At 38.5% G+C, this 144179-nt stretch overlaps 5 protein-coding genes and 1 non-coding gene across 8 annotated transcripts; 2 read left to right on the forward strand and 4 right to left on the reverse strand.

Moving 5' to 3' along the window:
- Positions 1-1673: 1673 nt before the first annotated feature.
- Positions 1674-8440, reverse strand: LOC139315687 (uncharacterized). The gene is made up of 4 exons (XM_070942103.1): positions 8255-8440; positions 5583-6074; positions 4577-4693; positions 1674-2026 (listed from the first exon to the last, which is right to left on the reverse strand). The coding sequence occupies exons 1-4, from the start codon at positions 8343-8345 to the stop codon at positions 2007-2009; spliced, it is 720 nt and encodes a 239-aa protein (XP_070798204.1). The 5' UTR covers positions 8346-8440; the 3' UTR covers positions 1674-2006.
- A 6579-nt stretch (positions 8441-15019) lies between these two features.
- Positions 15020-20147, forward strand: RPL30 (ribosomal protein L30). The gene is made up of 5 exons (XM_070942104.1): positions 15020-15077; positions 15191-15241; positions 17668-17813; positions 19012-19142; positions 20050-20147. Exons 2-5 carry the CDS (start codon positions 15221-15223, stop codon positions 20097-20099), a joined length of 348 nt encoding a protein of 115 aa, XP_070798205.1. The 5' UTR covers positions 15020-15077; positions 15191-15220; the 3' UTR covers positions 20100-20147.
- LOC139316068 (small nucleolar RNA SNORA72) lies at positions 19773-19906 on the forward strand. Its single transcript, XR_011600321.1, has one exon. It is a non-coding gene; the product is annotated as a small nucleolar RNA SNORA72 (small nucleolar RNA).
- Positions 20148-21937: 1790 nt separating the features above from the next.
- On the reverse strand, positions 21938-47679 carry MATN2 (matrilin 2). The gene is made up of 17 exons (XM_070942105.1): positions 47565-47679; positions 43816-44385; positions 42370-42492; positions 39802-39924; positions 37110-37232; positions 36468-36590; positions 34926-35048; positions 34299-34421; positions 32619-32741; positions 31022-31144; positions 29129-29251; positions 28163-28576; positions 27231-27383; positions 26182-26241; positions 25664-25771; positions 25043-25141; positions 21938-21990 (listed from the first exon to the last, which is right to left on the reverse strand). Exons 1-17 carry the CDS (start codon positions 47677-47679, stop codon positions 21938-21940), a joined length of 2679 nt encoding a protein of 892 aa, XP_070798206.1.
- A 7817-nt stretch (positions 47680-55496) lies between these two features.
- Positions 55497-97624, reverse strand: LAPTM4B (lysosomal protein transmembrane 4 beta). Its single transcript, XM_070940436.1, has 7 exons — positions 97441-97624; positions 78204-78315; positions 75894-75967; positions 73358-73480; positions 67500-67598; positions 62690-62785; positions 55497-56567 (listed from the first exon to the last, which is right to left on the reverse strand). The coding sequence occupies exons 1-7, from the start codon at positions 97540-97542 to the stop codon at positions 56490-56492; spliced, it is 684 nt and encodes a 227-aa protein (XP_070796537.1). The 5' UTR covers positions 97543-97624; the 3' UTR covers positions 55497-56489.
- A 12264-nt stretch (positions 97625-109888) lies between these two features.
- Positions 109889-127648, reverse strand: MTDH (metadherin). Of its 3 annotated transcripts, XM_070940437.1 has the most exons (13): positions 126948-127648; positions 121978-122079; positions 120878-120962; positions 119905-120081; positions 118295-118363; positions 116955-117191; positions 116468-116554; positions 115094-115192; positions 114221-114348; positions 113759-113878; positions 112938-113054; positions 112073-112226; positions 109889-111675 (listed from the first exon to the last, which is right to left on the reverse strand). In XM_070940437.1, the coding sequence occupies exons 1-13, from the start codon at positions 127428-127430 to the stop codon at positions 111605-111607; spliced, it is 1929 nt and encodes a 642-aa protein (XP_070796538.1). In that variant the 5' UTR covers positions 127431-127648; the 3' UTR covers positions 109889-111604. The 3 variants fall into 3 exon arrangements, with proteins under 3 accessions (XP_070796538.1, XP_070796540.1, XP_070796541.1); XM_070940439.1 differs by lacking the exon at positions 115094-115192; XM_070940440.1 differs by lacking the exon at positions 109889-111675 and having other exon boundaries at positions 112184-112271.
- Between the last annotated feature and the right edge of the window lie 16531 nt (positions 127649-144179).

Raw genomic sequence — 144179 nt, forward strand, 5'->3', positions numbered from 1 at the left:
GGAAAGATACTGAAGATTAGAGAAGAACCAATATTAACTCAGTAAGGGAAAGAGGAAAGATCAGAAAAATTACCAATCAGTTAATGCCTGTACTAAGGAAGACATTCATTTGACAACCCATCATTCGGTACTGGAAGCATTTAGGCAATTTTGTTTCCTAAATGTGTTTAGGAAAGAACAAATCATGTTAGGTTAATTAATTTTTTTCTGAGATGATGACAGAGCTGCTACACCAAGAGAATGCTATGGATGGGGTGCACCATGATTGCAAAGCATCTGTTAAGTCCTCATGTAAGTGCAGCTAAGGTAAACAAATATGGTATTGCAGTCCGATGGACTTGTATCTGGATGACCTGCAAGCCCCAAAGGATGCTCATAAATGTTTCTGTATCATTCAGGAGGGAAGTAGAGTGATGTTATTGGCTGCTGCTGTTCAACCCCTTTTTTAAAAAAAAGACACAAGATGAATCAAATGATACAAAATTAAGGGGATTGACATTATGGACAAAGTCACTATTCAAAAGACTCAAATGCTGGGCCAAATCCAATAAAATGATTCATTGTGACAAGTGACCTGCATCTGGGTAGGAAAGATCAGATGAATAGGTTACAGGATTGTACAGAATTGATTCAATGGGAAGGCATGTGAGTGAGATGCATCTAGGAATAGCAAGGCCTGCTAGCTGAACATGAGCAAATAGTGGTATGGCAACTAAATAAAATACAATCTTGGTTACATTAATAAAAGCATTGTATCCAGATCCTTTCCCTTTTCACACAGCATGATAATGACCAGCTGGTTGAGATTAAAACTGAATATCAGGAAATTTCCTAAGAGTTGTTATGGTGATTCCAATGGAAGTTTTCAAATGGGGGGGGGGGGAATGGCCATCAATAATTCATTAGATTCCTGCATTGAGCAGGAACTGGATTGGATATCCTATAAGATGCCTTCCATTTCGTAAGTTACATAATTCTAAAATCTATCAGTTACAAAACCTTTCTGCTTTCCTGAGTTATACCAAAAATGTAGTTAATATATTTTCTACAATACCCATAAACATTTACTCAGTAGACTCCCATATTTGGAAACATTACCATATTCCACAAATATATTATTTATTTCAAAGTTTAAGGTTACATTTTAGAGATGTTTGAGAAGGCATGAGACCAGCCATATCACACAAATAGCAGCAAAGAATAAATGTTTCTGAAAATGAGTGAAGCACAGCTCTGCTCACTTTATTGGTTGCATAGTTTAAAGAATACTGTAATCAATCATTTCATTTTTAGCCTGACATTTGCAATATAATTGTTTTTTTAGTAGGCTATCTTCTCTAATTTTTAAATATCAACAATTCATACTAGTGCTCATCTAAGTATTTTGAGGATCACAATACTATTTTCATTAGTTTCAGGAAATGAAATTTGTACTTTCTTTCCTATATCATATTAAAGGAATAAGATCGATGCTATAAATCAGCCTAACCCCATCTGATCCCCTTTACAATTCTTACATGTTTACAAGAAACTTCACCTAAGAAATTTAATGCAATTAATCTGCAAAAACTCCACTGGAATTTGGTTATTTTCACCCTAGTTTAGACCATATACATTCTTAGATCTAAGATTATCTATAATCACCTTTACAATTTATATTATTTGTGCTATATTATCCTTCATGTTTACCGTATTTTCTATCTAAAGCAAGTAAAAGTGTTCTGCAATTTGTAGTTCCATTGAAACAATAGCAGGAGGCACTTTCTGGCAGGTGTGATGGTTTAACAATGCAGTTCCTCAGTGGTGCCTTGGCAACTTGATTTTTCCATTAAAATTTCTTAAAATGGTTTTCACTTAGTATTCAGTAGTTGTGGTAAGTTTATACAAGGTTTTATAAAAACTAGATTTTTGTCAAACAGGAATATAAATTTTAACTGAGCAATCAAGGATAAGGTCCAGCCAGAAGCCATAAAGTTTAGCCATGAAGTCCAGCCAGAAGCCCTGGGTCATTCTTCATTAGCTTGTTCTGTAATATAAGGCAGAATTTAAAAAGTGATAAAGATCTTCAGGTGAATAATTTTTGAAGTAAAGATATATGCACTTACCATGAAAATTTGCTAGTGTTTTTTATGTAAAAAACAAAACAAAAAAAGAGAATAAGCTTTTAAAAAATTTCAGATTGGAAATGGAGATTTTGAATAGAATCCTAAAACAATTTAGATCCTAAAGCTGAACAGAAAGAAGAGATTCCAAAACTGAATAGATAATCTAGATATCCAACTAGATCAAGGATGGATAATTTGCGGCACTCCAAACATTTCTAAAAGAGAACCAGTTTGATGTAAAGGTTAAGGTAACAGGCTAAAAATCAAGAGACTGTGAATTATAGTCCCACCTTAGGCACAAAATTGACTGGGTGACCAGTCATTCTCTCTCTTCCCTAGGAAGCACACAATGGCAAATCACTTCTGAAATCTTGCCAAGAAAATGGCAGGGACATGTTCAGGCAGTTGTTAGGCGTTAGCACAGATTTGGAGGTACAAAAAAAAAATTATGAACAGAAACCCCCAGTCTACTCAGCATAACCAAAGACCAATTCCTACCTTGGAGGACTATATGCTCTCACCAGGTAAAGGAGATCACCCTTTCGCTCAGGGAAGAAGTGATAGAAGACAGTCAAGTGGAAACAATCCAGGTTGTAGTTCATTAAAAAGAAATTTGAAATAAAATTGTGTCTGTATGTGTGTATCTCAGTACTGTGGTAGCATGTAGCCAACCCTTATGGGTCCTAGTCAGTACTTTGATGGGAGACAGTTAGCTTTTTTCCTCCCTGAAATAATTTTAAAGTTTCAGGAAAGAAACCTCTGCTGTCAGAAACAATAAAAAGGTATTAAAGAATAAGAACTGCTTGTTCTTTTTTGTTTGCCTTTACTTGCTTTGACTTCCAGGTAGTCAGATGAGTGAGAATGAGAAATCTCAAAGCTATAGCAATAATCTGATTATTGAGTGTTTAATTAAGCATCTCATTTTCCAAGTACTTGCGGCTATTATTATCAGCTAGTTGGTTTACATCAGAAAATTCAAGGCTATGCTTTCACTTTTAAAATAGCATCCTGACTGAACAATAGGGTGAGGGTGTAGGAACCAAATGCTAAATCTGTCCAATTTGCAGCTTTCTTTGATTCAGCCTTTATTATGCTAAAATTTTTCGACAATAATCTTTAGAGGGGAGTGACAAGGAGGATTATAGGGGGAAAAAAAGAATGACACAAGTAAAGGAAGGTGGAAATCTAAAGGGGCTAACAAGTCACAAGTCAAACATGAACCAGCAGTCTCCTGCACTGCTAAAAAAAAAAGCAATTACTATGTTAACAGGAGCATTAGAGCCTAGATCATTGGGATTTAATTGTAGCATTTACTTTACTCTATTCAGACATTATTTAGAATTTTTGTCTAGTTCTGGATACCTCAGTTCACACAATGAATTCAGAGAAAGGCTATGAAAATGGTGAGGAATCTTGAAACCAAACATTTTGAGGAACAGTTAAAGCAGGGGTGTCAAACTCATGTCACAGCGTCATCACGTGACGTATCACAATTTTTTCCCCCTTCACTAAACTGGGCTTGGGCGTGGCCAGTACATGACGCATCCGGCCTGTGGGCTGCGAGTTTGACGGCCCTGTCAAGGATCTGGCAATGTTTAGGTTGCAGAAAAAATAGATTAGGAGAAATATGACAGCAGACTTCAAATAAAGACTTGTCACACAGAAGAGGTAGTGAACTTATACAGGTAGTTATTGACTTATGACTGCTATTGAGCTTTGAGTGAATTATGGTCATTGTGTTGTGCTGGTCATTAAGCAGATTGTGACCGTGACCGATTTTATGACTTGTTTTGCGGTAGTCATTATGCAAACGCTGCAGTCAGAAAGTGAACCTATTTTTTGCAATGAGTGTCTTTGCCAGAAACCTAAAGTAAATGCCAGGTTCTGGTAAAAAAAAAATTGTGAATTTTGATCACAGGACTGCAGGATGCTGCAAAGTCCATAAATGTGGACTGATTACCAAGTGGCCAGAATGGTCATGTGGTTGTGGGGTTAGCGGGGTGGATGGCAACTGTTGGAACTTTGAATCTGGGTTATAACTTGTCTAGGACTACTTACTTGAATGGTCACTAAGCGAGCAATCACAAGTTGAGGCCCACCTGTTCTCCAGGTTCAAACCAGATATGAAGAGGCTATATCTGAATGTACATAGGCTGTCACATAAAGTGGTGATCTTTTTGCTGGAGGTCTTCAAACAGGGCAAAAAGATACCTTTGTAGTGCACTGAACAAGAGGTGAGACTATATGACTTTAAGGTCATGTCCATCTATGATTCATCCTATATTTCTAGTTCTCTTTTGAATATGCATATTCATGATGTCTTCTGAAACACTTTCTCAAAGAAATTCCCAGCAAATGTACATAACAATTCACAGGCTGCTACCTGAACATCTGTTGTAGAACACACAAGAATATCAATACAATATACTGTGTTCTTAATATATTACATTTTATGTTCTCCATCAACATACCTATCTCCGTGACCAGTGAAGCTTCTCTGGTTTCTTCTTTTGTTTCCGAGGCCCCAGGTATTATCTCATGGTGTGTCTCAATTTCCACCTTTTCTCCTGCCTCACCTGGTACAGTAACTATAGAGATCAAGGCAAGGAACACTGAAAAGAGCACTGAGTGTCTCAACAAACTATAGATTTTACTCTGTCAGCCATATATTTTTTTTAACTAGGAAAAAGCACAAGAGATACCTAGTATTGCTGCTGAAATATTAGCACTTGTTTATTAGAAATTCAGTCACTAAAGGCTTTATTATTGCAATTATTCATATCCTTCATGTTAGCTTTCTTTGTGGCTGAAAAAAAAAGTTGGTAAAACTATTTAGAAATTAAATTACTAAAGCTTATCCTTAGCAATGAGCAAATCCATTTCCAGATTAGAGATGGTTACTCCCATTTGCATATATTCGCTAAATATACCGCTAGATAAAGCTTTCCCACATAAAATTACTATCTAATTACCACTTTATCTGGTAAGAGTTATTGGAGGGAAGAACAAACAAAGGAAAAATTAACACCTGATAGCATGTGGTCATTTAATCTTGAACAGCTATTATACCTTTTTATTACTTTTTCAGGATAAATTATTGTTATTACTTTCAAATACTCAAATACTTGCTCAAATTCACTGAGCAAATGTTTTCTGTTCCCAGGCAGAGGACCAAAAATATTAGGGTCAATATGCTGACTCTGTAAAATGCTTATAGTATTAGTATAGCCTTTATTGTCATTGTACATCATGTATACAATAAAATTGGTTTTAGTCTCACTGGTGCAATCCATGACAAAAAATACAAACAACATAAATAGTATAAAGAATAATCCCTATGCAAGTAATTAGGGGGAAAAATAGAGGGCTGTAAAGCACTGTGAAGCGGTATATAAGTGTAAGCACTATTGCTATTCACACATAAAAATAATTGTTTAAACCTGACCCTTGAAATTGTTAAAAGAGAATATTTATTACCGTCTGTTAGCTGTTCCTCTTCATCCATAAGCAGTTCCGTCACAATTTCTGTTACAAAACATTGGATTTCCTCTGCTGAAGGCTCAGGTGTACCCCCTTCTGAGGTTTCAGTAGGTTCAGGCTTCTTATCCTGGAGAGATTCTGAAGGTGAAGAAAGAGCAGCTTCTGTGGCAACTTGAGGATTGCTAACCAACTCTGTTGATTCCACAGCCTGAGGCCCACCAGCTTCAAGGAAGTCTAAAGATAAGCATTGACTTCTGTCAAACTTTTCTTCTGATGCCATTAGCTGAGGCTCTGTACCCTCAGGATCTACTCTGTGACAGGTAGAAAGGTCACATGTTGTTATTTCCTGAATCAACGCATCAGGCTCCTCTTTACGGAGATCCTCATCTCCTTTTTTCCAAGAAGATCCAAGCTTCATCTCCTCCAGGGGTTCAAGTTTAGTCTGGGCAGATCCTGTGTCATTTTTATCTGTGATAGGGAAGCTGTCATCTGATTTCCCAGTGTTGATCAAGTGTGTGTTTTAAAGAAGAGAGAGAAACAAATAAATAAATATTTGCAGCCACTGTTAATCAGGGAGTTATCTTTTTATGCATTTTGTTTCCTTCTGAATTTTCTATTTACTCACCTCTCATCCTACCCATATGATTTATTATAACTTATGAAATTGTTATTCTTTAAGGTACCACATGTTGCTTTGTTATAACTAATCGTTGGGAAATAATATGGACAGAACTCTATGTATTTTAAATACATAGAGTGTGGTTACAAATAGGTAAATGAGCTAAGGCCCGATCTTTCTGAGGAGATTATGGTGATCCTCTTCCTATGTTCAGAAAAATGCTGAAACTGTTCCAGAGAGCATTGTACAAGATTCGGCCATCTGTGCTTTTATGTTTGTTTTATGTTTGTTTTATCTTTGATTTCACTGTTATTTAGTTTTTATCCCTACTTACAGTTGTTTTTCTCTATATCATGCTAACTACCAGAAGTCCTTTGACTTTGGTGGGATATAATGGAAGAATCTTACATTTCCAACAACATATACAAAATCAGGGAAAAAATCCTTGAAGGGGAGAGGCAAAAAAACAACCTAAAGAGCATTTTCATACATATAAATTATTACCTGCTGTGGGCAGAAATCCAAATAGTAAAAGAAAAAGAATGGAGTATCTTATGAGGAGAGAGGCTTAACGCATCTGAAAGCTAATCAAAAACACTTCATAGCCCAATATTTTAATGCAGGTCCCATGTGAACAGGTTTATTTTCTGTAATATTTGTGAATTATATCAACCTGAATAAATATATATTTCAAATACTATTATTATTGCTATTTATCGTTTTAATGATTACTGGCTAGTAAATTGCCTAGTTTACACTACTGTCTGTAGTGAAGCCACCATTCTGAGATCAGCATTAAAAAAAACTGCACCAGTTAGCAGACTTTGCTTCACATTTCTATGTTGTTTTCCTGACTGTACAATAAAAATATAATTAGACCTAACAGCATATATGTATGTAACACTGGTCCTTCATGTAATATATTATCAAAGCATGTCAGATGGATTAAGAGATCATTTAAAAGTTAGAATATCATTTTAAAACTTTACTAAAATTGTCACATATTAGCAGTTGTAAAGTTCCTCAAAAACAGAAATGAGAAAACTGATGTACGTCTTTAAATTACAAAAGGAACATTTATTTTAAAATACAACTCTAAAATTAATCAGAAATACTTAAAATTTGTCACATCAAAATGCACACAAAAATGCAGTTTTTATCAATATTTTCTACATGAGTTGATTTTGAAGAAAGCATCTCTTTACATAGCTATCTTTAAAACTGATACATAATCCTCATTAATTTCAGTACAATTCATCTCAGAATTTTAGCAGTTCCAGTTCAATCACTGTTTTTCTGGATTTGGCAGAAAATGCTGAAAATAAACATTAAGGACAAACCAACTTGCAAAAGAGCAATATGTCATTATTGATTAATTATAATTAATAAGGATAACAGCCCTATGCTAATTTGTTAAAATAAGCTCATTTAACAGAGTGAGGATTTATTCTTCAGGATCTACTGCATATTACTAGAATGGAATTTGATCACTAGGTCCATCCATAATGAATGATTAAGTGGTTTCCTCTTTTGATTTCTCCTAAGTGCCATAGAGAATGGACAAGGGTGCGAATAGGGGCAAAAGACTAAAGCAAAGCTGAACTTTTGCAATGCGGGGCTGGAAATTACTTGCCCTCCGATGCCATCTGTCAGAAATGGTGTAGGCAGGGTCTCCTGCTTTTGGGGAGGGGGGGTTGGACTAGATGACCTACAAGGTCCCTTCCAACTCTGTTAATCTGTTAAATGATGGAATGGGATACACAAAGGGGAAGTCAACGAGGGCAGCCAAGAACAGGCTGCCCTGAAGTAATAAAGGCGACTAAGAAGCTCTTCAGTTGCAGACGTTGGTGGTGGGAGGGGGGGGGAGAGAGACCTGCATTTCCGAAAATCGTTATTTTTTCTCCGCGTTGATTTAGCTCTCTTATCGGCCAGGCTTTTCCAGCCTTGAATGTCTTACACATCCCCAAATTCCGCTTCTTGAAGCGATGCCACTTGCGAGGGCGACTCCTCCACTTTGGCGTTAAAACGTTAAAAACCGCCGAGCACTCACCGCACTGGGGCAACCCGTTGGCCTCCGGGGATTTGGGAGTTTGCCGGCCGAACTCCTTGACTTTGGTTTGAGCGCTGCTCGAGCACCCCATGGCGTGGTGGTTATAATAACACCGGCTCCCAAGGGCGCCAGGCACCCAGGTGGGTCTTCTCGGCTGTGGCTGCAGGTGAGACCCCGGCGAGTCGGCTCTCCGCTTCCTGCCAGGAAAGGAATACGCACAGGTGGTTCCTCCTCGGACACGTAAAAAAAAAAAAAAAAGCCCAACCAAAGCACACCCCTCCCCTCCCCTCCCTTCCCCTCCCGCGTTGCGCTGGCAGAGCAACTCGCCCCTTGCCCGCTCTCGCGGGAGAGTGTTTATCACTCCGGTTCGGTTGCCATAAGAACGGCTCAGTGAGGGGTAGTTTCCAACAAGCCTCCTCTCAGATTTTTGGCATGCCCGGTCTTGGTGCGGGGCGCAGGCGCGTCTGAGGCGGCCCAGAGACTGAACCGCAAGAGAGCGAGGAAGAGTTAATGGCAACCACGTGCGGCGATTCTGCTAAAATGGGCTGAAGGCAGCCTACCCTGCCTGGGACGTTTCGCCAAGCGCCCTCCCCACCCGCTCCTCAAAATCCAACTTTTGTTGATTCCAGGAATACACAATCCCCAAATCCTTTCTGACACGACTGTGATCATTTTCAACAACTCTTCATCGCCTTTTTTAAAAAAAATTTTTTTAATTTTTTAAGACATAAACATAAAATACATCTTTTCAGAACGAAGCATTGATCCGGTCATAAATTGGTACAATTACTAACTCCTCTTTAACAAAAACTTTTTTCCCTCAATCTCCACTAATTACCATTTTATAAAAAATAATTTAAAAAAATAAAACAGAGAGAAAAAAACAGACTAACTCATAATGACTTACTCAAAACAATTGCCTTTCTATTATTTCACCTCAGATCTTTATTTTCAAATAGTACAACTTAATATTTTACACATTTGTTTCCCTAAATTCTATCTATTTAACAGTACCATTATCCCAAAAACTGTTACTTAAATCTTTAAATCCTAACCCAATATCATTTTTTTTCTTTTTGCTTAGATGAATGTATCTTAAAATATAAATCATTACAATTATTATAAATATTTAAACAATATTTTAACTGTTGTTCCCAATATAATCATCTTCATTGCTGTTTATCCCAACATAACCATCCTACTCTTCATTGCCTTTTTATAACACCTCAGATAATCTGAATTATAACCATCACTTCAGTGTGCTCAATGCATCCATAGCTATAACCAACTTTCTGCCACATATGTGGGCCTGTATTTCCTCAGCCAGGAAGGGCACATCCCCAAGTCCCAAATGTCCTTATGATTCTTGATGAACATGTATTTTATGTACACTGACAGCATATGCACCAAGACAAATTCCTTGTGTGTCCAATCACACTTGGCCAATAAAAAATTCTATTCTATTTTAAGTGCCAAACGTCCTTCTTAGTATGGCTGTGATGGTGGTGAATGCAATTCAAAAAACACCATCTCAGATTATTTGGGGCTGACCTACATGTGGGTAGTGCAATCCTTAACTAGCAACAAAGGACACTTAGGGAACCCCTAAAAGTTATGTTTGGCAAGGCCAATGCTACCTTTTATTGTTACTTTTCTTCCCTTTCATTATTCCCCCCCCCCCATCATAATATTTGATGACGGGCACTCTGCATTTTAGCTTTGTGTGTGGGGGTGTTGTATGCCTGTGGTGGGATGCCATTTGCTCCTTACTCAGACAATAGGCCTATTGTTTTAAAGTTACACATTTACTTGGTTGTTTGGGGACTTGGTCTGCATTGCACAGGTATGGTAACCATTATGATTTATGTTTTGAAAACTAGTTTATTTCCTGGTGAAAGAAAAGCAAAACAAATATTGCAGGTTCTTTAATTATCTTGAATAGCTGTTGCATCAGGTGGTCCATGTGGGTAATGCAATTAGTAATTGTTTAACCTTCTAAACATTTGCAACATACCAACCAGGCAGATGGGAAGTGTGGGACATACAAGCTGGAGGCAAGTTTGTACAAAACAGTTAATCCAAGGCAATCAGTTTTTGTGTTTGATTAGAAAACATTCACAAGCAATGCAAACATTAATGAATACTGTACAAAGTACATGTCTCTTTCAGATGTAGTCATAAACATAAAAAGTAACAGAAGTTATCTAAATATATATGAATAACTGTTGGATTCTGCAATTTAACTGATCTAATTCATTATATTTCAATTATAGGAAGCTAAAACATGATTTTTGAGACTAGGAGCGTGTTTCTGAAGGTCACAGTTGACTTCCTATGTTGCCAGTTGAATTTGAAGCCTATTTCAAATTGCTCATAATAGTTTTTTCATGGGTACCAGACCATCCAATTTTATAATGTTCACTCTGCACCTTTAATTCAATGGAACACATTTTGCTGATCCTTCCCTTGGATACATCTGACACCAGTTGTTAATTCTGCTTGATTCATTATGTAGGTCATACTGTGGAACAAACTGACATTGGAGTTGGAACAAGTCCCTTCCTTATTAGAGTTTAGCAATTGGCTCAAAATATATGTTAATTATTTAACTGCTTAACTTTTCAAAACAATTTAATTATTTGAAAATATAATTGTTTAATGTTTTAATAATGCTTTAACTGTATTTCTATAAGTCACCACAAACCATTATAGGTTTAATATGCTCTAAATAAATGAACATGTGCATTTGTTAGGTTGTATTATCCATCTATTGACTATATTTTATTTGTATTTCACCTTTTTTTTTTTTTGCAATGTACATAATGTTGACTCCTTTTATTTTCCTCACAACAATCCTATTAAGATAGGTTGGGCTGACTGATCCAAAGTCACCAGTTGGTTTCCATGCCAAAGGAAGAACAGTCAGTTTAGAGTTCAACACTTTAACTATTATATCAAATTTTATATGTATGTTTTAAGATGTGCACTAGGAGTTGATTATTTTCTAGGTTTTGTCTATACTTCTGCAGTCTTTGTTTTTTCAGATTTTTAAAAACTGTTTCCTGACTGGTGATAGAATGACAAAAATGTCAGTGTTGATTCAGCAGATTGCAACCTTCCAAAATTCTCATTGTGTTGGATTTGGAACAATGAGGTCTATTTGGTTTCTAGACCCTAAGTGAATAGGACAGTACATGCATCAGAGGTAATTGAATGAGCATGTTTACACTTCCTTTATAAATGATAATTTATCATGAACCTCAGTCTGCCACTTTTAATCCCATAGGAAGAAAACTAATTAGTGTGGTTGCCAAAATGGAATTTTAATAAAGCCCTTTGGCTTGTTTGATGAGAGAAATGCATGAAAGAAATGTCCAATGTCTGCTAATTTTACAGTGTTTGGGAGGTTCTGAATATGGTATTAGGATAACAATGTTCACAGTGATAAAATACCAAACAGAGTTGAAAGGTAGCAGTAGTAAGGTAAATGTACAGACAGCCCTTTACTTACCATCACAATTGGTACCAGACTTTCTATTGCTAAGCAAGGCAGTTGTTAAGTGAATCATGCAGTTGTTAAATGGATTCTGCTTTCCCCATTGACTTTGCTTGTTGGAAGCTGACTGGGAAGGCTGCAAATGGGGTTCACATGACCCCAAGACACTTTAACGATAGTAAATTCATGACAATTGCCAAATGCCCAAATTTTGATCATATTGTATGAATGTGGGGATGCTGCAACAACCAGAAGTGTGAGTACTGGTCATAGGCCACTTTTTTCAGTGTCATGGTAACCTTGAATGGGTACTAAATAAATGATTAAATGTTGAGGACTATTTGTAAATCAAATAAATAAATAAATAATACAACTAACTTAAACGGCTCTTTTGGTTCCGCCAACAACATACTTGTCTGTTTGCAAACTAACAGACTTCGAAGTCTTATAGATTTGAGAAAAATAACTTGAGTCTCATCTTCTCAGTGCAGATGCAACTGTCTTAATAAAATGAAGATATATTGTTGCCTGAAATTTAAAAAAAAGATTCTGCCCCTTTTATATATAAAAGTTGATTGGACTGGTCATCAAACCTTACTGTCACTTTTATGATAAGAAAATACCCACCACACTATTAGATGTGGTAGCCTGTTGTAGAAGGACCAGGCTAGGATCTGCATCGATACATTTAATGGAAGATATTTACACTGAATCCAAACTACCATCCTTGTGCAGAAATCGAAATGAATCCTTTGCTCCTAGTTAGCATTTTGCCATTTTCACTGAGGAATTTTCTTTATTTTGAATAGATCCATTATATTACCTTTAGTTAAAATTCCAATGTAATCCTTGAGCATTTATATTTATTCTATTCCTCTTGATCAAACTTTCTTACTCAGTTACTGCAGTCACATAATGGGAGTTATCAATCAGGTCTCTGACGTACTGATAAGACATTTGTCTTCCTATATTAAGAATTCAGTGTCAGCTAGAGGGCAGTAGTTAGTCAGCACCTGGCTGATCTCAAAAAGCTAAGCTATGTCTAGAAATACTCTGCATATACGGTAAATATTTATAATTATGATCCACTGATTATTTCCTAAAACAAAGTGAACAGCAAAAAATCTGGTGGGAAAGACATTTACTGTTAATCCAGGTTGGATTACAAAATAAGATGGTGGTTAGCATTTATGTTCAAAGGTGCTTCTTTAATAAGTTGGACAGCACAAATTTTACATTTCAAAATTTCAAAGTTATCAATTATTCATCCCTGCTTTATAAAAGTATGGTCTAGGACCAAAGTTTGATGGATCTCCTTAACTCATATCTCACTATTTCATAGAGAACTGTTTTATTCTTCAATTTAGTACAATCTCTTCAAAGTGGCTCATCTACCTTCCCCATTATGTTTCTTTGATTTTCATGAATCTTGCCAAACACTTTTTCTAGTCCCATCCCATTATCCTCCCCTCCTCTCCCCCCAAATATAATTTTGTTTCTACACTATTACAAACATGCAGTTTTTGGGGCAAAGCATGACACAGATTTGCCATTGTCTTTTTCTATAACTTTTCATTGTTCAGTCCAGTCTGGAGAACTGCTGTTTCCCCATTGTTTCTTTACCAAGCTGGTCCCACTTAACTTCCATGGCCAAAAGCTCCAACATGGTAGTACTTGTTGAGACAAAAGCTTGTGTAGTTTTACTACACAAGGTAAGAGCCTGATGGAATGGTAATTTTAAGCTTAATTTGAAGAAGGCAGCAGAAATGTATGGATCTAGAACGGACTTTCCCTAGTTGCTGAGATCAAAGCAGATAGGGAACACAGCAGATAATTCAATTAGAGACTTTGCTACCCAAATTCCTTTCCCCTAAAAACTGTGCTTTATCAATGAGTTAGAGAAACTGGGATTATCTTTTCCTAGCAATCACAATGCCCATCTTCTATGTTTACATTTCAGTTTATACGGTAGTATCCACATTTTGGGTATGTTTTAACTGTTCACCAATGAAATTATACAGTACTTGTTAATGCCATGATTTTCCCATTGTAATGCTTTAAAACTCACAGCTTAGAACAAATCTATGCATGTGTCCCTCAATTCCAAATGCTCTCTATTTTGCAAATTATAGATTTTAAAGAGATTTTGAACATTTTGCATGTTCATTGAGGCACACAAGAGGTTAAACGAATCCAGTTTGCTGGGACAATAAGAGTATGGTGCCAATTTTCATTTGAAAATATTCAAACGAAAATATTCAGGATTCCAATTACAAATATCAATTTGGACTTTCCTTCCTCCAGAGATAAAACTCTCTACATGTAGTTGTTACCCATAAAACTCAGGCACCCAAGTTCATGTGGAGTTAAAAAGTACTTAGTCTCAGAATTTGAAATACACCCAGTATCTTTGTAAAGTAGCTTTTCCATCGCCATCACCTACAATACAAACCACAAGTACTTGAGGCAAAGCAAAAGGCATTAAGGGGGTGGTGAAGTCTTTGTATAGGTATAGAAACAAATGAAACATATTAGATTTAGAACAGAATAGAGCTGGAAGGGACCTTGGAGGTCTTCTAGTCCAGCCCCCTGCTCAAGCAGGAGAAATGTAAGTAATGTGTCAAAGAAACAAATCAAGCTATAAACGACATTGATGTGCAATGAAGAATTTGCTCTGTAAGGCTTGAGAAAAGACAGCCACAATTAAAATGTTTCATCTCCTTTCCTTCCCCATCTATTTCGTTAAGCTTGCAACTGTAATGAAGGACTTCAGAATACAGTACAGCCCTATTACTTAACAGTCCCTGAAAGGGCTAGAGTTTGTACATTAAAGGACATTCCTTTGCTCAAAGGAAAAACATGGTTTCCTAAAGTTGAAAAGGACGCAAAGATGCGATGCTAAAATGCTAAGTTCACCTACATTAAAATGCTAATAATGAACCCTAAAAGTTTATGCAGTTCTATACAGCAAAACTGACATCCTCCGATTATTCATTCTTCTTAATGTCCATTCTTCTTAAAGTTGCCAAGGTTGAAAAACACTGCTTTACCCTTTGCACTGTGAACCAGGAAAAAAAGCTAGTGCCCCGAATAAACCTATGCAAAATCGCTAGTTTTATGAAGCGCAGCAGTCTCGCGATTGTTGCGCGCGCATCCTCAACGTAAACCAGAAAGCCGCGAGGGTTTTCGGAAGTGGGGGGGGGGATTGAGGTGTCCGCTCTCGCGAGAGTCGCTGTCGGTCGCGCTGAAGCCGCGTGGTCCTACGCGTTGCCGCGAGAGACTTCCTTCCTTTCCTCGTTGCCCGGCCATCTTGGAGGCGCTCCTCTGGTGAGCGGGGCCTGGGCCTTTGGAGGAAGGGGCCGCCTTGGGTGAGGGGAGCGTTTGGCGGGTGGAAAACGGCTGTGCTCGGCCGCAGTGTTGACTCTTTTCCTTTTGCGCAGGCAACGGCAGGGCCGACGTGAGCCGGCAAGATGGTGGCCGCCAAGAAGACGGTGAGTGAGCGTGCCAGCCAGCCGGCTGACCTGACGTTAAAAGGGGATAACCGGGGATCCCGAATTTCAGCAGCGCTCCAACGATTGCGAAAGGCCTCTTGACTCGAGACGACAAATTTCTGATCAAACGGGGTGGAGGGTTGCTGATGGGAAGAGGCACTGATAACACCTAAGCAATAGCGATTGGGCCTTCCTTCAGCCTCCTAGAAAGCGCGGTTCATTTCGGAGCTTTCCGCCCTAGTTGTTGTTTCCATGCCGGGTGTCATATGGAATGGCAAAGGCAGATGCTATGACACAAAGAGTCCATTTGTAGGTCTTTGGGTGATGGCCGTAGGTTTTGCTGCCTCCTGGTACCATCTGTGCTGTATATGCGCACATACAGACAGAATAAAGAATTAGAATTCTTTATTGGCCAAGTGCGATTGGACACACAAGGAATTTGTCTTTGGTGCATTATGTACATTCTCAGTGTACATAAAAGAAAAGATACATTCGTCAAGAATCATAAGGTACAACACTTAATGATAGTCATAGGGTACAAATAAGCAATCAAATCATACTAGGAAACAATATAAATCGTAAGGATACAGCAACAAGTTACAGTCATAAGTGGGAGGAGATGGGTGATAGGAACGATGAGAAGATTAATAGTAATAGTAATGCAGACTTAGTGAATAGTTTGACAGTGTTGAGGGAATTATTTCTTTAGCAGAGTGATGGCGTTCGGGAAAAAACTGTTCTTGTGTCTAGTTGTTCTGGTGTGCAGTTTGATCCAGGCTTCGTTGCAGCTGTGAAAAATTTATGTGGCTGGGGTTTTTGCTACAGCGCCAGGTCTTCATATATTTGGATCTTGCACTGTTTGAGTTTTTCTATGCAAGTGTGCTTTATTTTAAAAAAAAAATCAATCCATCTGAAACTGACAGTTTTGAATAAATGCGTTCACTTTATAGGCATTTTAAAAGAATGCTTTTGAAAGCATATTAGGATGAAAAGAAACACCAGTATTTGGATTTATTAAACACTACTGGTTAAGCAATTCATATTATGAATTATCTCTTGAAGTTACTCTTTATGGTTTGGGATTGAACAAGAACTGTAATAGAATTATAGGCATGATTAGCTTTTGCTCTCAAACGACTTAGTTTTTAAAAAGGCTGGAAGATACAATTGTATTCTAATAACTCTTGACTGAGCTTTTGAGAAAGAGAAAATTCAACAAATATTAGTTGTGTTTTAAATGGGATTTTTTAAAGATATTTTGGTTGCATTGTACCATGTTAAAAAGCTTGCAAACTATTAATGTTAAAGAAAATGTTACATTTTATGGTGAGGCCAGCATATAGAGCCAGGCATGTAGTGAGAAAATAGACAAGGTATTTTAATGCCTTATGTGTAATAGAAGAGCTAAGGGAGTCTTTGCACAATTTCATGTTGTGCCAGTTGCATCCATTCCTGGAATATGAGCCCTGTGGCCTGTCACTCATGCTTTGATCATCTTGGTTGGATTATTGCAATATGCTCTTCATGGGGCTACCCTTGAAGAGTGTTCAGATGCTACAACTGGTACAGAATGTGGCACTGTGGACAGTTCTGGAGGCCCCTTTAATGATACATGTGACACTGCTGTTACGCATACTGCACTGGTTGCCAATTTTTTGGATGGGGGTCTAATTCAAGATGTTGATCATTATATACTGCTCAAAAAAATAAAGGGAACACAAGTAGAAGACATCCGAGATCTGAATGAATGAAATAGCCTTATTAAATACTTTGTTCTTTACATACAATAGTTTATACACTGCTCAAACAACTAAAGGGAACACAAAACTACTGTATATAACGAACAAAGTATTTAATAAGGCTATTTCATTCATTCAGATCTCAGATGTCTTCTGCTTGCGTTCCCTTTATTTTTTTGAGCAGGGTATTTAAAGCCCTTTATAGCATGGGTCCAGGGTCTCTGAAGAGCTATGTCGTCCCAAAGGGACTAGCCCACCCTGCTTGCTCCAGAAGAAGGGGCCCACTTTGGATCCCCTCTGCCAAAGAATTTCAACTGGCGGGGTCCAGGAGAAGGGCCTTTTCTCCTATGACCCCTGGCCTCTGGAATGTTCTCCTGCTGTAAATGAGGTCTTCCCCAACACTCCTGGCCTTTGGGAAGAGCCTGAAAACTTGGGCTCTGCTGTCTGACCTGGGGCCCCAACTGAGTTTGCTATGCTGATGGGATAGAGAAGATCCCAAACCCCAGATCGCCCATCATCTTGGGTTTTAGCTTTCCCATTTAATTATCCTAATTTTAATTGCCTTGAATTACCTTTTTTTTACTTTTTATTATATTGTAAGCTGCTCAATGTTGCAGTGAGATAGGTGGCATAAAAATTTAATAAAATGCAAAAAACATTCTATACATTCACTTTTTTTTTTAACAGAAAAAGTCTTTAGAGTCCATAAACTCTAGACTTCAGCTGGTTATGAAAAGTGGTAAATATGTACTTGGATATAAACAAACTCTGAAAATGATTCGGCAGGGCAAAGCCAAGTTGGTTATCCTAGCCAATAACTGTCCTGCTTTGAGGTAAGTGCACTTTTTGATTAGTTTTATTAAAGGATCACATAAAAGAGTTGCTTTCTTATAGTATTAATGAAAATGTTTTACCATTGACTTGTAGATATTTTTGACTTTTTTATATAGCTTTTCAAATATATTAATCAGCCAGACGCTGGATATCAATTTTTTTGCTGAAATTAGATTTCATCAATGAAGGGAGGTTGGATGAGACATTCCAACATTGTAATTTTGTGATCTTATAGGTTATTAACTTGATTTTTTTTTAAAAGGAAGACTGTGATGGGGTAATGTGAAGATAAAAGTTCTGAATATATATAATAGAAGAAAACTGTGATACCTTTATAGGTTTATATGCTCATGGGAAATTATTATACTGATATATTAGAATTGATAAAGTATGTTCTGCTTGCATATAGCAATTATGGATATATAATGTATAAAGCCTTTATGAGATTTTATTTTGTAAAATTTTGCAAAAATATTGCCAGCGCCAATGGTCTTTGGTTAATAACCAGAAGAAACTCAATTTACTCCTCAAATCTAAGCTCCAACCTACCTGTATATTGCAGGTTAAAATAGGTTTAATCTAGTCTTCATAATGCATTAGGTAAAGGTAAAGGTTCCCCTCGCACATATGTATTAGTTGTTCCCGACTCTAGGGGGCGGTGCTCCTCTCTGTTTCAAAGCCGAAGAGCCAGCACTGTCCAAAGATGTCTCCGTGGTCATGTGGCCAGCATGACTAAATGCCAAAGGCGCACGGAATGCTGTTACCTTCCCACCAAAGGTGGTCCCTATTTTTCTACTTGCATTTTTTATGTGCTTTCAAACTGCTAGGTTGGCAGAAGCTGGGACAAGTAAAGGGAGCTCATCCCGTTATGTGGCACTAGGGATTTGAACCAGTGAACTGCTGACCTTTTGATCGACAAGCTCAGCGTCATAGCCATTGAGCCACCGTATCCCTTCATAATGCATTAGTCCCATAAAAATGTATAAATTGTGATTGAATTAAATAGTTTTATTGTGTGTTTATTTTGTTCACTGTACAGAGTTCCTTTTAATAAACTGGTGGCTGTATGTTTTAATAAACAAATGAAATGAATAAAAATTAATTGTTAATGTCCTAACAGGACATTTCATATAAGTAAAATGTGACATAATCTGGAACAAAGCCAAATAAGTACCCTGTTTATTTCTGTACCTTTAGAAAATCAGAAATTGAGTACTATGCTATGTTGGCCAAAACTGGTGTGCATCACTACAGTGGCAACAATATTGAACTGGGAACAGCTTGTGGGAAGTACTACAGAGTATGTACACTTGCTATAATTGACCCAGGTATGTATGTTGTATTTAGTATCTTTGTCTGGATGAAACTGTTATTTTAATTGGATTTACCTTTATCTTGGTCTATTCACTAGGATTCTCTATAAATGTTATTGAATTGAGAACTCTGCACTTCAATATGCTAATATAAAATCAATAGTGTTTGTAAAGCAAAAATCGTATAATCTTATTTCATATGTGGTTTTAAGATTTATATTCTCACTAGAATAACCTTTGTCCTGATCAGAAGAAAATATGTTTGTCAGGAGGTCATTGAAATTGACCTGTAGGTCCAGTGGAGCAAATAATTTTAGAACTAATAAAGTTCATTTACCATCTTTCTTGCCACAGTTGTTAAGTGAATGACTGCAGCTGTTAAGTTAATAACATGGTTCTAAAGTGAATTTAGCTTCCCCACTGGCTTTGCTTGTCAGGTCGGAAAAGATGATCACATGACTGGGCGATGGCAATCGACATAAATATGAGTCAGTTGCCTAGCACCAGAATTAAGCATCTGGTAACTAATAAAGTTCATTTGCTGTATGGGTTCTTAAAGTGCATTAGAAAGTAATTTATTAGAGGCTAAAGATTTAAACTGTATGTATTGGATGTGAGAAGTTAATTTATCTTGATGAAAGTTAAATGCGAATATTCTCGCTGTTCTGGTTTGTACAGTAATCAGTGCAGGCTAGACATTCGCTATATTACCACTTTGCATTGTGTCCTCAGGGCTAGTTGGTCTCTCTAGTTCTGATTTTTACCTGCAAGTTACATTAACTGATTGAACTTTATAGTATGATCTGTCATTGGGAATATATTCAGATACGGTTATCAATAAAAAATTTGTAATACAGTATACTGTACATGACAAAGGTGTTTGTGAAATTTTGATACTGAAGTATGATGTTTTCCCCAACAGGTGACTCCGACATCATTAGAAGCATGCCAGAACAAACCAGTGAGAAGTAAAATTAATAAACTTTAAATTTTGTGTAATAAAACTGGCTTTAAATCTGTTGTTGGTATGAGTTTTTATAAGTCAGACACAACAAGTTGTATGCAAAGTTGATGGAGAAATCAAATAGTAAAAGTCTAAATAAAATAATTTAATTAGGAGTTAAAGATCAATGGGATTAAAGAATATAGTCATATTTGGCTCCGCTGATTGAGTTCTGTATTTATCTGAAAGAGAGAGATGACCAAAAAAACAAAAGACAAACTCATCTACAATATCCAGATTTATCATCAATCTTGTAGCACCTACTTCATAAATGTGCCTGTACATATGTAAGCATATTCAAATTGTACTGAGCATTTGAAAACCAGCAGAGGTCTTTAAACATGATTAGAAACCACCTAGAGTTGCTTAATTGTATAAATGCAGGAAGGAGGGAACCAACCAACTATCTTCTAATTAGGGCTATGCAGTGTTTCACATTCAGTATGGAAAAAATTCTGAGTGTGCTGAGAGACTTGCAGTTCTTTGTAGAAGCTACTACTGCTGCAGAATAGGAAAAAAATGCTAGGCTAAAGATAGGTAAGAGGAAATGATAAGTGTGCTAGGGAGACAAAAAAAGAGTAAAAACTGAGGCTGAAGGGAGGGCAAAAAGAAAAACCATGTTTAAATATTGTAGAAAAAGTAAAATTTAGTAAACAAACACTTCATCATCTAGGCAATTTAGACCTCAAGAACAATTCATTAGTTATTTGAATCTCATGCTAATTCTGTATTTTCAGTAAGGGTGACTACCTTTCCTAACTTGGAACCACCACACATTAAAAGTAAATAAGGATATATCGTAGTTAAGCAAATTCAGCCTTTTATTTAGAGCAAGAAAGCCAAACAGAATAGCTTATGAACAACTGAAAGAAAAACAATAGATGGTGGGAAAAGGTTATTAGACATAATTTATTTTTGGCATAATTCACCTAAGGCACTTCTTAATTTGTTCTGAAATAATAATACTATAATTCATTCTGGAATGAATTAATTTTCCCATATGATGGCTATCCATTCCTGCAAGTATCCGTTGGCCAACACTTCGAATACTTGTGTGATACATAAGTTTGAGAATTTTTTTTTTATAAAAAAGATATTCAAAATTTTGGTATATAATTCTAGCAATAAAATAACAATTTATACATTATATCCCCAAACCCTATCCCACATATAAATACTTAGTGGTTAATATGAACATAGGGAGTGCGCCTTAAATATGTTGGTTACTACTTCTCAAATTCCTAGAATCAATCACTTATGAGAAGTGTTGGCTGTAGAAAGAGTTTAAGCACAGAGAAATTACTTATTACTGCAGATATTGGCATTACCGCTGCATGAGAAGCACAGGAACACCATTGTAACGTAACACTTGAGTGCGTCCAGTCAGTACATTATTACAATGAATAGTGAACAATATTTGGCCTTTCCAGATTTCTAAATAGTAAAAATTGCCTTTTATACTGTGTTTTCCCGAAAATAAGACCCTGTCTTATATTTGTTTGAACCCTGAAATAAGCGCTTGGCCTTATTGCCATGCGCTCAAAAGCCCAATTGGGCTTATTATCAGAGGATGTCTTATTTTGGGGGAAATGGTACTAATATTTTACAATATACAATTGAAAAAATATAGTTTTCTAAAAAGTTTGTAATTTTATCTTAGTCAATGCAAAAATACACTATTACAGTACTCTAAATTACTGAAGTTATAAATTCTCCTTTTTTGTGCATGTACCTACCTACATAGCTTTGATACATTTTCTTGTGTGTAAATATCCAACAAAGGTATATTGCTGCTAAGGACATTTTATTAGTATCTTAATCGATTTTCCAGTGCTTCTATTCTTTTTGACATTTCTTCCAGTAGTTTCAAGTTAAGGAAAATAATTTCAGATTGCTTCAATATTTAATATTGAGAATATCTACGCATATAATGGACAAGCTTGGGAAATCTAGAGTTACTTCTTTTAAAATGAAAAACCCTGAAATAAGTCAGAGTCAGCGCTACCTGTGTATAATAAACATCTGAGAGTTAGAAATCCTTACTGAGCTAATGAAGTTCAAGAAATGGTACAAGTGGAACTTAAAATTCTCTTCTGACCATAAAACTATTCAAATAATTCTGTTGTAAACTGTAATGCAATTGTTTTAATTGCATTGGTATATATAATGTGGAAAAGTACATTGTCACATCAATAGTAATATCCTGTTCATAGTTTTTCCAAAGGCATCAAGTGAAACAAGATAAACACCTAGTCTTATGTTCATATATGAAATACACACACACACACACACACACAAAATTAGGCTTGTGCAATGAATTCTAAAGAATTATGATGTCACCTGTTGTAATAGTTCTTGCAAACACCACTTCTCTAGATGTCCATTTCTATGTTAGCAGTTAAATGATTTAGTTGTACTTAGAAAATAACCAGAAGTGGCTTAGACTGAGGCTTCTCTAAGAACATAAGATCATCACTGTGAAAAAGAAATTTGCACTCCTTTTGGCACAAATATTTAGGCCAGCAATTTTTGCTAGTACCATGTTTTTCCCAAAATAAGCCCTACCTTATTTTTAAGTGTGTCTAATATAAGCCCTATCCCAAAAATAAGCCATAGTGAAGATCGTCATCAGCCAGCTGGAGGGTGGCCAGCATTGTAGGCGGTGCGGGGTCTGACAGTGTCCGTAGCCATAAAATAGACATCTACTTTGGAGAAAGACTGGCTGATCTAGATCAAATATAAAATGGGGATCTCACACTGACATCAAAAATATGTATTATCAAGGCTCTTATTTTCACAATTAGGCTTTAAAAGCCTGAATTTTCCTTCAGAAAAGGTGGAACAAAATGCCTTTGAATTATGGTCTCTGGAGAAAATTGTTGGGAATACCTTGGACATGTAATGTTAGGGCCATGGCTAATCTAAGGCACCAAATTTTAGGAGGTGCTAATATTGCTTCTTCTTTGCATATCAATCTAAAAATACAAATCTTGACACAGATGCTTAACGCATTGTAAGCCGCCATGAGTCTCCGGAGAATGGCGGCATATAAATCAAATTTTTTTTTAAAAAAAGATGGTAGGTGGCACCCTCGGTCAATATGGCCGATGGACACTATATACGTTTGAGCCCAAACTGCAGCAAAAATCATTGGAAAACATTCCAATGATTGGAAGAATCAAAGGCAGTTGAAATTGGCCAGCAGAAAATATGTTGGGTAGATACTGCCAATGACAATAATGAGCTTATTTAAAGAAATAATCATCAACAATCTTAATGATACCCATCAGGTCGCATAAGGAGCCAACTGAACAACAAGCGACATTATATAAACTGCCATTCTGTATTTTGAAACTGCAGCTAGAGGGGGTTTGTGCTTCAGCATCATCATCATTAATGTTCTTAAAGAGTGATGCATTAGCTACAGTGTACTAGTAGGCTAAATACTTATGGTACTGCCATTCATGAAAAGACAGCAAAACCAATCCTGAGATTTAACATTATTCATCATCATAATTCCCTCTATGTATTGAAACACCAACATATTGGAACAAGAACATAATATGAGAAAACGAGTAGTGCATTTGCACATAAACCATATAAAGTTTGCCAGAGGGCAGAATTAGAAATGTCAGATTTGGGCTGCAAAAATCCAATGAATTGCAAAGAAATAAGCTCTTTATTGCCATCTAGTGGTCAACTGGACTCGAGCCAAATTCTGCAAGAAATTTTCAAATAACTAAGAAAAGTACTTATATTATGGCTTGGCAACAGAAGCCTTCAAGACCAATTTCATCTCCATTGAAATGGGCCCTGATCAGTTTGATCGTGCCAGGAAAAGCACCTGGTGGTTCCATTTTTCAGAAGTTAGAATAACCAATTTCCTTTGTTAGCCCAGCCCCTCTGGAACAGCCTTCTAGGAGAAGCATGTTTGGCTTCAATCCTAGCCACTCATCAGAACTTTTTTAAAAGAACTTTTCTAGAAAAGATTTTAAGATTTAAGCCTACAGTAGGTGCTTTTTTTAAAGCAGTTTTGTCTATTTCTTATTCTTGGTTTTACATTTAAACTGCTGCTGTGAGCTGCCTTTTTGTGGCTTTGTGCCTTCAAATCATCATTGATCCCTGGCAACTGCTTAGATAAGTCTGCAGTTGTCTTTGCAAGATCTTTGAAAATGGCTTGCTGTTGCCTTCCTAAGGCTGCGAAAGAATGACTAACCCAAGACCACTGAGTTGGCTTTGTGCCTAGAACTCAGTCTCCTGGTTTATAGCTTGGTACTTAATCCATATAGCAGACTAGTTCTGTGAGCCGCCTAAAGGACCTATATAATTGTGATGATTATATCACCATAATTGTGTGATAGATAGGTAGGTATCCTGTTTCCCCCAAAATAAGACATCCCCTGATAATAAGCCCAATCGGGCTTTTGAACGCATGGCAATAAAGCCAAGCGCTTATTTCAGGGTTCAAAAAAATATAAGACATGGTCTTATTTTTGGGAAAACATGGTAGGTAGGTAGGTAGGTAGGTAGGTAGGTAGGTAGGTAGATAGATAGATAGATAGATAGATAGATAGATAGATAGATAGATAGATAGATAGATAGATAGAGTACTGTGTTACATAGAAGCCAGGCAGCAGCTAGGAGTCAATACTAATTTGAAGGCACACACAATTAGATTACATATAATTAATAGCTGGCAAGGAAACACCTGCTAATTAATCTCCTTACCATGGAATAGGATTGGGTTTAGGGACAAAGTATGTTTGGACAGATGACAAGACCAGCACTTTAAAATTGACTGAGGAAGTTTGAATGCCTGTATTTACATTTGTAGAAATGTAATTCATTTTCAAATATATTGACTTGAAAATCTATATGAAGAATTACTGTAATAGATATACAGAAAGGATATGTTGCTGAATTAGTTTCCTAAATTCAGTAGTTGCGAAATTCTGGAAATTTGTAAGATTCTCACATTTGCATAGGTTTTTCTTGTCATCTGAAGGATTTGCTGAAAAAAAATAGGTGGAGTGTATTTAGTTAAATAATAAGAAATATATTTTCATTCACTACAAAATTTATTTTGTTTTTAGTCCATTGAATTCATTGGAAAAATGGAATTCATGGAATGACAAAATAATCTTAGAAAAGTTTCTTTCTCAGTCTTTTTTAATTGCTGTAGGAAAACAGAGACATCTGATATTAAAATGACTCATTAAAATGAGTTCCATGCATTGCATGTATTTTAAACTGAGTTATGGTAACCACTATAATAAAAGTGCAATTGCTCAAGGTTTAGATAAGAAGACTAATTATAAACAAGGGTTTCAAATTACTAAGTGGAAATTCAGTGGTTTCATATTTGCAAACAAAAAGACACATAATAAGTGAGAAACTGCCTTTTTCTACAACATATATCCCAAGAATCCTAGGGAATCAAAGTGGATGCATAGTACAACTGTTAAATATGACAGAAGATAAATTATTATAGCTATACAAAGTAATGGATGGTCTAAATGGAAATAAATTTTACCTGAAGCTTTTGTCCATAACTGCTTTTCTTTAAAAAGATATTTATGATGCACAGCAAAATTGGAACAGGAAAGAACATCTGTGATTGCTAAGGTAGATGCTTCAGGTTCTACAGAGGACAACACAGTGAGACCAGAAGTGAGATTATATTTTATCCTCTTATGAAGTGGTTTCCTTTTGTGTGTTTCAAAAAGAACCACCCTGTTGATGGATATTAAGCAATATAAAGATTTGCATAATAATTTCTGGATTAGAAATATTAACCTGGACAGAGTAGAATTAGTACATGTGTGGTAAATATGGCCAAAATGTGGCAAAACTGCTGCTGTTTTTACTGTTATCAGTAACTACTATATGTGGCATAGGTGTCACTAAAACTGATAACCTTCTCTACGCCTTCTATATCTAATTAAGAAGTATTATTACAATAAAAATGACACAGCTTTTCTTCTTGCAAGGGCAGAGTATAAAAAAATCAAACTGAATAAAAACAACATGCACACACTGATAATTTCAAACCTTCAGAAAGTAAATTCATTGAATGAAGCCGATTTGTTGTTTCCTGGTAATTCTTTAGATCTAGAAAAAATGTTGACAAAATGAAATAAAATAGGACTTATTGCAGTCAGATTGTGATAGTCAACCACAAACAAGCCAGATACCGCAACAGATTTTGTAATTTAAAAATTAAGTTGTTAGAATAACTTTTGAATATAAATAAAATTAGGGATAGTTTGTTTGTTACTGATTATGTTTAGCTATTCAGATGTGAATTGGGTCATTTATATTGATTTTATAATCTTAGATATTGGGAAATGTTTCGAGGATCATAGAGTTTTATGGAAAATATGTAACAAAACCTTTTTTAAAAAAGCTCCTCATGATTCTTTGGAAGCACACAGGAAATAATCAGAAGGACCAGAGAGTCTATTACTCTAATATTTATTGAATAAGAAGAGGTGCATGGAGTTGGACTGTCTCCCATTAGCTCCAGCCTGAATGACCAAAGATCAGAGATGATGGATGCTGAAATCTGATAAGCCACAGATATCCATCAAGTGAAAAAGTAAGCAAATGAGTCTTTTTCTTTTTCAGTCCAAGGATGGCATTGTGAGAACACAGAGACTAGCACAAATGGAGTATGGAAAGTTCCTTTACATTAACGAATATCCATCCCACATTATTTTACAAATAGTCCTAGATAGTTTTTAGCAATCTATCATAATGCAGTGTGTAAAAAGGGAAGGATTTTTGTGGAGTTTTGAGCTGTACATGTCATTTTTGTTAACGTGACTAAAGTAGTAGATACTTTAATTTATGACTTTGGCCTTAAAATAAAGCTATACACTTTTTAAGTGATAGATTACAGAAATATTATTCGTCCTACTAGTGTATTGCTGATTGTGTTTTACATATATTCCAGCAGTTATGCAGATGCTCAGAAGGAATGGGCAGATTTATTTATTTTAATGTCTTAGTCGTCCAAATCCAATGGACTCCTAAATTTCTATCTGTGTTAGTTTTATATTGTTTCTTGTTTAGAATGTCATTTCGTGCTTAGTTAGTACCTTCACAGATTCTTTTCTGCAGTTTTTCAGTGATCTCTTCCATGGCCTTAAATTCCTCAGCATAAAAAATATGTTTTTCAACAGGTTCAGAAGCAATTGCTCGTAATTCTTCTTCAATCGATTTCCCTATTCCAACAGCATATATAGTGATTCCTAAAAATGAAACAAATTTCATAATATAGTTCAAGATTGAAATATAGCATTTAAGCACTATTAATTAATAGAAAAGACTTGTATTCAAAAATTTATCTACAGAGAGCATTTCAAAAGCAACAATAAAATGCAAGAGTTCTAATTCAGATGAAGCAAGTTACATTTAATATAATAGAAATTAACTGGGCAAATTAATTCTGATTAAGCTAAGCCCTATTTTCATTTATCATGATCAAAACCAAAATATAGTGTCCCTCAAGTTTCTTACAAAGTTGATTACATCTAATTGCTTTGATGTAAAAATACGTATTTAGTCATTGCCTATTATTGTTACTATGATTGCAGAATCATAGGGGAGTCACAAATGTAAATAAATTCATTTAGACTGGCATTCTATGGACAAATTTATTCATAAGTGCTCATGCTTATAATATTTATCTGAATTAGTTGTTATAGATCATTGTATTCTGCAAGTTAATTTCCTCTAAATACATTTGGATTAAAACTGCCAGAATTCCCCGGAAATGTGGCTTTGGAAACTGAAAATTTATATTGAGTCCAGTGTAAGATTTCCAAACCTTCCTTAACATCAAACAAGGAGTATGTATTTCATTCCTAGAGATTCTCCAGAATCCTTCTTCTAGAAGTTAATAAAAAGCTCTAGATTTAAAAAAAGATACCGTGCAGTATATACTGTAAACTAGTAATAGCAGCATTACTTTTGCTGCTTTCTTTTGTATTTCTTTTACTGTTTACACTTCTAATAAATATTAATCTACCACTTTGCTTTGCTTTAGCTGCCCATTCAGAAGCATCATCTTGGGCACGTCCATCTGTAAACACAACTGACACCCTGGGAATATTTGCTGAGATGCGCCTGGCTCCCTCTGCTTCAGTAAAGCTTCTCTCAGTCATCTGTTTCAGTGCAAGCCCGGTCATGGAGCCTTTCCCCATGTATTTCATTTGTGTCACTGCTTTCTTCATATCTTTGGCTGTGTTGAATTGTTTCAGTGTGAATTCTGTGCGAACATGGCTGGAATATTGCAACAAACCAACATGTGCAGCTTTGGGAGATATTGTAAGAGAGTCCAAAATTCCCAAGACAAATTCCTTGACAATTTCAAAGTTATTTTCCCCCAGACTTTTTGATCCATCTATCACAAATACCAGATCAATTGGGCCTTCATTACATCCTGTTAAAATAAAATGAACAAATGAAATAATGGAATATTGTCAGCAAAAGAATCTATTTCTCCAACTTAAGGATTTATCACATTCATACATTAGCCACTAGTGAAGACTTATTCATAAAGTAGCAGAGAGAAATCTCTGATGCTTCATGATGCAATCCTTTCACTGACACATCTCACCAATTGCTATTTGGGCTCCTTTTGAAAGAATGGGTAGTGCAAACTAATTAAATACAATAACAACTATGTTAAGTAGTTCTAAATTAATTGAAATTACCTTACTGTAATTTAATTCTAATTTCATTAAAATCGTGTTCAGTTTCTAACTTAATCCTAGTATTGTTTTTTTTCCAGCTTCACTTATTTTTGGGAATAGAGTTCTTAAAATATTACTCAAATATCAAATGCAGTTCTTTTTCTCCTTAAAAGTTGCACAGGTGTGCACTGAACTGTAGTTTAATATAATGTCTGAACATGGTCAGGATCTCTTTTGAGAGAGACTTCTTCCAATAATAAAATAAATAATAATGGGGGTGATAGATATAAATTACTTACTTTTGCATGTTTTCCCATCATTCCATAAAATAAATCCTTCATGGCATTCACAGACATATGAATCATTAATATTAACACAGATATGTTCACACCCATGGTCAATGGACTTGCAGACATCTTGATCTGGGTACAATCAAAGAGATTTCTTGTAAAAATTTTCTAAAGATATGATATACTAAAAGTATTATTTTCTATAATACGTAACTTCTTACCTGTATATGCAAGCTGAATTTCAAGAAAGTCAATTTCTACAAGTTTAGAGAGATATGAGGCCCAGTACTGGGGACAGAAATTGTCAGATCAAAGGAAGCCATGGGAGGTTTGGAAATTTCTCAAAAATAAGATATTGAAAGTATAATCATATATCATGTTAATGGGAAAAACATGGGATGGAAAACAGGAAATACAGAGGGACAGGAAACATTTGACCCATGTAAGTCAAAAGAGTCAAGCAAAGGAAATGGAAGAGGGGTGTAATCACTAGGGAAGCAAACCAGCAAGTAGCTTATATCCCCAGAAAAGTTTAAAAGTACAAAAGGAATTTAGGCTTGCAAGCAAAGCTAAACAAAGGTGGTTTTCAGTTTTTTGCTATTATCTATAGTAAAAAGAAGAAAAAGGAAGCAATGCAGTCACCTGTAGAAGATGGTTATACAACAGGTAAGGAGATAATAACAAAGCTCCTCAACTCTTTGCTTTGTTCTTCTCCCAAAAGAGAAAGTGTTCAAATAAAGCTAAGTAGAACAACTGACACAAAGAGAAAATAAGCAAGTGAAAGCAAATAATGAGACATTTAGGGAGCACTCAACTACCACAAATGAGATTAAAATTCATAGACCAGATTAATATCTGTCCTAAAGGAATTATGATAGATGAAGTTATCCTGGAGCCCTTTTCTGTGATCTTTGAGCAATCACAGAGGTATGTAATGTCATAGAGAAAGGCAAATCTTGTTGCTTTCTTCAAAAAGGGGGAAAATGGATTTGGGTAACTACAGGCAAATTGGCTTATTGCTGATACTGAACAAAACTTCTGCTACCAAATAAATAACTAAGCAGTCATTTTGTAAACATTTAGAAGAGATAAAAATATTTTCCTCTACATACTGTATTGATCAGAATACACTTAAAATATTGTTTTATAATATTATGTACCTACAATATGATATCAAATTCTAGACATTACAAAGATATTAACAAACTGAAAGTGTCCAGAGGTGAACAACCAAAATGATGAAGGGCCTGTAAGGAAAAATTAATGAGAAAAGCTTGGAAACCCTGGAGTATGTTTAGCTTGGTGAAGAGAAGCCTGTAAGAAAATATGGTAACCTTCTTCAAGTTCTTGAAGGGATGCCATGCATAAGATGACAAAAATTGTTCAGAGTTAGTCTAGAAGACAGATAAGGAAAAGATGGATTTAAATCCTAAGGAAGGATGAGCCTTGGTGGTGCAGCAGACTAAAGTGCTGTTAAGTAGCACTAAGCTGCCAGCTGCCTGCAATTACTGCGAGTTCAAATCTCACCAGACTCAAGGTTGACTCAGCCTTCCATCCTTTCGAGGTAGGTAAAATGAGGACCCGGATTGTGGGGGCAATAAGCTGACTTTGTATAAAAAAGAATACTGCTTGGGGGGCCTGAAAGCCCTACTAAGTAGGTATATACGAAAGTATGAAGGCTATTGCTTAATGCATTGTAAGCCGCCCTGAGTCTCTGGAGAAGGGCGGCATATAAATCGAACCAATAAATAAATAAATAGATTTTGATTGGACTTTAATATTCTTGGTAAAAGTTGTTCAACTGTGAAATAGACTTCTTTAGGGACATGAAACCTAATTAGTGATGCTGATTATTCATTCCTTTTTTAGCATGATAAATTATCTTCAGGGATGTTTGCTTACTTCTGCAGGTTCTTCTATCCTTGTTTAGTATGAATCCTTCATGACACTTGCAGACATATGATTCACCATCACTGTCACAAAGTTGCTCACATCCATGGTCCACCAGCTTACAAAGATCTGTACCTAAAAACAATTGACAATGCAATGTTTTAAATTGACAAAAAATACATGTTAAAATAAACATGTATTGCTCTGCTTCCCAACAGCTCCTACCTCATAATCCCTATTTTTATTCCTTGTCTTAGTTCACAAATCTTAAAAAAACAAAGCAAAGCAAAGCAAAGCAAAACAAAACAAAACAAAACCTTAGCCAAGTCAGCATCTATTTCCTGCCAATAAGATACTATTTGATTTATATAGGGGGTGTAGTTATTTAATAACTGCAGTTTTTTAATGAATGACAGGCCACACTGACATTCACAGTCAACACATTTCTATGCCAGACAGGCTTAGAGGTTCTATCAACCTTTACAAGTACAGATATGTGTTCTTGGTCACATTCAAAACCAATTTTTCCAAGCTCTTCCCTTTGTTGAATTTAGGAGATTTGAGTCCATTTGAAACAAAGAAAGAAATTGTTCACCAAAGGCAGAAACTGGGATTTCACATTTTTTCAAGGCCTCAGAATCAACCATTTCAAATTTCCAGGAAAAAAGGAAAATCCACATAAATAAAAATAAAATAAAAATACTTGTTCTAAGAATCCTATTTATTTTTATGAATGTGAACATTTCAGCCAGAAACCTGTATTAGACATTTTTGCTATTGTTAGTTAATCTTTGTTGTCTTTTGTAATATCTCAATCTTCAAGGTCAGGAAATCTGTGTATTTCAGGTAGTCTTTTATGTGTATCTTCAGGTTTTGCATGAGGGTTTTTAATTTCTTACATTTATAATCCATCTCTTTTTTATGGAGTCTATGGGATAGTAAACTAGTCTTCAGGGGACCAGTACCATCTACAGGTCTAACTGGAACATTGCATATGCTTTAAAAACCTTTCTTTTCCTTGGTGATTGGATTTTTTAAAAGACATTCACGTTTTAAAAATAAAGTTTGATTCTGTTTATCTGTGATGTAAATAAATTGAAGAGCTGGTATTTCTAGTTACTTACCTTCATTTCTTTCTTTCTTTCTTTTTCTTATTTTTATTTTTTCACTGCCATTTTATCAGTTTCAGATATATTGATACACACACTGAGAATAGGGACAGGGTGCCAAGTATGGCACCCCCAGAAGATTTTGTAGATGGCAGCAGTGGTAATTATCAAGCAGTTTCGAAGTACAGAGTAGGAGGTGGGACAAGGATGAGTATTCTCAGTGGTATTTTGGGAGAGTATCAGGGGTGGGTTCTACTTACCTTTACTATCGGTTTGAAGTGGGGCCGCAGGCGCGCTCTTCTGCACATGCGCAGAAGTGTTTTGATGACGTCGGGGTCGGTGGTCGTTACTACCGGTTCTATAGAACCGGTGCGAACTGGGGGCAACCCACCACTGGAGAGTATGTTCGAAACTTTCAGACTTGTTTATTAATTTATTTTGTGCAATACATATTTAAGGGCAAAAAGATACAGAAAAAATTCAACTAAAATCAAGCTTACGTTTGCAGGCTTTCCCATCACTCTGAAGCACATATCCTTCAATGCACTGGCAAATGTAAGATGTTCCAGTGTTCGCACATAAATGTTCGCAGCCATGGTCATTCAGCAAACAATAATCTGCTCCTGAGAACCAGTTTAAGCATAATTAATTTATTTATATAGGTACATACTCTATAATATGCTGTTTAAAAAATTGTTGGGTTTAATTGTCACTATTTGTTATGTGAACAATACAGACAACTGATTGGAGTGGGAATGGGAGTTGGGTGTGTGTGATGATATTTCTTTATTCTAGCCACAAACAGCCCTGGTTTATTTGAGGCTAAAGTAATTGTTCTGTGAACTATTTCCTCTTAAATTGTTATTGAAGGTTTCTTTATCGTTTCCTGGTTCAAAAAAGAGACAAATTCCTAGAGAAGACAAAAGAAAACAAATTATTCTGTAGCAAGTCTGTTTTCTTTTAATTTCACCTGTGCCCAAAACCAGGTGAAAAAGGGGCAAGCGGTGTTTCTTTAAACTACTCCAGTCATTGGAGTAGTGAGGAGAGCCCACTAGATATAGGAGTGCCTGTACTAATACATTACCATGATGAGTGATGGACTGGGTCCCTACCCCATCCCTATGGGGGTATCCCTAAGGGGGTATATAATTTTAAAAAGATATAAAGAAATTAGAGGAACAAGAAGAAGAAACTAGAGGCAAGATAAATGGAATAAAGATTGAATAATATTTCAAATCTTTAACCTGATTTACTATATAAAATATACTATATTATATGTAAGTGCCAAACCCTGTCTGAGGATAGACAGAGGTGACATGTAGACACTTCTTGGCATATCTCATATTTTAGGAAAAACTAGCTTTAAGAAATCTTTACCAATGAAATGGATTGTTTTAATAATCAATTGTTTGATGAATCAATGAAACAATGGTATCTTTAAAAAACCGAAATGTTTCTCAATGAGTAGTAGACATGTGGAGTCATTGGTGCTCTCTGAGTATGGTTGTTTGCTTGCAGACAATTCATTACGTGATTAAGTAAAATCATCAGTGCTAGTGAGTGTGGCATTTGCTCCCTGCATATGTACATTAGCTTGCCCTCCCATTGTTTGGGGTGTAGTTTTTGCCTTGGTAGAACCTTGATTTGGATACTGTTTTGTGCTTTTTTATCTAATGTTAATCCTTGCTCATCTAGGCAGTGGCAGCTGGTGAGGATATATTTAGCTGTGCATATTTCTTTATCGATTTAGTATGTACAGTATATCACTTGAGTTACATATGCTTAAACTTCCACAAGTAACTGCACTTACTGACACCTGTGACAAGGCCTTCTTACAATAATTCAAAAGAGAATAGTAACACTTCTTCTCTTTGTTTTGAAATACACTCTTCCTCTTTTTTATTTCTATTTGTTTTCTTTTTTTTTACTTCTATGAAACGGAAATTTACTTCTGTGTTTTCTTAATGGAATCACATTTTGTGTAAAATCTCTCTCCCTATGTCTCAGTTCCTTTGCTTTTCTGAGTAGTTTGCCAAGCACATGCTTTCTATGACCATTTAATCCAATCACTGCTGATTAACGTGAAATTCTACTTGAATAAAGCTTTGCTAGAAATTATGGAAAACAATCTAAGCACTATTTTGTTTAATTTTATAGAATATCTTGTGCAAGAAACTTACGTGAACAAGTTTTCAGATCCTCATTAATGATGAATCCTTCAGAGCACTGGCAAATGTAGGATTCTCTGGTATTTAGACAGAGTTGTTCACACCCATGATTGAACTCAGCACAATGATCTATTCCTGAATTGTTATGTTGAGCAATAAAAGAGAAAACATTTGAATTTTCAGGCTATAAAATATCCAGCTATGAAAACTTCAGAAACAGAATCAGATACAAAATAGTTTTTATATTTTCTCTTCTACAGGTAGCAGCATCTGTCACAAAAAGTTTTCTTACCAGTAATTTATAGAATTGCAAACATGAACCAAGAGAGTTTTATGTATCAGAGATATCCCAAAAAATTAAATGTAAACGCCCATAAATAACAAAAAAAGTTGTAGGCATTCTCACTATTTTGACAACCATCTATATTTGAAAAATAAAGATAAGGTTCCTAGCATTTATTTGTTCTTTTTTGAGCTTTGTGGCAAATCTGTTATTTGTGAATAAGCAAATTTATTAAGTCACTTAATAAGTTCATTTTAAAGGCATAATATTGTTATTGCCAACATATTACTAGGGGACATCTATTCATATAAAAATTCTGATATGCCAATTTACTCTTTCAAAATAATCTAACTTACTTCTGCATGTTTTGCCATCATGGTTTAGAATGTATCCAGTTTGACATTTGCACATATATGATTCTTCAGTGCTAACACATTCATGCTGGCAGCCATGTTTACCTAAACTGCAGATATTTATTCCTATGGAAAGAAAAAAACCAATAAACATGTCAGATAAAAATGCTGGAAAATAATGTAATTTTTAAAACACTGATTAATGATCAGCATATATAGCTATTAAAAACTTCACCTTTCATTTATGTTCCCAGAAAGCAAAAGTGAAATTAAAAATACTTGAGATTCTTGAAGGAAGTTGTGTTTGTGCAAGAAGGTGCATCAAGAGGACTAGAGTTTCCAAAACTTTGTGGACTGGTATTTAATTTGAGGACTGGCTTTCAAATTGAGTTTTTTACTGAGGTTGGCAGGCCTGGCACTGTACAGTTAACTTGAGTAATTGCAGAGACTCACAGCTAGTGATAAGGCCTATTGGCATGATGACAGCCCTGCTTCAGGCCCTTAGTGGCCACAACTGCTTTTTAATTGTCCCAAATGACTTGGCTTGGGAAATCCATTACTCTAATCTACCTTGGATAAGCCTGTATTGGATTTAGTACTAAAAAAGGGTAGCAGTTGCCTTGGTTTTGTTTACATAAGGCATTAGAACAGTGTAGTTCTTTTTTTTTTAATTAAGGTAGATTATGAAAATATTTGGGTATAAAATATTAGATAATTATATGCTTCTGGTCTCCATTCAGCACTGAATCAAATTTTAATTTGGAATGCTTTTATATGGTACAGAAAAGAGCAGGCATTTTTTATCTATTGAGAGCACTTTCTCAGGAGTAATCTGTCTCAAGCAACATTTAAATTTAAATGATGAACAGGTCTATAGCAAATAATAAATGGGACTTAATCTTTCTAAGACTTTCTTCCTCAGATACTTGTTTTTAATCTCATTTGATTTTGATACTCAATTCTCTCTTTCTAAAAAGCAAATAGGCAGAAAATGAATAGTTAATTCTTCTGAGAGCTTTAATTGCTTAAGAAATTAGGCTAAGGGTCACAGATAGTCTTAAGACCCCAGTTCCCACCATCCTGCTAGAGTTTTCAATTTAATATAAATCTGTGACATTTCTGGTAATCTGCTTTATTTACATGGTGGTGCATCAGTTTCCTATTTAAGAAATGTAAAATCTGTTCTAATCATCCAGACTTTGCCTATCACACTTATTTTTCCCCTAAGAGAGTTTAGATTTAGGCTTAGATAGAACTCCAAGAGAAATGGGAATTGTTCCTTAGGAAGACTTTTTATGCACATGTTATAGTCTATCTGGCACACAGCTTTTGACAAAATAAAAAAGTATATACACATGTATTTGAATGAATAAACATTGTCTGTACATAGGAATGACTATTTGAACATTAAGAAATGTAGAGAGGAGGAAGTTTCATAGGCATGTTCTAAAGTTATAATTGAAGAGATTATAAAGTATATGTTATGACAGAAATGTTGATAAATAAAAGCAGATGAACTTACTATACACTTTTAGGGCAACATACTTTTGCACGTTCTCTTATCCGGATTAAGAGTAAATCCTTGGTTGCATTGGCAAAAGTAGGATTCATCTGTATTGACACATTCCTGCTGACAGTCATGATTTTTCAAAGCACAATGGTCTGGTCCTGAAGATTGAGAATAAACTCTTAGAAGAACAGTACTGGAAAGTACCAAATATACAGAATGTAATGAAGATTAGCACCTTGGTTTTAGTGATCACTTTTTATCTTTGGAGATTTGGAGGTAGAACATGTTCTTCTTATAAAAATTACATAATATAAAATTTACAGGCATTCCTAGAAACATAGGAATGTGTGTTTCATCCCCCCCCCCAATACTCCAACCATGCCTCAGCATTCTTAAGAGGTGTCTTATTCAAAAACTGACCCTTCAGCATTTTATGGTATATTGATCACAATGTAAAGTAATGTAGATATGGGCTTATGGATTTATTGCATGTCATCTCATTGACCATCAGTCTGTCTGCTCTTTGTATAAAAGATATTGGGCCAAATCCTTTTGTCTTTTCCTTAAGGCAACATACACTCTTTGAATCTCCTTCTGATAGGATGTTGCTAGTTGATATTAGCTTTTTTTAAATTTTTGAAGGATTAAATAGAAGAATCGAGATGTGGATAACTTACGTTTGCAAGTTTTTTTGTCTGGATTTAGAACGAACCCATTATGGCACTGACAATAATAAGAATCTTCAGTATTGATACACTCATGTTGACAGCCTTGGTTATTCAAAGCACAATAGTCCACAACTGAAACACAAGCAAGACCAAATTTAAGACAAGTTACTTTGATACAGAACTTTAAAATTGAATGCATATAATGTTGATATTACCTAATTCTTCACTTACTGCTGAGTTCTATACAAATTTCAGTGGCATAAAAAGCATTGTTTATTTATAATTGTGTCCATATTCCTATTATTGTCATTATTAAGAGTTTAAACAGCCTATTCCAAAACATACTTAGGTAAATGCAACTCTTTGACTAAAAGTACAGTCTTATCACATGTTACCAATCTATAATGGATTGTTGTAAATCAGATGTTGTAACTACAATAAAACTACTGTAAGTGTATGTTTGAAGTCCATATAGCCCAGTAAATTTGCTACTTCTATTAAACAGATAAATGCAACAAGAAAAAAAATGGAGCCATAGATAAGCTCACTACTGGAAGTCTATAAAGGCATATATTGTGTGGTCTGAACTTTGATTTAAAATAATCTTATTGCAATTAATGGAACTGAAATTACTCATTCTTAACAAATCAGAATATGACACTACAGAAAAAATAGAGTTAAGTATTAAAGTTCCCTACATCATTTCACAAAACAAGGTACAGTACAGAGTGTGGCGGCTCAATTGGATAAAACACTGCAAGCCTGTGTTTGAAACCTGAATGCTGCTATGCGATGGGGCAAACTCTGTCATTCGCTCCAGCTCCTGCCCACTTAGCAGTTCAAAAGCATAATCGTGAATAGATAAATAGATACAGTACTACTTTGGTGGGCAATTAACAGGGACATGAAAGGAGCCCCCAACCGGGCTTCCCCGGGCAACAGTGATATCACCATCTAATCCTTTCAATACAGAAGTGTCTCAGTGCTTCTGACACGAAAGCAGCAGCATTTGATACTGAACAATATTTGGAAGCTTTTCATCAGTTTCTTATGTCAAGCTTGTTGTGTTATACCCAAGCAGAAGAAATGTGAATTATTTACTGGAAATTACAAATCAAATCAAATTTCTCTTAAACAACATTCCTTTTCAATTGCCTCATGAGATGCAATATTAATACAAATCTTTTATAATCATCACCACATCTTAAGATATAATTCATTGATTAGTTTCAGTAATAAAACTCCAATCAGTAGGAAAGCATATATCACAGAAATAAGTTTGAAATAATACAAATAGTAAGTTGTAATGCAATTTTTAAACAAATCTGTGTACTTCATTTTATACAGACTTATTTAATAGAAAATATATCACTATTTCTGCCTCCAAGTAAGCAATTAATAACAGCAATATAGGAAGAATAGAGAAAGAGTTTAATTATAATAAAGAAAAAAATCCTATGCAGTGCCTTGCTTCATACTTTAAATTTGTCAACTTCTGCTGAAATAATTCTTGGAGGTTTTTCCCTCCGCAATAAATTGAGCGGCATGGTGGCGAAAATGTTCGCCTACCACTTGGAATGTTAAGAGTTCAATCCTAGGTAATGACAGATATTTTTCTCCTAGGACGCAAAGAAAAAATATCTGTGGCGAACTCTGTGTGATGTCAGGAAGGCATCCTGCTGCCACGCAGGGTGGTGTCGTGATGGCACAGTGGCTAGAATGCAGTATTGCAGGCTAATTCTGCTGACTGCCAGCAGTTCGATTGTTACTGGCTCAAGATTGATTCACCCTTCCATTCTTCCAAGGTTGGTCAAATGAGGACCCAGATTGTTGGGAGCAATATGTTGACTCTGTAAACCACTTAGAGAGGGCTGGAAAGAACTGTAAAACGGTATATAAATTTAAGTGCTATTGCTAACCGGCCAGTAAATGCTGAATTCCAACCAGTCATCCCGACTCTACTTCAAATTAAGGGATAAAATGGGTTGGAAATGGGAAGGGTTTTTTCCCTTCTCAGTAAATATGTGTATAGAGCATATTACATGTGCGTATATGCATGTGTGTATTATACTTGCCAGAAACCACTCTTAAAAGGAGCAGGGTGGGACAAAAATATATTCATTGAATGAATAAGTACAGAAACACAGAAGTATACATGACTACATCCATTCTCTCTCTCCTCCTGCAACTCTCTTTCCAGAAACAGCAGAAAAAAAGAACAATAAGGAAATGAGACAAAAGGAAGATAAAGCTACGCTGGGAAAGGCAGAGGGGAAAAAAGGAAAAACAAAACTGTGCATAGAGGATATGAGGGAAGAGATACGATTGGCATATCTCTATTATTTTAGCCTCATATTTTGATTCCTAGTATCATCTCTTCCAATTCTGCCATTCTTATAAAATATTCATTGTAGAAGTTAAACAAACATAAGGAAAGCATGCATCCTTGTCTCATTCTTTTTCGTTCTCTCAACTATGCTATTCCATTTTAAGCTATTCTGAAACTGAGGAAACATTCAATGACATTAATATAAATGTTTTATATAATATAAACAACCTACTATGATAAAGCAAGAAGTCAACATTCTCACCAGAAATCTTTGCAGCAAATAATTCTGCAGCAAATACAGGATTATATAGGGGCAATAACAGAAATCATCAACTACTTTATGAATTAGTGCAATTGAAAACAAATACATACTGAAACAATTCTTCCCATCTTCTTCAAGTTCATAGCCATCATAACATTGGCAGACATAGGATCCAGGTGTATTTACACATATGTGCTCACATTCATGCTTTTCAGTCTCACATAGATCCTGGACTAGAAATGTTATAAAAATGATAAAATATTATTATATGAAGCAAGAAATTAGTAATTATTTGCATTCTGTTTTGGCATTCAGATATCCAGGAGAGTTTAAGAAAGTATAATTAAAGAATAAGAAATATATAATATTACTATAATATATAAATATAAAACTTTTAGTTTCTGGATTATATTAGAGTGGCAACATTTTATTCAGGAAAGGAAACACTGGACATAAGCATGTTTTTGTATGTTTTGTTGTATAGAATCCTTTTTATGTCTGTTGGAATACCCCTTAATTATTTCTGTCCATCTGCAGCAAATATTATATAATATATAATCAGCTGGTTTAAAGCCAAAGTCTTTGTATACATTTTTGCTCCATAGCAAGAATTTGGTATGATATTTATATCTAGAATTATATCTAGAATTACATTCTAGAATATCTAGAATTACATTGTATCATCTATTATGAACACTGATCCCAAAATCTCTTCATATGACAGCGCTTTGGATTTAATTCTCAGTTGCTCTGACAAAGCCAGTGTCACAGTAGCAAATGTTTTTGTCTTCTGCCTCTACAGGAATTGCTGATTAGTTAAGTTTATGTAGGGTTGGCTTTTCAAATGCAAAAAGCCTGAAAACAACTTCATTATAATACTGCATTTCACAATTGCACTTTGATCAACTGACAGAAGTACAGAATACAAATACAGACATGCAAGGAAGCACAAAATGCAACTGCAAAGATTAAGCAGAGGAATTGGAGAAAATCAACTGTAACAAAACAAGCTTGCCTAAATGTTAAGGTTGCCCCTGTTTTAGAGTGAAATACCAGATGGGAAGAAACTGGAAAGAATACTGTTTCAAAATACAGATGTTACCACAAACTGGGATTGGGATTATTTTTTAAACTGAATGGCAGACCAAGATTATTTAAAATACTGAATGTTCATTATAAAGCAAAGCAAGATTAAAAATGTTCAAAGCAAAGATGAATAAAAATTAAATAAAATTCTTAGACTTTACTGTTTCATTTGTCTGTCAGCTGCAAATTAAATTAACTAATTAGCTGCAAAGCCATCTCTAATAATATTCACTAGGCAAGGATAAGCTTCAGAACATTACCATTGGAAGAAACTGCAACACTGTACTATCAATATTTAGCCTACTGTTCTGTATACAGTATAGTTTCATTTATTTATGGCTTTATCCTATACAAATCTACTAAACAGGAAACCCTACTGAGTTTGTTTGGATTTCATCATAGATAACTGGATTGCAGCCTCAGATTTCAGTATTAGTATAGTTTAATTGGATCCAAGAATGGCAAGAGGAAAGAAAACAGCTGTAGTGCTGTTTTACAAATGCATGTACAGTATACTGTAGTTATTTAAACTATAAATTTATAGTTTAGATATATTTACATTTTATATATAATCATCGGTGATAGGTATTATATGATGTTTAGAATTATATATCAAAATACATGTGAATTTAGAGTATAGAGTAGAGAATTTAGAGAAAATAACAAATGCTGAAAGGAGCATGAAAATTGGGGAAGAAAGAGGAAAAGAACTGAGTTAAACATTTGCCTACAAAAAAAAACTTAATTCAAGACATAACATAAAATTTGCACAATGCTCTTGAATTCATATTGGACAAAGAACACTGATCTTAAAGCCAACTCTCTAATACATATTGTAGCATTGCTGCTAAGCAGTCAGTAATGTGGAACAAGAAAAAAGACATGAGATACATTTTATTAGACATTACTAAAGGAGAAACCTTGATGGTTATATCGATTGTATGCCTAATATGTTTTTGCAATAAGTAATTCTGCCCTGTGAAATTTTGTCAATACTTTCAACTGTTAGTGCACACAACAAATATATAAATCTATTGTAATTTCTAAGGTAGGTAATAAAGATTTTCTACCTATAAAAATTTCTGTAAAAAAAATCCGTGTATAAGTAGGGAAATCTGCTACTCTTCCATTGTTGCTGAATGTCAATTCCCATTAGCTCCAATCCATAGTAATAATAAAGAATGCAGTTGTTCAGCAACATTTCAAGGGCCACAGAATGCCCAACTTTCCATGTTCATCTGTATTAAATACTTTGCCAAAGTAGACATCATATTTTTGATAGTGATAAATATGGTACTACTCCATAAAGATTATAAAACTGATTAGGAGACAAGGTAGAATACTTTCTATTTTCACTCATTAATGTTGTCCAAAATCACAGGTGGAAGCATATGTATTGGAAAGAGGGGAAATGTGTGTGAATCTTGTGGTTATGAACTGTTTTATAGTGTGTATATTATATGTGATTGGGTATATTTGCACACCTCTAATCTGCAAGTGATGCAGTCCTTGGGTCAAAGTGTTGCATCTTCCCACCATAAGTTCTATTTATAAGATATTGAGCTATAAAAGCAGTAATAGATGAAACTCACTGCTACAGCTTCTCCGATCTAAGTCCAGAATATATCCATGTTTACATTTACATACGTAAGAGCCAGGAATGTTGATGCAGAAATGGTCACAACCATGTTGAGCTATACTACACATATGCTGGACTGGGGGAAAAAAGCAGTACATAATTTAGCACAAAAAGTGACTTAAAAATCTAATTTATGAACACATAAGAATGTCTCCCCAAAATATCAACAGAACAGAAAATGTTCATGTTAAAGTGATAAAACATGCATCAAAACTTATTTTATACTTCTTAATGCTAAATTTATTATAAACTAGCTGATAACCCAGCATTGCCCATGTAGTTATTTATCCCAATCCTGTATTAGACAGGAAAAGGAATGAATTATATCTATAGTGTGAAATTAAAGTAATTTTATTTACAGGGTTTTAATTAAGACATAATTGTCCTGGTAAACAGCCTGGGAAAAATTCTACAGGGAACAGCCTTTGAGGTGATTATCTGCATTAGCAGGCACCTCCCCTGACAACTTGCCCTCTTTGCTTGAAGCTGAGGGCCTAGGGTGTTGTTTGTTTTAAGAACCAATCCCCCTTACCAGAGGCAGCCCCTTGTGGAGTACTGTGAAGCCGTTATCATGGCAACTCCACTGTGCTGTACAGTAGAAGCCATTTTAAGGCACAGCAGGCTGTATCTTAACAGAACTTGAATCCAAAATGCACACTTTCACTGTCAAAAGTACTTTGATTTGACACTAGAGATATAATTCATTCCTTTTCATTTCAGCAGCCCAGGTGTTCCAGAGTTATGCTGGAACATGTACACACAGACACCCCCACCCCAAGGGGTGTTAGGAGTGTCTTACCCCCACAGTATTTTTTTCCAGAGAGTAAGCATCTGTGTACCAAGTTTGGTTGAAATTGCTCAAGGTGTTCCAGAGTTATGCTGGAACACACACACACACACACACACACACAGAGCCATTTTTTTATATATATATAGATATGTTTCCCAATTCCATGCACTAAATGTTTTTTTTAATTAAACACCGATTTATGGTTTTCATTCCATTCATGTTGACTTTTCTTCTTGTAATCTCATCACTTTATAATCCTTTTTCTACAGATAGTTCTCAATTTACAACCACAACTAGGATCAGAATTTTGGTCACTAAGTGATGCAGTTGTAGAGCGAGATATCACATGACCACACCTCTTAGCAACTGCAATCCTTAAAATCCCCATTGCCATTGTTAACTGAGGACCCATCGCAATCCAAGCCATTCCATGCCTGGTCCCTTCCAATCCCAAGCCTCAATAAAGTAAGGGACTGCTTCCAGCTCTCCTTACCTGCCTATCTCCTCCCTGCCTCTTTGTCTGCCTTGTGCCCCGCCTTGTGGGACAGGAAGCAGTTCCCAAATCAGTATGTCTAACACAGCCTTTTAAATATATATTTAATACCTTACCACAGATTTTAGTTTGGAACACAGAAGTCAGTGATTCAATTTGGCTGAAGTTTGCAACCAGAAAAACATGTTCTTCATAAGGTTCACTCCCAATTGACTTTAGTGTGTTCATATCTACCCTTCCCACTCCAATAGCAAATATTAGGATTCCTGAATTTCGGGTTTTTGCTGCAATTTCTGCAACTGGATCCTGTGGTCTCCCATCTGTCACTATCATGATAACTCTAGGTACATTCTCTCTGAGTGGCCGAGCCCCTTCAGATTCTGAAAATGCAATGTTCATTGCATACTGAATAGCTAATCCTGTCATGGTTCCAGTGGCAAGATACATCATCCTTTTCACTGCTCTCTCTACATCCTGTTTCTTCTTAAAAGTCTTCAGTGAAAATTCATTTTTGACAGTGCTGGCATATTGGATTAATCCCACTCTAGTGTTATCGGGACTAATGTCCAAAAACTGCAGGATGGTTAAGATAAATTCTTTCACTTTTTCAAAGTCGTAAGGGCGAACACTCCGAGAGCTATCAATGATGAACACAAGGTCAAGACGTTTATTACTGCAAGCATTTTCTGGAATGAGAATAAAACAAGATAATGTATATAATCAGCTTTATAAAGCAAAACATCTTCAAAATAAAAGTGCCTAAAAAGTGTAAGAAGTTTTATTTCCAGGTAGAAAATATTAAAATATAAATGTTAGTGCACACAGGATTTCTCCACAAAAATTTTAATATGAGTTATAGAACTAGAGTTGAACATTGTAAGTTAGTATTTTAAAAAATACTATCTAAAGTATTTTTTAGTTTTAAAAATTAAATTAAAAATTTTATAGACACTGATACATATGGGTTTGATCTTAAAAGCAACATTGCACCATCATTTATGTATGAAAAAAGCCTATAAATAATTTTCCTAGCCACATCACTGAAGAAGCCAGTTACCTTCTATTTCTTATATAGTCTCCATGGTCTATAGACAGCTTTCTCTTGAACAATACATGGTCAAAAAAAAGGAAAGGAAACAATGCCTTGACAGTATACCTTTGTTTCTACATTTTAATGTCTGACTTAAATCTGTCATAATTTTTCTCTCATTTTTTCTTAGTTATAATTGTCTTCATTGTGAATTACTGAGCCTAGCAAGATAAAGATTTTTCTCTTCCTATATCTATTGGGTTGATATTGGCATAATCTTAATTGTTTTTAAATATGATGTAGAAAATGAAAAGCTTCATTCTTATTTCAATTCCAACAATAGATCCATTAAAACTTGCTTTCAACTACAAAGGCATTATCAGCATGTCAAAGGTTATTTTTTTCCTATCAAGTGTAATTAAAATGTATATTTTCCCTAGATCAGCATTTCTCATAATATATCCTGCATCTTCATTAACAAATGAAGATATAATACACAATCTAGATATCTATAGATTCTTAATCATCCAGGTCATGTTTGTAATATACAGACTGAATATATTCTTTTCTTAATTCTGTACCATTTAGTTGTTCTACTCTAACTGTTGCTTCTTGGTTGTCATATAACCAAATATAACCAGTATATTAAGGACTAACCTCAATCTATAGAATTCTGCATTGACAAAAGTAGTACAGGTAGTTCTCAATTTATGACTGTTCCCTTAACAATAGTTCAAATTAACAATCGTGTTGGAAAGGCGGCTTTACAGCATATAAAGTACTTCTGGCCATCACAAACCATTGTTCACTCCCTCCCCTGCTGGTCATGTAATTGTGACCTAGTTGCCTGGCAACTTGCTTGCACTTACAGTTGTTTGCCAAGCACCTACAATCATGTGATCACCATTTGCAATCTTTTCTCCTGGTTTCCCAAGGAAATCCATGGGGAAGCCAGCAGGGAAGGTGCAAACTGTTGCCACCTACCAGTTCCCTCTCATTTCTGGGAGTTGGCTGAAAGAGCTCCTTACTAAAGGATTTCAGCTTTGAAGAAGGCATGGCGCTGAAATCCTTCAGCAGGGAGCTCTTTCAATCAGCTCCCAGAAATGAGAGGGAGCTGAAATCCAAGCAAGATTTTCAGCCCATCAGTGAAGAAGCAGCATAGTAAGGTAAACAGCACAGAGTGCCTGACAGAGGTAGGGGAGGTCCTCAGAGGCCTGGTACAAACTACACACATGGGGCTGACAATCCCTTTTGGATTTTGACAGGAAGGATTTCCATCTTCTGAATGGAGAGATAAATAAGGAGTACAAAGTGCCTCTGGAATAGGAGAGCCCCTAGGAACCCTGGCATACGGTCTCTTTGTTCAGAGACTGAACATTCTGCTTGGATTTCAGCAGGGAGAATTTTCAGCTCCTGAGCAAAGAGATACTCTTAGGTGGCCTGTCTCCCAGGCTCTTGCATTTTCTTGCTTCTTCTTGCATTCTTGGTTTAGTGTTACCTATCTTGCATTCTTGGTTTAGTGTTACCTATCTTGATGATGTCCATGCAGTTACTCTTTAAATGGCTAGGAATAATATTGACTATAAACACTGCATTTTCTTGGCATGATTGTATTAATTTGCCTCCTACTTAATTTCATATATAAGGTCAACATTTCCAATTACTATACATTACAAATTGCCACAGAATTATTAATTTCTGCTTTGTCTGCATTTGTGATTGGAGCATAAATCATAAGGTTTGACTACTCCATTTCTTCTCTGATTTCTTATCTACAGTAGAAGATCTGACATGAAATGTCTTATTTCAGTTCATTTTAATTCACTAATATAAATAATGACAATATATATTCTTGATATTTCTGCTCTGGCAACATTAAATTTCCATTGCTTTGATTCATTATATAAATGTGAATTATCACAAATGACATAATATTAATGTAAAATTAATAATATCTGCTTCATTATTTTAGATACAACAGATCTGTTATTTCACAGGGACAACTGATAGAATTTTGATCCATTTCAATGGAGGTTCACTAAACAGGGTGCATTAAATCTAGATTTCAAAAGGAAAAATTGAATGAAGGAGGAAAAAATAGTGTTTATCTTGTAATTTGGAAGCCAAAACTCTACTGGGAATTAAGCATTTATTATACATAAGCAATGGAAAGAAAAATTATGCATTATGTCATACAGTTAAGCTTCCAACAGAGTTATCCTAGTTTACTCCAAAATGCTGTTACATGTTTCAAACATAATACAAATAGACAATTAATCTTACTAGAGAGTAGTATCTCCAATATGCATACTTCATTAGAAATCCAAATGTATAAATTATATACAGATGAACAAAACATTATCCCAGTATAACTTTTTAAATTATAAAAGCTACTTCCAGAAAGAAATTTTGGTTGAAAAGGCAGTGGAGGGAATGGAGGAAATTAACTATTTTCTGCTTATTTTCCTGCTCTAAATTTTATTGTAAGACTAAGAGAAGAAAAGCTGTTTTGAAATATAGAAAAGAAAAACAAGAGTAAAGAAAATGGTCATGGTATTTTAAATATTATAGGAATGTATATGTAATATATAGTTTTGCCTTAATTTGTTTCCTTAAAATCCTAACTCAAATTTTATTATTTGCTCTATCTTACTGATTTATTTCAAAACAAGTCAGCAGTCCAGTAAAATATTTAACTTCCCTTTCATTTGCTATTCCTTTTTCCATGGAAATCAGCTATTTCACACACCCTAAGTCCCTATGCCTCTCATCTGCAAAGATTAGGAAGATTAAATTATACACATTTCTTTGCTTCACAAACTAACAACAACTTACCAAGAAAAGTAGCATCATTTCTTTGACTTAAAGATATTCTTCGAAGCTGTCGTTCCCTGGCTGAAACAGGAAAAAGTCCAACCAGCAAAAGGAAATATAAAATCATTCTTTTCATTTTCAAGAATAGGAAAGAATGAAGCAATAGGTATAATCAGGGCAGAACTCTGTAACAAGATGAAGAAATTATGAACTTTTTCACCAACTACCGATGCTAAAAGAACAAAATATACCTTGCTTCTCATTGTTTTTTAACATATATCCCCTAATAACATTAGCAGAAACTTTAGAATGAATTAGAAAAATACTTTTTACAGATATTTGGGGACTCTGATTCTTTCACGTCCCATTCATGTATATGCCAATTTGATCTCATTAAGTGATCCACTCTTGAGCACTAAGCATATTCTGCAGACAGCCCCTAATATATATCAGAAAACACACTGAAAAACATTTTTTGGGTCTCTTCATAAATTGGGAGGCCGATTGGCAGCACTGAAAAAAAGCATTCAGGTTTCAATATTAGATAAGGCAGCAACAAATGCCACTGTTTCCATATGAGAGGCAAAAACCTTGTTGGAGAATCACGTCCTGATTCCTGCTATGAAGATTTTTAAGTGAAATAAATGATTCTTCTTAAATGAGATAAGTGATACAAGGCTGTGGGAATGAGTGCTGTAAATGGAAATATTTGAACAGTGCCAAGATCCCTTGAGGACAGTCTGGCAAGACTTATCTACAGGAGGATGAGGGAAGACAATTCAAAGCTATAGTTTTAAAGGACATGGCAGCAAAGGAAGAGTCCACCCCCCAAAAAATACCACCCACTCTCATTTGTTTCCTCTCGGCTTTGAATGTCCTATATTAAAGTTTCATAAGAGTTCCACTTCTGCTCCGCTTCAATAATAATATTCCTTGCCATTCCTTTCTTGGATTTGTTTTCCTCTTGGCATTTCCTCCCTTCTCTAAGCAGGTTTGATTTAAGGTATTGCGGGGGTGACGGGACTGGATACCGACCCCATAAAACTTTTCTCCCTTCAGTTTAGGATTCATTTCGGAATCTGATTTGCCGCCTCCCCTACGCCTGGCTAAACTAGCCGGATTTTGTTCTGTCACAGGCAACGGGACCCCTTCTCCAACCCCCATAAGTGCCCCTTCAGGCCAGAGAGAATCACATTTGGGGGAAAGCCAAGCCCCAGCACCAAGCAACGCTTTTACTCCCTCAGACCGAGAAGACGCCCGGGGCGAATAGGATTTGGCGCCAAAACATCTCCCCCCCCCACTCTTCGCGCGCGCGCCTCTCTTACCTGCCGCGCCAGGTGGGTCCGGGCTCCCGAGGTGAGGCGACGGCGAGGCGATAAGCGGCCCGGTTGACGGCGCCTGCACAATTCCTTCCCTGTCCCATCCGAAGAGAGGCGCTGAGCCTTTGTCTATCTGCGCGAAGGGGTGGAGAGACGGCCGGAGGTCAAGCCCCGCCGCGCCGGGAGGCTCTGCGGAAGGGTAGCGCCGCCACCTCAGGGAGCTGGAAAACGGGAGGAGAAGCAACTCCAGAACCGCGCGGCCTGTTATCCCTGCCTCTCTTTTTTATGTCCCGCCGGAGACTCGCCATTAAAGAATTTAAAGCCCAACTGAGTCCTATTTTTTTTTTTAATTGAGGATTCTCGATTTCTGCTGAGCCTGTCGGTTGTTGTCGTCGAAGGGACGTTTTCTTCCCTGCTCCTAGGCTACGATTCCGCGATGCTAAGCCTTCTCTTGTTTATTTACTTCGTCTTCTTCAGAAAAATAATATCCAGACTTTTCTTCAAGAGGAAACCAAGATTACTGGCAACCATGAAATACCAAGTGATATGAGATCGGTGATTTTGGGGGGTGGGGGGGCAGAACTAAAGAAAAACCAGACATTAAATCAGAGATCCTCAGCTGCTTTTTTACACCTCAGAGGAAGAAACATGTCTCAATTCAAGGCAAAGACAATGCAGGGATCCCCTGGATCTTGCATGGAAAGGGGAGGTTGCCACCACAAAGGCCTTGCTTTTTGATCCTTATCTCCCTCCTCATATCTGAGGGATCTTGAAGAGGCTGCCAATTTGGACAGAGAATCTAGGAAGAGCATACTGAAGAAAGTGATCCTTGAGATGCCATCCTCCCAAGTCTATTATGTTTATTGTAGTTGCCTATGTTCTATTGTTAGCGAGTACTTTGGCTATCTCAAATGAAATACCATGTATTTATTTTAAATGGTCAACCATTTTGAAAAAAAACGCCAAAGCCAATTCTTCATTTTCTACTTTATTTATTCAGGTGCTCATAGGGTGTGACAGTTCAGTCTCAGCCTCAGCCTCTTAATGTTTTATTAGCAGTGCCCTAAGGAATTTCCCTTTGGAAAATATGTATAAGCAACATAGTCTTCTTTCAACACAATAGCTATAATCTTGAGATGTTTCTATTTTACATTACAATTAACATTAGCCTTAAATCCATGCATATTCTTTTTACTTTTTTCTTCCCTGCTTCCCTTTCTTCCCTGTTGTCTAGCAAAACTCACTCTTTCTGTCCTCACGTTATAACTGCAGAAGATAACAAAAATGTCACTGTCTACTCTCCTTGATATCTACAGTCACTGCCATTAATATCTATCTTCATCTCCACTTCCATTAGGAAAATACTTTCCTTTATTTTGAGGTAGACACTACTAGAAGAAAATACTACAAGAGGAATCACTGGCCTAAGGGAGCCTCTCAGACTGGATAAGTGGTCACCGTTTATTTTCTTAAAGTAGTATTTTCCAAGTGAGAACATGTTATAAGGATGATGAAGATATCTACAGATTTCCTCCTTTCTCCTTTACTTTGCTTCCATTATCCCTAATAATGATTTAGTTCTCACATGTTAGTTGTAGAGTGCAAAGTTACAGTTTTTGCTAATATTTTTGGGCCAAGAACGATACTCTTATCATTGGACTCCTATCTGTAGAAACTAGTTTTGTGGGTCATCTAGAAAATAAGAAATATACTAACTGTATAATTCCAAATATTTTTCTTGTCAATTATGAAATGTTTACAAGATTGCTTCTTGTCTCTCAAGAGACATTTAAGCATTTCCATAAATGAGGATTATATTGATTTTATTTTTTCTCCTCCAGCCATTCAGATGAAAGATACAGTTTATTTTATTACATATATATATACATATTACATTGAAGACTTGTAATACCTGAGCGTTAACAACTAAAGTTTTATACACACACACACACACACACACACACACACACATAATTTTAGTTGTTAAAACTCTCAAGCATTACAAGTCTTCAATGATCCCAGGTTAACAGGTTAACAAAATAAAATTTGTTTCATGGATTTTAGTACTAATGTGCACAATAGATTTAGTACCAGTATCTACATTTTCTATTTGTAGCCTTGAGTTACTAATATGTTAAATATGTTCCAATATTGAAATGAATTTGTGCTTTCACATGCATTCAGACATTAATGTTAAACTAAGATTACATATTTGCATACAGTTCCTTGTCAGAAATGTTACAGTTCTGAACCTGATACAAATATTGTTTAGAAAAGTCATTTTGGGATGTGTGTGTGTGTGTGTGTGTGTATGTGTGTATGATAAGTTGGATCACATTGGAATTACTTTCTACAACCAGCACTTTTGTTTGCAGTAGCATCTTCAAAATACTATCTTGTCCTAAAAAGACAATAAATTAGAAAGCTTTAAAACATGAGCCTTCGAAATGTTGCTTTCTAATAATAATGGGTTATAGGTTAGAAGTTCATAAAACTATTGTGTGAAACATTTCTGGTTAACTGATTAAACGTTGGTGTGCTTGTTTTAATAAATTTTTAAATGGTGATTCGTAAATTAGATTATCTCTTTGTGATCCTGTATTTTATCTTGTTTTTTATTTTTTTATGAAAAACGGTTCTGTTAAAATCTAACACTTTCCAGTGAATAAATGTTGACAATATAAATGATAACGTCTTTCCTGTCTTTTCTTACATTGTGTGTAGGTAGAGCCTCTGGCTGCAACAAACAAGCTTTTTGTATAGAAGCCAACTGGTTCATAATTACTATATCCTACAATAATTACTAATACAGTTTATCAGTAAGAAAGAAGAAAATAGTAGCAAGTGCATTCATTAAAGAGAAATTAAATTTATAATATTTATAAAAATATAAATAAAATATTGAGACTAATGGCATGCTAACGTGCCAGTTAATCAAACGTAGCATTTTATGTGAACTCATGAACTTACTAACCCAGTCAGTGAACCAGAAGTGTTGTTCAGTTACTTCCATCTCATGACCTAATGAGCACTTTTTCTCTAGGATTGTTTCTGACTAACTGCATCTTTGAGTTCAAAGTTTAGTTCATGTTATCAGTCATAGTATTAAGTTCAACATGTCTTTTGTTATCCTCTTTTTTTCTAAACATCAGGGTATCCATTTTAATTTTTTCAACTGTACCTTCACTTTCAAGCATGTACAGTATTCAATTTCACAAGATTTGGACCACCTTTATTCATATTTATTATATCATAAACTATCTATTTTTCTTACTTTTCCTTCAGTTAATACTCTATCATTTATCCTCCTTTAAATTCCAAGTTACATATGCCATGGCTATCATCACATGATAGATACTGACCTTCATTTGTATGTATTTAATAAACAAAATTCTTTTTAAGAAGTGGGTGCAAGTCTTGGCTGAATCAATCAGGGTTATATCCCGTGTTCCAGAACATAAGCTAAATGTTGGTTTTTGTTTGAGGAAAGTTGAGGTAGTAGTATATTAATCAGCTAGGAAATAATGTTTTCTTTCCTTAATATAGTAAACACGTATAGAAAATAAATGGAATTAGTCCGTACATACAACCCGCAGCTATTTAAAGGAAGGATAGAATTATACAATGAAGTAATTCAGAATAAGACTTCCCAACTTTTAATAGTCTGTGCCAAATATACAAATATGCATCCAAGGAAAACAATCGTTGAAATGAGAAGGTTGGGTTAGAAATAACAATGCCAAGAATAATCCACAGTAATGGAGATATGAGCTTGTTTAACACAAGGGATAAAAAATAAAGGTGTTACATTTGTTACAATATTAGGTTATAGAACATCAAAAGAATATGAGAGCTAGGTAATTTGCCATCTCAGGTTGAACTTGAATATCAAATTCTAGTATGGCAACAGCGATACATTTTACACTGTTCCCATTATATCTGTGCAGGCCAAGTTTACTTTTAAAAGGGAGACATCGCTCTGTGGGTAATATGCTAAATATCTGAATTGACAATATCTTTACAGTATTAGGTCCACATTAATGACTGTGCTGCAAACTATGCGAGATAATTACAAAATAGTGGTAGTAGCTTTCAAAAAATGCATTATTGTGTTTAAAACATGATCGTGAAGCATACTTTCCTCCATAGCATTATTAAGTACAGAACAGACTTTAGAAAGGTTTTTCTTTTCCCCGATCTATTGCACTATAATTGCAGGTTTCAATTACTGCTAGGTTTTTTAAGATTCTTAACTGTCTGTGAATGTACCATACGTGACCATTGGCTATAACTAATGCTCTGCCCGCAAATTCTTTCCTTTCTCAGTCTAGAAGAAAAAAAACAGTTGGCTTTTTAACCAAACTCATTTGTTCCCTAGCTTTGCTATCAGGAGCAGCCTAAATTGTGAATAGATTGGGGGGATGACCCCCCCTCAAGGTAGTGTACAATAGAGGATGCCATCTTGACTTTTTTCACTTCTCCCTCCCAGTGAACAACTTAGCTGCCATTCCTGAAATCAATATTGATTGCAATGGAAATGGAAACGGAGAGAAATAATGAAAGAAATAAAAGTTTGGTGAAGGGGCATAAATCTATATAAACATGAGAATCGACTTTATGTTTGTATGCCATCTTCTCTAGGAGCCAATTTAATGTATGGGACAATTTTATCTCATTTACATTAACAACCCAATTCTGAGATTGGCCACAAATTACCCTCTCTCAGATCACTCACTCATTGGCTGAGAGTTTAGATCTTTAACTCAAATATTTCTGATCTGATACTTGAACCAATAATGGCATTTATTGAAAAAATGTTGTAAGTCATACAAAGATATGAGGAAATAATCCTTTTATTAGAGCTCATTTTACCACAAGTTTTGAATGAAAAGTATGTATAGCTGTTTTTCATACAGATGATTTAAAATGTCACAAATTAAAAACAGTAATCTAACATGAACCCTTAGCATAATAATCCAGACCAGGTAAACCAAAGTTAAAGAAATTAGGAATTCAAATTGATTGTAAAGCCTAATCCAGTGTAATAGTGACTTGCATAACAAAAGAAAAACTTATGTGGAAAATTCCTTGTTAGTGCATTGATTTAGCAAGGACTCACTTCATTGCTTAATCAGCAGATCAGTACATAGTAAGAAATAGCCTGCACTAAATGTAGGGGTGTCTATCAGTTCTTCCCTTTACATCAGGTGTGTCAAACTCATGGCCTGCGGGTCGGATGCATCACGTGCTGGTCACACCCACTCCCAGTTTAGAGAAGGGGGAAAACATTGTGATACGTCACATGACGACGTGTTGTCGTCATTTTGACACCCCTGCTTTACATCTCCCTAGGAGGAGAAAATTGCTTTGTTTCCAGTTCCACTTCACTACTTTCATTACCCTCAATTCTGTTTTTTAATTCTACTTTTGGGGAAAAATGGAAGTTTATGTGAACATAACCAGGACTGAACCCTTGACTTACTGCATTTAAAACATGTGTTCTACCAATAGGCTAATAATCTTCAACAGCTGGGCTGAGACTAGTATGTAATCTGCTTCAAACATTAGCCAAATAGAGAAGTTTGGAACAAATGTCCCTAGTTTCTTCATAATCTTTTTTTTTTTTAGTTTACGCATTGCAGTAACCCACATATAACTTTCTTAATGTTGTCATCTGCACAAACCCAGCCAGCTGTGGTTCATTTAAGCAAACTATGGCTTCATGTAATGCATGACTCATTTAAAAAGTGAGAGGGATTCCATTTTTAAAGGAATGAAAAATAAACAATTTTATTGATTTATACCTTTGTGACTATACACCAGCTTCTCAAGTAAACCTATACTAGTATGTTTAAGAAACATAGGCTTAAAATCAATAGGATTCAAGATGGTCATGCTTATGTCTAACTGATTTAATGGGTCCCAGATAAGAACCACAAATGTTATTTACTTATTCTTTTAGTCAATTTGTATGCTGACTCAGTCATGAAGGCAACTGTAGCTAGCTTATTTATAAGAATTAAACTAGACTTGGAAATAATAGCCTACCCTCTAGGGTTGTTGTAAAGTTATATAATAATGACTGTAATACATATTTAAAACATTATTACTGTTGTTATTGATATTATTATTATTGTTGTTGTTGTTGTTAATTTGCCATAGTCCCAGACATCATAGACACTGGAGTTATCCAAATAGGAGTGCTAATTTCTTATATTAAAGAAGATAACAGAACACACACAGAATGATGCGACCAACATCAGTACAGGAACCTCAAAATGGCATATTGAATTTCCCAAAATACCACAGAAATATTGACTATTCAATTAACTTTTATTTGCACAAAGTGACAGAGTCACAGTAGATACAAGCATTACCCTTGAGTTCAATTGGTGTGTGCATGTGTTAAAAAATTGTTTAAAAATCCATGAAATCAATGACATTCAAAAATGGTTTATTCCCAGCATTCGTAATTGCCGAGTGGGATTACTTAAGTAGCAATTGCTTAAGTAGACAAAACAATGTTGCCAGAATTGGAATAGCAGGAAAATTAACAGTCTGACCTCACAATTAAGAAATCTAAAGCATTAAATTGTATTGGGGAGTGGTTTAATTTGGAAGTCAATTAAAAATCTTGATCTGTAGTCCCCAGCCTGAAACCCTCCGACTGTTTTAAACTGCACCATTTTCTATCCTTCAGCCAATACAGTGATTGGCTATTCCAGCTGGAGATATGGGAACTGTGGTTCAATTTTTATGGAAACATCAGGCTGATGAAACATACTGGACTAGGAGGATTGTAATGTTCCTTTTTTTTTTTTTTTTTTGGTTTGGGGGTGGGATAGTTAGACTAAGAAAAGGAACATAAATAGCAATAGCTTAGACTTATATACCACTTCACAGTGCTTTACAGCCCTCTCCAAGCAGTTTACAGAGTCACCATATTGCCCCCAACAATTTGGGCCTCATTTTACCCATTTTACTTGGAAGGATGGAAGGCTGAGTCAACATTGAGCATGGTGAGATTCGAACTGCCAGATTGCAGGCAGCCGGCAGTCAGCAGAAGTAGCCTGCAGTACTGCATTCTAACCACTGCGCCACTGTGCCTCATAAATCCCTATTTATGGGGGAGGGAGATAGATAACTTTGTTCCTATCCTTATCTACCCTACAGTCTGAAATTCCTTTGAAATTTGGCTATTTTGCTACCCAATACAACACTATCATGTAAGATACTAGGGGGAGGGTCATGTGACCTATAGTTTGCCTGCATCTGGATTAACGGAAAGATAAATCTAAATCCAGCTGAGAGTTGTAAATTGAGACACGATTCTTAAAACTGATTTGAAAATTCTGCCATTTAAACTAGCAAAACTTCCACATAAGATATGGCAGGAATAAAAATACATATTACATGAAGAAAAAAAACCTACAATGCGATTATAGTATACTTTGCTAAACTAAGCCAGTTCAGTAATGTTTTAGGCAAAACAAGAAAACAAAACACATTTTGAAAATAATCTATAAATTAATCTAGGATCTTGCATGTCCATCTTGAAAGTGAAAGGATATATTGCTTGGATGATCTGAAAAATAGTATAGTTGGTTTTTTTAGGTACACATCACACTTATGCATCTACATAAGGAGGAGGAGGGGCATCTTTCCCTGGGCCATTTGCAGAGTCATCATATGATGGCAACAGCACCTGAGGAAAAGAAAGAAATAAAGATGGTTTTGAAAACAGTAGGATTAAAACAGGGATGTCCAACCTTGCAACTTTAAGATTTGTGAACTTCAACTCCCAGAATTCCCCAGCCAGCCGTAGTCTTTGTCTTACAACCATCCACCTACAACCATTCACTTAGTGACCATTCAAAGTTACAATGGCACTGAAAAAAAGTGACCCAAAGCTGCTTTTTCTTGGAAAAGAAGCAAAATGTTTTCAAAGAAAAACCAGAAAGTCCAGTTGCCTCCTGAAAAAGCACCGTAGGGGGCAACCATGACTTGGATGACTGAGAATCTCCATAGACACTGGAAAAAGTGACTTACAACCAGTCCTCACACTTACGACCACTGCAGCATCCCTAGGGTCATGTGCTCAAAATCCAGGTGCTTGGCAACTGGCATGTATTAATGATGGTTGCAACCTTCCGAAATGGTTTCTGATAAGCAAAATCAATGAGGATAGCTGATTTGGTTTAACAACTACAGTGATTACTGTAACAACTGTGGCAAAAAAAAAAAGGTTGCAAAATGAGGCGCGATTCATTTAATAACTGTCTTGCTTAGCAATAGAAATTCTGGTCTCAATTGTGGTTATAAATTGAGAACTGCATGTAGCGGGCAAAAAAAAAAATCAGCTTTTACAAGGGGAAGATTTCTTTTAACAGGAAAAATAGTAGCTACATGGGTTTGTTTGTTTTTTAAAAAATTAGTCAGTATACCCACAGACCATTTTCCTACAACTCTTCCAACTTCAGAGTATTTTAAAACTATTGTTTACAAACTACCGGTACTACTTTTTAAAATTCCTCCTAAAATAGATCTCACACTTTCAGGAATGTTGAAAGAAATGGGACAAAGAAGAGGTATTTTCTGCAATGTCACTGGCAGTTGTGGTTTTAGTTGATACATGTATAACTTTAGAGCCATGGAACCATTCATTAATAATATAAGACTCAATGGCACAATTCCAAAATGGAAATGGATCAAGAACAAGCCATTTCAAATTGAATTACAGCAAACAGCAATCCCTATAGGCATTAGGGATACATATGTTTTGACCAATGAATTTGGCTCAAACAAAACTCCACACATTGGTTGTGGATTTCTTTTCTTTTGTTAAACCACAGTTGAGTTAACAGTAAACATTCTTTTTACACCAGCACATCTGTAACAAGCACTTAGGAGCAGCAGGAAACAGAATTATTTCTCAGTTAAACATTGTCACAATGCAAACGTGAAAAGGCAAATCATTGAACTGACTGCCAAGTTAACTTTCCAGCTTTAATGATAAATGCTATCTGAGATAGGAAACGTGCAAGTTAAAGATACCATGGTATATCCAGTGGTGGGTTGCCCCCGGGTTCGGACCGATTCTATAGAACCGATAGTAAAACCAGCAGGAGGCTCCTCCCACTGACCCCAACATCATCAGGAAGCTTCTGCGCATGCGCAGATGATATTCAATTATGTATCTCCACCCCCAATGAATTAAACAATGCTGTTAATTTCCTGTCTCTGTGTCTGGAGGCTGTGGGGTCTGGATGGGGGGCAGCAGGCTTTGGCTAAACCCTGGCAAGATTGAGTGGCTTTGAGTTTTAGGACCTTCTGGACCTGAGACTTTACCATTTTTGGTGCTGGATGAAATTGCAGCTGGGATACAATCTTGTGGTCCTTCTGTACTCATGACACCTGCTCAAGAAGCACACAACAGTCATGGATAGGAGTACCTTTGCACACCTTTGTTTTCAGTATCAGTTTCACCCTTTCTTGGATCATGAGGCTCTACGCATGGTTACTCATGCCCTGGTTACCTCTAAAATGGACTATTGTAATGCATTCTCCATGGGGCTGCCCTTGAAGAGAGTCTGGAAGGTTCAGTTGGTGCAAAATGTGATGGCGTGTTAGAACAGCACATGTTACACCTTTGCCCTGTGAGCTGTATTTGCTTCCAGGTTCAATCCAGGGTATTAGTTTTGATGGCCATGATGGTGAATCTATGGCATGGGTGGCGGACGTGGCACGCAGAGCCATCTCTCTGGGCATGCCAGCCGCTGCCCATTTCTCTTCCGGGTTCTGGCATGCACATGCACGCCGGCCAGCTGGTCTTCACGCATGCATGTGCACCAGAAACCGGTGAGCGGTTGCACCCTGGGGAACTGCTTTTCCGGTTTCCAATGCTCTTGCGCGTGTGTGCCGGGGAGCTGTTCTTCCGGTTTCTGGCACTCCCCCTTGCACGTGTGCATGCTCCTGTTTTGGCATTCTGTGCCAAAAAGGTTCACCAACACTCATGGCATGAGACTAGGTTATTTGAGGGACCATGTCTCCTGGGTTACATCTATCCATCCCATTAGGTCCAGCAGGAGAAATATGCTACAGATCCCATCTGTTACATTCTTCCCTTTAATGGAACAGATTTAACAGATTAACAGAGTTGAAAGGGATTTTGTAGGTCATCTAGTCCAACCCCCCACCCAAGTAGGAGATCCTACACCATTTCTGACAGATTGCAATCCAGTCTCTTCTTGAAAGCTTCCAGTGATGAAGTTCCCACAATGTCTGAAGGCAAGCTGTTCCATTGATTGATTGCTCTCACTGTCAGAAAATTTATCCTTATTTCCAGGGTGAATCTCTCCTTGTTCAGTTTCCATCCATTATTCCTTGTCCGGCCTTCTGGTGCTTTGAAAAATAGCTTGACCCCTTCCTCTCTGTGGCAGCCCCTCAAATATTGGAACACTGCTATCATGTCTCTCCTGGTCCTTCTCTTCACTAGACTAGCCATGCCCAGTTCCTGTATGTTTTAGTCTCCAGTCCCTAATCATCTTGGTTGCTCTTCTCTGTACTCTTTCCAGAATCTCAACATCTTTTTTATAGTGTGATGACCAAAACTGGATGCAGTATTCTAGGTGTGGTCTTACTAAGGCTTTATAGAGAGGTATTATTGGAACCCATGAGATGAGTCTTTTCTGCTGTGACTCCTATCCTCTGAAACACCATTCTCTCTGAGATGAAATTAGTTCCAATTCTATTATCCTTCCAAAAATCCATTAAGGTTTGGAGGAATGCAACCCTCCTGTTCCTCCTTGATCTCTCAGCAGCTTTTAAAACCCTCAACTGTGTTAGATTCCTGGGCCACTTCTGAGCAATTGGAGTGGTGGGCATTGCTCTGCAGTGGTTCTCGTTGTTCCTGAAGGAGCACTGACATTCAGGATTGGTGGTGACAGGAGATCTGCCCAGAGACTTCTACAGTGTGGAATGCCTTAGAGACCTTTCCTCTCTCCACTCCTTTTGAACAGCTATCTAAAACCGCCTTTTTCATCAGCTGCATTCTGTTGGCAAAGATTTGGTCAGTTGGTCCATCTTGGGCTTCAGCAAAATTGTGAAGACCTATCTGTTCTGTCCTATGCAGTAGCAATAGCAATAGCACTTAGATTTATATGCTGCTTTACAGTGCTTTATAGCCCTTTCTAAGTGGTTTACAGAGTCAGCGAGTCAGCATATTGCCTCCAGAGGTGGATTTAACATAATTTTACCACCGTGAGAGGGCACGGCTTGCATGTGCTTTGCTGGCGCATGCGGCTGAATACCACCACTGATTGCCCCAATCTGGGTCCTCATTTTACTGACCTCGGAAGGATGGAAGGCTGAGTCAACCTTGAGCCTAGTGAGATTCGAACTCCCAAATTGCAGACAGCCGGCAGTCAGCAGAAGTAGCCTGCAGTATTGCATTCCAACCACTGCGCCACCATGGCTCAAAGAAGCAACTGCAACTCTTTATTGAATGTATCTGTTTTTATAACTTTACAATGCACTCAAACTATCTGAATCTTCATGTGATGGCCAGACCTGGACACAATGGTCTCTACCACAATACCAATAGCACTTAGACTTACATACCATTTCACAGTGCTTTACAGCCCTCTCTAGGCAGTTTTACAGAGTCAGCAAATTGCCCTCAATAATGTGGGTCCTCATTTTACCCACCTCGGAAGGATGGAAGGCTGAGTCAACCTTGAGCCTGGTGAGATTTGAACTGCCAAATTGCAAGCAGCTGGCAGGTAGCAGAAGTAGTCTGCAGTACTGCACTTTAACCACTGCGCCACCACGGCTCATAGAATATACCCTGGATTGAATCTGGAAGCAGCAGAATGGTGTGTTGTAATTGAATGTGTTTTTTATCTTTTGTTTTGCTCTTTTTATTTTTATATATATTTGAGGGTTTGGGATAATCATTTTATATGTTGACATTGTGAGCCACCACAGAATCTGGGAATAGGCCCCATACAAGTAAAGTAAATGAATAAACAACCAACCATAATTGTATATTTCACACGACTTAGAACATAGTTTCAAGAGTCTGCCTGAAACACATATACTAAGGAGCAGCTGGAATTATTTCTTAATAAAATATCATCTGTCAAATGGTGGAGCTCAGTTTGTCTCTCTGCTTAACTGAGCAGGAAGCAACCTAAATGTTTGTCTATGAGCATTGCCATTAGAAACCACTCTGGAGCAATTACAAATGGAAATGGACTGCCCAGAGATAATTTATAGCTTTGAAATTCTTTGTGTTGCCAAAACATTCCTCAGAAGACATTTATTGTGTGAGAGAATATACAGCTGCCCACATATTTGACAGTACTAACTTTTAGAAAATAAAAGAGCTCTCTCTCTCTAGACAAAAAACATACACTTATCAGGGGAAGTGATATAAAATATACCGTTTACTGTGGCAGGATCATCTGGGAGTCATTAAAAGACACCTCCAAGAAATGGGCTTTCTGGGTCTAATTCAGAGCAAACGTTAACGGAAAAAGTTTATGCTCCTGGATCGTCTCATATCAGGGTGTGGATAGTTATGGGAATTAAGGATTTAATTGCATTAATGCACATTAATGGTGCACTTTTTGTTTAAGATTTCCCAGGCTGAGGGACTAAATCTTTTCGAAGAAGAAGATGAGCAGGTAGTTCGTGTTCCTTACAGGAACTAGGACCTACTGACACAAGTCCAGTTCAGATTCATAAGCTAATATCCCCAAACTGGGAGCCAATGTTCCTAGAAAACGAAAGATTCAGTCTGCTCAATACAAGATTTTTTAAAAAGACCCATTTACCACAACATCTATATCAGCATCAAGGTTGGAACAAATTAAGATGTGCAATTTTAGTTTGATGTTTTGTTAAATGATGGCTTGTTCTAACATTTAATAAAATAAAATAATAAAAGGCATGCAGCAGGTAATTAACCAGGAAATGCTAAATAACAGTATGCAGAAAAGAGAATCTTGTAAGGGAAGAAGCAGCACAAGAATGGTCAACATAGAGACAAGCTCGGACACATCTTGGCAGGTGACAATATATCTTGATCCCTGAACAATGCAACTGTAAATATAAGACCACTAAAAGTACCCTGTTAGATCTGGATTCATATACCAATCTAAGCCATAATATACATTTGTTTTTGATTTAATGTACCAGGAGCCACTGTGGTTTATAACCTAAGATTCATGACTAAGTGGCGTATTGAAACCACAGTAATTTGGGACTATTTACCAAACCATGGTTAAAATCAAGTCTTATATATATGAACTTACTGAAAAGAAGGTATCTCTGGGAAGCCCAACAGGAAGACAAAAGCATTTCCGGCTAATGTCCCGAAATACACATTATCCAAAAATCACAGACAAGTTTCTCCAGAAATCAATTTAGCTGATTTTTCTTTGGTGAAACCAGAGCATAGAGAAACTGATATCTGACTTGGGCAACTTGTATTCTCAGCATAATAGGACCCATCATTGCCCGATAAGTACACAGGAAAGCAACAGCCATTCTGGTCAAAGTCAGTGGTAGTATTCAGCCAGTTCTATCTGGTTTGGGTGAACTGGTAGCAGTGGGTGCGGGAAGCTCCGTCCACCCGCCCGGTCGTCATCACGTCCCGTTTTTGACGCTACACATTTGCGAACTGGTAGCGAAGGTAATACCACCCCTGGTCAAAGTTGCATCATTGAAGATTCCCATCCCTTTGGATTTTGTACCATCCAAAACAGGTCTTCTCTTCTAAACCCAGGAACCTCTCACAGCTCCAGTCAACCCCAACAAACTTACCGCTGTGTCATTAGTGGTAATGTAGACCAGGACATCAGAGTTGTTTCTGTTATTAATGTAGCGATAACAGTTCCATACACAACTGATCAAGTAAGCCTGGAAGAAAGAGGGTGGAGAAAAGGGAGAAGACAAGATGTGTTGAACTGTGAACTGAATTGCTTCAACACTGTGCAGCTTTCCTAAACTTTGGTACCTTCAGCTATGACTGTGTTGGCTGAAGACCTCAGAGAAGGTTCTCAAATTGGAGAAGCTGAATCATATGTTATATGTTGCTTAAGAGATCCCTGTTTTTCCTTTCTGTCTTGTTTCCAAAAGCCAACTGTGCAGAACATTGGTTAGTGTGGATAATCCCAAAGCTCCTCTCCTTTCACTGGAACAGTTTTGTACTTATTTAGAGTAGTTAAATTTATGAAAAAAAGATATTTAAAATGACAAATAGGGATAAGCTAAACCTCAAATGTTGGGAGATAAAATGGCAAAAACAACTATTTAAATTATTGTAGACAAGTTGTCTTTGCTCACAGTAAAAAAAAACTGTAGTAAATTCTCTTTGAAAATTCATCTGAATATTATCCTTCATATTCTACATGCATATCAAAGCTTCAAATATTTCCTTGTCAGGATTAATCTCATCATAAATTTTCTTGCAAGGCTAGATTAATGAGATGTGGTGATATAAGCCAGAGTAATGGAATATACAGACACTTTAAAAAGTTATAGAAATGTGCATAGTCATATCACTCCAAATCTACATCTTTCTTTCTTTTTCTTTGAAAGCCAGGGTCCCAAGTGTTTATTATTTTAAAAAACACACCAGCAGTTTGCCCACAACTGACACCTGGTAGAACCATCTGTTAGCACATGCATCTGAGAATACGATTAACTAAATTCAGCAAGCTGGCAAAACCAAGTGCCTTGGAGATTTGACTGAAATGAAAAAAATTTCTGTCCACCTCTTTCCTGCAGATTTGTCCTTAAAAAACTTTCAGGCTGCTGAAAGATCTTCACATTGTCATGAACTGATTTTATAGTGCGTATTTTTCCTATCCAGCAGTAGAGAAGTGAGATGGTCAGATTAATTTCTTGAGTTTCTACTACTAAAGATGGCTGGTATAGCATAATAACAAAAGCCATTTTTAGAATTATGAAATCCTTGCTTCAAATCTCACTTCTGCTATTTACTCACCCAATAGCCTTAATTGGCTATTCTCAATCAGTCAGTCTCCCATACTGACTTTCTTTGTAGTAGAGGAGCACAATATTTTTGGGACTAAGCCACATTTGGATTTTGAATACATTCTAGGAAGCACATGCACTCCAAAATAGTGTATGAAACCAGGGCAACAAGTAAATTTGATTTTAGTTTTAAAATACTTCAGGTTAACCTAAAGTAAATGTAGCTACTACAATTAAATTTCCAAGCATTTTCTCTTCTGACACTCTAAAAATAATTCAATAATAATTTTTGGAGGTTTCAGAATGCTACAGTCAAAGCTCTTCTGCTGACTGCTGGCAATTGCTGCCTGCAATTTGGCAGTCCGAATGTCACCAGGCTCAAGGTTGACTCAGCCTTCCATCCTTCCGAAGTGGGTAAAATGAGGACCCAGATTGTTGGGGGCAATATGGTGACTCTGTAAATCGCTTAGAGAGGGCTGTAAAGCACTGTGAAGTGGTTTTTAAGTCGAAGTGCTATTGCTAAGTGTTACTGTGTTTCCCCGAAAATAAGACTCACCCTGAAAACAAGCCCTAGACTGATTTTTTGGGGTGGGCCTAATATAAACCCTACCTCAAAAATAAGCTCGGAGATGGGTGTGGCCAGCAGGAGAGATGGCAAGAACACGGGGACTGACGGTATCTGACAGCAGCCAGCCCGTTGGCAGAGTGCAAATACTGAAAAGTCAGAGCGTAGAGGCGGGGGGGAGGGGAGAGAGAGGCGATCAGACAGGGATGTGCTGTGCAGCTGCCTAATGGGAGGCTTACAGGAGGCTTGCGCGGTGACAACAGCAGCAGGCAGAGGCATGGAGATGGGGGAGGCAGGTGATCCCAATGCCCTGCATGGATGTTTGTTCGGCGCGGCCGCAGGCAAGCCGAGAAGATGGTGGGATGGAGTGGGTGGTGCATTGGGATTGCCTCTGCCTCCACCTGGCTCTGCTGCACCAAGGGGGGCAAAGAGACCCCACAAGGCCAGCAGCAGCATGGGTAACCACTTGGCCGCCAGCAGGCACCTGCCCTAGCAGAGAAGTATCCCGGCAGCAGCAGGGCCAGGAGGCAGGGTGGGTGGAGGCTGGGGCATGACAAGAGCTTGGCCTGTTGCAGCCACGGGCAAGGACACAGTGGGATGGAGAGGGTGGGACCAGTTGTAGCTATGCTCCCACTCCTGTTGGCTCGCCGTCTCCTGCGCTTAAAAAAATAAGACCTCCCGAAAATAAATCTGAGTGCTTATTTTCAAGCCCCAAAGAAAATAAGACAGGGCCTTATTTTTGGGCAAACACAGTATTATTGCAAGTAGGCCTTGCATGTGAAACATCCAGAATATCCTATAGTAAAAGTAGGAATGTCTGAAATATCCTATATTAAAAGGATATTTAAGAGAGATTTTTTTTTTTTTGTGTATCAGAGAACAGAAAGCATATGAACTTGAGAGTCGCTAAAGCTCAATGATTTCGCTGAACTTCCGCTACTGTCTCAAAATATAAAAAATAAGATCTAAATGGCAGCAAATAAATGTAGAAAGTCATTTAACTGTTTGCTGCCATCTAGCAGTTGTCATTATTATTATTTTTTTTTTGTGAGACCTTTTTGGGATGCCTTTAAGTCAATCTTGTCTCTTGACAATTGCTTGGAGAAGTCCCTGCAATTTTCTCGGCAAGATTTCAGGAGCGATTTGCCATTGCTTCCTTCCTAGAGCTAAGAGAGGGTGACTGGTGCAAGGTCCCCCAGATGATTTCATGCCCAAAGCAGGATTACAATTCATAATCTCTCAGTTTCTAGCCTAGTATTTTTAGCTAGTATACCTAACTGGTTCTCCAGTTAAAACCTGGCAGGCCTAATCTGAACAATCCCATTTAACAGTATTCTAAGAAACCCTTAGAACTTTTAAAACACAACTAAGTATGCTTTCCTTGTTCTTACATTCCATTCTAAACCACTGAAGATTCTATAAACAAATCCCAGGAGTCAATTTAAAATGGTAGAGGATATATTTATAGCTTTCTCCCTTTTCTACAACAGAAATTGTTTTCTATCTTTCTAACATTTTGCCTTTTCAAATGTTAATATTACAGTAATCTCTTAAACTTAATAAATATAATATTAATTAGCATATACTAGCTCGACAGAGTCATTCATTTTTGGTTTAAGCAAATGCAATCTGGGGGATGTTTTTAAAAATGCTGAAAAAAAAAAAAGTAAGGATGGCCAAACATAAAAGAACTCCATGTACAGGAAACCACAAAACAGGGCTGCGCGTCTTGCCAAAGATTAATAAGTTCCAGCGATTAGTTTTACAAAGCTTTAAGGGGATTCTAACACAGCATAAGGCTTCAATAAATGCCTTAAATGATAATAAAAAATTAAAAATATCTTTAATATCAGAAAATAAACATTTTCCTCGTTCCATGACCCACAAAATATATAGGAGTCCATTTCATCTTCATTGAAAAGAAAGTATCGATCAAAACTTAATTCAAAATTACTTTTCAAGATACTGTATTGATGACCAAGAAATCAGTTGATGGCAGACAGCTGAATGATACTGAAGAAATTAAAATTGGAACGAACAACTAAAATAGGAGGGAAGTGACTTTAAGAGTAATTCTGATGAGAACAAGAGTTGTTTTATAGCAATAGCAATAGTGTTTAGACTTATATACTGCTCCATAGTACTTTACAGCACCCTCTGAGCAGTTTACAATGTCAGCATATTGCCCCTTACAATATGGGTCCTCATTTTGCCAATCTCAGAAGGGTGGAAAAATGAATTAACTGTATAGTCCCTAAATACCAAATGAGCCAACAGCATATTGAAAAGAAATCTAAACCTTTTGCATCAGGAGAAACATCATATCCAGATACATAAGAAGTTTTCATTCTTAATAACTTGCACCCAAGAAAAGAGAAATCACAATGGGCTATATATATATTGCACTAATAATTTTATCATGAGAACCAAGGACAGAAAAGAAAAACAAACTGGAGAAAAGTGATAAAGGTTTTCAAATATCTGCAAATTACAGTTGTATATTGCCCTCCGTCTGACAGATTCTAGAGCAAAATGCAGAGGCACAAAATAGTTCATCAGTTTCGTGACAAACTGCTTACTACCCTTGTTTTCAAACAAAGCATTTTGATGCTCTCTTCCATTATTTTTATTTTATAATTCTGCTTATTAGACTTTTGTAAGACTGCCATAGGCTGGCATTTCACCGTGCAGCACCTCAACTTCCAATTTTACCTTCATAATTAGAAGAATCTTTAATAATGGAAAAATAAATCAAATGAAACAGGGAGACAAGGGGGCACCATGGAATATACTGTGGGCTTATTGGCACATGTTGGCAGCAGAGTCCCTGTGCTTGTCCATACTCAACAAAGAGGACTGGTTTAAGAGGCATTTCCCTTTTGCTCTTGTCCACTTCGATTTATCATGGGCAACCTAAATTTAGGCATCCTAAAGCCTCCCAGATTCACTTGATAGTAAACTGGGTAGCAGATAATTTTAATAAACAAACAAGCAAACAATAAGCCTTTTTCTAGTTCATATTATTTCCAGTTCATATTGTTAGGGTGGATAAAAATATGTTATGCTTACCTTGAAAGCCAATGTGATACTTAAACAAAGGAGAAGAATGACAATTAAGCAGACTGAATTCATTGACATAATCTCTTCCTTGTAGGGGAAATTTGCAGGCTGAAAATTAGAAGGAAATTGTTAGCAATCTCATCAAACTTTCTGCTTTTCCCTTCCATAATTTTACAACTGAGGGATGTTTTACAACTTCAGAGTCATCCTATCAGAACAAGTTTTTTGATATGCGTGTATGCCTTCAAGTTAATTTTGACTCCTGGTGTTTGCCTGGACCAATCCCTGGCATGGTTTTTTGGAAGTAGGTTGCCATTGCCTTCTTCCTAGGAAGAAAGTGACTGGCCCAAAATCACCCAGCAGGCTTCATGCCTAAGGCAAAACAAGAACTCACAGTCTGCCAGTTTCCTGCCCAATGCCTTAACCACTACACCAAACTGATTTTCAAGTTCTTTCTCGCTACTCATTAATTCCACAGAGTTTGAAGTGGATTTTATAAAATGACATTCCAAGGGACCTCCAATCTCCAGTCTCCAGCCTGATACAGGTAATCTTCAAGTTACAAACATAATGTGGCCTGTTCATTACGACAGTCATAAAGAGGGTCTGTAACATTATCAACCAGATTTTATGGCCTTTTTGGCAGTGGTATGTTAAATGAATGCAGCAGTCATAAAGTGACCACTTGGATCTTTAAATGAATGTTGTTATCATTAAGCAAACCCATGGCTTGCTATGGGCCGGTTTTGCAGAAAACTGGGTATAAATGCTGGTTTTCGGCAAAACTATCATAATACACAATCATGCTGCAAATGGCTATAAATGCAGCTTGGTTATCAAGCACATGATGTGTCATAAGACCGAAGGACCAACCATTGGAACTTCGAATCTGGGTGGTAAGTACCCCCAGGTAGGTCTGTCGTAATTATGAACAGTCACTAAGTGACAGGCCATAAATCGAGGTCTACCTGTAATCTGTTAAAACAAGGAGAAAAGATTAGGAGACAAGAATATATAGCAGTCAGTATACAAAGGAGGAAAATAAGTTTTCAGAACTATAAACTTAATTTGGAAACATCATTCAATCTTCTCAAATAAAAATATTGACACAAACTAGGAATAATAATGTCCACAGTCCTATAAGGACAATATTTACATAATTGTATGGGATGGATGTGAAGACAAGAAAAGATGGTGCCTTTGGAACAGATACTTGCATAGAACTTTGGGCATCTTGTATACATAACATTCAATTTCTAGCAAAACTAAACATCAAACTCCAGCAGAGTTTCTGGATGCTACAAAATTCTTTTCCATGTGTTGAATTAAGTATGAGTCATAGATTGGATTCACACATTGTATAAATTACCCTAAATTGTAATTTGTTTGGTTTTGACTTAATCTATTGCATAAATGTAGGCAGCTGTGATTTAGTCACTAAGCTGTGGCTAGAATTCAGCAATTAGGATATTGGGCAGGAATTCACCTCTCCACCCAGCTAAGGCCATATTGCGATTGTCCCTTAAAACCTAATATGTCCCAAAGATGGTTTTGAGAATAAAATAAAAAAGCAGAACCATCTATCCTATTCCCAATTCTTTCTACAAGTTGTATAGTAAAAGTATAAAACTCATATATAATCTTCCTTTTCATCTCTATCACACAATTGGAAAAGGCTATTAAGAGCATTAAGTGAAGTCCCACCACTTCCCCTATGAAACAATTTAAGTTAAAGCATTTCTGACACATTCTTGAACATGCCTTCACTTCATTGTGTCATTGGTTTTACTATCAAAGTGATCTTATTGTTCCTAATATTAATTCCAAGCCAGTTTTAACTTAAAACCCTTTTTTGCATCCTGCCTCCGATATAAGATTACCCATTATGAAGACGGTGCTCTTGTCTTCAGGTTGCCCTCAACTTACAACTGTAACATTCAAAGTTATGAGCTACCTCCAAAAGGGGGCTTATGACCCAGATCTGAGGTTCTAAGGATTGAATCCCCCTGTGGTCATGTGACTGCACTTTAGGTATTCAGCAACATGGCTGCATTTATGGCCGTTTTCAGTGTTCTCCAGTCATGTGACCACATTTGGTTTTGCTGAAAATTGGTGCTTCCATTTTTTTTGGCCAAACCGCTGCGCTTACTTAACAACTGTGGTGTTTGCATACACAATGGCCACATTTGCTTAACTGCCACAAAAAAAGTCTTAGAATTGGTTTAGTCACACGAACAAACCATTTTACAACCATTACTATTATGACCATAATGGACAGTTTCCTTCACAGTCATAACCAGAGAACTACCTGTGGGACATCTTAGAAACTATTACCGTAATCACCCCATCTGAATCTTCATGTGATGGCCAGACCTGGACACAGTGGTCTCTACCACAATAGCAATATCACTTAGACTTATGTAATGTATCACGGTGCTTTACAACCCTCGCTAAGCGATTTACAGAGTTAGCATATTGCCCCCAACAATCTGTGTCCTCATTTTATCAGCTTCAGAAGAATGGGAGGCTAAGTCAATCTTGAGCCTGATGAGATTTGAACTGCCAAATTGCAGGTAGCCAGCAGTCAGCAGAAGTAGCCTGCAGTACTGCATTCCAATCACTGCGCCACCATGACTCAAAGAAGCAACTGCAACTCTTCATTGAATGTATCTGTTTTTGAAACTTCACAATGCACTCAACGGTGATCTTTTATATTGGCATTTTAAATTACAGAATTCTAGAGGGAGAAAAGGAGTTCTTTTTCATTTCCAAAGATTACTGCAATAAATTATTTGATGTTTTCTGCCAGATTCATTTAAACACAAATATTTCCGCATGCCTTTCTCTTTTGCCAAGTGCTAGCAAGACATTTTCCTCATTTGGAATTTCACTGAAGTGCACCAACTGTTTAATCCCACCAGATGAAGTATAACAGATTGAAGATAAACATTGTACAATCATGTTTTCACTTCTCTATTTAAAGAGAAACTACTCGAGTGCCAAACTAATATTTTCATCACTCTTCACTTTGTTGGGAATACATGCCTATTTTAGCAGGATGGTAGTTTGGTCTCTCTTCTCATACAAAGCTTTGTCCAATTCAAACAATGTTCAGCATCTGTCAGACAAAGTCACTCAAATTTGCTCGCCCTGGGATACAGGGCTTGCTGCAGGTCCAGGGGAGACAGCTATGGGTGGGGGGTCTTGTCTGGTTATCTGGGAATGGTTTGAATCTGTTGAGCTGAGGAAGTGGACATGTCATCACTGGAAGTTTTTAAGAAGAGGCTGGACAATCATTAGTCTGAAATAGTATAGGACAGTGATGGCTAACTTTTTTGCCATCACGTGCCAAAAGCGGGGGAAGTGCGGGGGGGGGGGGGTGTCGCGCACATGTGCCTACCCACACCCATTATTCTATATGCCACGCTCCCGCGCATGCGCGCATGACCCCCCCCACACACGCTCCCCTTGCTCTTGGCACGCGATGGCACGATGGGCGTGGTAGGCCTGTTTTTCTCTCTCCCCAGGCTCCAGAGGCTCTCTAGAAGCCTGGGGAGGGCGAAAACAGCCTTCCCCACCCACCCCTGGAGGCTGGAAATGGTCTGTTTGCCAACTTCTGGTGGGACCAGAAGACCCATTTTTTGCTCTCCCCAGGCTCCAGAGCCTTTCTAGATCCCACCTCTGGAGCCTGGGGAGAGAGAAAAACGGGCCTCCCCACCCCCCAAGGCCCTTTCGGAGGCAGTTTCCCTACTTCCGGTGGGCCCAGAAGGCCCGAAAATCAGCTGGCCGGTGCATACATGTGCACCGCAGCTGAGCTCACGTGCCACCACTATGTGCCACCAGAGGTGGCACGCGTGCCATAGGTTCGCCATCACGGGTATAGGGTCTCCTGCTTGAGCAGGGGGTTGGACTAGAAGACATCCAAGATCCCTTCCAACTCTGTTATTCTGGAAGTTTGCCTCCTGGAATTGTGGGTGCAAAAATAGACTGGACAACTATTTGACTGGGAGGGTATAAGGTCTCCTGCCTTGAACAGGGGGTTAGACTAGAAGTCCCTTCTAGCCCTAGGAGTCTATGATCACTGCATTTTGCACCGGCTGAAGCTTTCAAATACTTTTCCACAGCAATCCCCACATAGCGTACATTATAGTAATCCAATTAGGAGGTGATTAGGGTATGAATTATTGTGAGCAGAGCTTTCCAATTTAGGAATGGGTGCAATTGACATGAAAGCTGTGCAAAAGTCCTCCCAGTCACAACTGCCACTTGCTCTTAGAGAGGAGCCACGAATCTAGAAGAAGCCCCAAACTACACACTGCGTTTGTTTGGAACTGAGAATGGGATCTCTCTCCCCCAATCACCACCAACTGTATCAACACTGGAGAAGGGAGGTGAAGTGTGATGGATTGTGCCTATGAAGGAAAATGCACATTATACCTCTACTCTCCAAATTGAACTGGTTGCCTCTTTGCTTCCAATAGAAGGAAAAGACTGGAATCTAAGATTAGCATACCGCTAAATACTTCCAGGCTGCTTACAGAGTAAGAGCTATTCCCTCCTTAAAAAAAAAAAGTTGTCCTAAGAAGGAATCTTGAAGCAAAGAGAAATTGAAAGATGAAAGCATTGAAATATTAAAACTATCTGGAATAAATTCTGTGCCCCTCTGAGTGGGACACATTTTCCAGTCCAACATTGTATTTTTGAGAGTTCTTTCCCCTCCCATTAATCCTGTTGCCCCCCCCACACCCCACCTCACAGGATATAATTTAGGACATTTCCCATTCCAGGGAAAAGATGGGTCTTAAATATAAAGGGGGGAAATTATTCCTTTGTACGGGATTAAACAGCCCTTTGGCACTGCATATTTTCTTTTGGCATAATGTTCCTCCTATTATTTCCTAGAGCAGTGGAAGCTGGTTTAGCATTCTTGACATTCTGATCCAGACATTTTCACATATGCGAAATAGGTTGGCAATTACTATAACAGCAAAAGGAGGGATTAGAGATACAGATGCCAATGTTTTTGATACTCTTGTCACTTCTAATGCTGATCTGCATTTGCTGTATCCTTAAAGCCCCCTCCCCCATTAGTGCCAATTTCAGCCAAATCCCCCCCCCCCAAAGTTTGCTCTCCAATTATAGGAAGAAACAAATGCTGCCTTTGCGCTCTATAAATTTTTTAGGGTACTATAGTGTAGGATGTTAGCACACACCCCTCTCCTAGAAGAATGGAATATTTTAGGAAATATTAAAAGGCAGAATATTTCCCCTAAAAAGGAGGCAGAAACTCAGCCCTCTCCTTTGTTAATTGGCCATTAAGGCCTAGGCCAGTCTATTCTACATAACAAAGATCTCCCTCCTTCAGGCAGAGCCATTTAATTGCCCTTCATTGCATCACCCAGTGAGATTCAACCAAACATAGCATACAGACAACCTACAAAGCTAGCTCTGACCTCTGACAGCAACCAATCAGGATACTCTTCCTGTGTCAGGAAGTTCAAAGCCCAGAGAGAGTATAAAACTCAGACACTCTCAGCATCTCTCCCCTTTTTCTTTGCCCAGGACCAAGAAACTCATGTGGTCCTGTCCACTATTAAACCATCTTTCCAAGCAGTCTCCAAGTTTCCAGTGTCTTTCTTCCCACTTGGAACTGAACCCAGATGGACATTTCTTCCAACAATAGATTCTAGAGACATCTGACAGAGAACAGGAATTCATGGGGCTACTAATATTCTTATAATCTTATGTTTAGTCGGAGATGTGTGGTCAGGTCAATCTTATTCTCATCGTCTACAACATCGTCTTCATGAAGTCTACAACAATCATTGACATAAACAGTTTGAATATTGAATAAGAAAGTCTTTTACCAGTTGCTGAAGATAATCCCGAACTGTGTTTGGATAAACCAGTATGCTGATAGCAACTAAAGTGTTGAGTGCAAAATCAAAGATTTGGTAACAGAAGAAAGGGATGATCCAGGCCGCACGTTGCTAGACATAAAAAATAAAAAGAGAGGAGAGAATACTGTAATTACTTATAGAATTTTAATGCAATTTTTAATCATTTTTCTGAACAGGTCAAAGGGGACCATACATAAAAAGAGTTACATTATAAAACATTGGAAAGCTTTCAATCAAATCAATAGGCAGGAATTTAAAAAAGGCTTTTCATTCAAGGACCAGTATGTTTCATCCAAACCAACATATATATTTAATTAGGTTTAAGTTAGTCATAAAATATAAATTAATCTTGAATTATTTCATATATTCTTTCTCTTCAGAACAAATACATTAAATAAACATCTCTTTATTAATATTCTTTACAGAATATAATTATGCATGTAAATATTACTATTCATAAGGGCACCGTTTAAGTAAAGTGCTATAGTAAAGCAGGTAAACCTTATGAATAATTTATATGTATTCAGTACTTGATATATATAAATGGTTATCCTTAAAATCAAGTTTTCTTGAAAAGTCTATGGAGATTCTCAATAATCCAGGTCATTGTTGTCCCAAAAGTGTTTTTTCAACAAGTAACTAGAGTTTCTTTTTTTTCCTTGAAGACGTTTCACTTCTCATCCAAGAAGCTTCTTCAGTTCTGACTGAATGGTGGAGAATGGGAGGATTTTCAACCACACAACATGCATGTACACTTTAAACCCAAGAATATTAAGAATACTAAGACAGGAGCTTGTCTACTCCAAGATCAAAATACCCAGATACAAACTCAGCAATGTGATACATGCAGTACAATGCACTGAGACATGTGCACATCTCTACATTGGAGAAACAAAACAACCACTTCACAAACACATGGCACAACATAGGAAAGCAGAGTTATCAGGACAAGATTCAGCAGTCTATCTACATTTGAAAGACAAAGGTCACTGTTTTGAAGACAGCAAAGTCCACATTCTGGACAGACAGGACTGCTGGTTTGAAAGAGGGGTCAAAGAGACCACCTACATTAAAATTGAACACCCCTCTCTTAATAGAGAGGGAGGGATACAACATGACCTATCTCCTGTTTACAGCACAGTCCTTTCAACAGTTGAAGATTCCATACCCTTTCGCATTATTCAAGTGACTCTGAAGGCACAAATAAACCTCCGAGCCTCAACGGTTCTTGGAGAGAGTGCTTACGACCAGATGACTGCAAGGAATATAAATTCTTCCATTCACTATCATTCAGTTAGAACTGAAGGAGCTTTTTGGATGAGAAGCGAAATATCTTCAAGGAAAAAACAACAAAGCCAAGTTGCCTCTTGAAAAAGCACCTTTAGGACATTTTCCTGAAAAGTTTTTCAAAGCAATTTCCTGGTCCTCAGAAAAGTTCACAATGCTTATAATTGTTATTCTAGGAAGCCTTTCGACCCAGATGCTCTTTATCTTGGGTTATAATTCTCAGAATTCCAGCTATCATGGCCACAGAAGTGGTAATCAAACGTAACTGGAGGGCACTAGATTGGGGAATCCATTCTCCCCATTAATTAATCTAGGCCAGGGGTGTCAAACTGAAGGCCCGCAGGCTGAATATGGCCCTTGGGATGCTTAGATCTCGCCCATGGAGCCGCCCTGGAAACAGTAAAGGACCGCCCTGCGGTGTCTCTGCCAGTGTAAATGGAGCTCGGGAAGACCGCATATCCCGGGCTCCATTTTCGCTGGCAGAGGGCTAGCAAAACAAACTAAAAACAAAACAAAAGGAGAAATGCATTTGAGCATGCAAGAAGGGATAGGAAAGGAGAAAGGCAAAGTGGAAAGGCAAAGAAAAAGAAGGGAAGATGGGAAGAGAGCAAGGAAGGAAAAGTAAGAAAAGAGAGGAAGGGGAAAAAAGGAGAAGGAAGAGGGAAAGAAAAAGAAGAGAAGGAAGGAAGGAAGGAAGGAAGGAAGGAAGGAAGGAAGGAAGGAAGGAAGGAAGGAAGGAAGGAAGGAAAGAGATTATAATGAGAGCGAGGAAGGTTCTGAGGGAAGTCCTGCCTTAGCACTTGGCCACCATAGGTGCCCCCGACACAAGTGACATCGAACTGGCTATACCCACCCTGACCACGCCCACCAGGGCCCCCAAGGTCAAACACAACCCTGATGCGGCCCTCAATGAAATCGAGTTTGACACCCCGAACTAGGCTAACTTCTTCATGTATTTCTAAATGCAGCCTCATGCTCTGGTGTATGCATCTCCTAGACAACGCGTAATATCTTTCCTCCTTATATTCTGCAAAGTACATCTTTATTCCATTATGTTTTGGGCCTAACTGACTGTAGATAATCCTTCTTTATGAATGTCTAGCTTTCTTTGTGCTTTTTTTCTGCTTTGTGATCTGCTGCCCCAAGTCTTACGAGGTATGGACCAGTTTCAAAGTAAGTTAATTAAAACAATACAACGCCATACATTATGCCTCACCTTATAGGCACCGTAGGTGGCCATCGCACAAATGAGAATCATGAGAAGAGAGACTGCAGTTGCAATACACATATCTGAAATAAATAATGAATCGGTCACAGCCCTGTGGAAAGCCAGCATTTTCGTTTTATTAAATCAAATGTGTTCATTATTATTGGTCCCCAAGGAAAATATTCAGAGATTCAACCAAAACTGATCTCTTAATAGCATTCCATGTTTTTAACAATACACAATGGTACCAGAGGCCACAGAAATCAAGATTGCTTTTTTCCTCCTAAACAAGCCTCTCCTTGTTTATGAAACATGAACTGGCCTGAGACAAAACTGGATTTTCCTTGGCATTAGAAGGTGTTTCCGGCCTAGTTTCTTCTCCTTTGGTCCATAAAGTACTTTTCTGGTGCAGGAGCATCCTCTGCTGGAGGACATGACTTGCGGTGATGTGTCCAAATATTTTCAGACTAATGTTTGCAGAAGATAGTAATTTTGGACCACACAGCTCTTTGGCCTGAGAAAAACATGCCTGAGCTAAACCCCACCCGCTTAACTCTATATTCTTAGCTCCACCGAATTTATATCCTTGTCTGCATTTATGGGTCAGAACCATCTTCTGCACTTTCTGCATACTGAAGCTGCATCATCATCATCATCATCATCATCATCACTAATTTATGCTCTTTTATATATAAAAAGTTTATTTTCTTAATACTGTATAAAATACAAATAGAAATAAAGATAGTGGAAAAATGGGGAAGGAAAGAGAATAAAGGGAATAGAACATAGAATATAGAATAATTGAGTTAGAAGTTGGAATAAAGTGAAGGAAGAGGGGGGAAATAAAAAAGAAACAAAAAGCAGTGTCTTCCAACAACACAGCCCATTACCTATCTTTATGTGGGGACACTGTGGCGCAGTGGCTTAATGACGCTGAAACTGCAGAACAGAAATGGTCTGCACTCAGATGGTTCGAGCCTTGCACACCATAAGATGGAGTGAGCTCCTGTTGCTAGATCCCTGGCTCCTGCTCATCCAACAGTTGGAAAGCATGCAATATTGCAAATAGAAAAACGGGTACCATGTCAGTGAGAAAAAACTAGCTGTGTTTGTGTGTGTGTGGAGAGCAGAAGATGGTGCTGGATCTGGCCAGACACAAGGCGACAAAATGCGAGGTGAGGTAAGACTGGCAGAGGAGCCCAAAAGAGCTAGCAACCTGAGCGCCACTAGTCAGCTGGTGTAAGTTGAGTTTGCACCATGGATAGGCATGCAAATGCCAAACAGAAAAAATTAGCAATTCTGGCTGTCAGGACTGCCTTATGCCTAGCATTTGTACATTTCCCTGACACTGCATGCCATATGCCAGTGATGGCTAACCTTTTTGCCATCACATGCCAAAAGTGGGGGGAGTGCGAGGGGTTATGCGTGCGCATGCCTACATCCATAATTCAATGACCCCTACGCCCCCCCACACATGCACGAATGACCCCCGCTGCACTCCCCCCACTTTTGGCACGTGACGGCAAAAAGCTTACCAGTGGGCTGGATAGACCCATTTTTCACCCTTCCCAGGCTCTAGAGGCTTTCTTGGAGCCTGGGGAGGGCAAAAACAGCCTTCCCAGCCCCCCAGAGGCCCTTTGGAGGCTGGAAATGGCCCATTTCCTGACTTCCGGTGGGCCCGGAAGGCCTGTTTTTCACTCTCCCCAGGCTCCAGAGGCTTTCTTGGAGCCTGGGGAGGGCAAAAATGGCCACCCTCCGGAGGCCCTCCAGAGGTCAGAAATGGCCTGTTTTCTGACTTCCGGTGGGCCAGAAGGCCCAAAAATCAGTTGGTCAATGTCCGCATACACGCTGGAGCTGAGCTAGGGCAACACTCATGTGCCCACAAATATGGCTCCGCGTGCCACCTGTGGCACACATGCCATAGGTTCGCCATCACAGCCATATGCTAAATAAATAAATAATACCTATCTTCATTGGTGCTGCAAAACTGCAGGACACCATTAGATGTCAGCCAAGTGTTAGATTTTTCTCTATTTTTTTGCTGTCATCTACTGATCTTATTTTTGGAGCCGGGACTTTTTCCAAGCTGAATCTCAGTGGGCAAGACAGCCTGTTTTAATGAATCACTTTCAATTAAAGTCTTCTTTATAAATATCATCTTTAATAGTATTGTCTCAAGAATTTTCAGAGAAGGTTCAGCCCCCATATATATACACACAGCAATTTTATGCCAGCTGTGAAAGTGCTGCCCTGGCACAATATCAGGTCAGTTTAACAGGAGCCAGATTGTAAATTACTAATGAAATGATATATACTTACTGGCATCATCCATAAATTCAAAGTCATTGCTTAATTCAGTACCCGCTAAGTGATACTGGCCAGGATCTGTCAAGGCGCTCAATATAATCAGCAGAACCACTGCATTGAGGATCTGGTAAAAAGGGAAAAAAGTGGGAGGGGAGAATCAGAAGATCAGAAAATCAATTCTAAGTTGTATTCTATGATGGAAATCACTGGAAGGGAGCATATTTTGTATTTTTATTCCATAGTGTATACTTAATTTTATTCCATAGTGTATACTTAAAATTAGGTGATATTTCTGATATGCTTAATGACCACATATTTTCATTCTGTCAGATACAGGTGTCTGTACTTTGAGACAGAAAATCCAGAAGGCATAAATATGAACATCATGGCCCTTTAGAGATTTTATTTGAAAATGCATTCCCTTTTCAAATACGCATAACCATTTTAGGATGTTAGATGCATGATAATTCCATTTAACAAGACAAATACAATCAAACTGGATTAATGGTACAGAGGATTTCTCATCTATTTTTTTGGTCATTATTGGACCAGCCCAGTGATAATTTGCCTCAAGAAAAACTCTAAATAGAAGACAGTTAAAGCAAGTCTTAAGATTTTATGTTATTTATAATTTAGGGTGACTTTTAATGATAACCAAGCTTTAATATATATTCCTGTGCTATATGCCAACTCTAAAGAAATTGTACACATTGTAAGAAGCAATTGCTTTAATTTTCAGGTCAGGAGATAAATTCTAATTGATAAAGAATGCTAAGATTTTTAGGGTGATGGCTAAGAAAAAATTCTACAATTAATGTAGGTAAATGCGAGTCCAGCTGGATGATCACTGAAGGGCCCTCTTTATTCATAGTATTGTAAGAAAGGAAATGTGCTTGTTTAAGGGAAGCCAATTAACCAGATGAAAGGCAGAGAATTCCTTTGAAGTAGGAACATTCAGAAGAGGGGCCCCTTGGTTGTCAGAGATAGAGACATTTTGATGATATACAGTTTGAAGGTTAAAGAGATCAAGTATGACCACATGTAATATCAACAAGAGATAATTTGAATCTATGCTTCAGTAATTTACAAGAAGAATTATGACTGTTGGCAAAGAATAATATGAAACTTAATAATTAGGAAATGTCAATTAAATATAACAAATGTATATGATCACATAAACTGCTGAGTTAACAGAATCCTTTGTCTTAGAAGGGTATAAAAACCATTGTAGCTAATTTCTGTCTTTGTTCAACGCTTCATGTACAAACGAGCTTTGAACCTATTGCGCAATATACATTGTCTCTGATTAGTGAAAAGTTGTGTTGGTCTAATTAATCCACAACACAATGAAAACAAATTGCAGCAGAGAGGAAGGATTAGGATCAGGCACCTTATCAGGAAACAGATCAAAATTTGGAGAATGTCCATGCAGTAAATCTCTCTTGACCAAATACTTTGTATTTGCAACTGAACACAACACAACAGCACATTTCACGCTCTTTCTTCTATTGGCTTTCAAACTATATCTTGTTGTCCAATATCCCCATTTTTATTGAAATATATTTAAAATGTATTTATTTAAATCATTTTTAAATAAATTGCCCACCCTACTGTTGTGACTCTGGGTGGTGAATTGGAAACTAAAACCAGAAAACGACAAAACAACATAGTGAATGAAAAAGAAATAACAACTGGTGAAAGGCCCAGATACAGAACATAAAAAAACCTTGTGCCTCTTCTAAATCACAAGGTGTAGTTTCAGCTATGGAACTGTGCAGTTTTGCACATGGGTTATAATGAAAAATTTCCTGATTAGACCAGTGAAACCAATTTTTTCTTGGTTATTGGGAAAACAGAAACAAAAGGAAGGCAACTGTCAAAGATATAGACTTCTAAATGAAATCAATACACTGTAGCAAAATTATTTATTTACTACCTCTTTGAATGCAGTATGTTCTTGAGTTTCAGTTCAAGGTCAGGGCTCACTTCAGAGAGGATACTATTTTTCTTCCCTGCTTCGTCTCATTCTCCTAGGTTTTATAGAATATCCAGGATAGTTGGAAGCCACTCTCTTCAGGGATGGAGTAGAAATTGAATCTTGTTTCGCACCATCAGAGAAAATGTTCTATCACTGATGTTCTGAGTCTAGCCAGTGACTCTAGCCTCACCTTCCCTATGAGTCTTAGAGAATGATAAAACTACTTTCCATTTTTACTAGTTCTGCCATCATAGGGATGTAGCAGGGGTGAAATCCAGCAGGTTCTGACAGATTCTGGAGAACCAGTAGCGGAAATTTTAGCAGTTCAGAGAACCGGCAAATACCACCTCTGGCTGGTCCCAGAGTGGGGTGGGAATGGAGATTTTGCAATATCCTTCCCCCAGGAGTGGGGAGGGAATGGGGATTTTGCAGTATCCTTCCCCTGAAGTGGGGTGAGAATGGAGATTTTGCAGTATCCTTCCCCTGGAGTGGGGTGGGAATGGAGATTTTGCGGTATCCTTCCCCTGCCACGCCCACCAGGCCATGCCCACCAAGCCACGCCCACAGAACTGGTAGTAAAATAATTTTTGATTTCATCACTTGGATGTAGGAAGCCCCCTCTCCTAGAGAATGAAATATTTTGGGGACTATTTAAAAAAAGCAGAATATTATATTTTCCCTAAAAGAGAAGAGGAGAAACATGTTCTTAAAGGCAGAAAGCCAGTTTTCCTGCTACAGGAAAACAGCCTCAAGCAGAAGCCTGAAGTCTTTAGAGATGGATATTTTGTACCCATTAAGAAAACCAGGCCACCTTATTCATAAACAAATGAATATTCAGCCACAGTTCCCACAGAAGGCTGGAGCTGATGGGATTAAAAAGTAGAAAAATTTTAGGCTCTTAAAATCTACATTCCCCCACCCAGCTCCAAGGAGAGGGCATGGCTTCCCAGCCACAACGGCCATCAGGCAGCAATAATTAGAATACTAAAAGGGCACACTCAAGCACAGGTCAGAGTACATTTCACAAGCATCTCTATCACATCACAGGCATCTCTATCACAAAGCCCCAAAGAATGTATAAAAGCCCACTATTCTTAACCCCATTTTATCAGCCACCCCAGAAACATGCTGCTGTCACTGAAGTTTCTGGAAAACCAAATAAACAGAGACTTTCTTTCCTGCAGCCAGACTCCATTTCATTTCCAGTGTCTTTTTCCAGCTTGGAATCAGACTGGATTTTATTTCCAACAGGAAGATTTTTTAAAAAGAAAATCAGGACTCTCTGAGTGGGGATAATTTTTCAGTTTCTTTGGGGGCCTCACAACCATTTCCCATCTGCTTATGATTGGCCAGATGAGAAAAAGGAGGCAGAACTAGGAAAGCCTTTGGACTAATTCAAAAGGGTACTTTGGTATTTTACAATAAAGTGGCCAGCTGTCCCTAACTCGCCACTAAAAGCCATGATTTTCTGCTTCATGTGTTGTGTAAGTCCAGGCAAAAATATCTGTAATGATCGATCATGATTTACCTGGGCCTTGGGAAATAGCTATAAATCTACCCTTTAAAGGATTCCAGAAATTGGAAGCAGGTCAGAATATCATAGAATGAGGATGTGGAGTCGGGGGAGAGGGGGGAAGCAAAAGAAGTCCAGAGACAAACAAGCACGCAGAGAGTATTAGCACATAAGGGATTAAAGGAGGGTGACTGAGCTACAGCATGCTGAGTAATCTGTTTGCCCACTGTGCAAAATGAAGTTCTGGTTATATAAAGGATAAAGCTTGGGCAAATCACTTAGCATGTAGCTCAGCAATTCCATTCAGTTGATGCAAAATGCTTACGTTTGAAATCATCATCATCTCATAAGTCTCCCAAGCCATGAGAGATACAAAGATTAAGGCATTTCAGAGAACACTGTCCCTGTTCACATACTGCACTTAAGCTACTGTGTGTTTTAACATGGTCAAAAGAAGACACATTAATTATATACAGTAGCTTGCCCTAGCTGTCTGTGTTAGTCCGGACTCCGGATGGGTTTTTTTTCCTGATTTTTCTGTGCCTCCAGAAAATCAAAGACCCTAGAGATACAGTAGCAACTTCCAGCTTCTGAATTTCCTTTTATTGTCTTTGGAGATTTTGAAATGATTGCTGAAACAGCACAGTCTCCTGCCATTCTTGGTGGTTAGGAAGGAGTTTCTTTAGGCCCTGGAAGAACTAACTGAGATTTCTCATTCTGTTCCTCATTTCTTTCAATAAAGCCAGAGAGTCTTTCGTGAGCGTTATGCCTCAGTTTCACGATAGGCAATAACCTTGTCCTCATCTTAAGAGGATGAAAGCAGGGTATAGCCAGAAATTGCAACTTCCCAACTAGCTTCCCAACTACCTGTCTCTCTAGGAAAAGATAAAAAGGAAAAGTGAGAGAGTTGTTCAGTGGTTAAGAAAAGTTATTCTAGGAAAGCTCAAAGGTCTTTTCCCCCCTTATTCTTGGATTCAGGGAAGTCTTAACACTGAGTGACTTAATTCTAAAATGTGAAAGGAAAGCATTTTATATATATCTAGGGAGCAGCTTTCTATCTGCTATTTTAGCAGAGGAATTTCCAATTCATTAATTTGATCTTGGGTATCTGGTCGGCTGCTGATATTAGCTTTCCAAAGCTGGAGAACAGGCCAGCATTTTTCAAGGTTAGTGTGCCATGCATTATACTACAAAGGGCGCCTTAATTTTTCCAAAAATAAAAGTTACCAAATATATTGTCTGCCTAAGTTTGGTTACCTTTGGATGGATGGCTCACTGGAGACTGGGGATATTTTATCATGAGTTTTAAAATATTCAAGATGAACATAGGTGGAAGAAGATTATGCATGCAGACAGCACAGCACAGAAAATCCACCACTCGTCATCAAATCCTCAAAAAAGGATTTCTTTTCTCCTCAAGCTTGTTATCTCTGGTTCTTTGAGCAAAACATATCTTGCATGTATCTTGCATATATTATCTTTAGCCTGAGGAGCAGGAGGGAAAGAGAAAAAGAAGCCTTTACCAAAATAGTTCTTACTTCCAAATATTTTCTCCTCTCTGTTTTGTAATTTCCTTTCAAAAGATAAGCCTAGCGAATTTATCACTAATTTTTAAGCAAGCAGCTTTCCCCATTTTGCAAATAATGTGTATTTAACTTGCCTTACCCACCCACATCTTCCCCTAGTATCTCATACAGACCTCCTTACTTAATTAAATTCCAGAGCTTAGAATTTACATTTCTGCTATTGCAACCTTTTAGTATGAACTTGCAGATTTTTAAAAAAGGCTTTTCTGAGTTATTATGGCATATAGTATTCTCAGCTATTCCTGCCTCTCACCAAGATATGTCACTCATTTGACATTTTCTCCTTGCAGTATATGAACACAGCCAAGTCATGAAAACACAGAGGCAGTTTTGGCTTTGATTTCTGCTTTGTTTTCCAATCATTTTGTGAAGGACTTTTGTGAAGCGTGTACATAATCTTCTGTTATAGCCTTACAGTATAATACTCAGCCAGCCTTGTCTAATCTTGGCAGCTACTTTGGCCCCAGGCCTGTACCTGAATGGCAGGTTACCAGAGATTCCACAACCATGGGCTGATTGGGAAGTTGAAAAAACATGGCAGCCCACTTCCATAACAAAATTAAGCAAAATGGTTTAGGCTCTTACTATACACTACGGTATACAGCCCGTTAGATGTAGCAGGTAAGGCATCACATTAGAAACAGGGAGTCTGAGTTCTATTCCCACCGTAGGCACAAAGCCAGGTGGGTGACCTTGGGCCAACCATTTTCTCTCAGCTCTAGGAAGGAGGCAATGGCAAACTGACTTCTGAAAAAAGGAAATTGCAAGGACTTGTGCAGAGAATCTCTAAAAATCTGGCATGACTGAAAAGGAGGGGAAAGGGGGGAAACACTGTAGATATGGATGTACAAGCCAGTATGGTAATAACTGAAGAACCTGCTCTCTTGGAAAGTCTATAATGCTCAGAAAGGTAGACAGAAGGATAAGAAGAAAGTGAGCACCAGCAGCAAGGAAGGTGAATCAATTATAACAGTAATAGATATAAAACTTAAAGGGACAGGTTTAGGGACAGATCATCCTAGATAAGGACTATCTATATCAGGGGTCTTCAACCTTAAATACTCAAAAGAGCCATTTGGACCCGTTTGCCACAGAAAAGAAAACACCGGGAGCCACAAATCCTGGGTGGGCGTGGCCAACTCAATGTCATTCACTTCTACCAGTCACATGACCCCTAGCCATGCCTATCCAGCCAGTCATTAGGGCAGAGAACCAGTTGTTAAAAACACCAGGAACCACAAAATCCTTTTGACATATCGCTCTCTCCCCTCCCTCCCTCCCTCTCTCCCACCTCTCTCCCTCCCTCTCTGTATCTCTCTCTGTCTCTCTCTCTCCCCCTCTCTCTGTATCTCGCTGTCTCTGCTATGGCTGCTTCTCCATCCCCCACTGTCACCCTTACCTTCTCAGGCCAGGTGAAGAGTGACTGGGAGGGGAGGGTGAGAGGTGGGGCCAGCCAGTGGTGGGATCACCTGAAAGGGAGCCACAGCAGAGGGCCCAAAGAGCCGCATGTGGCTCCGGAGCCACAGGTTGCTGACCCCTGATCTATATGGTCACTTGACCTTGGAGAAGACTCCTGAGAACATTGTGGACAGCGAAGAAAATAAACCAATGAATCATTAAACAAAGCAACCCAGAATTCTCACTAGAGGCACAAATGAGGCTCAGACTGTCCTACTTCAGATACATTATGTAAAGGTCTAACTCTTTGCAGAAGGCTCTAGTGCTGGCAGCAGTAGAAGATAAATGGATGAACAACAGCAAAGTGGATGGATTCCTTGTTAGAGTATGAGCTCCTGAACATATGAAGAGTGTAAAAGAATACAGAGAAACAAAATAGCAGCAGGCTCCATTCAAAAGCTATGCGTTTATAACATAGCTGCTTGGAATGCAAAAGGTTGATTTAGCAATAGCAATAGCAATAGCACTTAGACTTGTATACCGCTTCATAGTGCTTTACAGCCCTCTCTAAGCAGTTTACAGAGTCAACATATTGCCCCCAACAATCTGGGTCCTCATTTTACCGACTTCGGAAGGATGGAAGGCTGAGTCAACCTTGAGCTGGTGAGATTCGATCTGTCAAACTGCTTGCAGCCGGTGATTTGCAGAAGTAGCCTGCACTCTAATCACTGTGCCACTGTGGCTTAGTTATTAATGAATACTAACAAGTTTTTGTGATGTAAATGGCAGCTTTATTAAAAAATACATAGGCTAGGAAAGCTGACTTCTATTTAAATCACATGTTGAAGAGAAGGACAGGAGAGAGAGAGACAGGAAATCCCCTTGTTCTTTAACTCGAGACACTCATTTGACTGACAATTGTTCAAATGAGGAACAAAACACATGGAGAGACTTTTTCTCCTCTCTCTCCCTCCTGGTCAGACAGGATCAGTGGTGCAAAAAGACATTAAGCCTTGTTGTGGTCGGCAGTCAATGGAGAAAATTAAAATATGCAGGGATACAACTCATTAAAAGTATTCTTTCAATCCAAGCTTTTCATTCAAACAATTTAAAGTGGTAGAATAATAAAAAGAAAAACCCACAAGTGCGAGGAGGCAAATGGAATGTAAGAAAAAGGAAAGATGCAGTTTATAGCAGGGGTCACCAACCTTTTGGACCTCAGGGACCACTAAATTCATAATTTTAAGTCCCGCGGACCACTAATATGATCTGCCTAATGACTGGCTGGGTGGGTGTGGCTAGGTGGTCATGTGACTGGATGGGCATGGCCAACTCGATGTCACTCACATCAAGGGGCACCTTATTGGCCTCTACTCGCCCCTCCCCTCCCAGCCACACATCACCTGCCCACCTGGGCTCCTTAGGGCCTCAACAGGAAGCAGTTGTTGGAGCTAAGCAGCCACCATGAGAAAGAGTCGGCAAAACAGCTGGCTCAGTTCAAATTGGATCTGACTGAGAAGGAGGCTCAGTAGAAGCACCTCACTAAGGACTAGGAGCATAGACTTTCCAAGCAGAGGGAAGATCTGCGGGAGTGCAAGGCCAGGTACCGGCACTTGGAGGCTCAGCAGGCTGAGATGGTCAGCCAGTTCCAGGCCATGATACAGTCCCATTGGAACGAGGTCCTCCGGCTCTTCACCACCAGTGGCACTTCCCTCCAGCCTTCACCCAAAGCCCTGCATCAGGAGGCTGAAGCAGACCCCAAGTCGGAATTTCTGCCCCCCTCCAACCCACACAAAAAGACCCCGAAGGGGGAGACTCTCTGCAGTAACACAAACGTTCATTGCACATATCTGGCCCAAGGGTCATAGTTTGAGGACCTCTGATTTAGTGCAATATAAAAAATGCAAATAATTTTTCTGAGGACCACCAAAATTTTCCCACAGACCACCAGTGGTCCACGGACCACCAGTTGGTGACCACTGGTTTATAGTATTCATTTATATTGTATTTATAGTTTTAAAAATGCCTTCTCAAGCAAAGCTTGACTCCTGGCAACTACATACACATGACCATATTATTTTGTCAAATGAGGTCAAGGTCAGTTGAAGCGTAGATTTATATATATATAGTTTCCACACATTGATGTAATAAGATTGTGAGCCATAAAAACCTTACAATTAATTGTTGCATTTATCACAGAAGACTGTTATCCAAATGCAGATTGGAAGCAGGTTGTAACTTCCCATCCGATTAAAAATGATCTCTTTGCCTTTTCTCCAAACAGTTTGTTATGATCCAGAACAGACCTGTAATAACCTCATTAGTTCAGCAATCATTTCCACTGATTGTTCCATACAGGGGATGCTCCATTGGTGGGAAGACAGTGATACATGCCTGCTCAGCTAATTCCTGGGCTCCAGAGGGTCCTATAACAATACTGCAGCTTTGGAGACTTTAGAATCTCAATTATCTCTTCCCTCCCTCTGGATTGCTCTCTTTAATTTTAGCTGACAGGTTTACTACCAAATGGAAAAGTTCTATTGCATTAAAAAAAATTGAACGTTTACGGGTATTTACAACTTTGGGGTTTAAATGGGACAAGTTAGAGCTATTGCAGAAAACTGCACATTGAGAAAGGCGAGATGTGTAAACTTGGCTAGCAAGAGTAAGTCCTTTAAATAGCCAGTAGGCTAGTTTCAGTGCAGCTAGATAGAAGTTAAACTGAAATATGCAGAAGTTATGACATTAGCATATTTTAATGTGTTATCAGCATCAATACTGGATGGAAAAATATATGAAACACCTATCTGAAGACTTTTTCTGCGGGGTGGGCCTTATTGAATCCGCAATCCATTTTCTTTTACACAATCGTTAATTATATTTTTAAATTACACATTTAAATTTTAAGAATTGTTTTACTTTTCCAGGGTACTTAGACTTGTTCTACCTCCTGCACCTGTTGTCAGATCAGAATGTCTCTAAATGTGTCTCAACTCTGCCACGTTGCCTGCAGAATGTATTCATTGTCTAATTTGTTGATTTTTGGTCCTAAGCCATGGTAAAGAACTGCTGCTACAGTACTTCAAAAGTGGGGGAATAAGAAAGTTGGCAACCAGAAACATCAGCAGTGAGATTTCTCCTTTATGTGGCGCAGCAGACTAAAGTGCTGTTAAGTAGCACAAGCTGCCTGCAATTACTGCAAGTTCAAATCTCACCAGGCTCAAGGTTGACTCAGCCTTCCATCCTTTCGAGGTAGGTAAAATGAGGACCCAGATTGTGGGGGCAATAAGCTGACTTTGTATAAAAAAGAACACCGCTTGGGGGGATCGAAAGCCCTACTAAGCAGGTATATACAAAAGTATGAAGGCTATTGCTTAACGCATTGTAAGCTGCCCTGAGTCTCCGGAGAAGGGCGGCATATAAATCGAACCAATAATAATAATAATAATAATAATAATAATAATAATAATAATAATAATAATAATAATAATAATAATAATAATGTGCCGCATTCATCTGCCATGTCCCAAACACCATGCAATTCAGTGATACCAACAGAAAAGAATTTGTAGCAGAGGGTTGAACTGTGGGGTCCTTGCTTCTCTCTGAGCTCGGGGGTTTCTTGTAGACATTTCATTACCAAACTAGGTAACATTATCAGTGTACTGATGTTGTTGCCTAGTTTGATAATGAAGGGTCTGCAACAAAACCATCGAAAGTTCTGACAGATTAGAATGGGTTGTTTTTTTCCAGCTTGTTCAGAAATGGTTTAAATGGTGTGTGAGGTGGCTAAGTTTGCTGAACCAACTCATTTGAACTGGGTATGTCTAATGCTGTGTAAAAAAAAAAAAAACTGAATGTGAGACATTTCAATTTTGAAACATCTATTTTGAGCTTGAAACAGCTGTACTGACCTTTCTGAAAGTGTTCTTATGGTTTCAATAGTTCCAGAAATATTCTGAGCCTGAAACTGACATGTTATATTCAAGATTACCTCTGGCATGTCCAGGGCAGATTATGAGCAATTTTTATAAGGTCAACATAACCTGTGTTGAGCTTGAACAGTTTTAGACATCTCTAATTAATACACAGAGAAACAGCAAAGAGCTTCAAAAAGACCTCTGCAAACAAGGACTGGCAACTGTAGGTCAAAGTGAATAAATGTAAAGAAACAAACCAGGATCAAAAAGCCCTAAATTCATACATTCATTCATTCCAATCTGTGGAAAGAAAATATTGATCCAGCCAGTAGCGCTATAAATAAGTAGTGCTATAAATAAGTGATAAATGTTTTGTTGGGAATTGTTCAGAAAGGAAGCAAAAGTAAAATTGCTTTTATAGAAATCGATGGTATGACCATATGTTGGTTCAGGCACTTCAAGAAAGATATTGCAAAGCTGGAAAAATGCTCCAACATAAAGCAAATTCTTCTGCAGGGCCAACCTTTCAAAATAGTTTGACACAACATTCACCTCTGTTTTGAAAATACTGATGCCTGTTTCCAGCTTTTTTCTTCAAAAGGGGGCTTGAGTTGCTGTGGCGAAGAAGCTGTTTTTTTTTTTAAATTAATAAAAAAAATAATTTGTGGCAATTGTTTGCACACCAAGGAAGCAGCCTGTCTTGAGTAACAAAACAAAATACTGCAGGATTGTAAGCCTAGTCCCAATTTTGTTAGTGATTGCCTCACTTAATGACCAATTATGGTTACTGAATGAGGATTACCTGTAAATGGTAGTAAATCTATGAAGCCATTCTAAAAGAATTTCAGCGGTGTGAAAAGAAAGCTCTATTTATACCACAATTAATGTTTGGGCTTCTGTGCTGATTTTTCCCATCTGCTGCATATAAAGGAATTCTCTTTTGGGTAAGAGATAAAGTTTCCATCCATTCCTGGTTTTTGTAATGGCCTGATCTAGGATCAGGTTGTTTACTTTTGATCGCTGAGAACTAACTTTCACAATACCCAAGAACAAGGATAAAGCTATCTGATTTCTCTGAGAAAACAGATATGTGTTTGTTGCTATTTAACACAACCCTACAAATAAGATAGTATTACCAGCCAGGCCACATTAGTAGATTAATACTTTTAGGTGGAAAACTGCAGGATTATTTTGGATTACACGACTGGGTTGGGCAGAAGAAAATGTTGCTGGATATGGGTTAAATGCTGTGTAGTACTCATGGAGATACAGAGAAAACAGGCGAATCTTTGGTTGTTTAAATAAAAAAAGTGTTTATAGGGGGCAGCAAACAAAGACATGCTTATCATGACATCATCATGCAAATAATGTGATTTAAATACTTAGATATCATTATGCTCTACAGCAAGGGTGTCAAACTCGATTTCATTGAGGGCTGCATCAGGGTTGTGTTTGACCTGGGGGGGGGCAGGGAGCATGGCCAGCTCAATGTCAGGGGCGCCTGTGGTGGCCAAAGAGCTCTGCCAGTGAAAACGGGTTCCGAGCTCCATTTTTGGCTGCGACAGCCTCCTGCAACCCTTTGTCAGTGAAAAAGGAGCTCCATTTTTGCTGGCAGAGGCACCACGGGCTGGCCCTTCACTGTTTCCAGGGCAGCCCCACGGGCCAGATTTAAGTACTATGCGGGCCAGATCCGGCCTGTAGGCCTTGAGTTTGACACCCCTGATGTACAGTATCATCATTTTGATATCATTGTGACTTATTATGGACACTTATATTAAAGAAGTCTCTCCCTGATCAGTTTTAGATTATATATATATATATATATATCAATTTTCTTACTTCTTCGTAGGGTCTATGTGTGTTTTTCTTCTAGCCAGGTTTTCCCTACGTAGCCAAGGTTTTTTTGTAGCTCCAGCTCAGTAGAATCTCATCTACTCGGTTCTGGGCTTTTTTCTTTTCTAACACCTAGCAAGCTCTCACTGCTAGGTAGGAGACCTAAATAGATCCATTTCTAGCTCGTTAGCTTTCATCAGTAGGCCACACCCATCTCCTCCCTGTAAAGGCATAGTATCAATTTTCTTACTTCTTCGTAGGGTCTATGTGTGTTTTTCTTCTAGCCAGGTTTTCCCTACGTAGCCCAGAACCGAGTTCGAATTTTCGGATTCTGCCGAAACGTCGCTTCTACCCTTTTAGGGATATATCCACAATTACACGGGAAGAAACCCGAAATATTAACTATACACACACACACACACACACACACACACACACACACACACACACACATATATATATATGTGTGTGTGTGTGTGTGTGTGTGTGTGTGTGTGTGTGTATACGTGCAAATCCAAAGCATGTTACTTTTAGTTTTACAGAGGAAAGAAAACAAGAGTTGAGATATTATAAATATAGGTTTTAAAAAACCTCTCGGAGGACTGTGAGTTATTTTGTTTAGTGCTAAAGTACTAACCTTGGTACTAAAGATGAACTAGTTCCAGATTTCCCCGCTCTATGACAGGTTGTCCTCAATTTATGACCACAATTGAGCCACAAATCACTGTTGCTAAGTGAGACCATTCTTAAATTATCTTTGCCCTATTTTATGACCTTTCTTGCACAGTTGTTAAGTGAATCATTGCAGTTCTTAAAATAATATCAGTAACACAATGGTTAAGTGAATCTGGCTTCCATTGACTTTGCTTGTCAGAAAGTTGGAAAAGTGGGATAGAATAGGATAACAGAGTTGGAAGGGACCTTGGAGGTCTTCTAGTCCAACCCCCTACTTAGGCAGGAAATCCTACACAACTTCAGACAAATGGTTATCCAATCTCTTCTTAAAAGCTTCCAGTGTTGGAGCATTCACAAATCACATGAACCCAGAACAATGCAACTGTTCTAAAAGTGAGTCAGTTGCCAAACCGTCACTAAAAGAATGGTTGTAAGACTACCTGTACCATCTCTGAATCTGCTAGAATTATGATTCTCAGAAATCTTAGCCAGCATAATTCTAAACCAGGCTGGCCGAGACCTCTTGAGACTCATAGCCCCAACATACCTGGTAACAACAACTAACTGGTGGAGAATGCAGCATTCCTATTCAAGTCACTCCAAGCTGTTCCAGCCCATCTCTCTGATTTTGGGAGTCTCTTGAACCTCCTTCATTAACAGCTATTTTGAACACTATAATATATCCTTAGAGAACTGGGGTGGAAAGAAAGTCATTTATTCAATACCAGGCAGTCTAATTATCTCAGAAGATTAGGTTAAATCAATTTACTACTCAGCATTTTTATAGATTCGTTCCATTTGTCACCACTCTTCCTATTGAAAGTACAGTCCTTTGGGGAAGTGGCTGTATAAAATGATAATAAGCAAACAAAAAATTAAAGCATGTTATTTTGAGATACCCCTGCCAATTTTCCAGGTATTAATATTGTCAGTATATTATCACACCATAATATCCTTGATAGTTTTCTTTAAGGGTTTCTTATCCCTGTACTGTATTAACAGACGTATCCTTTTAACTTTTTAGAACGGCTAAGGTCCGCCCAAATATTATTCACTTTATTGTGCCCTTTTTAATTTTTGTAAGCTGCCCACAGACATGCTGTTTTAGTTGGGCAGCTATATAAATGCAGTACATAAATAAATCCTGCCATTTGGCTACAAGCTTGCAAATAAGTCACTTGAATTCATAAAATAAATAATGCATTTTAATATAGTGAGGTTGTAGAAAGAATAACATTTCCTGGCAGAGTGTCAGTTTTAATTCCTTGCATTCCGGTTGTTCTTTTTTTTTTCTTTATAATAAGATGAGGCAGCAAGTAAAAAGCATTTTCTTATCCTTTTTAAATAAGTGCATCTGTAAGTTGAATTAACATCAACTTATATTGCATTTCAGAATAGCTCACATCCATTTCCTATCCTGAATAAATATTCACAGGAGATGATGTCCAGACAGAAAGTATTCTTAATAGCACTCAATATAACTCCATAATATCAGAATAGCCATCATCAAGCCATTTCATATCTGAACAGCTCATTCATAAACATTTGTAAAAGCTTTTTTAAAGATAGGTCTGGAGGCCAATTATTCTTAGGCCAGAGATTTGATCTGAATGCAAAGTTCTAGAAAAAGCTTCCAGAAATTTACAGGAGAAAATTAAGGTTTTACTACAAGATCACATATCTACTGAAGGTGAAACAGGGTGTGGAAGGGAATTTTATTCTAATCCTCTGAATATTCCAGATCTAACTGCATGTGCCTTTAATAATTTTAATGTAGCTCTAGTAAGCCAATTAACTTTCAGAAAAAATTAAATCAATTTCTTGTTTATTCTATGATACAGAGCCTCTTTTATAGGTATGTAATGGTTCTACAAGATTCCTAAAATGTGCAGGTCTGTATATTAAATCAAAATGTTGTATTGGAACCTTATCCAATTTTAACCTCTTTAGCATTGTGTTGTAGTTCAACAAATTGGGAGACTTTGCAGTATACGTAAAAGACAAATTTTGCCTTTTAAACATCCCCCCCCCCAAATGTCAATAAATACTGGTATATCAAGCATCAATCCATGATACATTATTCCTGGCTTGAAAATGGTTTGATCTACATGAAGTGAAAAACATAATTGTTGGCTCTCAAATAAATCTTAGAAAAATGTCATAGCTGATTAATTTATAGAAAATTCTTTTCCTCTAAATACAGGCAAGATGCTAACAAGATGTGATCCCATATGGGCTGACTTCTAATCTGTTGGACTTCCAGTTTATCTAGAGTATATACCGTAGAGCCCTTGAAGGAAGCAGGACATAATGACTTTGGCTGTTAAAAAGAAAATCCAGAGTCCTTCAGGATATAAGGAAAGATTGTGACATCAAAAGAAGTTCTAGATAGAAGAAGGTACTGACAGACTATTTCTATGCTGTTGTTCAGAGACATGGAGATGGACAACATGTCTACAGTATTGGAATCCCTCATTCATCTCAGCCTTTTATTCTAATAAAAAATATGTTTCTTATACAGGCTAGTTTCACCAAAAATATGACAGTTACCGAAAGACCAAACATTGCTGCATTAAAATCTATGTGCAGCCCAACCTTATACCCTGAAAGCGAGATGCACAGTAGCATGTATAGAAAATTAAGCTTCATCTATTGAGATCCGTAGTCAAATGCTGACTTAGCTGGGTACTCATTGGATTATCATGGGCCACATAATTCTTATAAGGGATAATAGATGGCAATAAAAGTTTAACAGATAATACAGATGGAACAGCCTAATTAATTGAGTGAATTCAGTCTGAGGTAAAGAGGACAGAGAACAGCTGCTCTAAGGATGTACATTCTTAAGTCTCCCACGGAGAAGCCCTGGAACCTGGAAGGAGCTGCTTTTGATTGGATCATGTGTACCATGAGGATAACTAAATCCACAATTACACTGACATGACCTTCTGCTGCAATGCAGAGAGCTGTTCTGACCTAGGCTCCCTTAACAAGCAGGAGGCAGTAATTATTGGCAAAACCTCTTTTATTTACAAGACTGTCAATTACATTCATTCACAGTCAGCAAAGTTTATCCAAACAGTTTTTCAAAGGAATATTTCTCAACACACCTTATCTCGTTTGGCAAGCTGCCACGTAACTTGTTTCCAACCGCAGTATAAGACAAAACTTGGAACAGAGTCTCTCAGAGTCACGGAATGAATGAATTGTTTCCTGCAAAAGCCCACTCCCCGTTCGCTCCTCTTTTATTTCCTATGGGAAGGGGCAATCACCTCCAAGATGTGGCTTTTACTCCTGAGTCGACCCTGCTTTCTGAGTTTTTCTTGTCTTCTGGCAGCTCTGCGCATGCACGCACTGGGAACAGGCTTCAGCTGTTCATCTGCCTCGCTGCTGTCTACCTCCTTCTCTGCCTCCGATGCAGAGCCCTCATCCGAGCTTCCCTCAGCCCCTAGGACTGGCCCAATTTCCTCCCCAACCTCCTCACTGTCTGACTCTGCTGCCAGCTCTGCTGGCCACCAGCTGCCGGCAGACCACAACAAGAGCCTCCTCCATCCACCTGCAACCAAGGTTCTTCTAAAAAGTGGCACATTAAATTTTGATAAATTATTCTCCCAGATGATTAACACCTCACTCTCTGCTATTCTTTAAATGAATATCGATATGTGGCTCTTTCCAGGTGTTTGAAGCTCAGATCTGGATTACTTTTGTGACTTTTTCCACCTCTGCTGCTAATTTTATACACACCTGCTAAGGAGGGTGGGGATAATATTTTTAGCATGATTTATAATTAATTATTGATTTATTTATTGGCTTTATATCCTGCCTTTCACCCAGAATAGCTATTACATTTAACACATGCATATACATATATATATATATACATACACACACACACACACACATTTCTTCAGAACAGGAACCATGGGGGGGGAGGAAACCCGACCTTATTCACTGCTTTCAAATCATTACCTGCTAAATCAGGTAATTTATGGATTTTATTCTGCCTTTGTTTTTCTGACATGCTCCCTAAATGCTTCACCTAGAATATTTTATGATCTCTCTATAAAGAGACAAAGGAAACTGCTGGTGGGGTTACAGATAGTAGCAGGAAGGGCATTACTACATCTCAAAAAGAATTATGTTGCTAATGACTCTTTAGAGGGTTAAGCTCTCCAGAAATAACCCCTCTTTTGAAAAGCAGCCTTAGCCGCTGAAGTCAGCATCCCATAGAAGTCTCACTGAAAAGATGCAAGCGTCTGCTAGAAAGGGCAAGATGCCAATTTGCAAGGCAAGGAGCCAAGATATTGGAAACCAGCTGGAGTAGACAGGGAGAAAGAGGACAGAATAACAAAGGAGGGATGGAATCTGCCAAGCATCCTGGAGAAGGATAGAAGGATGGGGAAACCTGCACCGAGTTCTGCTGTTAGGTAAAAGCTTAGAATTTACTTATGCATGAATGAGGCCTTCCAAGTAGAAGTAGGCTGTTTGGCCATCTTTTCCTGCTCCATGAGAACTGGTGTTTTTTTTTTTTGTTTTTTTTTTGAGGTCTTCTGGCTGCACCATAGATTTGAATAAACACAGCAAGATATTCAAGCAGAGCGGATTCCTTTCTTCAGATCTTTCAGGAAGAATCAGAATCCCTTTTCCAAAGCAAAAACAGTACAAAGAGGCATACTTGCTCCCTGGCTTCCTTTGTGCTCTTCTAATGAATTGGGGTCAGATGTGCCAGACTGAGACCTCCCTCCCTCTCCCCCCCCCACTCATCTATATCTCTCATCTCTATCTCTATCCATCCATAGTTAACTGAACCAGGCATAATTCAGTGTAGCACACTGAATAAAAGGGGGCTATAATTTAACAAAGACAAAGGCATTATTCAGCTCACAACAAACTAAATACATTAGTCTAAAAAGCTTGGCTAGCTGGGGGTTGATTGTCCTGGAATTTCATCTCTGAGGGTGCGTATTCGTGGGTGAGGTACAGGGCTACCAGATCTGGGCTGCAAAAAGAGCTTTTGGCTACCAATGAAAGGTTGTCAGGGTTTTTGCAATCCAAAGTAGCAGCGGCTCTTTCCACCACCACCACCCTCACCAACTAATAGAGTAACAGAGTTGGAAGGGACCTTGGAGGTCATCTAGTCCAGTGGTCCCCAACCCCCGGTCCGCGGACCGGTGCCGGGCCGTGGAGTACCTGGCACCGGGCCGCGCAGCGGCCGGGGGACATGAACGCTGCAGCGCAAAGGCTCCTGGGCCGTGCGCAATGGGCCGTGCGCAAAAGTTCCTGGGCCGTGCCCCCATCCCTGCGCACGTTCAGCGGGCCGCGGCGATAAAAAGGTTGGGGACCACTGATCTAGTCCAACCCCCTGCTCGCGAAGGAGAACTGTACTACAGATTTGAACCACCAAACTGCCGACCTTTCTGACCAACAAGTGTCTTAGCCATTGAGCCACCAAGTCAGGCAGAGATGGGAGGGAAGTCTTTTTTCCTGGGCAGGGCAGCAAAGAGGATCAGGTTCAAGGGGGGGAAAAAAGAGTCCAAGATAAAAGAGATGAGGTTCGAGAGAAGATGAGCTAGGCTTCACTGGATCCAACTCACAACTCCCCTGCTTATCCAGAGAAAGAGCAGAAGCAGCTGGTGAGGGTGTCCATTTGTGGTCAGCACAACAGAGACTCAGGTTGAAGACCGGATGGGGGTAGGGGTGGGGTCCCCAGCTTCTGGTTTTCTGAGGATGGGAACCCGGCTTAGTCCAGTTCACCAGAGAGGAAGGCAGAGAGAACATGCACCCCGTGCACCCCGCTTTTGCAAAAGTCAGCTTCTGAAAAAAGGAATCCAACCATCCTGAATATTTTACTGCATTTCATCAAACCTACAGCGCAGCCTCAGAAGTACAGAGCAATTCGACCCCCCCCCCATCCTTCATCAAGGGACAGCGACCTAGAGCAGTGTTTCTCAACCTTGGAAGCTTGAAGATGGGTGGACTTCAACTCCCAGAATCCCCCAGCCAGCGCTGCTGGCTGGGGGATTCTGGGAGTTGAAGTCCACCCATCTTCAAGCTACCAAGGTTGAGAAACACTGACCTAGAGGATCGCTTGTCCTTCTTCCTTTGGCATCCTCGGGAGAGCCAGACCATTTGCCTTGCGCCACTTCTCTGGTCTGGGGAGGCTGGCGCCACGGGAGGCGGGGGGGGGGGGCAGCAAGGGCAAGGGGGGCATCCGAGGACGTGCGGTTCCAAGTCTCTCTCCCCCCCCCAATCCCCGCTCCGCCCAAGAAGAAGAGGGAACCAGCTCTGCTATGGGCCTCCTTGGCCCCCCGCCGTTCGATTCCAGCCCCCGCCGCCGCCCCCTTACCAAATACCAGACTCCCAGGATTATGGTCCCGGTGCGGACATGACAGCACAAGCAGCAGCTGTTGGAGTAGAACCGAGTCCAAGGCGAAGCCAGCGTCTTCATCGCGTCTTTCCGAACCGCCTCCCGGGCCCTTTCGCAGCGATTCCTAAGCGCCAGGTTTCTTCCTAAGGACGCCGGAGAGAGCGAGAAGAGCCGCTCGGAGCCTGGCCGGGGTGGGAGGAGCAGAGTCTCCCGGCGCCACACCTCCAGAGGCAAAGGCGAGGATGGCAGCCAGCGGCGCCTTCTCTCAGCTGGGAGAGGCGGGTGGAGGTGGGGAACCCGCTTCTTCCATTACGTCATCGGGCTTCCAGCCTTGCCAAAAGAGGAGGGGCGGAGCCTTCGAACCCCGAGACCGGCTCAGCCAAAGGCCGGCGAGCGCTCCCCAGGCGGAAGGATGAAGGGGCCGCGGGGGGTCAGGCATCTACGTAGGGGCGGAGGAGCGCTGCAAAAAGGCTGCCTCAAGGCCGAGCTCTCGGCCTGGCGAGCGGGGGGGAATGGCTTGGAAGTGAACTGTGCGGTTTTTGTTTTTGTTTTTGTTTTTTTTTAATTTGATTTATATGCCGCCCTTCTCCGAAGACTCAGGGCGGCTTACAATGTGCTCAGCAATAGCCTTCATCCTTTTGTATATTTATACAAAGTCAGCTTATTGCCCCCACAAACTGGGTCCTCATTTCACCTACCTTAGAAAGGATGGAAGGCTGAGTCAACCTTGAGCCTTGGCGAGATTCGAACCCTGCAGTAATTGCAGGCAGCTGGTCTTAATAACCAGCTTAATACCAAGGTGCCTTAAACCCCTGTACTACCAAGGCTCTTATAGGTTTCTAAGGTTTCTAAGTAGGTTATTCTCCAAAGCACCAGAGGGCAGGACAAGAAAAAATGGTTGGAAACTGATCAAAGAGGGAAGCAAGCTGGAATTAATTAAATACCATTAAATCTTGATGAACGTATCTTTTCTTTTATGCACACAGAGAGCGTATGCACCAAGACAAATTCCTTGTGTGTCCAATTACGCTTATTTATTTATTTATTTATTTATTTATTTATTTATTTATTGGTTCTAATGTAAATTGAAGTCCACCCCTCCTGCACGAGCTGCACTGGCTCCCTGTGGTCTTCCGGGCGCGCTTCAAGGTCTTAGTTACCACCTTTAGAGCGCTCCATGGCTTAGGACCGGGGTACTTACGAGACCGCCTTCTGCCACCAATAGCCTCTCACCGCCCAGTACGCTCCCATAGAGAGGGGCTTCTCAGGGTGCCGTCAGCCGAACAGTGTCGACTGGCGGCCCCCAGGGGGAGAGCCTTTTCTGTGAGGGCACCCACCATCTGGAACGAGCTCCCCCCAGAGATACAGAAGATTCCGGATCTGCGCACTTTCCGCCGTGCCCTCAAAACATTCCTGTTTCAGCAGGCCGGCCTGGCCTAACTTTCCCTTTATATTGCTTTTTGATTTTATTTTAAACTGGGATGTCTTGAATTATCTAGGACCAGAGTGTTTAGTATATTTTAATTGGTTTTTTATTAACGTTTGTATTACATGTATTTTTATCGTTCGCTGTTCACCGCCCTGAGTCCCTTAGGAATAGGGCGGTATATAAATTTAATAAATAAATAAATAAATAAATAAATAAATAAATAAATAAATAAATAATGTAAATGAAGCGGGCTCTGATAGATGACCACTGGATAACTTTCTATTCACTCTATTCTAAAAAGCAATGCATCCGGTTGGAAAAAGTACAAACTCAGCCAAAATCCTTTTGGTACCTGTAGGAGGCCTCTAAGTTGTCAGAAGAAAGGAACATTCTAATGACATACAGCTTAAAGGTTGGTTAGGTCAAGGGGATCCACATGAGTTAAAAGTTGTCTATCATCAGAAGATGATTTGAGTCTATGCTTCAGTAATCTACAAAAAGAATTATAACTGTTGGCAAAGAATAAAATGAAAAAGTAATTAGGAAGTGTCAATTAAAAATGACAAATGTATATGATCACATAAACTGCTGAATTAACAGAATCCTTTGTCTAGAAGGGTATAAAACCATTGTACCTAATTTCTGTCTTTTGTTCAACGCTTCATGTACAGAGCTTTGAACCTATTGCGCAATATACAAATTGTCTCTGATTAACCCAAAAGTTGTGTTGGTCTTATTAAATCCACAACAGTTCAATTTATATGCCGCCCTTCTCCGGAGACTCAGGGTGGCTTACAATGCGTTAAGCAATAGCCTTCATACTTTTGTATATACCTGCTTAGTAGGGCTTTCGCCCCCCCCCACCAAGCGGTGTTCTTTTTTATACAAAGTCAGCTTATTGCCCCCACAATCCGGGTCCTCATTTTACCTACCTCGGAAGGATGGAAGGCTGAGTCAACCTTGAGCCTGGTGAGATTCGAACTCGCACTAATTGCAGGCATCTGGTGTCACTTAACACCACTTTAATCTGCTGTGCCACCAAGGCTCTTTTAATACAATAAAAATATTTGGCCAATAAAGATTATTCTATTCTATTCTATTCTATTCTATTCTATTCTATTCTATTCTATTCTATTCTATTCTATTCTATTCTATTCTATTCTGGAGAAATTTCCTAACAGTGAGGACAATTAACCAATGGAACAGCTTGCTGTCAGGAATCGTGGATGCTTTATCACTGGAGGTTTGTTTGGTTTTTTTTTTAAAGATTTTTTTATTTTTAAACAAACATGTATAAAACCATCTTCAATTGCAAACAGTGTGTCGGTTGGTTACAAGTCTTTTGTGCTTCATTCACCAAATTACAATTTACAATTTACCTAGATTCTCATATCATCGACCTAATCTATATCTTTATATTGTTATCCTCGTTAATCATTTATGTGACGATGACTATTTCTTCCCTCATTATCATTCAAAATATTCTAAAATTTGAGTTAATTTTTATTATAACATTCATTTCATCCTCCTGAATCTATCCAATAATAATACATCTATATGTTATATTTCACATAGTTCTACAATTCTTGTATTGTGAAAGTCTCTACCATAATTCATTTCCATGTTTTTTTTATCTAGCCATTGATAGAATAGGTCCCATATCTTATAGTATTCTTTATCTTCTTCTCTAATTTCAAATGTCAATTTGCTCGTTTCAGCACCATTATTTTCTTTTTTTAAAAATAATCTTTATTTACATTTTCCATTAAAAACAAAAGAAAAACCACGCATCATATAAATAACAAACAAGACATCACAACAGCAACGAACAAAAAACAAACAAAAAAGCAATCATACTTATAAGCAGTACCTTAATAATCTAGTATTCGGTACTATATATCTATATTATAATCCGGAGAAGACAGAACATCTTGTATACCTTTATAAAACAATTAGGTCTATCCGACCTCACTTTACTTGTATAGTATAAGTTTCTCAATAGATATAATTCCTCATCTAATTTGGGTTATATTTTCCTCTTCTCTAGCCACCTATAGAATTTTTCCCAGGATAAACATATTTGTGTTTGGTCTCTGTCTTTTAATTTCTTGGTCAATTTATCTGCTTCCGCACAGTCTAAAATCTTCTTTATAATAGCTTCCTCTGATGGGATATTTTGATTTTTCCAAAATTGAGCGTACGCCAATCTCGCCGCTGTGATGATGTGTAATGCAAGATACCATAAGTCTCTTTTAATACTTTCTGGCTTGGAGCCGAACAGGCATGTCTCTGGACGCCATTCGATCTTTTGATTTAAAATCTCATTCAGCCATTTTTTAATTCCCCCCCAGAATTCTATTGCTTTCGGGCATGTCCACCACTGATGGTAATAGGTGCCACGCTAGCACCATTATTTTCTTAATGACTTCCTCCTGCGTTGGTATTTTCTCATTTTTCCAATTTTTAGCAAACACAATCCTAGCCGCTGTTAATATCACTGGAGGTTTTTAAGAAGAGACCACTAGACAGGCATTTGTCTGAAATGGTTATAGGGTCTCCTGCTTGAGCAAATCTCCAAAGTCTCTTTCAGCTCTATTCCTATTTCTATTCTACTGGATTTACCTGAAGGCCTTTTTTTAACCTTAGGATAAGCCCCCATCAATCTGTACAGATAGCCCTCCACTTACAACAATTCATTTAGTGACTGTTCGAAGTTACAGCGGCACTGAAAAAAATGACTTACGGCCGTTTTTCACACTCATGACCATGGCAGCATCCACATAGTCACATGATCAAAATTCAGATGCTTGACAATTGGTTCATATTCATAGTGGTTGCAGGGTCCCAGGATCATGTGATCACTTTTTGCGACCTTCCGACAAGTATGGAGAAGCCAGATTCACGCAACAACCTTGTTACTAACTTAACAATTGCATGATTTAGTTAACAACGGTGGCAGGAAAAGTCATAAAGGGGGGCAAATCTCACGTAACGAGCGTCTCACTTAACAGAAATTTTGGGCTCAGTTGTGGTCATAAGTTGAGGACTACCTTTACTTCACCCTTATTCCTAGGGTTCAGCTCTTTTTTTTTCAACCCTACATTTGAAGTCAACTTCATGGTGTTGGCTTGTCAGAAGACAAAGTAACTAAAAATTAGCAGATCACATTTTAACCCACTGTTTTGTGTGAATTCTTCCATCTCTCCGCTTAAAAGTTGGGCTATTATTCATTATTATAAACAGAAGTCTGCCCTTGCTGAAATGTGCTAGATTTATTACTTTTTGTTGAACATGTAGCCTCCTTGCCAAAAAAAAGATTCAAAGATTCAGTGCACGATTACATAAGTGAGTCATGGCTGTTCTTGAATAGAGCCCAGATTAGCCCCTTCTCTGCCTGTTCTGGATGTAGAAAAGATTGAACCCTTGCTTCAGTTTCAAAGAGGCCCTCTCTTTCCCAACAAGAGAGGAAGGACCCTCTGAGCATTATAAGCTGTGAACAGAGGCTGGGAAAAGTATTGATTGTATCATAATCTTAAAGTCTGGAATTTCCAGGAACCTGGGGGAAGTCCAGTTGAGTGGAACACAGGGGGCTTTCCTTAGGAAAGTGGCCATTTCTGTAAAAACAGGTAAACTATCTAAACATGAATTTGTGCTGAGATTTTTATTTCTATTTGCTATCTTGTCTTGCACTAAATTCTGTCTTTGGACACATTATAGAACTGGGTATTTAAATTTCAATCTTTATTTTATTGTCTTGAAGGAAAATGATCAATTTGCTTAGTTAAAGTACTAAACCATGTTTTTTGTGGCATCCGGTTTATCATTGGAGCAATTGCCCCCATCCCTTTTTCTTCCCAAGTTCCCAAAGATGTTCCCAAGGATACATCAAAACACTGGCAATATAAGTTCAAACAGAATATTTAGCTTTTCCCAATCTACTTTCGTCCAGATGTGTTTATATTACATCCTTTATGGAAAACTGTATAGATAATCCTCAATTTACAATCATTTGTTTTGAGACTCTTTCAGAGTTACAATGGCAATGCCATTGTGAAAAAAAGTGACTTATGACTGGTCCTCTCACATACAACTGTTGCAGCACCCTCTTAGTCACCTGATCAAAATTCAGGCACTTGGCAACTGACATATTTATGATGGTTGCAGTCTTCCAGGGTCATGTGATCACCATTTGAACTTTCCCAGCTGGCTTCCGACAAGCAAAGTCAATGGGGGGAGCCTGATTCATTTAATGGTCATACGATTCAGTTAACAACTGTAATGATTTGCCTAATCACTGTGGCAAAAAGGTTATAAAATCAGGCATGACTCCCTTAACAACTGCCTTGCCAAAATTTTGATCCCAATTGTGGTCATAAGTTTGAGATTACATAAATTTGTAGTCTATGCTCTGATAGCCAACTAGTTGTGGAATGAAATTGCACTAACCCATACTAGATCATATTAGATCAGCTGCTCTAATCTGGAATGTAATACCCAAATGCATATTAACACATCTTTATTTAGAAAAAAAAAGTAGTATTTTCCATGTGAAACAATCAACTCCACAAATGTAACTATTTCTTTCAGGTGTCTATGATATGAAATAATTTAGCTTTATTCCCATCCATGGTTTTGTTTCCATATGAAGCAAGCTCTCTTCACTGAGAGCCTTGAGTAGCAAACATCAAATAATTTTAGTGATCTTTCTGAGCAATATCTCATACATTCATGCAAAGATAATTAATTGGTAATTAGTTAGCTAAAATATAAATCAGATAAAAAGAAAGGACATAGTAGTATATCCTTATAATATTCACAATACCATAGTAAGCTATTATTTCAGTTGTGATGGAGCCCCACAGGATATGTCTACTTGGAGACAATCAATGAAATGCATTAAAATGTGTTAATGACATTCTATAATAATTAGCACTGGGAACTGATTTAAGTACATATCTGGTCTTTTCTGCTAAATCTCTGCACCTAAACAAATCCTTCTTATATCCTGCTCTAATTAGATTGATTATGTGTATCAAAGATCCTTTCTTTGATCTTCATTTTAGCATGGCTTTAAGTCACTATGCTTATAGCATCAAAACAAAAACCATATTGGAGCCATTTTTTTCTATAATGTCTCCCAAAATTTATTTATTGCAGTTATTTGTATATTATTTATTTATTAGTTATTTGTATCTCATGGCTCTGGATGGTTTATGGCATAAATAAATTTACAATATAAAACTGCCAACAGTGAATTTTAAGAACAGCTCAGATTACTACTATTCTGCAAAAACTACATGAAATAATTTTGACAGCTTTGTGGAAGACCAACAAAAGCGGGTGGGGGTCAGGAGTACTTTTGGGAACAAAATAATCCTAAATTTCAGGGCTATGAGAGAGAATTCTGACTGTGGGAGTGGAAGAATCATTTTGAAGGTAACAGACCCTAAAACAACTTGATATTATGCCATATTTATAGGTAATAACCAGCGTTTGGGCTCAGAAATGTATACATAACTAGTGCAAGTACTGAAGCATAAATTATACTGTGCAATAGAATAATAGGTCTCATCTCTGCAGTTTGTATAAATTGTGGCATCTGAGTCATCTTCATAAACAGCCCCAGGTAGTGTGTGTGTTGCAGTACTGTAATTGTAAAATAATGAAGGCATGAGTCACTGTTCCCAGGACTTAACTGTCCAGGAAGATTTATAACTGATCTAAAGCTGAAGATGGGAAAAAGCTCTCTTCGCTATGATCTCCTCGTCTTCCTCTAGCAGAAGCAGAGTACAGTAGAACCTCAAAATCCTGTTCTTTCAGGGGAGTATTGCCCCATCCAAAAATGTCACTGGAATTGAATTAGAGCACATAAGTTTCTGAAAAACAATCTGTCTTGCTAGAATTCAGTTTTAGATTGTTTTATCTCATTCAGTCTCTCATAAGTTCCATTGACCAGAGTAGTGTTTCTTGACCTTGGCAGCTTGAAAATGTTCCAGATTTCCCTCCTTCAATTCCAGCATAGCTGGTTAGGAAATTCTGGAATTTCCACAGCATTTTTGGCCTAGTCTGACGTAGCAATGTTAAATCAAGAATTATTGACATTCTGATGACACCTGGACACAAACCAAAAGATAAAATCTCCTAGTTTTATTTAGACATTAAACAATATGGGGAGACATATGAGCTTTGTGGTATTCTACATTAGGGCAACCAAAGCTTTACTGCTCCACCCCAGTGGGTACCAGTTACAGCTGCCCAGTCATAAAATGACTGCTTCCGGTTTTTGGGGGCAATCCAAATAGCTGCCATTCTGCCAAGAAGAGTCACTAATATGGTCTCAAATCCATGTTCAGGTCTGAATCTGACTGGAATGGATCTAGATAATCTACTTTATCTGGAATTTTCTTTAGCTGACATCCCGTCAACTTCTCCGGAATCTTTTTGCAAAAAGGAAGTAGATCAAGAGATGGTTTCTTTAAGAGACGAAATACAGTCTCAAGGCAGTCCTTGACTTATGACCGTTCATTTTGCAACTGTTTGAAGTTACAACTGTGCTGAATAAAAGTGATTTACACAGTTGTCATGCTTAAACCATTGCAGTGTTCCTGCAGTTATATGATCAAAATTGGGAGCACCTAGCAATCAGCATGTATTTATGATGGTTGCAGCATCCTGGAATCAGTCACACGATCACCATTTGTGACCTTCCCAGCTGGTTTGATAAGCAAAGTCAATGGAAAAGCTGTTGCTTAATGACCATGTGATTCAATTAACAACCATAGTGACTTGTTTAATAATCACACTGAAAAAGGCCATAAAATCTGGCATGACTCATTTTAAGACCACATTGCTTACCAATTGAAGTTTCAGTCCAAATTGTTATCTTTAGTTGGGGACTATCTGCATCATGGCCTTTTAAATTGATGGCATCTCACCCTCCATCAGAGGAATTTTTCATCTCTCCAATCCACCTGAATAATCCCCACCCCCACCCTCTTGAGAAAATCAGAGGGCCCGGGTTGGGCATAGGTCCACCTTATGATGCCAGGGGTTTATTCCTAGAAAACCATATCCATTCCGTCAGGCCTCACAAGATTGCAAAAATCCAACTCCAAAGGGTGGTGACCCTTTGAGAACTGTATGCAATGAACTTTCATTTTAATATATGCTGATTAGTGTACATTCAAAGTGACAATAAAGTTGTTCTTATGGCAAGATACAGCCTCTACTATCTTGACTCTGTGCAACTGGCATGGAAACTTAAGCCAATGGGAATGCCATTATTTGTAAATATTCACACGAACTTGTCCCATCTGTCTGAAGATATTGAAATGTATTTGAATGCCTGAAGATATATAATTCCACCCTTCCTTCCCTAACAGGATCCAAGTAATTCTGAACAGGGTACCTGGATGGAAACTGACAGACGCAATAAGAGCAAATGCACATGCTTTTATTGCCAGTCTAAGTCTGAACAAGGGCTTGGTTACATTCATTCATGCACATGTAAACACTGCTTAATCAGCCTAGTCAAATATGATCTTAGTTTACATTGCTCATTTCAGAAACAGAATTCAGACATTTTATCTGCCAGATTCAAGTGGATGCAAAAAAGAGATACTTTTTTGAATCATTAAATTGAACAGTATTCAATTTATTTTTGTGTGTGCCAATATTAAGAAAATAATTCCTTATACATATACTGCACAACTAAATGATTTTACTTGTTTTTGGCATTTCCTCTATTTTGTTTAATATATATCAAACCCTGCAGTTTGCATAATCATATATCTTGAAATTACTGGTACTTCAGTTCTGTTTCTGCTGTGAGAATATTATCTTGTCCATATGCAGCAAGAACACAATTTAAATCCTAAGTGCTGGCCACACAGTTTAGTTCAAATTATTAAGGACTAGTATAATGCTCTTTAAACTATAAATCCATTTATAATGATATTGCAAATGGCTTACTGAAGCCAAGAGAAAAGCATTGCCTATTTGCTAACTGGTTGTGAGGTTGTTTTTTTTGCAGTGGTTGAACATTTAGTTCTGTGCAATCTAAACTGGTAGTGAGTGAAACCACTATGCTATATTTACGTTGGATTGTGTTCTTATATCAGAATAATACACACTAAGGCAAATCTAGTTTTCCCCTTCATACATGTTGCTTCAGAGAGTAATAACCTCTAGGCCAGATTTGGGCTGTCTAAGGATATTTCGATTATTGCTGATGCACATTGGATAATTGAAAAAGTCAAAGAATAGCAATAGCCGGTACACTTCTTCCATCCCACCGGCAGAGGCGGTGGTGAGGCCCCTCCTCAAGAAGCCCTCTCTGGACCCAGCTGTTTTAGCAAATTATCGTCCAGTTTCCAACCTTCGCTTCTTTAATTTTGGCTGTTCACCGCCCCGAGTCCTTCGGGAGAGGGGGCGGTATAAAAATTTAATAAATAAATAAATAAAATAAATAAAATAGTGCTTAGACTTATACACCGCTTCACAGCTCTCTATAAGCGGTTTACACTCTGCACCAGGGGCGGGTTTCAAATCCTGATACTGGTTCGCTTGTGAGTGTGCGCACAAGCACAGAGCCTCCTGCCGCTGCCGATTTCGCCTGATCCGGGATGAACCGGTAGCAACCCACCACTGGTCTGCACATTGACCCCAACAATTTGGATCCTCATTTTATCAACCGAATATGCAAACAAACTCAATATGTGCTTCATGGATTATGGAAATGTCTTCAATTGCATTGATGTCGAAATTTTGGAATATTCTTGGAAATATGAGAATTTCTGGCACACAGTCCAGAAGATGCCCTTGTCTCTGCTGCGGTGGGGGCTTGGACTGAATTGCACCTGTGTGGACTCTATCCATGCAGATCTTAGAGAGCACCATGGTTTACTGACAAGCTACCAGAGAAGAAATGGCACAAGAGATGTCTAGAGCATTGCTGGAGGAAGGCAAAAAGTGGTTGATTGATCACAGGTAAGAACATTTACTTATGACCGGTCACTTAGTGACCAGTGGAAATTACGACATCCCCCAGAAGGTACTTACGATCCATTTTCAATGGTAATGAACGCAAATTACGACAGTGCTGAAAAAGATGTCTGCGTTTACAACCCTATCTAGATTAACATTTTTTTTTAAAAAAAATCACATTATCTACACTACTAAAACACCTTTCTTAGGAAAAGGAATTGTATGTGCTACTTATGCCAAGTTCCAAAGTGTTTAAACAATACAGTGCTTAGCAAAGTATATTACAGAATTAGGCTCAAATCTAACAAAGATGATTGAATTCAGAGTGACAGCTGCCATTTTGTCTTAAAAAAATCAGAATCTTAGCCATAAAGTGAAGACGAACATGTCAAACCAACCTGTAATGCCATGTTAACATCAGGGTTGGGGCAGGAGGTTTGTAGATGATGTTGGCTCTGACTTTCCATTCTAAGAGCAATTCTGTACAGGGACACTAAGAAAAAATAATCTTCTGTATAAATTCATACCTGCAGCCTGTGTCAGGAGATTTGGTCTGATTTAAATCTGGAAGAGTTGGAAGACTGACCTGAAACTTAGATCTCATGCAAGGAATTGAAAAGGATGCAACTTTAAAAAACATTTAAGAGCAAAACTAAAAAGACTTTTCTGTATAGATGTGAAATCTTCATATTCTTTAGTAAATATATATTGTAATTTTTAATATTAAAAAAATCAGTATGTTTTCATCCAACTTCACCCATTTTTCACTCCAATATACTGATCAGTACTGCAAAGCTTAAAAGGAAAACTAAATATGCATTGATTCTTCTGTCATGTAAAGTTGTATATTTAACTAAAATTACTCCTTGGAAAACATTTCATGGACTTTTATTATGTTTAGCTGTCTTTGTTGTATGTTTGTGTCATAAAAAGGTATCAAGTATACTTGGCTATTGTTAACAATGGAAATGTGGATGCACATTTTTATTGTTTGCCTTCTATAACTCTATTCTGGGAAACTGCTGTCATTGTGTAACTTGGCAGCTTAAGTACATGAATGAAATAGTTTTATAGCATTGCCCATTTTCACTACTTAAAATCTTCACATTTTGTGTATATTCCACAATGACAAAAGTGTCATTTTCACCTTAATTGATTACATATTCTAAAATTCAAAGAAAAATCTATCATCTACAGATATTAAATCCTAATGGGATCAGAATAAATGAAAACATCCACATAATTGAACATTTCAAATTAAAAGCTGGATCAGACAATTTATAGAATATCGATGGACATAAATCAGAAAAATGACATTTTCCAGTTCCAATGGACTGCAGAGATAGATCACTTATAAGTTTTAGTTTCATTAGGTATCATGCGTACTGACTTTTGCACAGGAATAATATTCATAGCTAAGCAATGCTATAAGCATTGAAAAGTTCTGTTTGCAAAAAAGATTCCACAATGACTAAGAACAAATGAATTTTGCAAACTCCCACTTTTTAATGAACAACTATCCAGTTCTTCAAACCACTTCTAAAACAATATAAACTATTCAAAATTGGTTGAATATGAACTCGTAAGAGACACATATTTGTAAAAGTATCAGCGAACTGTCCCAAAACAGAACTGGCCTTAGCCAAATGGCTAATTTTGCTATTATTATGAATATCATTTTGAAAGAATCATAGCATGATTTATGGAAAGCTTGAACATTTCTTTTCAGCGTCAAAAGCTGTTCTTAAAATGGGATAACATGCAGCCATAACAAAAGGATATCTGGTCAAGTGAAGAGTGTCGTAACTGGGAAATTATGTAATATACTTAAGATACACAGAAGAATTTTAAAAATCACAATAAAGAGCAGACACAACTAGCATATTCAATACCCTTTTAAAATTACTGTAGTCGTTGTACAGTCCACTTGGCTACCAAGAATTTTCAGGGATACCATTTTATTGTGATAAAATATTATCCACAATCTCCCTTCCCATAAATAACACAATGCTATCAATTTGCTCAATTTATTTTAACAAAATTGATGTAGAAATGTCACTGAATTAAACAAACATCTGAACATGTAAACATCTGCCATGTTCCTGAAACAGGTGTTAATACCTGTGCACATAAGAATTCATTAGGAACACTATCAATTAATAAGGCTTGTCTTCAAAACAACTAAATCCAGTTTGTTGCTTTAATTGTTCTTGCATTGCAAGTTAATTTTACGAAAATTTTCAAATGTACACAATTAGACATTATGGGAGAGTTAATAGTACCATTGGTTACAGCTGTTACAAGTTTTCTGCCACATGAAAAAAAAACTAAGCCAATCACATCAAATAATCATGGCTTTTCTTTAATAGTTGTTCACCAAGTTATGTTAATTATGGTCCTTTAAACACACACAAACATTTCATAAAGGCTATATACAGTTGTACATGGCTGAGCATGCACTATTCATAGATACCTGCCTGTTTAACGTGATGTCATTATAGTGCTTGAAAATGATGCAATTCAACTCCCATTTTAATCAATAATTACAAGTGGAAAGATGGTTCGTCTCCCATTTTAATCAATAATTACAAGTGGAAAGATGGTTTGTTTTACAATTGCTGTTGTTGCATGATTTTTTTTAAAAAAATACAAAACAAAAAACAAAATGCTAACCCCATTTAAGAACTCTAGATACAGATTCTACATAGGTTAAGGCAGTAAAAAAGCACTTCCTGATACAGGTGGTCTCAATATCAATTAAATCTGTTTTGAAGCCAACATTACTCTTTTCATTCTCTACCACATCTCTGAAGAATTAAAAAAAATAGAATTAAAAAAAAAGAAACAAAAGAAAAGCAATAGTGGCAGAGAAATGAATCATGGCTTTCAAAATGACTGGGTACGAAGATTATAGGGCATCAACTAATTTCCTACTTTAGATAAGGAAAAAAATGAGGCTCACTTGGACATACTGCCTCAACAACTTAAAATTATCTGAGGATTTACATAAGAAACTATTAGAAGCAACTTTAGGAACCATGTTGTAGTTCTGATAAAGTATTTTAGTTTCTTGATACAGAAGTTTTTGAAGTTTAATTTAATCCACTTTTTTTTTTTGCTGAAAAATGTTTTTATTGATTAATTCTAACACAATTTGAGTGCACACTTACTCTGAAGTCAACTATTACTCAGGCTGAAGGGTTACTCAAGAATAAGGTCTTCAGTGATACCAGCTTCTCTGTAATTATAATTAATTTCATGGTTAGCAGATTCTATTAAATATTAGAAATATATGGCAAATTTGAATAGAGTTCTTTGATTTAGGCATTAAACAGATTCAAGATAGACACCACCATTCAGTGACATGTATCAGTTTTAAAGATGATTAGAGATATTTAAGACAAATCCTCTTTCTCCAGTGGACAGGAAATAGAAATATGTTGTAAACAGGGCACTGTTTTAAAGCCAAGGTTTTAAAAATTACTTTTTCCATAACTTGAAAATACATTCTTCAATGAGTCTTCCAGTAATGCCATTATTTCCTGTGAAATTAGGTCACCAACTTTTTCATTCAGTTCCTATTCTTAAAGATGGTTGTGTTCAAAGCAGTTTTTTTAAAAAAAATCTGTTGAAAGTTATATAAAATTCTGTACAGGTTCACAAATTATTGCATAAACAGCATAATCTCCACGACAAGTGTTTCTGCAACACACGTCCATTTCAGAAAATTCACGTTTCCCTTCTGGCTTTTTTCTTCTTTTTGATTTGCTTGGGGGATTCCCAGCTCTCTTCAGACTTGGCTAAAAGTGTAAGAGAAATCAAGAAGTGTTTTATATTGTATTTCATTACACTCATTCATACATTGCATTCTACCGATTTAAGATAGTAAAGCATATTATCAGAAGTCAGCATTATTTTATCTTTATGGCTATAAAACTTCCTTGAGTTTTTCTATATTGTATTACTTAATAATATACTTTTACAACATGGATACAATTTCCATTTAGAAGTTATTCATCATAGGTTGGCAACACACTATAAAATGCTAGAAGAGGAAATACTGGACATCTGTAAGCAAAGCACTAACTTTGCACCTGAAGTAAGATCTATTTGATTTCAAAATACAATTTTAATAGCTACTGTATGTAAATATCTTTTTATAAGCCTTATATGCATTTGATATAAACAATCACTTACTTTGAGGTGGAGGCACACTGTTTTGCTTAACATTAGAAATAACTTCTGCCTCCTGCAGCATCTGTGGCACTTGGGAAATTATCTTTTCAGAGTCACTCTCTGAGACAGGTACAGACAGTTCAGTAGAAACAGCAAATGAGGGCATCTCCTTCGGCTACAATAGACATTGTAGTTCAGAATACTGAGTTTTTGACATCATCTAATATCCAATCCAAAAATATGTGGATAGAATATCTTTTGAAATGTTTGATTACATACAGAACACCAAGACCCATTCTTAACACTGTCAACAAGTAAAAGCCCCAAATGCATCAAACTAGAATTTTATGAAACAGAACAGCTCTATGCACCAAGTTATAACTCTCTTTTATAAGTAACACTTTGTAAGATTTTCACTAGAAATATTTATAGAACTAATCTGCTTTTCAGATGCTGTTGTGATTGGAGCCATTTCTAGGTGTTATTAGATGGAAATTCCCACTGAAGAACATAGAATCAAGGATTGTTTAAACTGTTTTAGACTGAAACCAGGCATTATGGTGACTGTAGTACCTCCACTTTCACCTGTGAACTGTCATGGTACAACAATGCTATTGCTGGGTGAAAGCTGGGAGAGAATACTTTCTTCTCACTGGTTCATTTTAGTAACATGGTCTTTAGTCAGCAAAATATCACAACTGTTTCTGTGAATCTAACTAAAATCTATTATGCCTATCCAAATGCTGAAAACATCAATTTTAGCATATCTAACACTGTGCCTATTTCAAGCTATTAGTGCAGCAGGTTTACACTAAGTTTGCAACTTATCTTAAAGAAGGAAGGGTTTACAAATAAACAGACATTAGCATGCCCTTTTAATTTATACCTCAGCTTGTTCACTAGTGCTGACGGTCTTTAAAGAGAAAGTTATCTCCACTTGTTGAACTTTTGAGGTATCTTCTGGAAATTCTTCTCCAGCATGTCTCTCCAGATCATCAGAATCCTAGATGTGGGAGAAAGATGACCTAATTAAAAAGAATGAGGTTTGGACGCATTACTAAAATAATCTGAATGAATGAATGAATGTGGAACCTAGTAAGAAGCTATAAATGATACAACATTTCCATGCAATGTTAAAACAGAAACCTTTTTCAAATGATATAGTCACATTCATATATTTTCACTCCAATTAGCTCCAAAGATAAACCACGTAAATATGAAGCAAAGGAGAAAAGCTCTATTTTTGTCCAGAATAGACCTAATGGGATATACTCCATAAGCAGGCAACATGCTTTTCTTTTTAAGGAGGGGAAAGCGCTTCAGAGGGCATGACAATGAGTGGACAGAATCAGTTTTTGCTATTTTGTCAAAAGGCTCTTTCATAATTTAGGCTTGACTTAAGCTGCCAGTATAATTTTCACATATTTCCTGTCTCAGAACAGAAAGAAATCGAAGTTAAACAATGCTAGATTAATTTTAAGAACAAGTTTTGAGAGGTGCCAGTTGCCCATCCCAATTATTCAAAGCATGACTGTGCAAACTCAGTTTGTAGTAAATCCATTTAAAGGAAAAAAAACCTTTGCATAGATATCAAGCATATTGTGGCTTAATGTGAACCATAAGAAACACAGAAGCAAACCAATTAAATTTTAATCCACCCATGGCTCATCTTAAATTTCCTTCAAAAGGCTAATATTTGTTTCTTGCCTGTACAGGAGAGTTAGCCTCTTCTCCCTGCTTTTTCTTTTTCTTCTTTTTCTTTTTTGATTTGCCACTTGCAGTACTTTGTTGAGCTGCTTCAGGCTTTTCTTTCTCTTCATCTGATGCCTAATACAAAACCAGAGAGATCCATCAATATCACATTTGTACCCCAATCCTAACCCTAACCCAATGTATCATTAATGTAAGTTTTCGTTTCAACCTTTCTCCAATTATAATTTAACAATAAATTACAACATGCATGTGATAGTGTCATGATGCAAATCCTACTCTTACACACTTACATACATGTCATGTTGTTTGGTGACATGCCTTATAGGGCCAATTGTCCCTCCAGCTAATCCTATGAATATCTTTGGGTGTTCTAGTTCTTTCTACAAAGTGAGAACTATCAAATTCAAACAGTACATGTCTTACTAACAATTACTGCAGCAGCTGTCAATTTGATACCTTTTGAGTTTCAGATAATGCTTCTTCAAGTTGTGGAATGGAAGGAGGGTTTTCTTCTTCAACCCAGTTCCCCCATTCCTCTGCTGGGGCATTCCAGTCAGAAGTTGGATCAGCAGAAGAAAGCCCATCTGTGAGAAATAAAGTTTCAAGTGGATGAACAAGACAGTAAGGTAAGAATACCTATTTTGCAATACATGTCTAATTTCATACCACATATTTTAATAACAAAAGTCTGGGAGTAGGAATTTGAAATATTCCTTCTCAAAATAAATTTAAAAAGTTCGACCTGATCATTAAAGGTAAGTATTAAGTACAATGATAAAACAACTCAATTCTCTGATCTTGCCCTGATACTAATGGCAACCTTCTACACAGATACACATAGAAAATCCTTACATTCAAAATAGAATGACAAAAATAAAGGATAGTGGATCAGTACTTCAGAGAAATCAATTATGGTCCTCTATAGAAGAAAAAGTATAAATTTAGAAGCAACATCGCAGTCTAATACTGATCAAGTTATTCTTGAATTTTGCCTTTCAAATGTTTTCTTATTAATATAATATTGAAATAAATTTTTCAAAGTAGAATATGGCTGAATAAACAATTTAGAAAAAGTCATGTAGATGTTGCATTGATAAAGAAAAAAAATTACATTAAAAAAATTGGTTTATTTCTTAAATTTGCTTGTATGAACATTTCAAGCATTAATTATTGATCAAGGAATCTATCCTTTTTTTTTGCAAAACTATTTTGAAAGCAAATGGATAAATATTTGGTGTTGTTTACGAGAGCAGTTGTAAATAGGAATATGAATGCAAAAAAGTAAATGCAAATTAAGCAAAATCAGGGAAGATTCTAAAAGGAACATACTTAATCCAGACCACTCGTCATCAACAGGTGCCTGGTTACGATTTAAATCCCACTGAAAATCTGTAGTACTAGGTTGAGAAACAGATTCGCTATTGGATCCTAAAAAGGGCAGAATACATACCCAGTCACTCCACGAGAATGATATGTAGGCTCATTATTCCACATTAACTTTTATCAGATAGAGGTAGTCCTCAAATCCATCCATCCATCCATCCTTCCTTCCCCATTCAAAGTTACAGAACACTGAATGAACTACATCTAGTCCTTGAAATTAGCCACTGCAACACCCCATAAGGATGTGATCAGAGTTTGGGTACTTGGCAGTCCATCTGGATTTAAAATCAGAACTTCAACTTTTCTCCCATGCCTCTCTCTTTGGCTGCCTTGCATAGTGGCACTCCTCAGCAGTGGCGCTTGGGCTGGGGTAGAGGCTTGGGGCCTTCAGCAATCTAGCCGGTCACCACTATGCTTCTACGTCAGCCCCACAGAGTATCATCTCAAGCCCCATGCCACAGCCATCCCACTGCAGACCTACAGAAGAAAACCCAAACTGCCCTAAATAATCTTTTTTCTGCCACCTTGCTACCCTTGCATCCTGCACTTATTGGCTCGGCCACTCCCAGATGATCTCTATCTTTCTCCCACTGTTAATGAGTTTTGCTCAGCCTAGCCTTATGTGAAGCAGCTGTTCTTGTGCTGCTTTGGAAGATTTCGGAGGTTTTCTGAAACTTCGCAAAAAGGCTGCACTTGCCATTCTCCAAACTGTGGCAAAGGGCAGCAAGGGCGAACAGAGTGCAGGGTGGTGAGGCCTAGCACAGTCAGTGAAGTGGAGGACGACAAGGTGGCCAAAAGAACTGCAGAATGTAAGGTGGCCAAAAGGACAGAGATAGGGGGGAAGATAAGTGAGGTGGGCCTGAAGAGGAGACAGTCTCTAATTGTACTGAGACTTGGGGCTGGAATGGATCATACTGAGAAACAGTGAGATTCGACTGACAGTGGCAACAGGGATATTGGGACTGTTGTCGCTAAGTGATGGGTCATGTGACATCATGCTTTACAACTGCATTGCTTATCAACAAAAATTCCAGTCCCGATTACCATAATAACCTAAGGACTACCTTTATATGGGATATATGCATCAGACTTACTTCTTTGTTGTCACTGACACTAATGATTCAGCTTCACTGACCTAGGCAACATTTTATTTTCATAAAAAGAACAAGCACAGTCCTTCCCTTTTCCAAATGTTGAAAATGTATTGAGTTGAACTTGAATACTTGAAATTTAGGATTTTACCCGAATAGAAGATGCTATGCCATAAATAGGACACACATGTAGTTCATTTATAAGATGCCTGTTAAAAGCATATCATACCAGAGACTGTAGGATTTAGTCCCAAGGGAGTAAATGAAGCAGAACTTTGTTCAGGAGTATTAATTCTTCCATCGACTCCAGACCAAGCTGTTAACAACAACAACAGAAAAATAGTATGTGTGTGTGCTCATATCATATATTTGCCCACACTGACAATTAGGAATACATTTCTAAGGGAGATTCTCACAAATCAAAGTAAATCGGCATACTTCTGCACCTGCATAAAATCTCATTCCTATTTTAAAGAAATATAATAGTCATATATTATGCATGTGTAAAATCCCACTATAATTTAGTAGATATTCTGCTTTAACTGACAATCTGCCCTCCTTTTAGACTGAGGTTATTGTGCTTTGAAAAGTAAGGGATAAAAAAAAATCCAGGATCAGGAAATTAAGGAAACATTCCCATGTTTTTCTGTTTTAATTTTAGTCCTTTCACAGAACCAAAACCAAACCAGCCAGGAGAAACAAGCATTTAATCTTACCTATACCAGGGAATAAAGTACGTTCACCCCAGGTTCTGCCAACCAGGGATACTCCCCAATCCTTCCCATTTCCATTATCTCCAGCATCTTTTCCCCAGGCTGATGTCTCAGTTTTCCTCTTGCTACCTGCAGAAGACCCTGCAGTCCATTTCTCCTCACTTGCACCAATCTGAGGAGAAATCTTAGCAGGTTTTTCATTCCAGTTGCCTCCGTTTACTGTGGGGCCTTCACTCATTCCTGAAAGAAATTTTAAACAGGAAACAGAGAGTTAACTTTGTTTGCTGGTAAACATGGTAGTAAAACAAACATACGTTACTGCAATTATAATCTGAACATTTTCCAGTATTATATCATTGCTACTATGTTTTTAAGAACCAGCTCGTTTCTGGCTTCATATTTCAATATTCCTTTTGATCCACAATTTTCTTCTAATAACAGCTGCTCACTATCTCATGATGATAAAAGTTGAGAACACAATTGTTGCATTTGAATTATCAAATGTCAATTTAAATACTTTTGTAGTTCAGACAAATAGAAAAGTATAGCTAATGTGATTTTGGGGTTTCTATAAAGAAGGAAAAATTGTTGCTGATTTCCATTTAGAATTTTTCAGTTTTTTGGCATATTGTTATCCAAAGCCATCACTGCAGAGCAGCCTTTGATTTCCTTATAGCTATAGTTACTATGTTGGAGAGAATGTATGGAGGAGTTATCAAATAGTATCCAGAGAACAATTAAATTTGACCACCCTTAGGTTTGTACTGTTTTTTATTATGCACATTTCAAAACAATTATTACAGAATTACTTATGTCAGATTTATTTCTGAATAAAGATATAAAAGATCAATCTGTAAACTTCATATTCATTTAAACTTGAAGCTCCTGTAAATCTCTGTTGTTTGAATTATATCCACATTCATATTTCATTCATATTCATAATTATCAGGAGATAACTAAGCTACAATATACAGAAAGTAAAAATATGCAGTGTAAGTTAAGTAAGAACTGTATAGCCCTGATGTTAGATATCAAAATTAAACATTAATCATCTGAATAATTAGGTAAAAGCTGGGAAGCTCTGGCACTCTCACTGTATGTTGTACCCATCCTGCTACTACAACCGATGGTATACCTCACCATCATCAGGATAGAGATTAGAGATTCTTTATTAATATACAGCAAGAATTATCTTGCACTATCACAATATATCTGACTTTTTACTTATATAAGTAATATATATTACTGACTTATATAAACCAATGCACAAAATTCAAATGATCTTAGAACTTAAAAGAACCACATTGTGAAATAAATAATGATAATAATAAAAAATTACATACCTTGCTGAAGTGCAGCATCACCTTTTCCAGATTTAGAATTGCTAATTTGAATATTCAAAACTGGATCACCTTATTTAAAAACAAAGGAGATAATTTAATTATCAAATGTCTTCAGTCTGTTGTTTACTGCAGATGAATAGGCAGCACAAAGCCTAAACCCAAAAAATCAAAGCTTTTATATTTTATTACAAAAAAAATCTATCCATCAATTTTTGGAACACAATTTTATTTTATTAAAAATAGATTTTGTTGCTTAAGAGTAAATCAGAAATCATATTTATAAGAACTGCAATATGCTGCAAAATACTGCAGATATGATTTCCTTCATTGATATATATCTATATCTATCTATATATATATATATATATATATATATGATTTGTCCAGAACTAATGATTTTATTCTGTTATTTAAGTTACAAACAGTATTAGTCTTTTGACCAACAGTCAACAACTGACACTTTCCACTTGTTTGAGATGGTGGCCATAGAAATTAAATCTATAAATCAGTCAAAATATGAATTAATATTTTCCTGATAATATAGTATTAGTATTTTTTTCTTATGGAACAAACCTCAGTTATAGAGAAGATAAATTTTATTTGTACAGGGATTGTGTTGTTGTGCCATAAATATCACAGCTAGAGATTTATTCCGTATTCTAAAAACTTAAAGGTTAATATATAATTCAAAATACTGTATTTTTAATGAGCTGAGCTTATTTATATTTCCTTTTCAAATGTAATAAACAATACTACTATGAAAATATAATTCTTTTCTCTTATTTACTATTCTTGCCTAAATTGATTTATTTGACATAAACAATACAAATGATCTGCTTGCTAACATGTATATTTACTACATAATGGCTAGGTTGATATGCCTATAACGTTGGACCATAAACCATAGGTCACAATCCAGAATGGATTAATATATAAACCAAGGTAATATATAAGGAAAGAAGTAGGCATAAAGAACATAAATAGGCAAATAAATGAAACAATCATCCTCCAAAACTATTCAAGTAACAACAACAACAAACTGAATATATTCCACCATGTTTAGGAGATAATCAGGGTATTTCAAAAAGTGTCAACTATCCATAATTGTGTGTATGTGTGTGTGTGTGTAAACTTCATGTGTCCTTCAAGTAAATCTCCAAAAGGTCTGAGTATGTCTTATAAGAAGCTCATGGTCTTGTTTAACAGCTATTGCAGCAGTTATAAAGATTTAATTTATTTGCAGAACGTGTGATTTAATTTATTATTTTTAAACTACATATTTTAGACAGAAATAAATTACACAAAATACGGGATATTTAGAGTTGTATAAGGACTCATTTACTTGCATCAACTAAACAACAGTTCCAAAACTAACAAGAGAGAAAGGTACAAGGGAAGACTACACATCAAAACAATAAAAACACATTATCTGTACTGTAGATATTTATACTTAATGTTTTAATCAATAATAGGGTTTTAGAACATATTTAATTATATGCAAAGAAGAGCTTTCTTTATGAAGCATTCTTTATACTATAGTACTTTCTTTTTCTTACTGCCCTATCCTTAAAGATGAGAAATTAGAAAGTACAAGAAAAATCATGATTTACCTTTATTTTTTCTAGGACCAACTGAAAATGGTATTGCAGATGCTATTTGTTCAGAAGATACTGTTACTGGGATTTCCAAGGATGGTAAATTTGATTCTGACCCAGTATCAGTCAGTACCTTGTCACGTTTACGTTGTTGCCGTTTTTCTCTGTTGCTGATTTTTGTTTCCCATGCGCCTGAAACAGTCATAAAAAAGCATTACTTACAGTCAATAACATACTTTTCAAAATGTGCATCAGGGAGCTTAAGGTATTACTCAGGAACTTACCAGGAATTATTAAATGAGATTATGATCCAACATCTCCAGCAACTGTCTTTATATTATTATATTAAATCTGGATGCTAACAAATCTTTGCAGGCTCACATGGCTTAAAAATAACATACTAAAATATAGATATAGCTTCCACTTCTCACTTTTGAATATCTGTATTGCAAATGTAGCTCTGGCTGCCCTGAACTCTGTAGATGGAAGTTTTTATAATGATTAAAGAAGACTGCTTATGCAGACAATTAAATTGATGTCCTTCTAAAACATTCCAAAATGTCTGGCCACTGCTTTCTTCTTAAGATGTAGTGTGCAATAATGCAAGTTTAATTTTGCTTTCTATGTATTGGACAAATTTTAATATTCAAAAATGATTCTTAAATAAAATAGGCAAACTTCCAAAATTCAATGTAGAGATTGAGCTGTATGAAGAATATCAGCCTATTAAAAGGTTAGTAACATTGCACCTTTTTAAGATTTGAATATGAACTATGAATTCTTTAATTAATTATGGCTTGCATTTAGAATTTGCTTTCTGTGGACATATAAGACAAAAAGCTCAGAGTCTAAAGGAATCCTTTTGGAAAAATGGAAGTAATGTTTGTAACCCACTTCCTCCCACTGCAATTTCCTCCCAAAATCTGCATTGGATGCTGGAAGACATCTTGTAGTCATAGCGAAATGTAAAGAACTTGTTTTTCGGTACCTTCATCGGCTTCCTTTCCATCACCACGTGACTGATCCTGAGCTGTTTTAGCGTCTCCTTTTGTTTTTTTCCTATTTTTCTTTGACTAAAGTAGAAGGAAAATATTTTCTCTCAGAATAAATTAATGCTATCAAAACGTCTAAAGTTCAGCAACAGGAATGACCCCAGAAATATGATGAAGTTATATAAGCTTTCAAAGTTTTTAAATTTTTCAAAAACTTATGAACACAAAACCAACAGTATCTTGATTCATATTACTTACAGAAGATGCACACTTATATAACAAAGTATCTTAAAGACACAATTTTAGATAGAAAATTTTAAAGTCTCTTTCATCTCATTGGGTCTTACTTCTGAAAAGGCTTGTAATATGGCACAAATTTGCATCAAGAAAATCAAGACATTGCTTGTGGGAAGCTGGCAGGAGCTCAGAAATAACTCTTCCTATTTTCAACTTTACTGAGGGGAGGATGAATAAAAGGAGCTATGAACCACAAGGAAAACTGCACCCCTGTTCCCTATCCTGGTGTGATCCCAAGGACCTGGGAGGCATCCATGGTCAATGGGTGGGCACTCTTTCTCTTTGGAGGAAGGGAGCCTTTGGGATTTCGCCCTTTATGGGGGAGGCTACTTTACACTGCATCCTTTGAGTTTCCCAAGTGTTTAAAGGCATAGACGGCAGGGGGAGATGGGCAGGTGGAGGGAGTTGCAATGCCCCTGTGGTCAATCAAAGTGCAGGTGGGCTGCTAAGTGTCCAAATTTTTAACATAAGAATGCAGGGTGTTTCAACAACCATAACTCAAGGCACTGGTTGCAGTTCAGTGCTGTCATAATTTTGTTTGCTGAACGAATTGTCATACGTTGAGGACTCTGTATGGACTTTTGAAGACAGAAAAGACTGTTTCTCTAGTCTTAAGAGTTGACCCACTCTGACACAAGATACAAAATCCATTCTTGGAGGGAACTTATTATTTGTAGTTAAAGTAAACTGTGGCTGATCCAACTCCAGCAAAATAAAGCGAGGGCCAGTTTAATACTGATCTTGAATTGAAAGATTAAAAATAATATTTTTAAAAATCAGTCACTAACTAATAACCAACCTTTTCAGTTTTCTTTTCCATATCCAATGTCTGCTTCAGATTCTCTTTTCGTGTTGTCTGTATTATTTCTTCAGATACATCATGAACTGGTTGACCATTAAGCTGAGTATATATATATATATATGATAAATGATAAATATTATGCAACGGAAATAAACCTGTCTATATTAAATACTTAATTACTGTACAACATAAATATCAGTATTTTATCAATTTAAATGAAATGTACCAAGGATATAGTGACTTTAATTGCTTAGATCAGGGGTGTCAAACTCAAGGCCCGCGGGCTGCATCTGGCCCATGGAGTCATCCAGGAAATAGCAAAGGACTGCCCACGGTGCCTCTGGCAGCCAAAAAAGGGCGCAGGAGGCACACACAACCCCCCCCACGCCCCATTTTTGGCCTGGACAGTCTCCTGCAACACTGCCGGCCAAAATGGAACATGGGGACCTCCCACGCTCCATTTTGGCCGGCAGGGTGCTACAGGAGGCGTCTGTCCTGGCCGGCCCACAGAGGAGAACTACAATGCTGATCCGGCCCTCGAAGAAATCCAGTTTGACACTCCTGACTTAGATGCTGGACAATAAGATTTTAACTAATATATTATTATGCTATTCACACATTTTTCATACTGCCTCCTTTGATTCCATGCAAAATTGACAATAAAATCATGAAATAATCCATAAATAAAAATTCATCCTCTTTAAACTAGCACAATCTAATTAAAAATGGTTATCCAGTCACCATCAATTCAATCTAATGTCTGTTTAAAAAGACTTTCCAGAATGCCAGTCATTAGAAATAGCCTTATCTTTGGGAGAAGCAAGTTTTACAATGTCAGGGCAACCATGGGAAAGGTCTACGATCTAACTGACACTCCTTTCTCCACTCCCTTATACTCTTAACATCTAACAATGAAGTAACTTAATCTCGTCAGAGAAAACTAAAATAGATGCAAACAGTACCACTTCATTATGAGTCAATTGAAGTTAAAACAGTTAATTTAAAGCCTGCTTTCAGTTAAATATACCAAGGCCACAAAAGTACCATTTGGGATTGCATTTGGTTTCACAAGAATGATACTACAATAGAAGCAAAACCCTGTAACAAAGCGTTGCAGTTTAAAGGTCTCCTATTCAGGAATACATGGAACTTTCATTGTTTTATTCAAAATTTTCCTGACAGAAAATTACAGCCCTAAAGAAGTTTCACATTATTACATTTACATTATTTGCTTGCCCACTTACATATCCTTTCAGGGCTGTAAAACATAATGTGTTTTGATATAATCCCACCAGTCTTTGATTCAAATTGTTGGGCTATTGTAGCTTAAACTGATCTTTTAAAAAAATTGAATAATCATGTTCAATTTCTCTATTTTAAGCTTTTTGGACACACTTATAAGCAGTGTTTAAATGACATTCCTAAAAATATATACATTTATCAAGGTTGATTTGTATTATATATATTATATCTTCCACTTCAATGTTATTTGGTAGAAAAGTAAGAAACACTATGCATGATTTTCTATTTTATACGGATTAAGCGGGCAGTCCTTAAAATATTCAGCATAATCTGGAATCTTCCAATTTCATGCCCAAAAAGGCAATCAAGGCATAGGATTCTAATAGATTGAGAAGGATAAGTAAGAAGAAAACATTTTTTTCTCTTGGCTTAGAAAATAATTGGCATGACTATTAGCTAGCTATGCTGCTGATACATGCAACTGAAAAAGATTGCAGTGCAAGTGCAGTGGCAAGATAGTTTTTAGTTCAATGCGAGTTTTGAAGAGAGCCAGAAATGTATGCAAGTAATCTAAACGTAGCAATTCAGTTTTGCTGGAGATATATCATACGTTGGAAATTTTATCGAGAACAGAAAGTATGACATGACAGGTAAATTGAAAGCTCACCCGGATCTAAGAAAAACTTATCAAGAGTAGTACACTACCTCTTTCAGTTATGCTACAGACCATGTCTTCTCAAATCAGATATGATTTATTTTAACCAGATGTTACTTGTGCCATAGAACAGTATAAAACCTAATACAGGATCCAACAAATTCCTTATATTATGCAACTATCACCACTGGAAAAAATATTAAAATACATCGCTTTAAAGCCAAATTTTCAGTAACAATTTTTGTTTGTTGATATTTTGGATACCAGATTAAATGCAATTATACCATAAAACTATGGTTTTCAAAATGTATACTGATGTGATCAAATCTGGAGCAGAGGTCCAGATCCAGATCCAAACACTATAACTTAATGTTATGGGGCAGAAAACTCATAGATAAAAATAATAATACTTTTGACAGAATCATTTCTATCACAAATCTCTCTCCTTCCTTCTTCTCTGACTCTATTGCTCAATACACTCAGAAAGAATATTGCTTCACATACCCCAAGGAGGAACATCTCCACATGCAGGCAAGCTCTCTGCTGGTGAAGACCAGGCACTCCGCTTCACTATTAACACTAAGTCTGTGCAGCGCTCTGGATTTGATCCGGTAAAGATACATTTAGGTACTCACATTAGACCTCTAAGCAACTCCTTTAAAGCAGCCATGTTCTTTCCTGGAATAAAGTCCTCTGTAGCTGTTATATAAGCCCAGAACAAGATATGTTTAAGGAGTTGCCAGTAGGCGCCATAAGTACTCTAAAGCATCTTCTTTCTTCAAATTCAGAGCATTGCATTGTGCTAATATCACTGCTAATTAAATATGATCAGTTTGTCTTGCAGAGTTATGACTTGAATGAACAGAGCAGAATAGTAATTGCATACAAAAAATTCCACTGTAAACATAAAGGGAGAAAGAATATATAGTATAATCACTGCAGTTTCCTATGCCATTCAATGGGACTGGGAAAAGCACTCAGCAGTTTTCACTCTTCTGTCATTCCCTCATATCTTTTATATTCAATTTTCTATGACAGTCTCTCACATTTTTGGGACTCATTCTGCACCCATTTCTTCTTTCTGTGTGTGTCACAAGGAAAGCCTATTCCCATGATTACTAGCCTGCATCAGGATGCAGTTACTTCATGGAGATGGTTATCTACTTGGCCTAAAGGATCCACTTCTTCCGCCTCTGTACCGATTTGTCATAGAGAAGGAATACAGTTTGCACAACTGGAGCAATGCATGCTGGCATCTACTGAATCAGTGACTAAGACCCAGAAGAACTGCTAATTAAATGACACTGCTCCTTTTATCCTAGCAATTTGGGGCTATAAAATCAACAATAGCAACTTGAATTGTGCCCAGTTTCTGAAGGGCATAAAAAGAGTATATCGAAGTATATGAAACTGCTAACTGGCAAGGTTTTTGAAAGAAGTGATTTGCTACACAATTAATGTGAACAAACTACAGTATTTTTAAATATTTTTTTTTCCAAAAGACGTATCTGCTTTAGCAAGGGAAATGCTTCATTTGCACAAATGGATATTGTAAACACCTCTTTCAAATGCTTTGCAAAGCCCTACCAAAAAGTAGGTTTCCAGAAGAAAAAGCAATTGTAAAAGGTTGGCAGATTCCCCTGGAATATTAAAATGCAAAGGTGGATTCAGAGACACACTAACTGGGATTTCTTTCAGAGCATGATGAACTCCAGAACAAGCAATCTAATTATTTTTAAGAATAATTCCATTCATTGGCTTAAACCAAGTGTAAACAAGCTGATGCTCCTCAGATAAGTTTGGATTTCAATGAACAATTACTACCTATATTATCAATCTCAAATAATTATGAAAGTCATTGTCTAAAATATCTGAAGACACTAAAATTGCCAAGCACTGATTCAGAAATTACTTTACTATATTTGACTATTAAAATAGTTGAGCTTATCCAAATATAACCAAGAGCATACAATTCTGATCACAATGTCTCTTAATGGATTTTCCAATTCCATATTAATGCTTCCAATATCATGCCCACAAAATAATTTCAAATCCATACTGCACTGCTTTAATACACTGAAACTAATAAACAAGCAAGACATGTACCAGAATCTGTAGTTTTATAAACTTTTGACACTAACTTTGGAGATTTAAATTTACTGTGCTTTACATATAATTTTAAGTCTATAAATAACCTTTCAAATATCCCAGTGCACCCAATAATGTGGTCATGTATAATTTGCTTTTGCGCATAATTCTGAACAAAATTTAAAAGTCTTAAGCATTATTTTATAGCAAACAGGACAAAAAATGTGTGACCAGCATATTTCTATTATAGCTATTACGAATATTTATTCATTAAACATTTAAATATTTCTGATTCAGAATGATCAAGCAATTAATATTTATGCTGGAAAAAGTTTAACTGAATCAACCCCACTGAATTCTATATCTAAAATTAGTATTAGTCGATTAAGAAACATTTATCGACACCACGTGAGCAAACGTTAAAAAGTCTGACCTTGTAGTCCAGCCAAGGGTTATTGCTTCACAGATTTTCTGTGCAGCAAAGTTACGAAACTCAGATATGGATTCTCAAATTTTGTGACACATGCATAAGTATTGATTTATTTACTGCCTCTTCCTTAAAAACCTAACCAAATAGTTAACGATTACTCTGACATTACTTCTAAAGAAAAACCAAACTATAGAAAACCAGTAATGTTGTAGTAAGCGACCCCTCACCAGAACAATCACATGAGCACCGCAACGTCAAAAGGCTCTTAGAAGATTGCAGATTATCGCAGTGATATGAGAAAAAAAAAAAAAAATCTAACTACGCATTACATTGTTCTGGGGAACCCATTTTCTGACATTAATTTCAGAATATCGGGGTGGGGAGGCATGACAGGGTAGAGGTGAAGGCCTGTAACCAAGAACTTTTCAAAGCCAAGAGGCATGTAGAAAAGCCCCAAATCTCAGCCAGAATAAAGTGCATTGAACCCAGGCCCTTGTTAACACCCACATTTCCTTCACAGCCACTTTTGATACCCGTCGCCCTGGCACCCACCCGACCGGTTTTCTCCGCTGCCTTCTTTTTATTGCGCTTCTTCTGCTCTTCCCCCTTCAGCAGCAGCATCGTGGCAGTCCCAGGAGCCCCCTTGTTCGAGACGCCGCCGCCGCCGCCGCCTCCCGTCAAGCCCGGGGTCGCCGCCGTCTCCTCCTCATCTTCTTCCTCCTCTTCCTCGTCGTCGTCGTCGTCGTCGTCGTCTTCCCCCACTTCGGCCGCCCTCCTGGAAGGCTTCCTGCGCGCATCCCCTCCACGGGCGCAGGCCGCGGCCCACAGGAGTCCCAGCAGCAGCAGCAGCGCCAGAAGTGACGTGGAGAGCAGGACGAGCCAGGTGGGCAGATGCTGCGGCTCCAGACCGGCAGGCAACGGCAGGCCCAGCTCGGAACGCAGCAAACCCACCCCGGACGACAACACGTCCCGGAGCCGGGCCGACACCTCCTCGGCCTGCTGGGCCACGGCCTCCAACCAGTTCGGTGCAGCCATGGCTCCAGCGGACACCGAGCAAGGCGCTCACGTCACTGCCAACGCATCGCCTCGGTACCGAGTTCGGAGGCCCTCGGCGGTTCCGCCGCCCTTCCGCTCCGTCGACAGGCAGGAAAGAAAAAAAAGGACCGGCGATTGGCGCCTCGCTTCGGCGGGGAGAAGCGCCGCCTCGGCCTCCCGCGACCTAAGAGAGCAACGTCACCCTCCGCCGCCGAATGTCGGCGGCCGCAGCGTCCTAGCGCGCACGCGCGCCTGGAAATGCCCCGCACGGGGGGGGGGGCGACGAGGACGGTCACGTGGGGCTTAGGGAGCCGTCGGTTGGGGAGCGCGGAGAGCGCGCGAACGCGTCGGCTGTCTCCTCCGTCCTCATTGGTGGGCGCTTCCCCCCTCCCCCCCGCCTTTCTTTTATGGTCGGAGCCGAAGAGATGCCCCTTAGCGAGCCTGACAGAGCGCGTCATGCCTTGCCTGGGATTGGACGGCGGCGAAGTTGTAAGGAATCTCGACGTGGCAGCGATTTCCTCACGGAGGCGAACGGGAGGAGGAGCTATTCCCCTCGATCTCACCAATCAGAGCCTTCGAAGGAATAAGATTGACAGCAGTGCCTGATAGGAGAAATGAATCACTTCCCCCCCAAAAAGATGTATTATTTAATATAATATTAAAACATAAGGATATTATAATTGCATTTGATGTCCCTGCTGATATTTAATATATTCAATATTCTCTCATTATAGTTACATTGGATCTTTAATCATACAAGATAACAATAATTACTTTTAAATGAAACTAAAGGCACCCAACCCAGCCTCCAATGCATATTTTCCTTACTAGCAGGAAAAAGGAAACTAGCATGGAGCGAGGATAAAATTGCAGTCTCACTATGCAGGTAGTCCTCGACTTATGACCACAATTGAGCCCAAAATTTCTGTTGTTAAGTGAGATATTTGTTAACTGAATTTTCCCCATTTTACGACCTTTCTTGCCATAGTTGTTAAGAGAATCACTGCAGTTTCTAAGTTAGTAACCTGGTTGTTAAGTGAATCTGGCTTCGATATTGACTTTGCTTGTCAGAAGATCGCAAATGGTGATCACATGACCTTGGGATACAGCAATGGTCATAAATATGAACCATCATGGGGCTGCTGCAAAGATCGTAACTTTGAAAAACAGTCATAAGTCACATTTTCAGTGCTGTTGTAACTGTACGATCACCAAACTAATTGTTGTAAGTCGAGGACTATTTGTACAATGGATGATTTGAAAACACATATGGAGACACACTTTCAGATGACCACTAGATGGCAACAAAGAGCTCTGCAGCCATGTTACTTATTTCCCTCCATCTGGTAGCCAGAGTTTGTAGCTCAAATATGATAACCCTATACAATACTATAACCTTAAACTCCTAGTTAAAGGAACCATTTTTAATGTTTCTCTGTTTTAGTATATTCAGGGGTAGCTGAGCCTGGCAGGTAACTTACTGTCTCAAGTGGGGATACGAAGAAGGTTTTGAGCCCACTAATCCTAACTGCAATTTTCTTGGAAAGGTTTTTCAGAAGTGGTTTTCCATTGCCTGCTTCCTAGGGCTGAAGGAGAGTAATTGGCCCAAGGTCACCCAGATGGCTTAGTGCAGGGGTCTGCAACCTTAAACACTCAAAGGGCCATTTGGACCCGTTTCCCACAGAAAAGAAATCACCGGGAGCCACAAAACCTGGGTGGGCGTGACCAACTTGACGTCATTCATTTCTGTGGGAAACCACAGAAATGGTTTCTCCCTCTCTCCCCCCCCTCTGTCTCATGTGTGTGTTCCCCCTTGAACATACACACGCAGGGCCTGGTGGCTCAGCAGACTAAAAGCATTGTGATTAACACCAGCTGTCTGCAATTACTGTAAGTTCGAATCTCACCAGGCTCAAGGTTGACTCAACCTTCCATCCTTTCTAAGGTAGGTAAATTGAAGACCCAGTTTGTGGGGGCAATAAGCTGACTTTGTATAAATATACAAAAGTATGAAGGCTATTGCTTAACGCATTGTAAGCCTCCCTGAGTCCCCGGAGAAGGGCAGCATATAAATCAAATTAAAAAAAATATTCCAAAAACAGGCAGGGGTTGGTGTTTTGTTTTTTTCCCCCTGATGTTGTTCTTCTTCTTTGGGTGCTTTTTATCATATTTAAATCATTTCAGGTTCCCCTGCAGTGGCTCCCTGTCGGCTGAACACACCACTGGCTGGCCCCACCCCTCACCCTCCCCTCCCAGTCACTCCTCGCCTGGCCTGAGAAGGTAAGGGCAACGGCGGATGATGGAGACTCGCTCCATATCCCAGAGTGGGAGCGAAGTGCCCCTGTACTTGCCGTATCTTGCAGGCGCTTCTTCCAGCCCTTGTTGGTGCTGCGCACACCTTGGTCGCTCAGGGAGACACACAACTTGCTTTCCGCCCCGAGACACTGGCTCGGCCTGGCTGCTGTTGCCACCTCCATAGTTTGTCTGCTGCTCTCACAGCGCCTTGCGCAGCACAGTTAAATATAGCGGGGGGACAGTGGGGGAGATGGTGCCCCTCCTCGTGGAGCCCATTACGATGCAGAGCATTGGCCTCAACTGGGCTGGGCCAGTGTCTCAGGACAGAGAGCAAGTCATGCAACTCCCCAAGCGACGGAGGTGTGCCCAGCACCAACAAGAGCCGGAAGAAGCACCTGCGAGATATGGCAAGTACAGGGGTGCTTCACTCCTGTTCTGGAATATGGAGTGAGTCTCTATCCCCCGCTGTTGCCCTTACCTTCTCAGGCCAGGCGAGGAGTGACTGGGAGGGGAGGGTGAGGGACGGGGCCAGCCAGTGGTGCGTTCAGCGAACAGGGAGCCACAGCAGGGGGACAAAAGAGCCGCCTGCGGCTCCAGAGCCACAAGTTGCAGACACCCTGTTTAGTGCCTAAGGTGGGACTAGAACTGAGAGTGTCCCAGTTTCTAACCTGGTACTTTAACCACTGCACCAAATTGGTTCTCAGTTTCAAAGTTTGAAACTTTGAAAGCCAGAAATTGCCTAAAATGATAGAAGAGAACAGGAGGTAACAGATGAGGCTGACCAGGGACTTTAGGCAAGGGAGTGTCAGCCTGAACTGTCAGTAAACACCCAGTGATCCCATTTGCCACCAGTCACCTAACATCACCACTTTTTAAATAAATGGATACTGAAGTGCACCAGATTTTATATATTTTGCCGCTGCTATAGGATGGTGTGTGTCTCACCTACACTACTTTAATACAGATGCATGTAGAATAATTTAAGGCTGCTCAGCTGCTTTTGCGTTAAAAAAATACTAAGGGCAATATCATGGGGGCATTGCTATATCGTGTTACTATCGTACCTGTGGGGCAGGTCAGAAAATTAAAAAACAAATAAACCATAATTGGCAGCAGTATGTATGAATTCAATTTAGGTGTGTAGCAATGCAGCCGGGCATTGTAAAAACAATTAATGCCAGAATTTTGATAAATAGTAGCAGTAGTTAATTTTTTACGGATAGGACCATATATGGATTACTATATTTAGTTCTTGGTGCTGCTTTTAGGAATGAGATTAACATATGGCAGCATACGGTATTCTAAAACAGCATGACAAAGGTGATGAAGGCTCTTGAAACTGCATTGGGTGAGGCAGTAGATTAAAGAAGGAGTGACTGATAAAATATGATAGTGATCCAATTATCTGAAGGCTTGTGATTGAATGTGGAAGGTGCTTGTTATGTGTTGCTCTAGAAACAAGATTGATTGATGATTATGTGTTATCAAGTCTTTTTTGATTCCTAGCAACTACATAGATGTCCTATCCCTAACCTGGCCTTTCAAGCAGGGGTGAAATGTAAAATTTGTTACTACAGGTTCTGTGGGCGCGGCCAACTTTTTTTTTTTTAACTTTTAAAAGCATTTTTTCTAATGCTTTGAAAAGCCTCTGCCGATCAGGCAACTCAGCTGGGATCGTCAGAGACTTTTCAAAGCATTTTTTTTACCACCTCTTCGGCCAAGAGGTTGCAGAAAAAAATGCTTTGAAAAGCCTCTGACTATCCCAGCTGAGCCGCGCGATCATCAGAGGCTTTTTTCTTTACTTTTAAAAGCATTTTTTCGTCTGAAGAGGTTGTAGAAAAAATGCTTTTAAAAGTTAAAAAAAAAAAAAGCCTCTGATGATCCTGCGGCTCAGCTGGGCATGGGGGGGTGCGCAGGAATTTTTGCTACCGGTTCTCTGAACCACCCGCTGCCATTGCTACCGGATCGGGCAATCAAGTCCGAACTGGGAGCATTTCACCCCTGCTTTCAAGCCTCCCAATGGAGCATCATCATCACTGTAACTGTGTCCAGCCACTTTGCTACCGTTGTCTTCTTCCCTTTCCTTCTATTATTCCCAACATTAGAGTCTTCTCCAGAGAGCTGGATCTTTGCCTATGACAGTGATGGCTAACCTTTTCTGGACTGAGTGCCCAAAGTGTGCGTGTATGTGCTTGAATGTGTGCGCCCCCAAAAACCCAAAATGCAATGTGTGCGCAGCCCCTGTGCATGCACCCTGACCCCCCTGTGCATGCATCCCATGCATGCACACACACCCAGCAAGCAGCTCACACATGGGTGTGTATCCCTTGCACACACCCCACCCCCGCACGCACGCCCCCCACATGTGCCCTGTCCTGTACATGCATGCATGCCCCCCGCACACACCCTGCCCCCGTGCATGCACACATGGCTCCCTGCACATACCCCGCCCCCCACGCATGCACGTACTCCCCCTGCACTTGCCATGCCCCCGCACATGCGCAGTAGAATCCTAAAGACCAGCTGGCTGGTGGGAGGCGCGCGCGCATGTACAGCAGGGTTGAACTCGGGTGTTGGCTTGTGTGCCATCAGAGAGGGCGCTGTGTGCCACCTCTGGCACGCCTGCCATAGGTTCGCCATCTCAGGCCTATGATGTCCAAAGTAGGATGATTTGAGCCTGATAACTTGTGCCTCTTGTGACAACTCTGAATTGATTTGGTCTATGATCCACATGAGAACAAAACAGCTTTCCACTAAATATTAGGGGAAAAGTTGCCAAACAGACATATAGCATCTTTTTCCTTATTGGAAGTACATAAACAGAAAGTGAATAGTTATCCTTTAGAGATGAGGTAGTTCTGTCCTGCATTAAACAAGAGACATACCAGTGACTTTTATGGTGAATCCCAGTTCTATGATACTGTGAAGTCAGACCGTTTGATTGCTTTTTATATGCTAATAGGATATTCTTGTGAATATAATCTCTTTGCCATGGAGACAGGCTCAGAAATTTGAATGGACTTTTTTTAGGCAGGCAAAAACTGCGTCAGAAGGTTTCTTGATCTATGAAACATATTCATGTGTACGTTTTTCCCCCTCTCCATAAATTATTGCTGCATTGTTCTCTCTGATTTAACAGATCTCTTTCAAAGAATTGCCATCTCTGTTTTTAACTTTAACTATACAGATTTCACTTAAATGCTCTTTCCTGAGCCCAGTTTATTGATTTGGGAATGAGTAACTTGTCTTTGTTCATGTGATTAGAATGTACATAGTACCAGCTGGAATATGAGCTTGTTGCTGTGTGGGAACTAATTAATATAGACAAGTATATCTAGAGATTTTGTCATTTTTAGCTTCCAACTTATTACATGCATTGTACTGTATATTTCTTGAGAAAATGCATTATCCATTCTGAAAAAGTTTGTTTATTTACTTAAATTTATTGGCCACCCAACTACAGGAGGCTCTCAGAGAATGTCTCAGAGAACAGAAGACGTGACATCCTTTCTCATCCTGCATTCTCTCTAAAAATCTCTTTCTTCTGATGGAGCTGGTTCGACTTTTAATCTTAAAAGATGCTTCTGGTTTTTGTATTCCCACCAAGAATCCTTTGTACATCATAATCATTTCAGTGTTTAAAAAGTAATTTAGTATCATTTTAACTACCCGTTTTGTCCAAAAGATGAGGGCAGTTCCCAGAGGTTGCATACCGTAACACTGTTTTAGAATTATAACTCTCCCTCCCTCCCTCCCTCCCTCCCTCTCCCTCTCTCTCTCCTTCTCTGCTGTATGGCAATTTCAGTATCATCTTGGAGTGAAATTGCAAACGCTTGAGTAATTTTATGTGTTATCTTCTGCACATCTATTGTAACTAATGCTTATAAATAATATGATTTTCTTGGCCTGATACAATATGGCAATAATAAAATCCCACAATCAATATTTTATTCAGCTTGGCATGCATTGCAGAGCATATAAATGGCAACATTCATCTTGATTTAGATACTTCCTATGAATTTGTTTTTTGGTGCTTTCAACTCAGTGTTCTCCTGGCAACTGTCTGGACTTCTCCTTGCAGTCCAGAATCTTTTGGTAAGATTTTTGGAAGTGGCTTGCCATTGCCTTCTGCCTAGGGCTGGGGGAGAGTAACTGATCCAAGGGTGCACATCTGGAATTATGCCTAAGGCATGACTAAAACTCATGACCTCCTGGTTTCTAGCCTGGTGCATTAACCCTGCATCAAAGAGGTTCATTTCATGATCATTTATATAAGTTTAAATTTATGTATCTGTATATCTCTCCTGAAAGCAGGTTCAGGGTACAGAAATGCCATGGTGATTTCTGAATGGCAGTTCTAAAAAATAGGCTTACCAAATATGAATGTGCACTTTATGAAAAATAATGCATTTCTGTAAATTCATTCAGCTCAATGCAAGACTCCATTTTAACAGAGAATGAATATTGTTGGCATATACAGTATTGTGTCTTATCTCGTAATGGCTTCAGGATCAGATATCTACAATGTCTGGGACATCATTAGCCATTAGCCATTAGCTATTCTCACTGTTTATGCCAGGTAGTTATTTGCAGCTGTTCCATCAGGCCGTTTATACCTTTCCTGTCACCTAACTGCTGCCTGACATTTTCATGGTTTTATGCGCCTAAGCTTTAATTGAGCTAATTCTAGTTTCTGCAGTAGGAATGCCACATGGATGGATAAGTAATAATATTTCAGAAACTGATTAAGCCATCCTGCCTTTTTATTTGTCCCTCTGCTGTACTTCCTCTTTAAACTTTTTCTCAGCAAAAGTATCTGAAGAACTTACAAATGTATTTTAAAGGTATTTGTTGGCGACCTTAAAGCAGGCTTTCCTAAACTGAGAGGCACCTCTCTTGGGGAGGTTCAGACAGAGGTCCAAGGAAGGGTGATGAACTTTATTTTTTAAAAAATGTTTTTATTAAAAATAAAGTTTCATTGTACTGTTTCCATTGTTCATTTGTGTTTATTTTAGTGTTTGGATTTTTAGGGGAAGTGCGTACATTAAGATTACATTAAAGGGAGTGTGATGGCAAAAAGTTTAGGAACCCTGCTGTAAAGGAAGAGGAACTATGGCATTGTTTACTTAGCCCTACTAAGATTATCAATACTCTTTCTTTTAATTTAGCCAAGATCACAAGGGAGGGGGAGTTACCACTAAATAGCTGATAATAATAACTTTGTGGTTCCTTGCCATTTGACAGCTGCCTAAAGCATTTCCCCCCTCTTGTAATACAAAGTTTATCCCATAGGACAGGTATCTTATTGTGTCTTGAAATGCAAAGATTTAAGGAAACCACTATATTGAGGGGCTCTTTTTGATAGTGTTGGAAGACAATGGAAATCTTCAAAGAGACATATTTGCCATCCATTTTATCATAGTTTTGAGAACTGGGTTCTTTGGGCTATGATACAATGAATGGCAAATATGTCTTTTCTCTGTGTCACATACCCTTGAAAGAGTTTTTCACATCTCTTTCCTATGTCTACTGGTCATCTAGAGCTTTGCAACCAAGATATGCTATGGGTAGCTGAGGGGCTGGTTTTAAATGACTTACTGTATACCAGCAGGAGAATGGTATAATGTACATACATTCATTCATACATACATATATACATACGTACATACCTCAGAAAGCCATTTAAGAACAATATTCAAATAATGCTTTTCTTATGTAAAGGAAAGGGATGCGGTGGCTCAGTGGCTAAAATGCTGATGTCGATCGAAAGGTCAGCAGTTCAGCGGTTCGAATCCCTAATGCCGCATAACGGGGTGAGCTCCTGATACTTGTCCCAGCTTCTGCCAACCTAGCAGTTCGAAAACACGTAAAAAATGCAAGTAGAAAAATAGGGACCATCTTTGGTGGGAAGGTAACAGTATTCCGTGCGCCTTTGGTGTTTAGTCATGCTGGCCACATGACCACGGAGACATCTTCGGACAGTGCTGGCTGACACTTCGGCTTTGAAACGGAGATGAGCACCGTTTACCTTTTACCTTATGTAAAGGAAAATGCAGCGTTGTGACATAATAGTACAAGTTGCCTATCAAGAACATTTTGTGGTTGACTTTCTTTCATCACTTGTTTTTTCTTTCTCCTTTTTTTCCTTCTACATGTACGGTAAAGTTCTTGTCTGAAAAAGAAAAAGTTTTAAAAATATTCTTTGTGATATTTATTTTATTTATTGATTGATTGGTTCGATTTATATGCCGCCCTTCTCCGGAGACTCAGGGCGGCTTACAATGTGTTAAGCAATAGCCTTCATACTTTTGTATATACCTGCTTAGTAGGGCTTTTGCCCCCCCCCAGCGGTGTTCTTTTTTGTACAAAGTCAGCTTATTGCCCCCACAATCTGGGTCCTCATTTTACCTACCTCGGAAGGATGGAAGGCTGAGTCAACCTTGAGCCTGGTGAGATTTGAACACAGTAATTGCAGGCAGCTGGCAGCTAAGTGCTACTTAATAGCACTATCTAAGAAAACCGGTGGTTTGAGTCTTTTAATCCCACACATGTGAATTAAAATCTTGTGGTAAAATGGACAGCAAACAAATTTAATAAATAAATAAAAATAAATAAAAGAGGGGAAAACTCTATTAAACAGAAGTAGGATATCAGAAATCAAAGAGTAATTAAATTTTGCTCTAGATTGTACTGTATTTTGAAATCTAAGTGTTATGTATTGATACTTTTAAGCAGGAGTTTCAAACCTGCCTACGTTTCTGATTGGCTGACAGTCCCTCCAGGATTGTATATAAGGAGGGCTGCAGCCTCTGAGTTTTTGCTGAAGTCTCACTGTAAATTAAAGAGCTGTTGTCACTTGCTTGGTTGTGCCTCTCGTTATTCCCGAACCACTTCATTGGCGACGAAGGTGGGATAGAGGTCACAAGAAGCGAACCAGTGAGACCACGAGCTTCAGCTAGGCGACGAGGCGAACTACAGGAGGCATACCGAACATGTCTGCCTACGTTCCGCCCAAGCCTTTTGATCCGACCCGCGAAAAATGGGTCTCGTACCTAACGAGGTTCGAATGCTCGCTCGAAGCCAGCGACATGCAGGGGCTCTCCGCTAATCGGAAGAGGGCCCTCTTCCTAAGCCACTGCGGACCGGACGTGTTTGAAATGGCAGAGTCACTGTGTGAGCCAACACCGGTCCAGACCGTCTCCTGGGACACCCTGATGGCCACGCTCCGGGCTCACTACGCTCCCGTGCCCTCCAAGTTCGTGCAACGATACCAACTCAGACAGCGCGTTCAGCGAGAGGGAGAACCGGTCAGCGCATACATGGCCAGCCTGAGAAAAGCCGCAACCCATTGCGACTATAGAGACTTAGACGATGCGTTGCTTGAGCAACTGATCTGTGGTGTTCGGGACATTAGGCTGCAACGGCGCCTGCTCGCCAAGCCTGATTTGACACTTGCTGGAGCCCTAGACGAGGCCAGGGCTCATGAAGCCTCCACAAAAGCCGCAGAAACGCTGCAGCGTCCGCTGACCAGCAAAGACAACCCCAAGTCTGCCCCGGTGCACAGAGAAGACGCCGGATCCAGCTCGGAGTCCGAGTCGGATGAGGACGTTTTCCGAACGGAGCACCAGAGAAAAGACACAGGCAGCCCGCGGCGAAGTTGCCCCAGCTGTGGAGGGCACCATGATAGACTGTCCTGCAAATACAGGGAGGCTATCTGCAGGCGTTGCGAGAAAAAAGGGCACTTGGCGCGGGTCTGTAGAGCCATTCTGCCCAGAAAACACCAACCACGTGAGCGTCGCAGCCAACCAGAATCAATGCGCCAGAAACAGCCAACGAGAGAAGGCGGTGCGAAAAAACGGCGCGAATTTGAACCTCGAGATGGCTGCAGCATTCACATAGACCAGGCCAGCGCGGAAATCGAGGACAAAGTCAGCACGGTGGTCGAAATCAACGGCAAGCCATGCTCGATGGAGATCGACACCGGATCGGCTCTCTCTATAATGTCTTGGGCGACCCTAAAGACCCTCCTGCCATCGTTCCGGAAGGACCAGCTCTCCAAACAGAGACTGCGCATCCTAGACTACCAGGGGAACCGAGTCCCCCTCGAAGGCGTGGGCACGTTCCGAGTCACCTACGGAGACTACGAAAGAGACCTGCCGCTGACCATCGTCACGAAGCAGCTTCCCAGCCTTCTCGGCATGGGGTGGTTCCGAGCCCTCGGCATGGGTTTCACCAGATGCTCAAGTCATCGTTAAAAGACAGTCTCCTGACCGAGTTCCAGGACGTTTTCGGGGACACGTTGGGCAAGTATGTGGGAACCCCTATCTCCCTTAATTTAGACCCCAACGTAGCCCAAATAAGACTCAAGGCCAGACGGGTGCCTTTCGCATTGAAACCAAAGATCGATGCGGAACTGGACAAACTAATTAAACAAGGGGTGTTGGTTCCCGTTGACCATGCAAAGTGGGAAACCCCTATAGTGACCCCAGTAAAGTCTGACGGCTCAATTAGGATCTGCGCCGATTACAAGTGCACGATCAACAAGGCTTTGCAGCCGAGCGCCTATCCGGTGCCGATCGTGCATCATCTACTACACTCCCTGGGGCCCGGAAAATTTTTTGCCAAATTAGACCTGGCTCAAGCCTATCAACAATTACCAGTTGATGATGCCACGGCAGAGGCGCAAACGATTGTAACTCATAGGGGTGCTTTCAAATGCACCAGGCTCCAGTTTGGGGTGAGCGTTGCACCCGGCCTGTTTCAAAGCACCATGGAGCGCCTCCTGCAAGGGCTTCCCGGAGTGGTGCCCTATTTTGATGACGTTCTAGTCAGCGCTCAGGACGAACGTCAGTTAGGGGACAGAGTAAGGAACGTCCTTTCTAGATTTAGGGAAGCGGGACTAAAATTAAAGAAAAATAAATGCATGATCGCTGTCCCCTCCGTTGAATTTTTGGGGTACAGGGTGGACGGCACAGGCATCCACCCTACCGAAAGCAAGGTGAGAGCAATTAAGAACGCACCTGCCCCCAAGACCAAAGCAGAGCTCCAAGCCTTCCTTGGACTGCTCAATTTTTACTCAATGTTCCTGAAAGACAAAGCTACCATCGCAGATCCCCTTCACAAACTCTTGGGGTAGAATGTACCATGGGTCTGGGGGAAACCACAAGCAGCCGCTTTTGAGGCAGTAAAGAGACTTCTATCAGAAGACAGTTTCCTAATCCAATACAACGCAGCACTACCGCTTGTATTGGTGTGTGATGCCTCCCCCGTAGGAGTTGGTGCCGTCCTGGGCCATAGACTGCCGAACGGCCTAGAGGCGCCCATTGCGTTTTACTCTCGCACTCTGTCAAGCGCAGAGCGAAACTATAGCCAATTGGACAGAGAGGCTCTGGCTGCAATTGCGGGGGTTAAAAAGTTCCACGAATACCTTTTTGGCCGGCAATTCGAACTTGTGACTGATCACCGGCCCTTGCTAGGACTTTTGGCAGGCGACAGGCCCACCCCCGCTGCTCTTTCCCCATGTTTGACTAGATGGGCTATTTTTCTTTCGGCCTATTCATATCAGCTGGTACATCGACCCGGACGGACCCTGGGTCACGCGGATGCCCTCAGCCGCTGTCCCCTACCTGACTTACTGACCAATCCAACACCAGAGGCCTCCGTCCTTCTACTGGACACATTAACTTTGGGACCTATTTCCTCTGCCGAAGTGGCAAAAGCCTCAGCCAGGGACCCAATCATCCGTACTGTGATGGGGTGGGTGCTGAAAGGGTGGCCGGTCAAGGTGGACGGGGGGGACTACCAAGGTTTTGTAAACAAACGAAACGAACTGTTTACGCAAGGTGGTTGTTTGTTGTGGGGGTGACAGGGTGGTAGTGCCAACAAAATTACGAACAAGGGTCTTAGAATTGCTGCACGAAGGGCATCCGGGCATTGTCAGAATGAAAAGTTTAGCCCGCAGTTATGTATGGTGGCCCAACATGGACCAAGTTATCTCCGAGTGGGTGGGGAAGTGCAGACCCTGCCAGGAGTCTCGCCCTGATCCCCCGGTAGCACCCATCCGAGAGTGGGAGAAACCAAAAGGGCCATGGGGGAGGATCCATATTGATTTTGCTGGCCCTTTCCATGGGCAAACATTTTTAATTGTAGTAGATGGCTTTTCGAAATGGCTTGAAATAATTCTAATGCCCTCTACCACAGCCGAGGCTGTTATTAAAGCCCTTCGCAAGCTGTTTGCCACACATAATAATAATAATAATAATAATAATAATAATAATAATAATAATAATAATAATTTTATTTCTATACATGGCCTACCGGATACTCTAGTATCTGACAACGGCCCTCAATTCACAGCAACCCTGTTCGAGGGATACTTGGCCGGACTGGGCATCCGCCATGCCCTATCGGCCCCGTTCCACCCGGCTTCTAACGGATTGGCCGAACGTTTTGTAAGAACGGCCAAAGAGGCCCTATCCAGACTAGATAACGGAGACTGGCAGGCCAGGATAGACCAATTCTTAGCTGTCCAGCATGCTACACCATGCACAGCCACAGGGAGAAGCCCAGCAGAGCTCCTCATGGGCAGGAAGCTTCGGTGCGTGTTAGATAGGCTTCACCCCAACTATTCGCATGAAAACTTCAAGGGAGAGACCTCTGGACTAAGACAGTTTCAGGTTGGGTCCCCGGTGTTCGCTCGGAACTATGCCAGCGGACCGCTATGGGTTGCAGGAACCATAGTGGGCATAACAGGCCCAAAATCTTATACGGTAGACGTTGGGGTAGACAGACTCTGGAAGCGCCACATAGACCAACTGAGAAAAAGGGTAGTCGGCGAAGCAAACATAAATTTAGACATCTCTGAGCCTAACTCTAACAACTTTCCCAAAACAGCTAACTCAAGCCCGGGTTCGCGAGAATACTTAGCTGACAAGCCCTGGTTCCAGCGCTGCCCCAGCGAGTCGCCACTCCCAACCGGGGATAACCACGCCCCGGACAAAATCCAGGAGGTTCCATTGGCGGAGCCGGGAGAGACAGAAAGTCCCTCCGACCAGCTCGACGCCCCACCAAACACTGAACTGCGCAGGTCAACTAGGATGAGAACTCGGCCTGGGCACCTGCGAGATTTTGTGTGTACTTATGTAAATTTTTGAATGTTAGTGCCTTCTGGGAAGGGAGGGGTGTTATGTATTGATACTTTTAAGCGGGAGTTTCAAACCTGCCTACGTTTCTGATTGGCTGACAGTCCCTCCAGGATTGTATATAAGGAGGGCTGCAGCCTCTGAGTTTTTGTTGAAGTCTCACTGTAAATTAAAGAGCTGTTGTCACTTGCTTGGTTGTGCCTCTCGTTATTCCCGAACCACTTCACTAATATTCTCCCTATCATAATGGATTCTTATTTGAAACCAGACCACAACTCAAAATATTGATAGTCTGATCTACTTTATAAGAATCCATTAATTTTCTTGCATGGTTTAGAAGTAACACAGACAATTATTTTGGTATTAAGAGCGCTATCAACATTAGTTGTGGAATAAGTTCTTTCTACAATATTGGCAATAGGTTCTGATGACCTCTACTTGAATTCAGAGGAATGTTCTAGTGGGTAGATTGGATTACTTGTACAGTTTGCCTCCAATGATTAATTCTAGTTTACCCCAGCCAATTCTAGCAACATTTTTCAAATCCTTAGGGGAAAGAGATACTGGCTTCATGGCTGAGTAAGTGTCTGATATTAGCCCTTTCTAATATCAGCTGACAAGCTGATAATGCGTTATGCATCAACAGAGGGATAGCATCAAGATCACTAGAAGTTATAGTACAGCTTTATACTGCACTAGTGAGATCACACTTGGAATATTGCATCCAGTTCTGTCACCACGATAGAAAAAAAAAAATGTCGTCACCCTGAAAACTGTGCAGAGAAGCGCAACAAAGATGATAAGGGGTCTGGAGGATACATCGTATGATGAATGGTTGAAGAAGTTAGATATGTCAAAGGGAAAGATTAGGAGAGGGGACATGATAACTGTCTTCCAGTACTTGAGGGGCTGTCACAGAGAAGAGGGATTGACTTATTCACTAAAGCACCAGAGAGCTGGACAAGAAGTAATGGGTGGGAAACTTGTTAAAGAGACAACCAACCTTGAAGTAAGGAGAAATTTTCTGACAGTGAGAACAATTAATCAATGGAATAGCTTGGCTCCCGGAGTTGTGGGTGCTCCATCACTGGAGATTTTCAAAAATAGAATGGACAGCTATTTGATGGTGTAAGACTCCTGGTTTGAGCAGGGGTTTGGACTAGAAGACCTCTGAGGTCCCTTTGAGCCAGGGGTGAAATGCTACCGGTTTGCTCCGGTTCGGCCGAACCAGTAGTGATAAAAACTACCAGTTCGGGCTTTCCTGCTTTCTAGCAAAGCTAAATCGTGCGGCACAGCTGTTCCCCCCTCACTGTTCTACTTACCTATTGAAGTCTTTTTCCGCGCAAAGTGCGTGTTTGGCATGCACTGTGCATAAATGGGCAGTGTGCTTTTGGCACCCGCTGTGCATGCGCGGGCAGCAAACCAGTGGCGATTCGAGGAGGATTTCAATACTGCTTTGAGCCCTATGATTCCTTGTTCTATGTTAATATCCATCAAAATTATCTCCAGCTTTATTAATTTAGTATCAACCAAGAATTTATCTTGTTTTCCCCCCTAGTTGTTGAATAATCTGTGTGGTTTTTTTTTGAACAACAAAACTACTTTGAAACAGTAGCTGGACTCACAGGCATCTACGCTAGATACCAAGAATTCCAATTCAGAAATATGTATTTTGACAACACAATGCAGTATGCCCGTTGCAACTCATCCAAACACATAAGGGCAGAATTTATGTTGCAGTGTCACAACATATATTTAGTCACTTGCCCCTTGACTCCCACATCATTGATAGTTGCTGAATTTTGGACTTTTTCTAAAATGGGAAGCAACCTTTTTCAAGCTGTGAGGGGCAATCAGAACACACAACAACATCTGTTAAAGCTAAATTTGTGCAATCTTCTCCCGCATTTAATTTCAAAACTATGGTTAAATTCAGGTTCTATTGTGTCAAATGTCACCTTTCTTTTTCTGTACCTTAAAACTCACCTTGCTGAGTGAATTGTTTAGAAAATACAAACATTCTGCCCCTTATTTTGTAACTTTTTAAATTAGCCTAATAAGGGTACTGATATTCTATTGAATTTAGGCACTTTTATGTCCAGTGAGGCTATCTTCTATTTGTTCTGTTTTGTTTAAATCTTGTATTTTGTTTAACATGGAAAAGCAACCTACATTTTTAAAAAAGAAGCTAATATTTGTATGGCCAGCAGATGGCAGTTAATACTCATTCAGTAAGTTTCCAAGATTTCTTTTGCAGTTTTACCAGTTTTTGCAAATTTCTACCAGTAATTGAATAACAGTGAAGGGGGACACACATAGTCCAGTTGGAATTATGAGTAATATTGCATTCTCCTTTTTTGGGAATAATGTGGGACCCATTTAGATCTAGAAGTTCATTTGATGACAACTTTTGTGGTTAATTATGCAAAATTAATGATAAGTATTTCTGCTGTGTAAAATCTTTCTCACTTGGCAAGATATTCAGAACATCTGTATGATTATATTTTTTTGTATCTCAGTTTGCATACATAGCTACTGATATGCACATACAGTGAAAACTACCTGAAATGAATGGATTAAGCCTTCAGTTTGTTGGCATGTGGCTAGCACCACAAAGTCACATGTCAGTTTGAAATGTTGAAGGCTCAGTCTAAAACACCTCAACGGGATGGTAATGGTGGGCATGGTTGGATTTCTGGAAAAAGAGGATAAAAGAGATGGAGGAGGAAGAAGAAAACGGTGGGGGGGGAAGCATATTTAGAAAGCATGGTTGGAATGGTAATAACATAATAACATAGTTGGAGGTCTTCTAATCCAACCCCCTACTCAAGTAGGAGACTCTACACCATTTCAGACAAAAGGCTGTCCAATCTCTTCTGAAAAATCTCCAGTGATGGAGCACCTACAACTTCTGGAGGCAAGCGGTTCCACTGGTTAATTGTTCTCACTGTCAGGAAATTTCTCCATAATCTAGGTTGATTCTCTTCTTGATTACAGTAGTGGCCAAAATTGTGGAAACCTTTTGGGAAAAGTGTATTTTTGAGGTTTGATGGCTAATAACACCACTTTTTTTTTTTTGGAGTGTCAAGATAATCCTATTCCACTGCTGGAATGGCCTGGGAATAGCCCAGACCTTAACCCAATTGAAAATCTATGGAGCCGACTAAATAAACTTGTTAGTCAGAAGCGACTCAGCAATAAAAAACCCAGCTAATAGAAGCAATCGTTCAATCTTGGTTTCACATTTTAACAGCTGCAGAACTAAAAGACTTGGTTCACTCCATGGGAAGATGTTGTAAGGCCATAATTCATG

Source organism: Pituophis catenifer, unplaced genomic scaffold, assembly GCF_029215685.1.
Source record: "Pituophis catenifer annectens isolate HBS135680 unplaced genomic scaffold, rPitCat1.0.hap2 SCAF_3, whole genome shotgun sequence".
In the NCBI taxonomy this organism is placed as follows: domain Eukaryota; kingdom Metazoa; phylum Chordata; class Lepidosauria; order Squamata; family Colubridae; genus Pituophis; species Pituophis catenifer.

Excerpts from the sequence above, each read along its gene's own strand:
- LOC139315687 (XM_070942103.1), bottom strand. The coding sequence starts at position 8,345 with ATGGGGTGCTCGAGCAGCGCTCAAACCAAAGTCAAGGAGTTCGGCCGG. Across the intron at positions 4,694-5,582 it reads AGAGGAACAGCTAACAGACG|TTACTGTACCAGGTGAGGCA; the intron begins GTAATAAATATT and ends TGATCTCTATAG. Across the intron at positions 2,027-4,576 it reads TTCACTGGTCACGGAGATAG|AACAAGCTAATGAAGAATGA; the intron begins GTATGTTGATGG and ends CTTATATTACAG.
- RPL30 (XM_070942104.1), top strand. The coding sequence starts at position 15,221 with ATGGTGGCCGCCAAGAAGACG. Across the intron at positions 15,242-17,667 it reads TGGTGGCCGCCAAGAAGACG|AAAAAGTCTTTAGAGTCCAT; the intron begins GTGAGTGAGCGT and ends TTTTTTTAACAG. Across the intron at positions 17,814-19,011 it reads AATAACTGTCCTGCTTTGAG|AAAATCAGAAATTGAGTACT; the intron begins GTAAGTGCACTT and ends CTGTACCTTTAG.
- MATN2 (XM_070942105.1), bottom strand. The coding sequence starts at position 47,679 with ATGAAAAGAATGATTTTATATTTCCTTTTGCTGGTTGGACTTTTTCCT. Across the intron at positions 26,242-27,230 it reads GCAGAAAAGAATCTGTGAAG|ATCTAAAGAATTACCAGGAA; the intron begins GTACTAACTAAG and ends CATTTTTTCTAG. Across the intron at positions 25,142-25,663 it reads GTTATGGACAAAAGCTTCAG|CAAATCCTTCAGATGACAAG; the intron begins GTAAAATTTATT and ends ATTTTTTTTCAG.
- LAPTM4B (XM_070940436.1), bottom strand. The coding sequence starts at position 97,542 with ATGAAGACGCTGGCTTCGCCTTGGACTCGGTTCTACTCCAACAGCTGC. Across the intron at positions 75,968-78,203 it reads TGAATTTATGGATGATGCCA|ATATGTGTATTGCAACTGCA; the intron begins GTAAGTATATAT and ends TATTTATTTCAG. Across the intron at positions 62,786-67,499 it reads GTATCACATTGGCTTTCAAG|GCTTACTTGATCAGTTGTGT; the intron begins GTAAGCATAACA and ends TCTTTCTTCCAG.
- MTDH (XM_070940437.1), bottom strand. The coding sequence starts at position 127,430 with ATGGCTGCACCGAACTGGTTGGAGGCCGTGGCCCAGCAGGCCGAGGAG. Across the intron at positions 118,364-119,904 it reads TGGTCCTAGAAAAAATAAAG|GTGATCCAGTTTTGAATATT; the intron begins GTAAATCATGAT and ends TTTTTAAATAAG. Across the intron at positions 115,193-116,467 it reads ACTAAATCCTACAGTCTCTG|GATCCAATAGCGAATCTGTT; the intron begins GTATGATATGCT and ends TGCCCTTTTTAG.